This window comes from Castor canadensis, chromosome 9 (genome assembly GCF_047511655.1).
Source record: "Castor canadensis chromosome 9, mCasCan1.hap1v2, whole genome shotgun sequence".
Lineage (NCBI taxonomy): Eukaryota > Metazoa > Chordata > Mammalia > Rodentia > Castoridae > Castor > Castor canadensis.
Genome location: NC_133394.1, coordinates 154929455 through 155067842, shown reverse-complemented (window position 1 = coordinate 155067842; position 138388 = coordinate 154929455). Strand labels below are relative to the sequence as shown.

The 138388-nt window shown below is 51.5% G+C and overlaps 4 protein-coding genes across 20 annotated transcripts in view; 1 reads left to right on the top strand and 3 right to left on the bottom strand.

The window, feature by feature from the left end:
- Cplx1 (complexin 1) overlaps window positions 1-23283 on the bottom strand; it is a 24936-nt gene extending 1653 nt beyond the window's left edge. The window contains exons 1-4 of the mRNA XM_020175468.2: window positions 23157-23283; window positions 21831-21929; window positions 4885-5060; window positions 1-188 (exon numbers count right to left, since the gene is read on the bottom strand). The exon at window positions 1-188 is cut by the window's left edge and continues 1653 nt beyond it. Of these exons, the coding sequence (XP_020031057.1) occupies window positions 1-188; window positions 4885-5060; window positions 21831-21861 (395 nt within the window). The 5' untranslated portion in view covers window positions 21862-21929; window positions 23157-23283. The remainder of the gene's footprint in view (window positions 189-4884; window positions 5061-21830; window positions 21930-23156) is intronic.
- Window positions 23284-45105: 21822 nt separating this feature from the next.
- Gak (cyclin G associated kinase) lies at window positions 45106-95394 on the bottom strand. 10 transcript variants are annotated; one of them, XM_020175455.2, is made up of 28 exons: window positions 95121-95394; window positions 90953-91014; window positions 90124-90183; window positions 89161-89275; window positions 85068-85210; window positions 81047-81172; window positions 77151-77240; window positions 74892-75027; window positions 74434-74546; window positions 72822-72912; window positions 71607-71730; window positions 71398-71447; window positions 70655-70803; window positions 69866-69988; window positions 69016-69149; window positions 65012-65206; window positions 64622-64739; window positions 64071-64150; window positions 58687-58880; window positions 57526-57672; window positions 55975-56454; window positions 55396-55572; window positions 54159-54281; window positions 52313-52429; window positions 47279-47503; window positions 46778-46923; window positions 45773-45949; window positions 45106-45615 (listed from the first exon to the last, which is right to left on the bottom strand). In XM_020175455.2, exons 1-28 carry the CDS (start codon window positions 95263-95265, stop codon window positions 45514-45516), a joined length of 3942 nt encoding a protein of 1313 aa, XP_020031044.1. In that variant the 5' UTR covers window positions 95266-95394; the 3' UTR covers window positions 45106-45513. The 10 variants fall into 10 exon arrangements, with proteins under 10 accessions (XP_020031044.1, XP_020031045.1, XP_073898889.1 ...); XM_020175456.2 differs by having other exon boundaries at window positions 55396-55569; XM_074042788.1 differs by having other exon boundaries at window positions 55975-56385.
- Window positions 95395-95484: 90 nt separating this feature from the next.
- Window positions 95485-113937, top strand: Tmem175 (transmembrane protein 175). 6 transcript variants are annotated; one of them, XM_074042783.1, is made up of 12 exons: window positions 95487-95735; window positions 98478-98561; window positions 104557-104730; window positions 104875-104913; window positions 106100-106197; window positions 107791-107842; window positions 108210-108245; window positions 108832-108915; window positions 109050-109406; window positions 111480-111558; window positions 111862-111997; window positions 113076-113937. In XM_074042783.1, exons 3-12 carry the CDS (start codon window positions 104578-104580, stop codon window positions 113740-113742), a joined length of 1701 nt encoding a protein of 566 aa, XP_073898884.1. In that variant the 5' UTR covers window positions 95487-95735; window positions 98478-98561; window positions 104557-104577; the 3' UTR covers window positions 113743-113937. The 6 variants fall into 6 exon arrangements, with proteins under 6 accessions (XP_073898888.1, XP_073898884.1, XP_073898883.1 ...); XM_074042787.1 differs by lacking the exon at window positions 98478-98561 and having other exon boundaries at window positions 95485-95735; window positions 113394-113937; XM_074042782.1 differs by lacking the exon at window positions 98478-98561.
- Window positions 113938-114304: 367 nt separating this feature from the next.
- Dgkq (diacylglycerol kinase theta) lies at window positions 114305-127821 on the bottom strand. Of its 3 annotated transcripts, XM_020175449.2 has the most exons (23): window positions 127569-127821; window positions 125290-125369; window positions 124107-124206; window positions 123524-123609; window positions 123322-123447; window positions 122893-123046; window positions 122737-122811; window positions 122557-122657; window positions 122208-122443; window positions 122031-122121; window positions 121864-121918; window positions 121566-121627; window positions 121074-121224; window positions 120616-120654; window positions 119883-119998; window positions 118113-118264; window positions 117727-117875; window positions 117436-117614; window positions 117037-117137; window positions 116793-116939; window positions 116577-116688; window positions 116346-116498; window positions 114305-115990 (listed from the first exon to the last, which is right to left on the bottom strand). In XM_020175449.2, exons 1-23 carry the CDS (start codon window positions 127819-127821, stop codon window positions 115889-115891), a joined length of 2820 nt encoding a protein of 939 aa, XP_020031038.1. In that variant the 3' UTR covers window positions 114305-115888. The 3 variants fall into 3 exon arrangements, with proteins under 3 accessions (XP_020031038.1, XP_073898881.1, XP_073898882.1); XM_074042780.1 differs by lacking the exon at window positions 120616-120654; XM_074042781.1 differs by lacking the exons at window positions 114305-115990; window positions 116346-116498; window positions 116577-116688; window positions 116793-116939 and having other exon boundaries at window positions 117067-117364.
- Between the last annotated feature and the right edge of the window lie 10567 nt (window positions 127822-138388).

Sequence of the window (138388 nt, the reverse complement as noted above, 5' to 3'; positions counted from 1 at the left end):
AACATGTCCTGCAGTGGCCCGGGGAGGTACTTGATGACCGTGTCTAGGATGCTCTCGTCCTCCTCCTCGGGCTCGTCCCCGCAGCCCGGCGGGATGGCTTTCTTGGGTCGCGTGAGACTACCTTCCGAGTTGGCCTCCATGGCCGCCTGGGCCTCTGCCTCACGTTCCTCCTTCTTCTTGATGCCATACTGTGGGGAGAGGGCAGTCGGTCCAGTGGCCCCAGCCTCTAGAGCACAGCAGCACACAGAGGCTGGACCCTGCCGCACTTGCGGAACAGCCCAGGGACCCAGAAAGGCAGTGCCCCTGGCTGGGGAAAAGCAGAGACCCATACCCCACCCCATGATCCCCTCAAAGCATGCCCATCTAAGAGCTGCCCTGGGCCACAGGGGCATGAGGAGGCTGCAGCTCCCTGGTGAAGGCAATGCTGAGACCCCCCAGAACACTGGTTCTTCCAACAGCCCCCTTCCCTTACAGACTTGCCTCCCTGGAAGCTTGGAGGTCTGAGAACTCTCAAACCTATTGCTTTGTTTCTCCTGGTTGAGCAGGAACTCCTATGGCATTCCTAAGAAGTCAGGCCTTGAGGACCAATAAGTGAAGGGAGGGAGGGAGAAATAGAAAGAAAGGCAGTGGTACCTACCCTCTGCTTCTTGGTCCTGCATTTGCACTCACACCCTCACTTTGCCAAGGCTGCCTGGATGCAGCCATGACTTGGCCCCTACCAGGCCACTCTGCAGCTCTGCACTGCTGGTAAACGAGGCATGGTCATTTGGAGCCACCAGGGTGGAATCTCACCCAGGTATGACCTCAGCCAACACATGTGGACACCACTGAGCCCCCACCCCTGGAAGAGGCAAGAAGTTCCCTTCCTGGAGCCTCTAGGGAGCCTGGTGCTGTCCAACCTTGATTTTGGACCTCTGGGCTCCAGAACCAGAGAAAGAATTTCTTTTTCATGGCACTGGCTTTGGCAGCCCTCAAGAGATTGTACCCCACTAGCCATGTCTTCTGGATGAAGCACGAACATGAGCCTGACACATTCCGCCACCCACCCACCCACCCACCCATTGAGACTGTGGTCTCTGTGAGTCACCTAACAGCACCCTTCAGGCTGGTTGTAAGAGGGTAGGCCCAGCTGACCTCTGACGTGGACAGGGCTGGTCATCCACCTTGTGGATCCATATCAAGACCTGCCTGGGGGATGGAGCCTCTCCATGCTCAGGTCTGAGATCCGGATCTCAGACTACAAAAAGCCCTGGAGCAGTGAGATATTGAGGGGGGTCAGGAGCATGTGGGAATGTGTGAATGCCAGCGATTTTGGGGATTGAGGCTCATACGATCTGGTTTCTCCAGCCCTGCCATTCCTGGCTCATCTCTCTTCTCACAGGAAAGGATGAGCTCTCTCCTGGTGCCAGTCACATTTGTCTCTCCAAGGAGGTCTCTCCCTCTACTACCAGAGGGAGGCTGCCTGTGTCCATCTCCCCTGCTAAGGGTACCTGTCCTCTCCCTTGGGGCTATGTGTGGCCTTGGGCATGGGGGGGGACAAGGGCCACCTTCAGCTGATAGCAGAGGATACCATGCCCCCAGCCCCTGAAAGGAAGAGGGGTGTGCAGACTGCCCCTCCACACCCTTTTTTGTTGTTGTTTGTTGTGGTACTGGGGATTGAACTCAGGGCCTCACGTGTGTTAGGCAAACACTAACCACTGAGCGACATTCCCAGCCCCGCTCCCTTAACAAAGTTGGGATTGCAGTCCCAGTGACCAGGCAATGAGGCATGGCAAGCACCACTGTCAGGACAGTCATGTTCCCCATCCCCCAGCAGTGCCCTGCTAGCACAGGACAGAATACTCCCCATGGTCAGCAGGCAGCTCCAGCACCAGTTCTGCTTCTGGTTACCTCTTGGGACAGCCCAGCCTGCATAGGCAGAGCACTGGAGGGGCAGGAGGAAGGGCCTGTGGCCCAGTGTCTTGTGGGGTAGCATGTGGGTTGGGAAAAATACTGCAAGAAACTAGGTCAGGCCAGAGTGCTCTTCCCTGTAGACACAGACACAAGCTGGACAAGCAAAGTGGGCCAGGTGAAATCTGTGAGCCACCCAGGAGGCTGAGCTACCCAAGACCAAATTCATGGCAGAGGTGCTCCAGAACACGTGTGATCAGGGAACGCATGTGATCAACAGCAGGCCCCACCATTCCCCTGCGGGTCACTCTGAGCTTGGCCTGAAGTGCCAATCTGTCCACTGAGGTTCAAAATCATTCTGAGGCCATAGTCACTCTGGGCTTCACCTGCTGGGGGTATAAGCCAGGCTCTATCCCAGAGCTGAGCTTTCATGTGGTGTGGCTGATTCTGAGCTTCTGAGTTTCAGAGACAAATGCCAGCCCTACCAGGGCCAGATGTCCATTATGTCAGGTGACAGCTCCCCAGCAGCAACATTCCAAGGATAGGACCATAGGAGGTACCAGCCAACTCAAGGACCTCTGGAAGGCATACCCAAGGTAGCTGGACACTGGGTCAAACCAAGACAAGGGGTCAGGGTAGGGTGTTTGATGTACATGAGGCCCTGAGAACACTGTTGAAAGAAAGCCCACGGTGTTGAGCAATGGCTAGAGCCAATACCAGGACCAAACCAAATGGCTACTGCTGGCCCCCACCTGCACACCTATCATCATCCACAAGCTCAGAAGGAGGCTGGCCAGCACCAGGGAACATGAGGGAGGTGCTGCGTGGGTGCTCAGACATACAAGCTCCTTGCCTGGGCCTTGTCTTCTTTCCAGACAGAAGGTTCTGGCTCAGCCGCCCACAGTGGGTGGTTGGCTGGAAGTACATGCAAATCAAGTGGTGGGTATGCAAATGAGGTGAGTATGCAAATGAGGTGTACAAACAAGCAGGTAGTGGGCAGTGGGTAATCATAGGTGGCCTGGACCACCCAGATGGCTTCATGATGGGGATGGAACACACCTCCAGAAACTGCACCTACCCTGAGACAAACAGTCAGAATGGAATGTCCGCTTCTTCCTCAGAAGAGGTCACCAGGGGCCCTGGGTGCTCATGAGAATGTGCAAACTGGACTTCCAGCCCGAGGTCCCCCACTGCACAGAAGCCTTGGACTAAAGCTCTCCCCTCCTCTAACCAGCCCCCAACCCCACATCTAGTGAAGGCTGGAGGGAGCCAGAGCCAGTGAGCAGCAGGTGCTGGCCATGTATGGCCATCTGGGGAGCCACACCTGACAGGCAGAGTTTCTACCTGTGAGGGACAGGGAAGGTGACCAAGGCCGAAGGAGGGAGGCTCTGACAGCCATGGGTAGAGGCATGGGGGGCTGCTGCATGCCTCCCTCCTGAGGCACACAGGTGTTCCTGGGGCTTGGACACCTGCAGGCTCTCCCTCCCCTCTCTAGACCCCTCCTTGTCTGGGCTAGTGGACCCTATCATGAGGTTCCAATTGAGCATTCCCCGTATGCAGCCTGCCACAATCTTGTTGAATTTGCTGGAAGATAATTTTTTTTTCACAATTTCCAGGAAAATATGTGAAAACAGCAGTCGAGAACACTGAACTTCTAAAAGGCTGAGAGGTCAGGCCTCCCTGGGCAGTGGGTGATGTCTGATGTAGTGGTGAGGTAGGGGTGGCTGCTTCCTGGAGATACAGAGCCAGGCAGGAGGGGAGCTCCAAACCTGAATATGAGGGATACACAGAATTCCCAGAGCCACTGCACACCTGCGCATCCAGCAAGCTCCACTCCCATCTCCTCTGCTTGCCCTCAGCAGTCAGTTAGTTCTCCTCAGCTCCACTTGGGGGATTTTGTGGCTCTCGGCTCGCTCTTTTTATCTCTATTCTTCCTCGGTCCTCGGTCTGCCTCTTCAATCTCTGTTCCATACTCACTGTCTCTGACTCCCCCTCTCCTGCCCCAACTGCCTCCTTCCCAATACCCTACAGTATTGGGAAAGGTGAGATCTGACAATTGTTCTTTACCTGGTCAATAGTGCATTCCCCTGTCCCCCTCCCAAGTGACTAAAGCTGAGTATGGCTTGCTGATTGTGGTATGTGGGGTCTGTGGGGGACAGAGCAGGGTGTGAGCTGCTGTCAAAGCTATATCACCAAGAGCTTCTGCAGGACACTGTCCAGTGACCACAGCCTGAGGGGAGGTATCAGGGTGCAGAGCTCCACCCCATCAACAGATCTCTGTACCCACACATGCGGGAGGATGGGGTGTATTTGGGACTTGGGGGGAATATGGGGGTGGGGAAGAGAGGTTACCCTGTGTGGGCCTAGGGAGCTGGATGCACCCAGCCGCCTACCACTTTCACTCCATTGGCCATGGCAGAAAGGGAGGGATGAATGGGCAGAGACCATCCTCTGAAAGGACAGGTGATATGTATGTCACAGTACTAGGTGCGTGGACCTCACTCTTGAGATCCCACACTGGGGCTTCATTTTCCCCATCAGTGACAGGGAAACAGTTGTCTCTGCTGCCCCACCTCTGCTCCCAGTCACCCAAATGACTGGGAACAGCACAGCTACTAATTGGATGCCCACCCACCCACTGCACCTCACCACCTGCCCAGGCTTCTCCCTGGGTACCATCTAACCCCAAGGCCAAGGATGCCTCAGAAGGAAACCCTGGTTCCTTGTCCTGCCCTGACCACCAGCTCCAGCAGCCAACTCCCCAAAAAGACCTCCTTCATGCAGGGGGCTGGTCATCCAGCAGAATGACCAGCCTTCCCGGCAGCAGCAGGACGGGCTCACCTCATTCAGATGCAGACACCTGGAGTCACCTTAGCAGTCCTGTCCCCCTACCACCTCCCCAAACTCTGCATAAGGAGTGAGGGAAGCACTGCCTCCCTGGCAGTGGCCCCCCGCCCTGCAGGCCCCCATCCATGTGTAACCACTCATGCCCACCTTGTCTCGAATACCCTGCCGCATGACCTCGCGCTCTGCCTCCATCTTGGCATACTTGGCCTTGCGCTCTTCCTCCTCCTGCCTCAGTGCCTCCTGCCGCTCCTCCTCCTTCTTGGCAGCATCGGGGTCCTTCTCCTCATCACCCCCAAGCATCTTTCCCATGTCCTTGGTGGCCCCTAGGGACAGAAAAACAGAGGTCAACTAGCTGTGTCCAGGGCTCCTTGACCCTCCCGCTGGCCCTGGGATCCAGTACTGTCCATCCATTAGGAAAACAGTGGACATAGGACGTGTAGAAGGCAAGGCTGGGTGGTTGCTCCTATGCTGTGTGGAATGCATTTGTGTGTGGTTTTATGTCTGTGTGGGTTGAGTGTATATGTTGTTCTATGCCTGGGTGTGGCTGTGTGTGAGTGTGTACATGGTTTTACATGTGTGTATATGTATGTTTCTACACTGTGTGTGGTTGTAAGTGTATGTGTGTTGTTCTATGCCTGTTATGGCTGTGTGGTTGTGTCTGTGGTTCTAGACCTGAGTGTGGCTGTAGTGTGTGTGGTTCTGTGCTTATGTGTGGTTGCATGGTATGAGTTTGTATATGAGTTTACATCTGTGTGTGGCTGGGAATGTGTGTGTGTGTTTCTGTGTTGTGTGTGTGTGTATGTGTGTGTGTTATTCTATGCCTGTATGTGGCTATGTGATGTGTTGTTCTATGCCTATATGTGACTGTGTGGTTGTATGTGATGTTCTGTGCCTGTGTGTGTGTGTGTGTGTGTGTGTGTGTGTGTGCAGTGATGTGTGGGGAAGTGTGTGCCTTCCCTGGGTCCAGTCCAGCAGAGGGTCTGGTTCCAGAAGGCAGTGGCAGGAGTGGCCAGATGTGAAGACACATGGAGAAGGAGCAGGTGGGGGACAGATGTCTGGTGGGCAAGATCTTCAGCTCAGGACAGGTGGGTGGCACTGGTGGCCTGGGGTTTGGGGCCGTTTATTGTGGGTACCAAGGCCCTAATTCTCCTATGCCAGCCATCACTTTTCTAATGAACTCCTGAGTCACAGGACCCACAGATACATCCCTGAATGCCCCAGTGGCTCAGCCCACAGGACAGGGACTGTAATTACTGCCTGATCCCAGCAGCACAGTGAGCACTGGCCCTGGGAGGCTCCAGGGAGCAGGACAGCCAGCTGCACCCAGACTCCAGGCACCCAGGGCAGGTACCCAGCAGGCCCACAGAGTCTGGGCATGGGGAGCTGGCCAGCTGGACCTTACATCATTGGAATCCCTGTACTCGCACATCATGGCTGGCAAGGAGCAAAGCTGGTGTTCCTTCTTTTACGTGCAGCAGCACTGGGAAGCTGGATGACCTCTCCTATGCGAGGATTAAGAAGGCTGTTCCCTCACTGTGGGCAGTGATGCTCAGCAGTAGTGCTCAGCTGAGTGCTGCCCCCTAGGTGCCAGGTGCCTATCCTCCTGACAGACCAGGGATATTCTGGCTGTCTAACACTCTATCACAAGTGTTGGGGTATGAAAAGACCAAGGCCCTATTGTTGTCACAACAAGGACAGGGAGCTAGCCTGAACCAGACACTTGCTGACAGTGCAGATCTGGACTCCGAGAGAAAAGTAGGAGCCTTGTGGTCATTTTTTCAGTCATACCTGCAAAATTTGCAAAGGAGATCTCAGGCCAATGATTCAGGGAAAACTGGGTCATGGAGTAGTATCTTCTAACAGTTCCCCAGATAATTGGACCAGAATCTCTCTGTCTCTGGGGCAGCCATCTCTGGCAGGTGTGGGGGGAGCAGGACAAACCTCACAATTCTGACTGCTTTTGTGCAAATCACACTCCCTACTAGAACAAACTAATTCTCCCACAGTTCTTTCTCCCTTCTGGAAATCTTCCTTGAATTGAACTATAGATTGAATGCAATCCCAAATAAAATGCAAGTAGACTTTTTAGGAAAATGTTTCCAAACTTCTGTGGAAATGGAAAAAGATTTAGAAAAGATAAAACAATTATGAAAAAGGAAAACAAGTCGGAAGGACTTGCACTACCTAACTTTAAGACTCACTATAGGGGTGGGGCATGGCTTAAAAGCACCTGCCTAGCATGCACGAGGACCTGAATTCAAACCCCAGTACTGGAAAAAAAAAAAGAGAGAGAACAGAGATGCCCACTGTTATATTCAACGCTGCTTCAATTTCAGAAGAAAATAAAAGTGACCACTGTATCATAAAATAAAATACAACATCCTGTGTCTGTCTCTCCCACTTTTCTTGCTGCTGGCATGATCGTCTGTCTAAACGTGCTCAGGACACTCTGGTACAGACTGGCCAGAACTAACCATGAAAGTGGAAGAGCATCTGGACATGACATACCTGCCTAAGGTCAATAGCTTTCCTCAAACTGGCCATAACCAGCTAGACACACATGGGGAGGACATTCCACTCACAGTAATTATGAAAATGTAAACTACTTCGGAATACACCCAACCAAGAAATGTACAGAAATGTGAAATAAGTGCCATTTATTTTAGTTTTAAGGTTTTGGAGAGACGCCTCAGCTTCTTGGTGGACAAACTCATGACAGGGAGTTACCAGAGACACTGACAGTGCGTGAGATTGTGTGTGATTCAGATTGCACCTCCAATTTAAACTCCCCTATTTTTTCTTTTATCTCTTCAGAGTTTAATAAAATTAAAGCGCATGGGGCAGAATGAATGCCAGAAACAGTTTGATCCAAGTTCCACAGGAAGTAAAAATGCCCCGGTCCCTGGAGTCCTGGAAATCCCAGTAGGGTAACAGAGACCTCCCGGTCATCAGATTGGAGACACTTAAAATTGGTAACCACTTGCTGAAGAAAGTGCAAGCTCAGACTGCAGGGACAGGGAAGCGATCACGGCAGTTTGGGAAAGCAGCCTGACATTTCTATGCACCCATAGAAGCCACTCATCCTCCCACCCAGCCATGATGGGGTGGGAGCCCCAGACTCCCGCCCCATCACGACCATACTCTGTGATGCAGGCAAGTGCATCACAGACCCCGTTTTTGGAAAGTAAGGAGAAAACCTTCCAGGTGAAAATACTCTTGCTGTCATGATTCTCTAAGGACAGAAAAAGACCAGAGGGCTGCAGCTAACAGCACCATCAACACATCACAGAAGGCACAGGTCAGCAGGAGCTGAATCTTAAAACCCATAAATGAGGCTGAGCAGGGGCTCAGTGCAAGAAGACAGAAAGCAAGTATGAAAAGAACTTGTGTTCCCCAGAATTAGGGCACAAGACAGAATGCAACAGACAGAAAGGAAATTAAAAGGATCAAGTAATACACTGTATTCTCTACCCTAATACATTTGAAACCGTGAATGAAATACATTTTTTAAAATGTTATAAAAAGCTGAGACAAACGTCTAAGAATTCACAGATGGGATCTTTCAAACATTCAAGAAACAGATAATTCCCACGATATTTAGAACGCTCTCAGAATGAAGAAAAAAGAAGGAAATCCCCTGGGTTATTTTTATTAAATTAGCATAAAAGCAATGCCAAAAATCATCAGAGAGAGAGACACACACAGAGAGAAACAGACAGAGACACAGAGACAGCGAGCACACAGCAGGTCAGGCTCTAGCATGGGAACCAGCCAGAGAAGGGAAGTCAGAGCCTGGTGTTTTTTAGGGAATCCTACAGAAAGACAGAACTTGTGCTCAGTGGGACTCATTTAAGGAAGGTGCAGACAGCTCAGCATCAGAGCTTCATCATGACCCAGATGCCGCCCCAAGGCACAGCAACCATCCTGGTGTTTTGAGTGCTTGTGTGCCCCCGCACCTTCCCACCTCTCTCTCTTACAGATGCAAGCTGTTTCCCATGTGCCTGCAGCCTGGGGCAGGGCTGTCTACAGCTTTCCCTCTTTGAGCAAGGCCTTGGGGCAGCCGAGACCCTCCTCACCCTGCCTTGCACACGAGCACACCCCAGAGTGGGTGAAGTGGACCACACACATTAGGGCTGTGGTGTCCACACACATAACCACAACACATCGGTCGAAAACAAAAGCCAAAACCCCACACACACTCGGAACCCACTGTTAGAGCAGCCACGTAGAGGCCAAAGACAGATTCCTGGTGGCCCTGTATGGCCTCTCACACCCCAGCACCCAGACAGCCTCAGCCTCTCCCACACGGATCATGAGCCCTCTAGGATTTTAGGTTAGTGGAGCCCACAGTATGTAGCATGGGGAGCTGGCTCTGTGCTGAGCACAAAGCTCCTAGCAGACAAGCACCCATGGGCTGTGTGTGTGGATTGCTTGCTGTGGGTTCTGTTGTGGGGAGGCAGCTTGTCCACCCACCAGCTGGCACACATGGGTGTTTCCTGAGGTCCGTGGACAAGCCCGCACAGTATGCAGCCACTTTTCTGGGTACCTCCCACACAAGGGATGGCAAGTTGTACAGTGAAGTTGAATTTCAGTTTTAAGAAACTGCCAGACCTTTCTGAAGTGGCTTCACCACGTTACACTTCCACCTGCAGTGCACACAGGCCAGGGTCCCCACAGTCTCAACATCAGCTTATGGCCTTTTACATTCCAGCCATCCCAGGGCCAGGTACAGCCTCACTGCACCTTCATTTGTATTTCTCTCCATGAAAACGGTGACATGTAAGGGAACTCCTGTGAAGCACAGCATTATTTCCTGGTCAGCAGCTGTGACTATCAGGAGGCTGTGGAACCTTCAGCAAGTGGGGCCTAGTGGGAGAAAGGTCACCAGGGTGTGTCCTTGAAGGGGATACTGGGACCCCACACTTTCCTCTCTCCCTTTGCATCCCAGTCACCATGAGGTGAGCAGCTTCCTCTGCATGTGCTACCACCGTGGTGCACTGTGTTGCTGTAGGCCCAAAGCACTAGTGAAAGTGACCATGGACTGACACATCTGAACTCATAAGCCAAAATAAACCTTTCTTTTTTTTTTTCAGTTGTTAAGCAGTTTATATTTTAAAGTCACACCTCTAACCAAAAAGAAAAAGAAAAAAGTCAATTTAAGGTCATACCTCTAAGTTTGATATACTATATACAGATCCTGCAGAATGTGAGCATGAAAAGACACAAATAAGCTTTTACCTTTTTTTGCTTTTTTGGCAGAACTAGGGGTTGAACTCAGGGCCTTGCACTTGCTAGGTAGGCACTCTACCATTCGAGCCACTCTGCCAGCCCTTTTCACATTGGTTACTTTTGAGATCGGGTCTTGCTTTATACCTGGGCCAGACTGGACTACAATTCTCTTATTTGTGCTTCCCCTCATAACTGGGATGGCAGGCGTGCACCACTGTGCTTTGCTATGCATTGAGATGGAGTCTCACAAAATCCACCAGCTCCAACCCATCCCTGGCCTAGAATTTCCATCCTCCCAATTTCCACCTCCCAAGTAGAAAGGTTAACAGGTTTCAGCCACCATGCCTGGCTTTTTATCTTTTTCAGTTATTATCACAGGTATTTTGCTACAGTGATAGAAGGCTGATTCATACATTTCTGAAATTTATTTCTCAATTCATTTCAGTTGTGACCAGAAAATAATTTTGTATGACTTAAATCCTTTTACATTCATTGGGATCTGTTTTATACCCTAGAATATGGTCTGTCTGGGTAAATGTTTTGTGTGGTTGAATAGAACGTGTACTTTTCTGTCATTACTTGGGGTGTCTGTAAGGGCCAGCCAGGTCAGCTTGGTCAGTAGTGCTGTCCCAAGACTTACATTGCTTCTTGCTGTTTGGCTCTATCAGCTATGGAGCTGAATGCCTCCACCTAAAACTTGTTTCTGCACTTGTATTTTGAAGCTCAGTTACAAGGTGTAGCTTCCTTAAACTATAAAGGAAGTAGCAGAGACTGTTGTGTTCTCTTGGCTAACCAACCCCTTTACCACAGAAATAACCTTCTTTACCACAGGAAGCAATCTTTTTGCCACAGGAAATAACTTCTTTATCACAGGAAATGACCTTCTTTGTTCCTGGTCCAGCTTTTTGTTCTGGCATCTACTTTGTCTGGAAGTAGCCTTCTTTTAATTAATATTAGCATGGTTGGTTTATCTTTTGCCATTTTTCACTTGTATCCCACATGTGTCTTTATACTTACTGTGGGTTTCTCATAGGTATCATAGAGTTGAGTATTCATTTTTTTATTCAGCCTATCAATCTTTGCCTCTTTTTGTTCTTGTTCTCAGATGGGGTCTCAGAGAGTTCCAGACTGGCCTGGAATTCTCTATCCTCTTGCTGTAGCATCCTGTGCGTGCGCCAGCACACCTGTAAGTGTGTGCTTTTAACTACAGCATTCTCAAAGGACAAAGGCAAAAAAGCCATCGGTCATGGGTACCAGTCAGAGTTACAAGAAGTTACAAGAATGTTCTGATCTCACTTAACAAAGTTTAATGGTAAGGTAGGAATGAACCAACTATTTGTTAAGTGGCTTGACTACGGTCCAGAACAAAATCTAAGAACATATTTGAGGACGCAAAACTATCTAGCACCCAACCACATACAATTCACAATGTCTGGCATTTTATCAAAACTCACCAGGAATGTAAAAAAGCCAAAATACCCCATAAGAAGGAAGGCATGCCCAAATACTAACAGGCTTGACTATAGGGAATATGTGGGTGAGACTTGACAGAGCATCATGAAGTTCACTGGTAAACATGGAAAGGTTTAGTAAATAACAAAAATTTCACCTAAAACTTAAAAATCATCAATGAATATGAACGACAATTAACAGATATTCAAATTTTTTGTTGAATGAATGAAAGACACTAAATTACATTATTACTCAAAAAAATGTAATTGAAAGTGAGATCAAGCTAGCCACTGTGCTATGGGAGGCAGGGGCAGGAGAACCTCTTGAGCCCAAGAGCTCAAGATCAGCTTGGTCTACATCAAAAAGTGGGATGGATTTACTCACCAAATCAGCAGTTGTCGGGCAGAACCCTGCATTTGGGTGTGTGTGGTGTGCATGGCAGGGCATAGTCACAGCGTAGAGGCTAGAAATGTGTACCACCTTTGACCAGAGTCCACCTTACAGACATGCCAACAAGGACACAACAGATTCCCAAAGCCCACCCTGCACAGTCACAGTTGCATCCATTCAACACAACCTGTGGCCTCAGACAAACCCATGGCTCTGTTGTGTTTCCTCCATGGCAGTCAGCATGGCCTCAAGTCATAGGTATGTTCAGGTCAGTCTGTTTATTATCTGTTTTCTGCATACATGTTCTGCCTTGGAACAGACACCACTTGTCTGATGTTCAGCTCAGAGGAGCACTCCAGTAAGTGCTGCCTGGACGGCAGGGTGTGGGCACAGGTATTCCTGACAATATGGTATGACAGAGCTCAAACGGGGAGTGTGTCACCGATATGGACTAATGTGTCCCCAAATTCCTATGTGGAAATCCTCACCCTCAATGTGAAGCCACTGGGAGGTGGGGCCCCTGGAGGTGACTAGGCCACAGTGCCTGAGCCCTCATAAGTGAGATTAGTACCCATATCAAAGGAACCCAAGAGCTCTTGCCCCCTTTCTGCCATGTGTAAAGATGAGAAGGCAGATGTTTGCATCTGGAGGAGTCCTAGACCAGAGCCCAACTTACTGGTACCCCGGAGGAAAGATTAAAACATTTTTGTTTTTGGTGGAACTTGGGTTTGAACTCAAGGCTTTGTGCTTGCAAATCAGGCACTGTACAACTTGAGCGACACCTCCAGTTGATTTTCCGCTGGTTATTTTAGAGATAGGGGTCCCAGTCCAAGCTGAGATCCTCCCAATCTCAGCCTCTCAAGTAGCTAAGATTACGGGCATGAGCCAATTGTGCCTGACTTTCGAAATGTTTTTATGGATACAGTCCTCCACATCTACATCACAGAGACCAAGAAGAGAACGAGGCAGGATTTTTAAAAAGTACAGAGAAACTCCCAGCAGCTCAGGAAGCAAAGGCAGGAGTGTGAGTTTAAGGCCATCCTGGGATACAAAGCAAGACTCTGTCTAAAAAAACCTCAAAAAACAAAAACAAACAAAGAAGGACAGGAAGCCAGTGGAGAGGATTTTGAAGGTCTTCAACACAAAGAAATGAGGTATCTGAGATGATGGATCTGCTGATTGCCCTGATGTGGCCGTATATGTGAACTGAAATGTCATGGTGTTCCTGTACACAGGTACAATTGCTCTGTGTCAAAAAGATGATAGATAGATAGATGATACATAGATAACAGATTAGATAGATAGAACATGGACCCCCTGCAGTTACTTCCAAGAACTCAAAACACACTGGTTCAGCTGGGTGCTGGTTGCTCACACCTGTATTCCCAGCTGCTCAGGAGGCAAAGATCAGGAGGATCACAGTTCGAAGCCAGCCAGGACAAACAGTTTGCAAAACCCTATCTTGAAAAATACCTAACCCAAAAAAGGACTGGCAGAATGGTTCAAGTGGTAGAGTGCCTGCCTAGCAAGCATGAAGCCCTGAGTTCAAATCCCAGTACTGCCAAAAAAAAAAAAAAAAAACCAAAACAAAACACCAACACTCAACCAAGTGAAACTCATTCTCAACTCTGGCAGTGGAGCTGAAATCATACTTTTAAAGGACATGTATTTTGCACAACAGTGTATAAGATCTAAAAAAGAAAATTTAATCCATATAGCAAGATAAAATAAATGAAACCTCCATTTCCTGGCATTCACCCTGCTGCCTAGGACAGGCTCTGACTGCACAGAAGGAGGCAACCCAACAATGCCTCAGGAATGCCAAGCGGGGCCAGGGCGCATCAGAAAAATTTAAGAAAAATCAAAGTAGAATTCTAGACAAGAACTAAAAGCATAATTGGGGTAATTTTATATTATTTACAAAGATTTTTTAAATATGGGGACATATGAATCTCTATGCACTGACCATCTTGGGGTGGTGGACACTTTACAACGGCCCCTCTGTCACAGATGGTGCTGATGCTGACCCCACACTGATCCTGAAGCCATCCTGTCCTCTAGGCTTTCCTCTGGCAATGTCCCTTCATCAGACACCCCGCCCGCCCCTTTGCCTGTTGGCAGTGCACCAATCCTGCAGCCTATGAAAGGAGAGCAGGAGGAGCCAGACGTGAGAAGCTGGAATCCTTTCTCCTTTCTGGTCAAGGAACAAACCTGTTTCCAAGAGGCAAGGCCCCCATGCCTTGGTCTGAGACAGTTCACTGGGGAGACCTGGGTGCCTCCATCCTGGGCCTGGCTTCCAGCATGCCCGTCTACCTCCTATTTCTCAGCCAACTCATGACAAGGTCGGAAAAACAACCATGGGTGTTTTAGTATCAAAAGAAGTTGGCTCTTTTCTCCTGTTTCTGCTACTGTAGACACATTCAATGCCTTTCCTGAGTGTTGGGGGCCTGACCTGAAGCCTCTGCCCCTACCCCACCACACCCTCAAGTAGGGAAGGCACAAAGGCCCTGGGAAGATACTGGCAGGGCTAGGCTTTGCACCTGGCCTAATCACTCACAAAATGCAGGACCTGGGTCTAGCTAGCACCCTGAGGCCCTGCCTCGTGAAGCCAACCCAGGGTGCTTGGGGTAGGCATTCACCTTATCAGCCCCATTTCTGTCCCCAGTTAGCCTCAAATGAATATACAAGCAGTTTTCTGCACTGCTTCCCTGAGTTTTGTACCTGAAGTGCCAAAGACTGCTTCTGAGGTTCTGCAAACCTTTATGTGATCACATGCTGCACACCGCATGGGGGTGGGGGACGAATGCAGAGAGGGCCAGAGGCCCTGGCCACCTGTGGGCACTGCTGTCCTTGCCTGTGGGGCAGAGCACCAGGCAGGAGGTGTCTGATCTTGGCTTTTGGGAGAGGACAAATGGAGAATGAGGCGAGATGAAAACGCCAATTAGTGAACCCAAACAGAGCCAGGCTCCATGACAGATGGCGCAGCTGCCAGCTTCGAAGATGATTGTAATCCTGGCCCACCACTCAGTCATTCTGCCACTCACTAGGAGCCCACTCGACACCTTGAGGTTGTGGACCGGGCCCCTGACCTCAGTGTGAAGTGATGGGACAGTGCTGCCCTGGACACCTCCTCTGCTGAGGAGCATAAGGGCCAGGACAGTGAAGCAGGACCTAGGGAAGGATCTTGGTGAAAGACTCTGTGCATCCATCTAGCTCAGCAGCCAGGGTCTGGCATTTCCACCAGGATACAGCCACCTTGCAAATGTCAGACACAGACAAAGGCCAGGAGCAGCTGCACAGACAGGAGGGCGCCAGCCTCCCTCAGAGCCTGCTGTTCCAACTAGCTGCTGCCAGTGAACCAATCTTCCCTCTCTGGGCTTCAGTCTATACCCAGAGCCAGCACCCAGCACCCAGGGTCCAGAACCCAGCACCAGCCTCCAGCACCAGCACTCAACTAATATCAAAGCCCAGCAGCCGGGACCCAGCACCAGCACTAGTATCAGAGCCCAGCATCCAGGATCCAGGGCTCAGCTCCAACACCCATCACCAGTACTTAGTGTCCAGCACCCAGCACTAGTATAAGAACCCAGCATCCAGTACCCAGCACTAGTATCAGAGCACACCATCCAATACTCAAGGCCTACCACCCAGCACCAGCACCCAGTGCCCCTGGCCTCAGAGTCTACTCCTCTCCCACAGAACAATGGACTCTTCATGCATCCTGCCAAGCTGTCAGTCCTGCATAAAGGAAGCCAGAGGCCCTGGGCCCTGCAGGACAGAGAAGGGCCATGTTCACCATAGTCCCAGAAGTGAGAAAAGCATGGCTCAGCAGTGTCACTGGCTGTCCTCAAGGCCACCAGCTGCTGATGAGGACAACACCGGGAAACTAAATTGTGTGGAGCACAGACAGGCTGGCAGAGGGTCTGGAGAGAGTGTGGGCCTGGTAGGGATTTCCCTGCCCCCTGCACTGCAAGCAGACAGACAGGATCATCCATAAAATCCCTGAGTAACAGGAAATCTCAGAAGGACCCTATGCTCCACCCATAGCAGGAGCTCTCCGCCCCTGCCCAGGGACAGTGGAAGGCAGACGGGAGTGAGGGAGGACCTCCCATTGCCCAGGAGTGCAGCCCAGGGAGGCTGGCAAAGCGACTGGTGTCCCTGACACCCGGTACCTCCTGGACCTGGATTGGGGCTTTTAGAGGCTGGTGGGCATTGCTGGGGCCTGCACTTGCCGCTTACTCAGAAGCTTTCATTAGTTCCCCACTCCGTTTAAATGACAACGTCCGGAGCCAGTCCCACAGTGCGCTGTGGTAGCACAGGACTCCGAAAGCGTCTGACACACGGGAGCTATTAAAACGAATGCTTTAACTCCAACCAGACAAGAGCTGAACGGCTATCAGTGGAAGTGCTCTGCAACCCTTTTATTCCAGACTAAGACCTAGGTATCTGCAACTGACTTGCAGCTTAATCAGTCAGGAGCATCCTCTCCAGAGCAAAGGACCATCCTTCAGGGTTTGGGGACAAAAGGCCATTTCCCTGAAAGTGGCCATTTCCAGCCACTAAAAGATTTGGGGCAAGAGGCAGTTCTGCTGGCCGAACAGTGTGTCAGTGCCTTCTGAGCAAACATGAGTGTTGGTATTTTGTCCTAAGTGTTTGCTGGCTGCCTGCTCTATGGGGTGAGGCAGAGAAGGAGAATACCTGCTCATGGTCAAGGGACCTGGAAATCAGGAGCACCCCACTTGGGTATGAATTAGGCACTGGGAACTATACACTCAACTCTCCCAGCCTTCCTCTGGAGGTCCATGTGCCCACCATGGCTCTCCCCTTCCCTAATGGAGACCCTCCATGAGATTTCACAAACACATCTGCCAAACAGATGAAGGGGCTATCCTTTAGCTCCTCCCCTGACTGGGGGTATGGCACCAGAGCAGCAGCAGCCATGTGAGGCTGTGAGCACACTGAGCATGAAAGGTCACCAAGGACAAAGGTGGTGTTTGATGGCAGATTCCCGATGGCACTGCTGAGCCACCTCCTGTAGCCTTGCTACCCCAACTCCAGCTGAAACACCTCACCACTGCTATCTGCTATTCACCTGCAGCCCAGTTCAGCCACGGCCCCACCATCCTCCCAATGCCAAAGAGCCTGGCCTGGCCTGGCTCTGTTCTCCAGCAGGGCAGAACTGTCAGGCATCAGCCACAATCTCAGGACCATGGTAAACAAAGCTGCTGAGACCCAGAGAAGAAAGGGAGAGTGGCAGCTGGTGGGCCAGCCCTGCTCAGGACCTTAGGCTGGGACAGGACAGGGACATATGCCTCACCCTTGACATAGAACCCCAGAGTGTGAGACCCAGGATAGACTCACTACAGGACACTGTCCACACTGATCAAACCATCAGGTCACTGAAGCCGGCCAGGCAGAACCAGGCCATGTAAGAGGCACCTACCTTGGACTAAGTCTCAAGCCCTATAACAAGGCTATTCCAGGAGTGTGCTACCTCTGTCCGTGCCCATCCTGGCCCCTGAGGCCCCTGGGCCTTTGTACATGCTTGCAGCATCTCTGCCTTGTGTGCTTGTCCTTCAGGATTGCCACTTGCTCTGCACCAGTCCTGAGGACCTGGGCATGTTGCTGGCACAGAGGGTGTCATACCAAGGCAGAACGATAGGAAGAACAAAAAAGTGACCTGGATCCTTTGGGTCAAAATAGCCACTTCTGCCTACTCAGCTAAAAGCCCACCTGGAGCATGCCACCTCGACAACTGCCACTCTCCTTCCAGTGTAAATACAGCCCCTGGGCATTTGCCACTTTCAGCCTGAGGGAAAACTGTTTCTTTAAATTGCACCCTAGGGGATCCATGCAGATGTGGCCCAAGCTCCTGGCCCCGGTTGTGCTGTGAAGAACTTCCCACTCCAAGGAGAGCTGTTGCCTGGACACAGCAGTGGCAGTTGCCTCCTTTCCTTAGTGCCAGAGTACTTGCATTAGCTGATTTAGGTCTGGGGATCTTGATGGGTCCTGAGGGGGTCCAAGGCCTCTCAATGCTGTGAGGACACTGTCTTGATGAGAAGAATGAATTTGCCCTCAGGAAACACTATGTGATTTGGCCCCAAGAGGATCCTCCTTCCTTCATAGCTCAGCTCGGCTTCAGGACAGGTACCATCAGCTCCACGATCACCTGGCACATGATGGGGGCTTGGTTTACAGAATGAGGGGAAAGGATGCACCAGGGCTGGTTGTGCACAGCAGGTTCTGACAAGTGCCCCAGCCAGGGCAGCTGCTGTCCGAGCTGTGGCCAAGAGGTCAGACAGGTGCTAACCCAGTAAGACAGGCTGCGAGCCAGAGGCCAAGCCATGACAACCAGGGTTGCTGAGGGACCAGGGGCCACCCTGGGGTGAGGAACCATAGGCCGGAGGGACCAACAGGGGTTGTTACATCTTCCCAGGCCCAAGCTGCAGGCATGGGGCTGCCTGGCTCTGCAAAGAAGGGGCAGACACCAGCCAGTGGGTGGTGCTGCCCTGTCCTGCTCCAGCCTGCCTGGCTCGAAATCCCCAGAAGCCATGCTGGGCAGAGGAATCTCCCCACCCTTCCCCCAGGCAGCAGCTCTAGCACCTGGAGACAGGTGTTTGGTGGCAGCTTGGGCAGCTGGGGAACCATGGGCCCTGCGGGCTGGATGGGAAGGAAGGCTGGAGGAGTGGATAGGGAAAGAGCAGTGCTTATGAAGTTGACAGTGGCCCTGGTGACAGACCGACAGACTGGTGCAGAGGCTGGCAAAGGCACTTGGATTCCCATGGCTGGTTGGGCCTCTTTCCCTCACTGACCCTCACCAGGTTCACTTGTAGCTCTGCCCTGAACACTTGTCCACCAGATCCCAGCAAGCCCAGAACCCGGGAGGAAGCTGGGGCACTGGACTCATATGGGACTTTCCTTCCTTCCAGTAGCAGGTCCTCCTTTTCCTCCCAAGTGACCTCAGGATCCCCGTGGGGGCCGACATCACTGGAGGGGAGGGTCCTCCTCAAGCATCAGGGCCAGGACTCAACTGGGCTCGATCAAATAGGCTTCTGGGACCCTGGAGCCACAGAGACAGCAGAGTCCAGTCATCTGCACAAGTGTTCACAGAAAAGGCCTGTGGCCACCTGGAACTTCACAGCTATCCAAGCTGAGCTATCTCTGAACTGAAATGGTAGTCTCTAAATTCTAGGCCATTCCTTGCTCTGTTATGAGCTTGTCTCTGAACTGGTGGCCCCTGAATTATGGGCTATTCCTTCTTACTCTGTCATGTAGCATCCACACATGAGCCCCGCTGGTCTTTAGCTTCCTCTCTGGGACATGCTGGCAGGGGACAGAGGCTGCTGACATAACAGTGGTGCCATGTTGTGAGGCCTAAGGTGAGAATTGCTGCCCCTGGACAAGAAATGATGCAGAGGCAGAGGAGAGGACAGGCAGGGTCAAAGGCATGCACAGTGTCCACAGCCAGTCAAAGGCTAGACCTGTACCTCCCTTATTAGGGCCCTGCACAGTGGTAGGCCACGCTTTCCTAGAGCTCAACCACTGAGTGGACAAGGTCCTGCAGAAAGAGCCGCAGGACTAGGGAACCTGGCAGACGGAATCCAGAAGCTGCCACTCACCAGGCAGTCACTCACAGCTTCTGTCCTCAGAAGGGCTGGCTCGAGACTCAGGTGGGGTAGATAAGAAGGCCCTGGATCACATGTCCCCCTGGCCACTCTCCTCAGCAGAAGAGACAGCCCAGATGAAAGACAGTGGCCAGGATTCAATTAGCCACATCACAGTGAGGCCCGTCTCACTGTGAGCAATGCCACAGGTGAGGCCGCCTATCTCCTTACTTCCCCCTACTGAGTCTCTGAGTGTGCACGTGTGCAAGAGCCTGGGTGCCATTGCTGGTCCTCTCTTGCTCCCTGCCTCTGTCTCTGTTTCTCTGCTGCTGTCTCTGTTTCCATCTCTATCTTTTTCTGTCTCTGCCTTCCTGTATCTGTCTTTGTCTGTGTCTGTCTCCCTTGCTCTGCTTCTGTTTTCAGCTGCCCTCACTGAATCCTGAGTACATTTCTTTGTTTCTTTTCTCCATCTCTATTTCTGGACTATTCTTCTCCATCCCTGTCTCTCTTTGGGGACCTTCTGGTCCCTTCCTGCTCCCTTGCCTGCTGGTTTCTCAACATCTGAGGCTTGGCTTGTGTCTTGGGTATCTGTCAACCTCTGACTATTGGTCTGGAGCTCTCCCTCTTTTCTCCACTGTCTGAGTTTGTTTGGCTGCCTCTTTCTCACATACACCCTGAGACACCAAAGGGGATGCCCACTGATGGAAAGAAGAGCTTGGAGCCCAAGACAAGGTCACCAGAAAGTTGCACATGGCCAGTCTGGCCATCAACCCTGGAGTGACATTCCAGTCTCTACAGAACAAATACAGAGCAAATACTGGGTGATTTAGGCAATGCTCAGCTGGGGGCCCAGCGTGTGGTGGTGGCACTGCAGTCCTCAGTCTGCTAGCTGCCCCCACTGAAGCTCCAATGGTGCTCCATGAAGCCCGCCCCGTCGCCACTGCAGGAGAAACTTTGGGCTGACATGGAACAAAGAGGCAATCCAGGCTGGCAATTACCCAGCTAATTTCAGCCATGTAGACAGCGAAATCAGACATTTCAGTTTCCTTAAAAGCCCACCTCAGGGCCTGAATTATCCATCTAATTAATTATCTGCAGCAGCCTGGGACTTGCTGGGTGCAACATGGGTCCCTCCTGACAGGATGCTAGCTGGTTCCTGAATCATGTCCCGATGATGTAATCATTATAATTAGACTCAATCTGAGTCTACCCTTGACCATGGACTCTCTGGGAATGTAGCCTTCTGCCTATCTTTCATTTCCTCTGTCTGAGCAGAGGTGCAGATATCTTCCCACAGATGTCTGTCTACCTATGTTGCCCCTCCAGCCTCCCGCCACCCTGGCACCATTACTTAGCTTCCTCTCTGTAAAAAGTTCCCTCCCCCAGTGGTGGCAGAACATCCCTGACACACCCAAGCTGGGAACTGCTCAGGTTGGAATGCTTCCTTGCTGAGGCTACCATGGACAACTCTCCAATAGTAAAATCAATTACTGGTCACAGATTCTCTTTACAGAGAGCTCTGGGCACTGGGGTTGCATCAGAGGGCCTGAGGCACCCAGTGAGTGACCTGAGACCTGCCCAGGTCAGCCTCATGGCCTGCAGGCCTTAGCTGACACAATAGCCTTTCCAGACTCCTAGGTGCCAATGTGGACCAGCCTCTTAGCTCACTGCTCCAGCATCTTGTGGCCAGGGACGCAGTGCACTGTCCTCTACCAGCTTATAGTCCTGGGCACAGTTTCTGGCCACAATGATGGCCTTGGGCCAGGCAGGGAGAGGGCTCTCTTCCAATGGCAGTCAGCAGGCTGCAGGGGTCTACCCTCCCCCCACCAAACACACAAAAGAGGCCACTCTGCCTCCATGGAAGAGGCTTGGGCCACAGCTGTCTTTTCTTGTCCCTGTGACCAGCCAGCCATGGCTCCCTGTGGACAACACTGTCCCCTACCTAGATGAAATCCATGGGGTCCTAGCCAGACACCATAGCTGGCTTTGTCCTCCATCCCCCATCCTGGTGCTCCTCCTGGCCATGATGAGGACTGGCCTCCAAACCTCCCTAGGGTGTCTGCCCTTTCCAAAGGGGCTGCTGCTGCTGTCTTTGACTTGCTTCAGTAGTCTGCGGGCTCTGCCGAACATGACCTGGAGCACAAGGTCAGCATACAGGCACATCCTCCTCTTTCCTGTCCTCTTGCACCCAAATCCTGGCCCAGAGAATTCAGATACACTGGGTTGAGGCACTGCCCCGGGCTTGCTCAGGGGGCGAGCATGCATGCTTGCACAGGCTTTGTGTGAAGTCAGGTGGCCATGCTGCCCTGTGTATCTGTGCACCACTGCGGTGGGTAAGATGTGGCTCTTGGTGTTCTATGTTTGCCTATCCCCAGTGGTCCAGACCCAAAGCCCCTCCTAGCCTCCCCCACCTCCTACCTCCCAGGGCCTGTTTCATCACGAACTCCATGATGGCTTGATTCCTCAGCAGCCACTCCGGGGCAGATCTCACATTCGAGTGTGGCCAGAGTCCTCTACCTGTGGAGAACAAATGGTCACAGGTGCCCTTACCAGGCCTGACTGAGACCACAGTTTGATGCCCCTCCCAGTACCTTGAGGGCTTCTGGGAGGGACCTGTGTGATCACGATGACAGGGTCCAGGGCCCTAGGCAGACCGACTGGTATCTCCAGCCCTGGGGTTTCTAAAGTCAGCTTCTAGCTGCCACTGCAGGGCAGGGGCTGCTTACAACTTGGGGGCCATCACTTAGAGGAGTCTGGCACCAGCCTGCACAAAGCGGGGGCGGGGCCCAGGGGCGTTTGAAGGTCACTACTCTGTTTTACAGCCCAGGATTTGGCTGCTCAGCCTCCTTGGCAGTCCTGGGGCTATAGTGCAGTGGTCCCACCCAGAGACGGGTTAGGGTGGGCAAGTCCGTGAGTAGAGCCCTTCAGGGAAGGTCCCTGTGGCTTCTGACCAGTCTCAGGAAGTCAGGCTCTGTCCCTGAGGAGACCCCAGAGTGCCGCCCCCCCCACACCTGCATCGACCCAGAAGGACTGGGATGGAAGGAGAGACTGAAGGGGCCCAGCCTTCCAAGGAGAGTGGAGGCAGATTGCACCCACTGGCGCCTGCATCGAATGGAGTGGCCCAGGTGCCCAGTGCCCAGCAGGGGCTGGGGTGCCCGTGGGGAAGCGCTTCCTGTAAAACCACAGTGCTGCAGTGACATCTCCCTCCCTCATTGTGGGGTCTTTCCCGTCCAGAAGCCCTGAGTCTCTGGGGATCCAGTTTCACAGGCTTCCCTCTGCGGACGGAGGAGACCACGAGCAGACTAGGGAGGGGTGGCGGGGCAGGGAGCGCCCCCCTAGGAAGCGCTGGTGCGCAGGGACGCCTTTGCCGCAAAGCCGATTCTCTTCCAAACTTCTCCCCTGGCTCCCGGGGGGGAGGGGACCGCAGGGCCAGCCGCAGAGAGGCCGGCAAGGACCGAGGCGCCCCGTGCGCCCGCGGCCGCCGCACCCTCGGCTTTGCGGGCGGGCGAGGTACCCAGTCCCGCCAGCGGCCTCGGCGGGCGCGAGCCGGAGAGAGGAAAGAAAGCCGGGGCCGAGAGAGGGACCGCGGGGCCGCTTCAGCACCGCGCGGCGGACAGCGCCCGCCCAGCCTGAGAAGCCCAGGGCTAGGAAGCCGGGAACCGGGAGAGAGCGGGAGCCGGGAGCCGGGGAGCCGCAGCCGGGGCTGGGGAGTCGGTTGGGCCGGGCTGCGCGGGCGCCAGTTACCTTCCCGGGCGGGCGGGCTGGCGAGCGGTCAGCGGCGGCGTGCGCACGGGCCGGCGGGGTCCATGTGGCGCCTGGGAGCTGCGGCGGCGGCTGAAGGGCACCGCGAGGAGGGCGCGTCACTCCGAGGCGCCCCCGCCCCCGCCCGCGTCCCGCATGACGAGGAGGGCGGGGCGCGGCGGGCGGTGTGGGGGGTGGGTAGGCAGCCGCGCCCCCGGGTCCCAGATCCTTGCCCAGCGCGCGCCTCGCTCGGCTCAGATCCGGCCCCTCCTCTTCCGAGCCCGTGGTGTGGACCTGCCCGGGCTCCCAGCCCTCGCTGCGGGGGCCTCGAGACCCTTGGAAAGTCTGCGCCCGCCGGCCGGGGGCGTGCGCAGAGTGGGGTTGCCGCTCCAGCCCACCAACCCCCGCCGCGGCGCGACCCTGACCCGGTTGCTCTCGGTCTGGGCGCACCGCAAGGGCAGGGCGGGAGGAGGGCTCCCAGCCCCCCAAGACCCTCTTGAGAGAGGTCGCAGACCCCTACTGTGCCCAGCGTGCAGAGTATGGCTTTGGTGGGACGGAAGCCAATCGACCCCGCCAGGCAGGGACGCCTGAAGGTCACTGCGGACCTGGCTGGGCGGGGGTTCTGCTGGGCCAGTCTCCGCTGCTCCGCCCCGCGGCCGCCCCCTCCCAGGCGCCAGGATTTCCCCTGCAGTGGCCGCAGTGCAGACGGTGAGCAGGGTGAGCAGGGTCCACTGCAAGGTCGAGCCTGTGGTCCCTACACCCTAGTCTTGAGGAGCTTCAGGCAGGCCCAGGTCATGCTAGGTCACCTAGAGCTTCTCAGACTCTGGCCAAGGATGGCTTCTGGCCAGCACTGGCCACTGCTGATGGCCACTGCATTAAGTTGTCACTCTTCCCTCCTGGCTGAGTCATTCCACAGGATGGGCTGGATCCTGCCCCTCACTCAACCCTGGGGGGACCCCCCTCACTACTGGAGGCCCTCAGTCTAGCTTTCCAGCTGCCCCATTCTGGTTGATGCAGTCCCTCATTGGCATGGCCTTTGCCATTTCCCATTCCTGGGAGGACCTGGTGGAGACCCTCAACAGAAGGAAGCAGAAGGGCAGCTAGTCCAGGAGGCCAGCACTGCTCCCTGGCAGGGAGAGACCTAGAAGGATGAAGGCTAGGGCCCCTCTCTTGCTGAGCCCCACTTCAGCCAGGTGGGCCCAGTGGGCCTGGGGGTCAGAGGTGGCTGCAGGTGAGAACATTGGCAGTCCCTCAGCACTGTTAGTTTCTCCTCCTGAGGCTCTCTGGACCGTGCCTTGGCTGATGCCAGAGGGAGAAGGGCTACTCAAGAGGGTGGGCCCAGCTTCTGATATAGGACTCTCATTGGCTACAGCAGGTCAAGTTTGCTGGACATTCTAGGAAATGGGAGGCACTGCCTATCCCAGCTCATCCCTCACCCTTGGTGTGAAGTGGGGTCTATGCCCCAGGTCTCACGCAGGCTCAGGACTGATGCTCTGTGGAATTGGGGTCACTTGTTCCCAGATGGCCTCTCCAGTGTGCTCAGAGTCACAGGTGTATAGTGATGAGAGGGTCAATCCAAGAGAAAGACATCACCTCACCCCACTGGGGTTTCTTCCCTCCATCCCCTCAGAAGGATATGAACCCCTGGTAGTCACAGAAGACTGCAGCATGACCTCCTGAGTCCAGAGACACCCACGACTGACTTCAACGACCTTCACAAGAGTCCTGAAGGGAGCTGCCTAGTAACAGGGCTGCCTGCCAGGATGGCAGGTGTCAAGTAGGCTGAGAGTGGACTGGACTCTAAGGACCACTACACCCCTTCCATAGATCCATACATGCCCCCGAACCTGGCTGTGGTTAGGATAGCCACAGGCCCAGAGGATGGAGGCTCTCTGCTGGGCTCTGATTCTGCTTCTGTACCTGTCCCTCCCTTGCTCCCTTCCTTCCTTTCTTCCTCTCCCCTTCCCCCACCTCTCTATCTGTGTCTGTTTCTCTGTCTCTTTTTCTCTCTCTAGCTGCCTGTGTCTGTCTCCTCTGTTTTTCTGTCTATGTCTGTCCCTTTGTCTCCGTCTCTCTTTCTCTCTGTCTCTCTCTTTGTCCTATATCCTCTTAGGGTCACTCACACATGCAATGACCTTTCTCAGCTTCACTTGTCAAGGTCTTGAACTGGGCATGAGAGCCCAACCATGCGGGGGAAAATAAACAAGGATGGTGACAATCCCAGGTCTGAGAGACAGAATCCAGGGAGGACGAAGCTGCTGGGGCCTTAAAAGTCTTCAAGGACATTGCCAGCTGGGGCAGCTACCCATGCCACAGTTTCCTGCACCCCCCCACCCCCCAGGTGGGGACCACAGTTGAGGCTGGCAGCTAAGAGCCACACAGACTTCTGCTCCCATGGCAGAAGAGAGGCAACGCCTGGTCGGCCTCCATCTGGCCAGTTGGCCATCCAGCCACCCCCAGGGGCATGCTCACTGGCCTGAGAGCAGGACATGTGTCTGGCTGTGCACATGATGACAGGATCTTAGGGAGAAAGGCTGAAGATTCAGAAAGTGACTGTCAAGAACTAAAAGATTTGGATACAGTCTCATCCAAGTGCTGTTGGGAAAGGGAGGAGGATAAGGGGGATAATAGGCGCCCAGGGTAGGCAGCTGCAAGAGAAGTGGGGCTGGAGCTAGAGGGAACAAGTTCCAGCAATAGATCAGCCTGTGTATTTGTCCACCATCAAGCCCTGGCTGAGCTGGCAAGACAGGGTCAGAGCCTCTGATTACACTTCAAAGGCTCTACCCTTCAGAGAGCACCAAGCAGGGTTCTGGGAGGACCTCTGGGACAATCTGGAGACCTAGCATCCCTTTTCAGCTCAGATCACTCTGGCTGGAAGAGGGGCTGCCCTGCTCCATCCCCTGTCCAGCCTCTCTGGAAGCTGACCACCTACCACAGCAGCTCCTGGATGCCAGGGTACACTCCCAGCTCTGGGCCAGGAAAGGTCCCAGAAGCACTTTCAGGATCTTCAGCCCTGGTGTGGGATCTGGCAGGGGGTGGCTAACGGTGGTAAGGGGTCTCTGTCACATGACTGATTTGGCCCAAGGCACTCACCCAGAAACTTCAAACGCAAACTTAATAATTTAATGCAAATGAATAATTTAGTCCCTAGTGCTGGCACCATCTGCATTGACATTTTCCTGTTGGGTTCCATTATTATGTAGAAGATAATAACAGGTGAAAAGCAAGATGGAGAATCATCATGTCATCACTCATCACAGCCAGGACAGGTCTTTTCCTGTGTCCTCATTCCCTGCCACCACTAGGTGACAAAAGTCCAGCTTCTAGGTCACAGCTGGCCAGAGGTCAGTGCCCAGGAGCTTGTCCTGTGGGCTCTGGGAGCAGAGCTGTGAGTGCTGCCCTTGCCTGTGGTAGTACCATCCTTGACTCCTGTGGTCAGCAGTGTCCAAGTCATTTGCTCCTGAAAGTGTCACCAAGTGGGAAGCACAGTGGCCACCAAGGCTCTGACTCCACCTCATTTCAACCTGGAACCTGGTGGGGTAGGCCTGGTGCCTTTCACACCAGGGTATCCTCTCCTTGAGGGGCTGTGAGGGGCAAGACCTGTCCCAGAAAGCAGAAGGGACCTCTCACTGACTGCAGGTGTTTGGTTTCAGGCCTGGTTCTTAACACCAGCGGTCACTTCCTCCAGCCTTCCTGTGATAAAACCCTGGGCTGCAGACCCGAGGATCCTGAATGACACCTCCAGGCTTTGAGGCCAAGGTCAGGGCTGCTACAGGCCATCAGTTCCACCCTCTACTGGCCCCACAGGCCTTCTCATCCCATCTGAGGAGCCAGCCGTGACTTCCCCATCTCCTTTGACAGGACATCCTGAGCTTCAGTACCACCTGTTCAGAGGCCAACCCAGTCTATGGCACAGGGACAGCCCTGACAGCCCAGGAAGTACACACACACAGCTCACAGAAGGGCCTATCTGGCCCTGCCCTGGGCAGTGCAGGCTCAGGAATGTGGCCTTCACTGTAGGGGACCAAGCCTGTACAAACTATGGTTCACCATGGCGCAAACCCCACTCCTGCTCCCCACCAGTCCATGAGCCCTGGACCCTCAGCTCCTAGGCCAAAGCAGACCAGGGTGAGGCATTATCACATGAACAGCTGGGGAACCCCTGCAGGGGGTCAGGCCCAGGGATCAGTAGTGCAGAGCCCCTACTCCCAGCTGAGGTCTCATGTCTAAGTGTATGTCTTGAGGTACCCAGTAGACGGGGCAGCTTCAGGCACCTCCATGAGTGTCATTGGTACAGCACTCAGAGCTTCCTAACTCCATTTCCCAAGAGGCTTGGGCTATCTCTGAGCCAGACAGCTTTCCAAGGTAGCAGAGGCCAGGACTATCCACCTTCAGGCCACAGCCCCAGGCTCCTGAGTGCTTAGCTTGGGGTGCAATCAGTTGACCAGGTGACTGAGCCTGCCTACAGTACAACTGGCCCTTGGAGAGTGGGCTCTCGGAGAAACTCGCCCTTGACATAGAGGCTGTGGAGCTAGGGACCTTGCTGTGGGTTTAGTCTCCTGGTGCTAGAGGGACCCATGGACCTCAAGGCCACGGAGGTGCACGTGGGACCACAGGACAGGGCAGGGGCGTGTCTGTCTGACATGAGGCAGTTGGGTGCTGGAGTTTGAGGTGTCTCCTCTTATGGTGCCCAGGCAAGAGGAAGGCACAGTGAGAGAGCTGAGCCCAGCCTTGCTCAGGGAACACAGGGTTTCCCTCCCCTCCCTCTCCTGACATGGACCCAGAGTGGGTCCATGTCAGGAGCAGATATTTCTGGAGTGCTTCCACCGGGGAGGCAGTGGGAGGAGCTATTTTGGCTCAGCAGCTGCAAAGGACCCTCCAGAAGCCTGCCATGCTAAGGCACAGCATATATCAGCTGCAGCTGGCTCCTTGGTACCCTTGGGCCTGGATCCTCTCCTGACATTGTGTTCATAGGCATGGGACCTCACAGTGTCAGGATCCAGGCTCTTGTGTGTGTGCAGTGTGGCAGGGGCAGAATGAGGCTGGGTGGGAGGTACAAAGCAGGAGGCTGCTCATTTGTGCAAACGCAGTGGACAGTCACCCTGCTGTAGGGAGGGTACCACAGAATCTCACAGCTTGAAACTAGCCAAGTGGGAGATCTACAGCAGACACCAGCCACACAGTAGAAACCAAGACTTCCTTTCCCCATAGACTCAGTTGTGAGCTGTCTCTCAGCACACCACTGCTTCATGGGTTCCTGCTGGAGTGGGGACAGATGAGGTACTCGGATATGGGAATGGGTAGCTTATCCTCCGCACTCATCAGGAGGGCAGTGAGCCCTAGTGGGCCCTCTCAGGTCTCTCTCTCTCTCTGTCTCTCTCTTTTTCTGTACTGGGGTTTGAACTCAGGGCCTCACACTTGCTAGGCAGGTGCTCTACCACTTGAGTCATACCCCCAGCCCTTTTTTGCTTTAGTTATTTTTCAGATAGGGTCTCACATTTTTGCCTAGGGCAAGCCTCAGACAGTGATCCTTCCCACATAGCTGGAACCACAGATGCTTGCCACCATGCCCAGCTTATTGAGATGGGGTCTCAAAACATTTTGCTCAGGCTGGTCTCAAACCACAATCCTCCCTATTTCTGCTCCCAAGTAGTTGAGATTACAGGCATGAGCCTGTAATGCCTCAAGGCTCTAAGGAGGCAATAGAGAAGATGCTCCCACACAAACATCCCTGCACGACCATCTATCCATAATCAGCCACCTTCTTGTCCCTGCCTACCCATCCCAAAGCAAGAGTGACCCAGGCCATTCATCCACTCACTTACATGTCCACTTATTCACACAATGAATTTGTGACTTTCCCCCAGTTAACCCACCTTTGTTGGTTTATTCCAGCAAACCTTGGGATGGTAAAGGTGAAATTCACCTGGTAAGGCCTCTGTACTGGGTCCTCACAGGGTGGAAGGCAGGAGGGACAAAGAAGAGGCTGAACTCATCCTCTAAGGAGCCACCTCTCAGGATGCAGTATTAATCCACTGTGAGGAGGGAGCCCCCGGACCTAGATGTCTTCCACCACACTCTACCTTCCAATGAGTTTCCAACCTTGCACTCTGGGGGCACCTCCAAACCAAAGCAAGGGTGATAGGATGCGGCCAGGTGGGCAAGGAACAAAGGACCCCCTGTAGGTCATACCCTCATGAGGATAAGGGAAAGGGAGAGGGAGCCTCCAGAGGGGCCTATAGCAGAGTCTGGTTTTGAGCAGAGTAGGGACCAACCAGATGGGACCCTGCCTACCTCTCCTGTCCATCTGCCTGGGTGTGGCTGGGCTCAGAGGAATGTTCGCCTGTCCACTTGGCTGCTGAGAAAGGGGAGGGCAGAGAGCTCCTTGTCAGGACATGTTTCACTGAGCCCATTAGACTAGTGTCCTTGGGCTGGGGACAGAGTCAGGGACTAAACTGCTTTGGGGTTAAGCCCATAAGCTAGGGCTGACAATGGAAGTCAGTACAAGACTGACTAGGTAGGAGCAGAGACATGCCACTACCCAGCCTGCAGAGCGCCAGTATCTAGGGCTCCAGGACCAGCTCTCCACAGCCTGTGGAATATGTGAGGCTGAATTGTAAATGACCTGACAGACAGCTAATGGCTGCCATGTCAGAGACCTCTCCTGACAGAGCTCATCTGTTGACCAGCTTGGGTGGAAAAAATTCTAAATATCAAGAATGCTACTTTTTAGGAAAGTCAGGAAAGGAAGACTGGCTGAGAACCAGTAACAGTGATAACAGACAACAAAAGCAGAGCCCTGGGCCTGCTCCTTCTGTCTGGGCTGGACAGCTGTGCAGGATAGTTGGGATGTGGTTTCAGCCGGGCCCAGCCAGGGCCCACTACTGCAGAGAACTGAGTGGAGGCCAGGAGGGAGGAGGAAATAAGGGGGGTACTGCAAACTGGAGTAGATTTTCTGCCTGAAGTGTCCAGGTGGTGGGGTCCCAACACCCTGGACGGTGACCCAGGAAAGGTTGCACACACACGAGACCCCTGAATGGCCTCTCATGGAGTCAGTAGAGTGGGACAGGCTGCTTTTTCTTGAGGGCTGGCCCTGTACAGAGTAGACCCTGGATTTGGAGCTCAGGGGACCAGCAAATGCCCAGGGTAGCCTGGTCACCCTCACTCTTCTTCCCCAACCAGTACAGGTCAGGGTCCCTTCTGTCTCCTAGCCTGGGAGTCCCAGGACAGCCCCAGAGCCCCAGCACACATTCCACCTCACCCAGAGGTCTAGTGTCATCCAAGCTTCTGACTGAGAGTCCAGTCCTACCCAGGTGGTGTGGGGTTGTCCTGCTGTGGGGGCTATGGCAGGCAGGGGCATCTGTCCATTGCTGGGAGGTGACAGTGTACGAGGCAGAGGCCGAGGGGACTGAGCTGGGGAGTGGTTCCAATGGGTGGCTGTGCCAGTGAGCGCCCTGAGAAGCTGTCAGGTGGGCCTGTGGTGCGTGGTGTCCAGCCTGTTGAGCTACTTGGAGGCTGTGGGGCACTGAGAGTACTGGGAAGGTATGAGAGAACCATTGTCCTGCTACCAGGACTGTGATGTTCCTGCTGAGGTCCAATGAGTCCCTCTGCTGAGTTTGCCTCATGTGTCAAAACAGCACAAGGACGCAGTGATCCTCTGCCTTTCATTTCCTGACAACAAATACCAGCCAGCATCTGGCTGAGCCCAGCCACCAACATGAAGGTGCCAAGAGACTGGAGGGGGTGGACAAAAGCCACCAATTCCTCCTGGAGTCCCACAGTCTTGAGTGGGAGGGAACACCGCTGTATATCCCTGTCCAGCTTCATTCTTGGGGCAGTAGAGCCGCTGGTTCATATCCCCAGATCCCCTCAGGACAACCTGGGGCCAGGATGGCTGTGGCAGGTTCCCTGTCCTCCCCCAAATGCTCTGGACCCCAGGCACACAGAGGTGAGCCCCCATAGAAAGGCCTTTTTCCCCTCTCTTGCTCTATGCAGAGCCGAGATGGAGCTGGTTCATGTCAGCCAACACCTGTTGAAATACTGAGAGAACAGTGTTGGCATGCAACCCAGCCATCAGAATGGGTACAGTGTGGTAGTGGAAAGGCCTTCGGCTCCTCCATCATCAAGCCACAGGACCCAACTCCCACTCCCCATGTTAGCCCAGAAGATGGAGTACAAAGACGTGTGCTGTGCAAGGCACAGCAGCCTCAAGAGAAACACAGAGACGTGGGCGAACAAACCACAGTGCACAGTGCAGCCTTCACACGAGGGAGGCTGCAATAGGCTGCAATGTGGCTGAACCCTGAATGTGTCGTGTTCCATGAAAGGAGCCAGACACAAAAGGCCACAGAGCATGTGACTCTACTTACGTGCAACGTCCAGAACTGCAAACCCAGACCCAGACACCAGCTTGGTGGTTCTGGAGCTGGGAAGGGTGAGGGGGGACTTTGGTTTGGCCAGCCCCTTGCGATGGGAGGGAATATGAGTTAATGAGAATGTTCTGGAAGCAGAGAAGGGCGACTGTGCTCATGGATGCCCTGGACACCTTGAATCCTGTACTTTATTTAGGTGTTCCATCTTGGGCTACACAGATTCCACCCCAGCAGGAAGAAAAAGCCCCCAAGGATTTATTAACTGTTTTTGAGCTGCCCATGGGAAACACACAGACCACAGTCTCTAACAGTTAAGCACCGTGGCCTCGCAGCAGCGGCAAAGCAGACGAGGGCCAAAGTGACTCACGGGGAGGCCCATCTTGGGCCATGTCCTATGCCCAGGCCTGGACAGGCTGTGGGGACACCTAACCCAGCTCTGAAAATAATTGCCAGCCCCCATGGCTGGCAGGGCCTTGGTCTCCCTCCACAGTGAGAGTCTCCCTGGGCCAGTCCCTAACCTCTGGGAAAGCTGTGTCCACTGACCACCGCATCCTTTAAGGCCAGCATCCCCCCTGCCCTCTCAGTCCCATCCTAGGCCACTGTCCCCTCTGCTCCTGGTGCCTGGAGCTATGTCCTCCCTGGGTTCTGAGATGCCATGGGCTACTGTGTGCAGCAGGCAGAGGGCAGGAGAAAGCAGCAGAGGGCTGTGCCTCTTGAGCCATTTGTTCAGTCATGTCCCCAGCTCACAGTCATCTACCTCGCTCTCTTGGGAGAGGGGATCTGCACAGAAGCAGAGACTTGTGGCATCACTTCTCCAGACCCTCTGCTGACCTTCAGAGCTCCCCGTGGACTTGGAAGTGACACCTCCTTCTCACACTAGACCACGAAAGAAGGACTGTACTGGGGTCTGAAGGTGACCTCTAACCCCACCATTAGCATCCTGCAACTTTTCTTCATCCAGTACCAATTTCTAACTTCACAAATCTACACCTGACTGCTCCTGACCCTGACTGCCCATCTGATCCATGACTTAGGGCTATGACTGCTGGAGGAGGGGTAAGTAGGGGCTGAGGAAAGCACAAGGGAGACTGAAGTGGAGGGCTGAGGTTGGGCTGACATTGGGCTGAGGTGGGCACTGAGTTGGGGGCTGAGGTTGGGCTGAGGGGCAGGATGAGGTGAGGACTGAGGTGATGGCTGAGGTTGGGCTGAAGTGAAGGCTGAGCTTGGGCTGAGGAGATGCTGAGCTTGGGCTAAGGTGGCGGCTGTGGTGGGGGCTGAGATTGGGCTGGGGAGAGGTGGGGGTTGAGGTGACAGCTGGGGGTGCTGAGGTGATGGCTGAAGTGGGGGCTGAGGTGGTGCCATGACTCTGAACTGGGGTAGTCAGGAGACAGACCCTCTAACCTCTCTTCATTTGCTCTGTCCTAACTTCAGTTGCTGTTGTTCCTACAAGTCTGGGCCTGGGTGGTTCAGGGGCATTGTGACCTTGGCCTGGTTGGGGGATTTGGTTATAATTCTGCTCTCACCACTCTGTTTCTTGGTGTCCCGTTTCTACCCGAGAAGCTCTGGCCCCATCGCACACAGCTCCCACCGCCTCTTGGGCAGTTCTTGTTGGGCTGTCACTAGCACCAATGCAATACAAAGTGAAACAAATATTATTTAACCCTCAAATTAATTTTACAACCTCAATTGCCCCAATTAGAGTAGCAGTGACCCTCACAGTGCGCAAAAGCTGGATTTGGCTGCATGGTCTGTCAGTGCGTGGAGCCAGCTCCAGGGGTACCGTCTAGAATCTGTACCTGAGAAGGACAGTTCAGGAGGGAGGGAATCCTGTGAGGTCACCATCTTGCCCCTGTACCTGACCACGATGGGCTTCTGCCCTGGTCAGGGGAGCACAGGCCAGTTGGCAGGACAGAAGCCCCCATCAGTCAGAGGTCTCCTTCCTCAGCACATGAAGCAGGGTAGATGCTGGAGCGTGGGATTTCCTCGGATGGGTTCTGTGTCTAAGTCCTCATCCAGGGTCCACCCATACCCATCCAGAGGTAAGTGAGGTGGACAGTCCTTTTTTGGGCCCTAAGATGTCCCATTCCTGTGCCAGGTTCCAGGCAGGAGAAAGATGCAAAGGTGTTTCTGCCTGGAGCCAAGGACACAGGCTGCTCAGACCTGGCACCCCAGAAGCCATGCCACTTGTGAGGGCTCCTGCAGTGAGTCCCTAAGCAGGGAGATGAAGAGACTCCAGAGCTGTGCTGCTCAGGGAAGGGGAGATCAAACCCCAACAGGGGCAGGTGAGGTACAGTAGGAACAAGGGAGAGAATCTGGGCTGGGACCCTCAGGTGCTTCCTTAGGCAGGAGCACACAGCTGGACAAGCAAGTCTGCACTGGTATGGGACACTTCTCAAGACCTCTCCAGGCCCCCCAGGAATGGGCCAGGGGTAGGTGAGCTATAACCCGCCAGGAATAAATACCACACAGGCACAGGGGGCACAGGCACCACAGGAAGGTGACTGGGGTATCCTTGGCAGGACAGGGGCAGATAGAGAGAGGGTCACAGGGTGGGCTCTCCGAGGCCCAGGGACAATGGGATCCCTAGGGGACAGAGGTCAGGGGGCCACGGTCACCACGACAACAGGCAAGGCCAGGGAGCAGAGAAGGCAGCATGGTGTCCACAAGGTGACAGATGGATGGCCTGCCTCACACTGATGACCAGGAGGCTAAAGATGCTGTTGGACGTCCTACCCTGTGCCAGTTCCTAGTCTGAGCCGACTGGGGAGGTTCTCAGAAAGTGTCCAGTCTGACACCCCAGGCTCCAAGGGTTTCCAGGAAAGGACACTGGCTTGTCCTTGGCCCGAGATGCAAAGAGCCATGGGATCTGACTTCATTGTGAGGCTGTGGTCATCCCCTGTTGGCATGAACAGTAGGTGTGGGTAGGAGTCACCACAGGGGGAGGCTGGTGGAAACCTCCAGAACATCACCAAACCCTACCCAATATTGTAACTCAGAACCAACATCCACTGGGAGGGGTGGTGGGGACAGCCCTGCAGTGCAGACTAGGTGGGCCCAGGGTCCTGTAGATATAGCTCAGCCGCGTAAGGCTCCCTCTCCCTGCCCTGTGGCCCTGATCCCAGGCAAAATGAAGGTTTGGGCCGCATGCCTGGTGGCTTCCCAGATCTGTTGAGGGAAGTTTCAAAGTGAAGGGATTTCTGTTGGGTTTTGAAGGGTTTATCTTGACCCTGGCTACTTCCTCTCTTATTCTCTTTGCTTCCTGGCTGCCATGAGGTGAATAGTGTTCCTCTGCTGTACCCTTCTGCCATGATATTCTGCCTCACCTCATGCTTGCAGCAGTGGAGCCAGTCAGCCATGGACTGAAATCTTTGAAACCATAATCAGAATAAATCCTTCCTCCCTTAAGTTGTTTTTCTCAGGTATTTTTTTTTCATTTTTCTTTTATTATTCATATGTGCATACAAGGCTTGGTTTATTTCTCCCCCCTGCCCCCACCCCCTCCCTTACCACCCACTCCACCCCCTCCCGCTCCCCCCCCCAATACCCAGCAGAAACTATTTTGCCCTTATTTCTAATTTTGTTGTAGAGAGAGTATAAGCAATAATAGGAAGGAACAAGGGTTTTTGCTGGTTGAGATAAGGATAGCTATACAGGGCATTGACTCACATTGATCTCCTGTGCGTGGGTGTTACCTTCTAGGTTAATTCTTTTTGATCTAACCTTTTCTCTAGTACCTGGTCCCCTTTTCCTATTGGCCTCAGTTGCTTTAAGGTATCTGCTTTAGTTTCTCTGCGTTAAGGGCAACAAATGCTAGCTAGTTTTTTAGGTGTCTTACCTATCCTCACCCCTCCCTTGTGTGCTCTCGCTTTTATCATGTGCTCATAGTCCAATCCCCTTGTTGTGTTTACCCTTGATCTAATGTCCACATATGAGGGAGAACATACGATTTTTGGTCTTTTGAGCCAGGCTAACCTCACTCAGAATGATGTTCTCCAATTCCATCCATTTACCAGCGAATGATAACATTTCATTCTTCTTCATGGCTGCATAAAATTCCATTGTGTATAGATACCACTTTTTCTTAATCCATTCGTCAGTGCTGGGGCATCTTGGCTGTTTCCATAACTTGGCTATTGTGAATAGTGCTGCAATAAACATGGATGTGCAGGTGCCTCTGGAGTAACAGTCTTTTGGGTATATCCCCAAGAGTGGTATTGCTGGATCAAATGGTAGATCGATGTCCAGCTTTTTAAGTAGCCTCCAAATTTTTTTCCAGAGTGGTTGTACTAGTCTACATTCCCACCAACAGTGTAAGAGGGTTCCTTTTTCCCCGCATCCTCGCCAACACCTGTTGTTGGTGGTGTTGCTGATGATGGCTATTCTAACAGGGGTGAGGTGGAATCTTAGTGTGGTTTTAATTTGCATTTCCTTTATTGCTAGAGATGGTGAGCATTTTTTCATGTGTTTTCTGGCCATTTGAATTTCTTCTTTTGTTTCTCAGGTATTTTGTCACAGTAACAGAATCTAGGCAGCACAGATGGGCACACCTGGGAAGAGCCTGGAGCGGGGGGCTCTGGCAGGTGGAGGGGTGACAAGCAAGAGGTCCACAGGGCCCATCTGGATGCTTTCTGGGCCTGAAGTCCTGTCTCAGCACACCCACCGAGGCCTATGGGCCATGCTGGCACCGGGTTTGGACGTAGGAGAGGAGGTGCCAGCAATTTACAGGTGAAGGAGAAGGAAAGACAGCAGGTTTCAGCTACGATGAAACCCAAGAAAAGCAGCTGGGTGTCCAGATGCTGGGGGTGGTCCCCAAGGACAGTGCAACGTTCCCAGTGACCCCTGTAGCCACCCAAACTAGCTCTCACTGTGGACTGGATATGTACGTCCTAGGCCTCCTCTCAACACACCAATGTGCATTTCCCATTGTCTCCAGACTCACTCTCTTCTTCCTTTTTCATTCCCAACTTGTCCCAATGAGCTGTTTCATGGTTTGTTCACAGGTCCCTGCTGAGGGACGTCTACACCATCCCTAGTTTTGGTTACGATGGGAAGAGGTTCTATGGACACTCACTGGAAACAGTTCCTTTGTCCCGAGTAAATATCTGGGAGCAGAATTAGGTCACATGATAAATATGTTTAACTTTATTTTTTAAACTGCCAAGCTGTTTTCCAAATGGATGTTGCTACTTGGTTTTCTCACCAGCGTGTGAAGGAGCCAGTCACTCCACGTCCTCACCAGCACCTGTCAGCACCTTAGTCGCCTGGCCACAGGTATGAGGCAGCCCCAGCCTGTCCACCATCTCCACTGCCCCTGCTCCATGGCCTTGTCTGTGGCCATGGTGACCCTAGTCCCCAACCTGTTTCTCTGGAACCCCAACATCTTCCAGCGTTAGGTAGATTTACAAGTAGATTTGGTCTTTGTTTTTAGAATAATTTAAATTATTGATTAAATTAATTTATTTGATAAAAGGCCATCCTGACTTTTCATTGCTTTATGTTGGTTTTGATAACATAGGTTCTTCAAAGAGTTTGTCCATTTCATCTGCATTATGGAACGTTTTGGCAGAGTTGCTCACGACATGTTATTCTTTCATGTTTGTAGGTTCTGCTGTGATGTGACCCCCTCCATCCTTTTCTTCTTGGCACCCAATGTAGGGGTGGATCCCCTTTCATCCTTGATATTGGTAATTTTCTCTTCTTCATTGAACACTTATCATTACTACTTCCTCTGCTCAATTTACTCTGGGTCTAATTTATTCTTGATTTTTCTTTTGTAATATTAGTAAGTAAAGCTGTAAACCTTCCTCTAAGCATTGCTTTGTCTCTAAAATGTTGACACACTGATGTTTATTCTCATTCATTAAAAGATATTTCCAATGTCTTTTGTGATTTCTTCAACCTGTGGGTCATTTAGAAATTTATTTAATTTCCAAGTGTCTGCAGTTTGATTCTAGTCTAATTCTGTTCTATCAGAGGAGGTGCTCTGTGTTATTTTAGTCTTTCTGAACCTGCTGAGGTCTGTTATATGCTCTGCCTTGGTGAATGTTTCATATTCATTTGAAAATGTCTTTGGTGGAATATTCTACACATATCTATTTGGTCAGGTTTGTTATTCAGGTCCTTTATGTTCTTACTGATTTTTGTCTACTTATCCTGTCAATTACTAAAAGAGGAGAATTGAGGTGGCCAATTATAATTGTGGGATTATCTCACTTTTAAGTTTTATCAGTTTTGCTTTATATATTTCAAAGTTCTGCTATTGTGAGGCCAGGTGTAGTGGTTCATACCTGTAATCCCAGCCACTAGGGAGACAGAGGTAGGAGGACTGGGGGCGTTGCTCAGTGGTAGAGCAAGTGCTAACAAGTAAGTGTGAGGCCCTGAGTTCAACCCCAGTACCACAAAGTTCTGTTATTGTGTATGTATATATATATATAAAATTATTATTGTGAAATGCTTCTATATTACTATTGTTTAAAGTCGACTTTTTTTAATGTGGCTATACCAGCTTAAAAATTTGGTTTTCAAGGTGCATTATCCTTTTATTTTTCTGTGCTAGGGACAATCACAGGGCCCTGCACACATGCTAGGCATTTATTCTACTTCCGAGTTGCATGCCCAGCCCACCCACTCAGTCTTTATGTATAGTGTGAGCTCATGTACACAGCTGGACACCTGTCCAGTCTTTGCTTAATGTGGGCTCATGTACTCACACAGACACCTGTCCAGTCTTTATGTGTAGTGTGGACTCATGTACACAGCTAGACGCCCGTCTGGTCTTTATTTAGTATGGACTCACAAACACAGCTCGATGTCACTCTTCATTCTAAGGCCATTCCTTTTAGCCAATGCCTTTCCAATACATGTCTACCATCTTGCTATTTAAAAAATTTCCATTTACTTTGTTCTTTTTTCTTTTCTCAACTTTTTTTTTCTTTTAGGTACTGGGGCTTGAACTCAGGGTCTACACTTTGAGCCACCCCACCAGCTCTTTTGTGAAGGTTTTTTTTTTTGAGATAGGGTCTCACGAACTATTTGCCCGGGCTGGCTTTGAACTGTGATCCCCCTGATCTCTGCTTCCTGTGTAGCTAGGATTATAGGTGTGAGCCACTGGCACCCAGCCTTTTCTCCACTTTTTGAGTGACTGGTTGATGATCTTTTAGGAATCCATGTTTTGTTCCATTACTAGTGAATCCTTCTTGGTTTGCTTTTTAAAGGATCCACTGGGTCTGCTCTGTGTAGCTTTAGCTCATCTGGGCTGTACTACTCTTTGTGTGAGCTGCTTATAAACACCACCATGCACTCCTATTGCTTTAGTGCCAGCAATTATTTTTTATGCTTACCCAGATATTCAGGTTTCTGGCTGTCTGGTTCCTGTTCTGTAAACAGCTCAGGTCTGGACTCATTTTCATGCCCTGTGATGTCCAGATCTTTTTGGCCAGCTGTCACTTTCCACATCACACATGGCAATGTCTCAGGGGCCTAGGGAAGTTTCTGCAGGCTCTGCCTCCAACCCTGTGAATGCTGACCTGTCTCCTCTGCCATGCTCAGGGCAGTAAATGGGTGTTTGTGGCCCTCTCTGCTTATCCTCTTCACTCGGAGGCCCCTTCTGTGCTGTTCTTGTAACTGTTTTATGAATTTTTCTGTTTCTCAGTGGCCTGGGAAGGAAGGGCTCCCTGTCACCCATCAAGTTTGGTAGCAAAGGCTTAACTATGGCTTCTTACAACATGCCCAGTGAGTAGGTGGACAGTGTCCACCACACTGGCTGTGGTGAGGAGACCACGGGAGTGGTGTCTACCCCTTACAGATGACCCAAGGCATCTTAGAACAGAGCAGGCATGGTCAGAGACAGACACATTTCAGGCAGAGTTAAGGATTCTATGAAGGCCTGTGGTGAGGGGGAGCCATGAGGCAGACCCAGTGATCCTTTAGCTTGGCTCAGGAAAAGTCCAGCTGTAGTCAGAGTGAGAGGCCTGCAGCAGGTGCTCGTAGTTCTGGCTTGAGCAAGGACTGAGGCCACAGCACTGGCGCACATGACATTGACCCAGGTCTTCACCCAAACCACAGAATGCCCGGGCATCACTGTGGGATGAAGGCTCCCACACCCAGGCGGGTCACCTGAGTCAGGGTCTGGCCTGGAGCTTGGACCTGCCAGCTCTACCAGATCTGTGGGGTGGCTCAGTGGGTGTGCATGGGCCCACAGTGATGACCACTCTGCAGAGTGCACTACAGGCTGAGCCAATCTCTCATACCACACTCCTAAGAGATGCTCAGGGACAAAGTCCCTGATTTGAACCTTGTCTCTGTCAATTGCCACTCAACCCTGGCTGCTAAGTGGGCCTGGACCCCCAACCCAGCCATGGTGCCCCCCCTCCCTCCTGAGGACTCGGCTCCCTTTCTGGTCACTTCCTGGGTGACACCCTCACTCATTAGCCTCAGAGTAAAGCCAAGACTGTGGTCCCTGCACTCCCAACTCCACCTTTCACTGCTCCTGGAACCTCTTGTTGCTCGCCACAGGTAGCCTGTGTGCAGGTTCACAGTCAGGAATTCTATGAGGGGCTCAGTGTTTGCTGAGTGAATGAAGGAATGTGCCAGTGCAAGGCCAGCAGTGGATCCTCACAGTGCCTGGCCCAGAGAAGGCTGGGTCCTAGACCCCAGCCTGCCTCCTCCATCTCCCTGACACATGGTATGGGCAACACAACCACCTGGAAACCACTGCCAGGGTCTTTGCAAGATCCACCCCTGCCCAGGCTCAGAGCCCAGGGTAAACAGGCCCAAGGGACCTTCCGCAGTACATGTCCAGGCTATGTCCACCCTGGTTGAAGGTGTAGGCAGTCACTGTGGCAGTTTCAGCTGCCACCACAAGCCAGACCCACCATAGCCCCTAATGGGCTCAGTGGGGCCTTCTGACTGACACAAGGACAACCTGACCTGGTTCTCCTGAACCCAGTGGGGGCATGAATTTTCCCAGTCTCCTGGCAGTGGCTGAAAGTATGCCCAGGGAAGAGCCTTCCACCATCCCACACCATCCAAGTCCTCAATTCCAGGAGAGCTGCACCACGGGCTGGATATGGCCACTGACCCAGCTCAGACCCAGATGTGGGGGCTCTCACTCATCCCTGTCCTCCCACACCAATCCTGGGGCTTCCATTAGCACAAGCTGGGAGCTATGGTGGCTCCTCTTTGCTGAGAGACAGTGACAGATCACCAACCAGAGCTTTCCACTCACAGATGCTGGCCACTCCACCTGAGTTTGGCCACCTTCCTCACCTTTAGTGCTGGGCAAGCTGTGTCCAAACCACAGATCGGTCAGCCCTCCTAGGTCTGTCGGTGCCAGGAGGGGCAAAGGTATGGGGACCTCAAGCTGGGAACCCGGTGCATAGAGGGCTGCAGGCCTCTGTGGGAAGACGGCAGGGCTGAATGCACTACCCCTCAGCCCCTAAAATGCCACCTGAGCTGTGCATTCCCACATCCCCTGGGGTTCTCCCTGACCTGCACCCCAGTATGCTCACTCAAGATACCTTCTGAGGTGTGCCCAGCATCCCTGCCCAGGATCCCAACCCCCAAACCACCTCTGCTCAGGTGGGCTCCTGCCAGGTCACAGTTCCATGCTCCTCTTCTTACCTGAAGGCCCAGGGTCACAGGTCTGGCCTGCCTGGGGAAGAATGCCCACACCAACCCAGGGAACCTAACATTCCAGATGCCCCAAAAGCAGTTCCCTCAAGCACTGGGCTTACCATGAGGGTCTGACCCTCACAGGACACAAGGGCAATATATGCAAGACTACTATGAAGTGCTCTAGCCTTGCCCAAAAGCCTTGCCAGCTAGGCCTGTGTCTACCCAGAGAGTACTATGAGCCCAGTGACTCCAGGTGGGGTATTACATGCATCCTAGGGAGTCTCACGAGCATGCGTGTCTGGGTTGTGACGTACGTGTCCATGCAAGTGTGGCCTATCTGCGCACCTTCTCCAAATGCACGCTTCTGCATTCATCCGTGCACAATTTGCTTCTGCACACATTTCCATGTATACGTGTCCATAGTGTGCCTCTGCATACACAGATGTGCACAATTTGCTTTTGGATTCATGTATGCTTCTGTATACACCTCTGCATACGCATGCCCCTGAATGCATGTGAACACATACTTCTACACACGTGCTTCTGCATACACCGTATGCATGCACAGCTATGCTATGGGCGGGGAGAAGGGCATACTGTGACCTGAGCATGAGCCCAGCTTGCTTTTGTGCTCCAGTTCTCTTGGATGGGGTTTCTGTATCTTTAAATCAAGACCTTTCCTGTCCTCTTCTCTGCCCTCTGCACAGGTGACCTGCTGCCTGGACCTGCCCATGATTCATGCCTCTGGTGGAGCTTTCAAGGTGAAGGCCAGGTACAGGGAAGGGTCCTGGTTCAGGGAGGACGTCTGGGGGTAGCAGTGTCAGAGGGGTGTGTGGTTTTCAGCATTAAGACCAAGGTGCTAGAGGAACTGGGGTCTAAGTTCAAGTCTCAGATAAGGGAGAGGGTTTTTGAGAGCTTCACTGCAGCAGTGGGGCAGAATGAGTGGGAGAGATCCCAGAGGGGCAACGGGAGCCAAAGGCATGCCTATCTGATTGGGGAGGGGGCGGAGCAAGGGTCTTGCTTCCAGACTGATCCCTTACCCCCACCTTGTGACTCCAAGGATGCCCAGGACCTAGCCCACCCTCTTGCCAGCACTAGGAGGCCAATTCCTGACCCTGGGTCTCACTGGCTGACCTCACAGACCCTCAGGTCTCAGCCCATTGCTCTGGATCTGGAGTGGCACTGCCTGGAGGTTTCTGTCCAGATACTCATACCCAGCAGCACTCCAGGGCCTGAGGGTGCCACCCTGAGAAACCTGGGCCCCACCAGGCCCCAAGTCAGAGTAAAAAATGACTTTGATGTGAAAATCTCTGCACCTATTTAGATTGCTCATTATTTTTTAAAAGAGCTGAACTCTAAAAATAGTGGTGATGCAGAACAAATGGGAGTTGTTCCTCTGAACATGGACCAGTGACAGAATCGGGTTGCTCAGGGACAGACAAGGGGGGAGGAAGCCTCAGCTGTGGGGTGGGGTGGGAATTGACCTCCTCACTCAGAACCTTGCCTGTAGAGAGGTCCGATGAGTTATGTAGGGGTCCCGGGTGTGGCAGAGCAGGGGCTCTGAGCATCTCTTGAGATGGCAGCACAGTCAAGACTGGGACACAGCCCACTGTGAGGCATTCTAGCCAGTCACAGAAACTTCCACTGACATCCACCCTGGGAGCCCCTACACCATGTGCCTAGGGGTCCTTTAGGGAGCATGGGGTAAATGGGGCTCTCCCACCAACACTCACATCCTCAACCGAATCTTCCCAGCTGACTCTGAGCCGACTGTGCAGGGTGGGCTGCACGGACACGTGGAGGTATTCTCCATGTTCTGCTGACTCTGAGCCGACTGTGCAGGGTGGGCTGCACGGACACGTGGAGGTATTCTCCATGTTCTGCCACCCACCCTGTGGCACTACTACGGCCTATAATGACTGCAGCTCACAGGTGCCGTGGTGAGCATGGGATGGGGCGATGGGGCAGCTCAACCAGGTGGAGTTCCCCCACTTGGGCAAAAGGCACCCCCATCGTGTGTGTGCCTGACCATGTGTCTAGCCAGCAGGGCCTCTTTCCTGTTCTTGCTCTTGGGAGAACCTGCAGGACTGCTGGATCCTGCCGTTTAGGCACTCTAGCCCACCATCACCTGGAGGGTGGCAGTTCAGCAGTCACTTGGTCCACCAGGTCCCCACCCAGGATTGGGCAGGAGAGGCCCTTCTCCTTTGGAGGTCGAGTCAGACTACTGCCTGTCTTGGCTGCCCTCCGTGACTCTGCCTCCTTACCCAGAAACCAGACCACACCACCTCCTGCCTTCTCTAGCTTCCTGGCCCAGCCACATGTGTGTGCCCCACTCTGAAGGTCCTAGGATGGGTCCCCAGTAGTGGAAAGTTGGCCTGAGGCTCCACCTCCTGGCTCCCAAACATGTCTAGACAAAACCTGTACCTGAGGGACATGCTGCTAGGATTCCCAGAAAACAGACACATCCTTGCTGTGTTTGACACACATACGTTGTTATAACCAAGTGGCTGGCAACAGGGACAGCGAGGGAGGAGAGCAGGCAAAGACGGGGTGTTGCATAATTGTCCTTGGCCCCTGCACTCCACAGGACTTGTGTTTCTCTCTTGTTCCCCTGGCATCATACAGACTCAATGACTCATATTCTGGGCAGAGGCTGCATGGGATGCTTGGGGGCTGTAACACTGATCTAGCCTCAGACCCTGGTCACAAGGATGAGGGCCCAGGGCAGTGGCAGGTGGCCCACTAGTGAGATGACCCCTTGGACTCCCATGGACAGATCCTGCCCACAGACACTGAGAAACCACTTATAACCAAAATGCAGTAGCTGTCCACAAGACATTGTCTGGAAGCCTTGCAGTGATGTCCACCTACATATGACTGGAACCACTGAAGAAGCTGATTTTGTTTTGAATTCACTGAATAAAAAAAGTGCAAAGTCCCCACCCCTCTCCTGACAAGACCCAGGACAGTCCATGGGGCATAGCCACTGGGCTGCAGACGCAAAAGGGGCACTCATGGGCCCTGAGCTCAGCACCGGTATTGATCTAGCTCAACACAACCATAGCCACTGTGAGCCATGACTGCCACAACTGACCAAGTGACCCTAGCTGTTTTTAACTAGTTTCCTAGAGAACCATAGACCATCAGAGCAGATTGTGGGGCTTTACAACCAGACTCTGGTTCCAGGAATGTGACTGACATAACTTAAAACAACAAAAAGTAACAGGGTCACTTTTGTTCTGACCAATGTACACACCCCATCTTCTAGCCCAAATTCCAAGGACCCACTGGTCCTGCTGCTGCCCAGGACACTTCCGCCAGTGAGTCCCTAGTAAGCGGCACTCTGCAGGTCTTTCTTTGGTCTCATAGTACCTTGGGGCTGGTTCTCAGACAACGACCCAGGTTGTTCTGGAACAGTACCCGCCTACCCCCTCTCCCTCAAAGCCGCACTCTGACCTGAGTGCCCAACCCAGGAGGCAGTATCTGGGCACCTGGCCCATGGCTTCACAGTGACTGGGGGCAATGTTCTGCCTGTGCTCACCCCAGCTTTCCTGCTGCATGTGACAGCCAGGCCCAGGCCACTGGCTTAAGGTCACCCAGGAGGCTCAGAACAAGTCAGCAGAGCAAACATCCATGAGCAGTATGACTCAACTCTGCAGCCTGTGCAGAGCTTTGGCCATGAGCCGGGGTGCAGACCAGCAGCACTTAGGCAGGTGGGTGAGGCTCAAGCCCTGGGGAGAAGACTCAGTGTCCTGGTGGAGGTTCCCTTCTGAGTGGTCTCTGGAACCTTCTTTTAGAAAGTGCTCTGACAAGAGGAAGGTGTCACCGCTGGCCATGCTGGTCCGTGCTCCCAATTCCAGCTTAACTTCAAGATCCAACAGTCCACATGGGGTGAGAAGCTGAGAAAGAAACTGGTTACTGGGCGCCAGATGAGGAGGAGTGGTACCCATGCTGGAGACTGCAGCAGCCATCAGAAAATAGTTTAATTCTGTACAGACGATTGTGAGCCTGATCACAGATGCCATCTGAGAAGTGACAGTACAACAGCGCAATCACAGGTGCTGCCTGAGAGGTGGCAGCCACAAGACCCCAAGTAAATCAGACTGTGACAGCGCGGAAGGAGCATAAATCAACACTTTTCCTCTGGGACAAGGGAAAGAAAAAGAACAAAAACCAGAGCTTTGGAATGTTTTCTCTCCTGTGCTGTGGAATGGCATCTGTCCAGGACCAGTGAAGAGATGGTGGGGAGCAGATGATTCAGGCCCTCTAGGCCATATCACATGTTACACCCACCCCAAGCCCTTGGGTGCCTCATAGTCAGGCTGGCAGTCTTCGGCTCCATGAGCTGCTTGTGCAGTCGGCAGTCACGAGCTTCAGAAGAGGGACCGGGAGCCTTGGTTCTCAAACTCAGACCAGGCATCGTTCAGTTCCATGAAGATCATCTTGGCGTACTGCTCATATGGCTGCCCCGTAGCCTGTGGGCAACAGGGATGAGATCTGGGCTGACCACCCCGCCCCAACCTGACCCACTGGCAGGCACAGGCCCTGAGAGGATGGGACAGCAGGGCCATCCTGGCAGCAGTACAGTAGGAGCCTCAGGACAGGTGCGAAACTGCCCCACCACATACTCACCTTGTCGGGGTGCACAACCAGCACTGCACGGCGGTACTGCTTCTTCACCTGCTCTGGGGTCACCAGATCAGCCATGCTCACTGGTGTCCAGCGGCTCTCCCCATCCCACAGCACTGTGTGCAGTGTGGACAGCAGTGCACGAATGTTCCTCTCCTTGCCTTCAATCCAGTCCAGCAGCTGTGGATTCACCAGCATACACTAAGCCTCAACACAAGGAGGAGCCATCGCGACTCAGGATACCCCCTCCCCTCTGTGTGGGGTGATTAAGGGAGGCAGCAGAAGAAGCACCAAGGGAGGTGGCCACCCTGACTAAAACAAGGAGCAGGTCTGTGGAGCAAGCCTCGGGGAGGCACTGTGGGACCTGGCTTGGCACCTCTCCACACTCCAGGGAGAAGTAAGTGTGTAGGACAAAGACACTAGCCCACCCCACTCCCCACCACCCAGCAAGGTTCCAATCCAGCCTTTCTGAGTCCTGGCTGGGCCAGCCCAGATAACATAGACCAGGCAGCTTAGCTGCAGAGTCCTGGGGGACATTCACAAGGACACAAACCCTAGTCCCTCAGCACAGCCTCCCTCCACTGAGGTTCAGAGGGGACAAGCAGGGCAGAGCTGACCACCATCCAAATGTACAGATGATGTGTCCCAGAACCTCAGTAAGACCACCTGATCATTGGCCATGCTGATGTCCCCATCACCCTGCAATGAGTATCCCAGATCAGGGTACTGGAAAAGCCACCCCACCCCACAGTGGGTGTCTTGGGTCAGGACTAAAACCCAAACAAAAGCTGCTGTCCTGGCCAGCAGGCCAGGCAAAGCCCCTTAGTTGTCATGGCGATACTAGTTGGGCACAAGCCCTCCTGCCAGCTCTAGCCAAAGGTCAAGAGTACAGGAGCCCTGTGTGATACTGGCAACCTTCCCTGACCACCCAGTCCCAGAACAGTGCCGAGAGAACAGTGCCGGGCTGCCCAGAAACACAGTCACAGAGCGGTCTCGCACTAACCCCACCTTCAGCTTGAGCGGGTCTGTATCTCTGGCGAGGTCCTGCTTCCGCATCTCTGCCATGGTCCTTGGACCCTTCCTATCGGACTTGGAGAACCCTTGACTAGGCAGCAAGTCTTCAAAGTCGTTCTCTGAGACCTTGGGTTTTTGGGCTGGGAAAAAAGAAACACTATTTACAGAGACACTGGTCTATTCTCTGCCTGCTTCCCCTTGCTCCGGGGGCAGGGCCTCTGTCCAATGCCTAGACAGAGAGGAAGGAAATTACGACCCAGGCCAGCTGCTAAAGATGACCAACAGGCTGCGACAGGAAGAGAGGATGCTTAAACATACCTCAAGAAGAAACAACAGATGTATCTGAAACTGCTTCCTCTCCACAGAGCAGCCTCAGTGAGAAATGGAGGCTGATTTGATCTGCTCTCCGAGGGATGGGCTTTGAGGTAAGGAATGAAAGGCTGACCTGACCCTCAGGGCAGGCCACGCAAGTCAGTGGGCCATCTCGGGACTCACCAAAGCTGGGCGCACGGACACCCCTCTCCTCTCGGCCCCCAATCACGCTGAAGTTGGTAGCATAGTGAGACCTTGGCTGTGCACAGGCTTTGGGGGGTGGCTTGGCCTGGGGGGACCACGAGGTGCCCTGGGCTGGTGGTCGACTTGTCTGCCAGGAGCCACCACCCTTAGAAGAGGGAGCTGACTTGGGAACAAATCCCCCAGAAGGGAATCCAGCAGGCGAACCTGGGGAGACAGAGCACAGGACACTCATGGGACTGCTATGGTGGAGCTGAGAACACCATGTGTGAGGGATGCACGTTCACGGAATGAAACACGCATCACCAGTCAGCTGTCCACCGGCACAGCGTGTTCACGGAATGAAATGCCCCGTCACTCGGAAGGCCTGTCCCTCATTCCGTGCAGCACTGCACGCTCACAGAAGGAAACACATCACTTGGTTGGCCTGTCCCATCCAACAGGTGCGAGGGACTCCAGTGGCTAGTACAGGTGAGCACTGCAAGGGCTGAGCATACTCTGGATAGAGTCAGACACAGCGCTCCCATCTGCACAGAACTGCCTCGGGACCACTGCTTCCTCTTGCGGGTGCCACCTCACAAGTTTCCCCAAATGTGCAACTAACTTTTTTTGAAATAATTAGAATCATTTGGTGTACCCTGCAGCAATGTCCCCCATTCCTCCATGAACCACTGAGATGGGCAGCAGTGCTGGCTGGTTCAGAGGTGTGCACAGGTATGAGCTGTCTCACCACTTATGTGGTCCCACAGGCACCAGTCCTCAGGAGCACCCACCTCTCCAGAGTTCTGTCATGCCAAGAACATTTCAGAAGTGGAGGGGCTGGCAGAGTGGCTCAAGTGTTAAGAGTGCCTGCCTAGCAAGGTGTGGCTTAAGTGGCAGAGCACTTGCCTAGCCAAGCATGAGGCCCTGAGTTCAAACCCCAGTACCACCAACAAAACAAAACAAAAAATACAATGGGTCAACAACAGGTCCTTTACTACTAGTCTTTTCACGGGGACAATGCCCATCTAGACCACTCCTTTTAACTGCTGAGACATTTTGTGGTGCAGAAGGGACCACTATCTGCTCAACCTTCATCCATGGAAGTATGTCTGTACTAAGCCTACTGTCTGGTTGTTATAACTGCTTTGAATGCTTATTTATGGATTTTGTAAAAACACAAGCTCATTTCTCTGGGATAAACACCAGTGTTGTGTGGTGGTTGCATGTTTAGTTTTATAAGAATCTGATCAAGATTAGCTGTACTGTTTCATGGTCCCGCAGCGCATGTGAGGAAGCAGTAGCTCGGATCCTTGTTGGTGCTGAGTGTCTGCTCTGGCAGAGGCTCAAGGTGGCTGCCATCATCTTCCACCAGCCAGGGATGTCTTGTGCTCATGTGGGTCGAGCACCACCTCTGCAGGAAACCCTCCATCTCTCTTCCCGTGTCCTCACTGGAGTGTATTTTGTTTTGTTTTACTGTATCTACATATTCCAGACAGGAATCTTTCATCAAATACGTGTTTTGAAAACATTTCCTCCCTTGTGTTGATGTCTTTCTAGTCTGGAAGCTGCATCTCATATCTGTGCCCAGCAAGGCCCCAAATCTGTGCTGTCTTCTGTAGGCAGTGCAGCTCTGCTTTACATCTGGTCTTCAATGAGCCACAGGCAGCTTCTGCGAGGCACGGAGTTAGTTGAGGTTCCTTTCCTTGCCTGTGCAAGTCCAATGGCTCCGACTTCCATTTGCTGAATGGCTTTTGAGCCTCTGTCAAAAATATCAGTTGGTCCTCCTGGTCTATTTCTGGGTCCTCTCTCCCATTTCACTATGTGTAGCCCTGTGCTCACACTATAATGTGAGTTTTGGGGAACAGAGAATAAGCCTGAAAGCTTGGGGAATGTCTCCCACTCGCGCTTCCACTGCAGAACATTCCAGTTCTTTCAGTTACTGTCTTTCCAAATAAATGTGGCAAGGATCTTGGTGGAATCTACAAAAACCCTTACTGGGGTTTTGGTGGGAACCACATTAAACCTGCAGATCAATCAGCATAGGAGTTGTGTGTACACCTTCCAATGGCAAGTCTCTCTGTAGAACTCGATCTCTGCTTTCCTTCACCGTATTTGGTTCATCGTTTCATCACACAGGAACTGTATGTATTTCCTTAGATTTCTGCTTAACACTTTGTTTTTTAAAAGTGATTGTAAATGGTACTGTTTATAAATTTGCTTTCATGTCACTGCAAATAAACAATTATAACTCAGTTTTGTGTGACCTTAGTGGTTCTAAAAGCTTTTGTAAAGTCCTCAGATTTCCTACACAGACAACCATGTAATTTGCAAGCAGGAAAATTTTGTTTTACCTTTCCAGTATGTGTAACTTCTGTGTTCTTTTCTTGTCTTTCAGTGAATGGGAATGGCACTCAGACACCGCCTTCCCTGACATCAGGGAACTTCACTTTTTCCCACAGGCCATGATGTCAGCTGTGGTCTCTGCACCCACTCTGGTGATGTGACACCCCTCTCATTATGTTTGCCAAGGGCTGTGATAAGGTGCTCGGCTTTGTTAGCTGCCCTTTCTGCATCACTGATATGACACAGTGACTCCACTCTATTAGAGGGCTGAGCCAGTCTTGCTGCAGTAGGCCCACCAGGGTGGTGTGCAGCTGTTTGCTCATATGGCAAATTCCATCTGCCCCTGTTCTGTGGGTCTGTGTGTCCTGAGGTCAGCCTGTGGATTTGGCATCAGTGCTCTGTAAGGTTAGCATGAAACTGTTCCTCTTCTGGTTTCTCAGGTGTGGAACTGCACCCACAGTGAAACTTCAGCGAACCCATTGGAGTCTGGAGATTTTCTTCCTCTGAGGCTTTTTACTCTGGTTTCATTTTCTTCAGTGACAGACTTTCTCCAGTTCTCTGCTTCACACTGGGAGTTTTGTATTGACTGGCTGTGTTCCTGAGCTGCAAGGGTTTGAGCACCTGCTTCCACCCCTTCTCACCTTGCAGAGCCTCTGGGCCCTGGGCCCTGACACTGGTGCTTTCTGCTCTTCCCTTTTTTTGTCAGTATTAGTAGAGCTTCATCAATTTTATCAATCTCTTCAAGGAACCTACTTTTTGTTTTGTTGAGTTGAAAAAATTATTCCTTCCCTTCCCATAAAAGAAAAATATGATTTCCTTGCTTTCTTCCTTTGGATTTACTTTGCTCTCGCATTTATTAATGATACATTTCATCTTTTCTAAGGCAAGCATTTAATGTTATAAACTCTCCAGCACTTTTAAGCTGTGTGCCCATGTCCCAATATGCTGAATTTTATTTTCATTCAGTCCAATGCATTGTTTTCTTTCCTTGGGCTCCTCTGTGTTACTCACAGCAACTGTTCACCTGGTCCAGGGTGAAGAGGATCCATCATCTCACTCTCACTGTCTGGATGGATCCATGGTGGCAGACAGTGTGCTATAATTCAGGTTTTTTGCCCTGATGGAGGCTGCACAGGTGCGTGGAAGGGACCTGTGTTCTGTGTTGCCAGTGAGGCCAATGACAGCCAGGCCACCCATGCTGTGGATGGTGTGTACTGTTGTCGCCACCTGTAACTTGGGTTATCTTTTAAGCTGCCTCAGCCTGGCTTCCTATGGGGCTGCTGCTTTAGGCACATGAGGGAGGGAGCTGAGGGCTGGCTCTGTCTAGCCTGATCCTGAGCGTTCTCCCATCTCCAAAGGGCAAACACTCTTCCTGGGGAGGTCTTGGCAGCCCTGCTGTGCTCAGATCAGAAGCTCTGAGACCACATGGGGAAAGTAAGACAGAAGCCCTCATACAGATCCCAGAAATATACTGTCACCTGGAAAACCAGGAGACAAAAAAAAAAAAAAAAAAGGCAGTTAAACAACAAAAGCACAGGAGAAACAATGTGGTAGTAGGAGCAGAATGAGGCTGGAGAGGAGATAGGGCTGGCACCAGCCTGGGACACAAACACTGCAGAACAGGGACTCAAGAAGAAACAGACAGGCAAAAAATTTCTGAGACCAGGATGCCAGGTGCCCAGTGTGGGGGCTGCAAGGAAAGCTGAGCCCACAGAGCTGACATCAATAGGATGCCACAGGAGGACAGCGTGGAGATACCAACACCCAGGGCCAACACCACAGCAAGTGAGTCACCAGCAATAGGTAAGGGACAGGAGTGGACAAAGGGTGTAACAGGTACTTAGAAACTGCTTTTGCTAAAAAGCACTGACCTCTCACTTGGGCCACAAGGTAGCTAAAAGCAGAATAAAACTCAGCATCTCTGCCTCCATTTTGCATGTCTCCTCTGCTCTGAGCCAGTCTCCCCTGAAGTCACCTTGGATTCCAGGAGGACAGGACTGATGGACAAACATCAGTGACCCCTGAAGATGTTGAATAAATCCTTTCCTGCCTTTTCACCATTATTGTTTGCTGTTTTTGGAGCAAGTGGCCAGACCTCACAAGTTGGAACATCCCCCGAGTTGGGCCTCTGGCCAAAGGCTCTGCAACAAGAGCATGTCCCCCTTTGTAGAAGCTGTGGAAGGGGAGGTGCAGACAGAGGAGCCCCAGGGGAACACATGAGGCAACCTCAAGGTGAGCTCTGGAGCAGCTTGCAAGTGTGGGCCAGGACAAGGCAGGTATGGGTGTTAGGGGTACTGCCTGGCAGAGTCTCACCAATATGGACTCTGTTTTCCAGATGCCCACGGCCCAGATGCCACTGCAGGAAACACACCACCATGCTGCCATGAGGGCCAGGCAGCAGTGGCAATTCCAGCAACTTCCTTTAGACTTCCTTTTAGTCAGCCAGCCAGCGCCTGAATAGGACACAAGCCCCCAAGGTCCCCAGGCCCAGCGGTCTCAGCACATGCCCTGGGCAGCACAGAGTGAGAAGACGAGAGAGAATCTGCCTCAGGCACAAACAGCCTGCCCCTCACATTACCTTGCAGGCCAGAGCTGACGTCCCCAAGGTCAGCAAACAGCTCACCCTCACATTACCTTGTAGACTGGAGCAGAAGTCCCCAAGGTGAGCAAACGGCCTACCCCTCACAGTACCTTGCAGACTGGAGCTGAGGTCCCCAAGGTCAGCAAATGGGTCCAGGGTTTGAGACTTGTTCTGGCTAGACTGCGGGCCGGGAGGGGTTGGCTGACCTCCAGGAGAGAAAAGGGCACCTGGAAAAAGGGCAGAGTGTTAGAAAGGCCCACCAACAGTAAGGTACAGCCTCCCCGGCCCAGCTCCTCCCTCAGTACCATGGGCCCCACTTGGCTCAACCAGTGTTTCGAGCAGTGGAGACGTAGCACACACGTGGCAGAGTAGCCACTTCCGGCACCCATGTCTCCTTACAGGAAATGATGGAACAGTTGGTACCAAGTACTAAAAAATGTCTACACTGTTCTGAATGTGAATGTTCTTCATGATATTCCTTATAACAGTGTAAATTTGAGAATATCCTTAAGTATAAAATCATGAAATAGTTAAATAAATATTGCACAGACACTTGATAAAATATTATACAATCATTAAAAATGATTCAGACTGGGCACAGTGGAACACATCTGTAATCCCAGCTACTCAGGAGACTGAGATCGGGAGGATCATAGTTCGAAGTCAGCCTCTGCAAATAGTTCACAAGACCCCACCTCCAAAGTAACCAGAGCAAGGACTAGAGGTCTGGCTCAAGTGGGAGAGCGCCTGATTTGCAAGTGTAAAGTCCCAAGTTCAAACTCCAGTCCCACCCACACACACACACACACAAATTCTCTTACATCAATAAAAAAGAGAAATTCCCTCTGTGAAAAGGGAGCAAAGATGAAAACATTCTGAAAAAAATATGAATAACTAAAACTACACAAAATCATAGCCAACCGCATTTATAACAAAGCAACGAAAATTAAAAGCACTAATGAGCTGGGCATGGTCGCTCAAAACTGCAATCCTAGTTGCTCAGGAGGCAGAGATGCGGAGGATTATAGTTTGAGTCCGGTCCAGGCAAAAAGTTCCTGAGACCCCATCTTAACCAATGAAAAGCTGGGCATGCTGGGGAGAACCTGTTATCCCAGTTGTGTGGGAAGAGTATGTAGAAGGATCGAAGTCCAGGTTGGCATAAAAGTCAGACCCTATTCAAAAAATAACTAAAGCAAAAAGGGCTGGGGCGTGGCTCAAATAGTAGAGTGCTTGCCTAACAAGTGTAAGGCCCCCATTCAAACCCAGTAATGCCAAAAAAAACCCCAAACAAACCCACTGATGACCTATAAATTGGTAAAATGTTTTAAAACTTACCATCCAACTGTTGTCAGAAACCAAGGATAGGAATTGCTCCCGGGCAAATAATACTGTACCCAGACGGGGACATGTGTCAAAGACCTTGTAAATAGGATTGTGTTGGACTAGAGCATGCAATCAATAGTTATATATGCACAAAAAGGACAGACGTTCACAAATGTGAATGTCTGGATTGCATCCACACAATCCATATCCCTGACGGAGCACATGGTATCAGCCTCAGTTTTCAGGAAGGTTGGTGAGAGGTGCAGAGCAGGCAGGCAGGCAGGGTAACTGATAGTAAATAAGGTGTAGAATTATGTCCCAAAATACATTTGCCTGTAGGAGAAGAAAAAGGACCAGCAGGCAGAATGGGAGCAGGGGAATGAGACACTGCCTGCTGCTAAGCAGAGGCCAGTGGACTGACATGCAGAGATCTGCACTTCCAAGGAGCAAGTGAGTACTTTGTAGCCACCATGAGCAATCTCAAGGCTGACAGACATGCAGGAACCCACAGGCAGTCCTCCTTCCTCTTCTGCCAGAGTGGCATCAGCTACATCATGTACAAAACAGGAAACACTCCATGGCCTCAGGGGGGTGCCCACCTGGGAACTCAGCCCCTGGTGTAAGTGGTCGTACCTTCTGTGCTGGGTGTGGGGGCTGGCCCGGGTACAGCAGCCTCGGCCCACGTATCCCACCCTCCCAGCAGATCCGGTTGGCTGGAGGAGGTTGTCACCTTGCTAGGCTCTGCTGGCAGATCCCCTGGAAGGAGCCAGAGGAGATCAGGGCTTGGCGTGTCTGCCAGCCACAGTCATGCTGTTCACATGGGCCCTCCTCTTCCCCCACATGAGCAGTGGGCAAATCCAGTCAAGACACAGCCGAGGGACCTGTGCAGTCACCATGGGGTCCTGAAATGCCCAGTGGCTGAACCCTGCACACTCCAGCCTCCCTCTTCCCAAGGGGCTCTGAGGACACACCACATGCCACTGAACTGATCAACAAGACATAGAGGTCAGCAGGCGGCCAACCTCACAGAGCAGTGATGAGAAGAAACACCTGCATATCAAGGGGCCTTCAGAGACCCTTCTTCCTCCATAGCCACCTGCAGATTCCCAGTGCAGCCCACAGTGGGGAGGGAGGAAGACACCGATTGGCTGAGCCACCTTCCTGGGGGATGGGGACCCACAGCCATGTTTGGTACCCTTTTAGGGGTCCTGCACCAGTTCTTTTGTTCTCAACTGGCCATACACCCACCCCAGCATGGTGCAGCCATGTATCACACTGCCTATCCACAAGCTGCCTACTGTGATCAGCCATCCTCCAGGGCATACCCTGAACCACACTGCTCCTGCTTAGAAGAACCAAACTCCTTTTCCACAGCTGGAGGGGCCCCAGCTGCTTGCTAAATGGGTCATGCCTGCTACTCCCCGGGCTGGCCTTCAGCCTTCCTGCTGCTTCTTCCCTGCACTGGCTTCCTAGATCTCTCTGCCCCCTGACCTGGCAACCCCAACCAAAGCTTTAGGCAGAGATGGCTGTCCCTGCTCACAGCCAGTCCTGGGGCCCATGCTGAAGAGGCTGTGAACAGCAATGAGTACCACAGGGCTCAGAACCTGCTCAAAGGTTGAGTGAACAGCTTGGGAGAGTGGAGGAAAAGAAGCCAGTGTTCCACCAGACCTTGAGCACCTTGGACTGGGGGAAAGCAAGGAGAGGCAGGGCCCTGCTTGGCACTGAGAGCTGCAGAAGCCACATGGTCCCTCCCCACCTACTGCTCTACCCTTGAGTCATTGTCCTGAGGGAGATGTGTGAAGCAGGAGTTCCCAGACCCCACCGTGTAGAAACCTGTGGCTTCTGAGCGCAGTCAGCAGTGGACACTCACCTAGTTGCATAAAGGTGGTACTACAGGCTGGGGGTGGGGCGCTGTGGGTGGAGGGGAAGGCAGGTGAGCCAGAGGCCACTGTGGAGTCAGCGTTGAGAAAGTCACCAAAGAGATCAGGCTTGGAGCAGGGCTGGGTGTCGGGGTTGGATGACAGCAGAAGCGGGTCAAATGGGTCTGCTAGACAGACAGGCAGGGAGGACAGTGTTAACCACAACCCATGCCCTGGGTTCTAGCTACCCTGTTCTCAGGCCTCCAGTCTCCAGAGGGAAGCGGCTTCAGCCAGATGGATCCAAGCTACCCAGCTGCCCTCCCAGGAGCACATAGTCCTTCTGACTCCCCACAGCCAGGACAACCATCCCACGGACATAGCAATGCCCACGAGGGGACAGCTGGTGGTTCTTGGCCTATAGGCTGCCCGAGGGGGCAGTGGGAACTACTGCACCCACAGACAACTTCTTCTAAATGGCCCCGTTCCCAGCACCTAGATAATAGTGATTGCTCCCCTTTCTACCTGGCAGGAATGACTAAACCCTACTCATTTACTGTGAAGTTAACTCTCTGCAGAACAGAAGTGCGTACCAGTGGCGGGGGTCCCTCCTTGTGAGGTGCTCCGTGCACTTAGGGGAGTAACTGGACTTGCCAGGAGCAAGGGGGCCTCGTTGCCAAGCAGGTCACCTGGGGACCCCACTGGGGCAGAGTCAGGTGGTCCAAGGAGGCGACTGAGCAGGTCAGCATTGCTGGAAGGGGGCCTGCAGGCCTCTGAGGGGGCAGTGAGCTCCAGGTCCACCTCAGAGTGCAGTCCCAGGAGGTCAATGCCCTCTTCCGATGGTGCAGTCTCCTGTGGTGTGGCTGGCGTGACTGCCTCAAATATTAAGTCTTGCTGTCTGGACCTGGCTGTCAGGCCTGGTGTGTCCTCACCAGCCCCTGGCTGCCTGTCTTCACTAGGGAATGGGAGCTCCTCTTCATCTGACATTTCACTTCCGTCTCTCTCTGGAATCAGAACAGACCGACTCTCCTTAGGAGAGGTATTTTCTGGACCCATCTCTGGTTCTTTCTCATCTATAAAAGAAAACAAAAAATCACAGGTTGTTGGATCCACACATTGGACAAGCCAAGATGGATAGGCAACTCAGTGGAGCCTAGGCTGCAGCCGTAGTCAGCACCAGGGTCCCCATGTCCATCCCAGGCCTTGGTGCTCACGTCCCAAGGCTCAAGTCAAAGTGGGGGCCTCCACTGCCCTCACCCAGCAACTTGTGGCCTCCAGCCAGCCAGAGGTATCCTAAGGTTCCAGACTTTTGACACAGTCCCTACTGCAGGGTCAGCCTGTGGCCCTCTCCAGTGAGGTACGTGCACCCTAGGGACACACTCTGAGAGTCAGAGTCTAGTAGCAGACATGTCCACCCTTCTAGCAGGGGACACGTGCACAACGTGGGAACCGCAGTCTAGAAGGGGACACATGCACGCCATGGGAGCCACAGTCTAGCAGGGCTCTCTGCAGCATCCCCTGGGGGACAGCTTCACTGGGCAGAATGAATCCCATGGGAATCAGTCAGTGCAGGTCCCGAGAGGGTGAGAAATGAAGATGATGACTGCTAGGTGTTTAGTGGTAGCAACCTGGCTCTGGACTGGGAGCTTGTTGGGGTCTGTGGGTAGTAAGAGATGTGGGTATTCGCAGGTGTGGATGTGACTGCTCTCAGTGACTCAGTCAGGCCCCTCTCGTGCACCCTGGACCTCTGGAGTCTATTAACGAGACCATTTGTGGAAAGTTTCACTCAGCTTGACTCTCAATAAAGGGCTGGAATCAGTACATCAGGCTTTGGGGGCATATTCTTTTCTTCCTCCAATGTTCAAAACATACTATGTAAACTATTCTTGACTATGTGCCACTAAAAATCAAGCACGGTGTGGGGTCTGCAGACTCTCTGGAAGCCGTGGCTCGGCCCCAGCCCATCACCATGAAGCTGGCCCTGCACAGTCATACTCAGAATGTGACCACACACAGGACTAAGAACCTTTGTGGTGCACAGATTGCTGCCTAGAAGCAGCTAGCTGGTGATGACCCCTGAACTCTGGGCTGTGTCAGACTGGATCCCATGAGAGGGTGGAGGGCTTGTCATACCCTACACCTACCCTGCCAGTCCAGCGTGTGAAGGAAGTGGTTGGCATCTGTACTGCTGCTCTGCGGCGAGTCCGATTCTGTGACCTCAGCCTCTGGAGACCCCGTTTCAGCATCATACTGAGCTGTGGAGCCTGGCTGCCTGGGGAGCTCTGGCTTCCCTGCCAGGAGAGGGGCTAGCGTCAGGTCACCTGCACCAGCCTACAACCTCAAGTGAGGCCTAGAGCCAGAGCAGCCAGGTGGGCCAGCCACAGGACCACCCGTACCAGCCATATGAGCACAACCAAGTTCAGCGCAAGCAGATTTCTGCTGTCCACTCAGATACTACACCAGCCACATGTGCATACAGGCACACACACACTTGCATACACATGCATGTACACATACTTGTGACACCCCCCCCCATACACACACACGCACAGATGTACACACAGTCCTTTTAGGAATACTTAACTGTCCTCAGATAAGAAAATGTAAATTGTGCAAACCCAGACCATGGAGATGTACTGCGAGCAACAAGTGCTGCCAAAAGCCCCACCTGCTGAGGTGCTTTGACTATTTTTGGAACTGCTCTGAAATAAGGAAAAGAGACACCCACACTGAGCAGGGGCTACCACCAAGAACCATGGGTCCTGAGGCAAAGCGTCCCCACCCTCAAGATATTTTAAATGGTCATGTGTCTAGAACACAGGCCCTCAGTCAGCAAGTGGTATAAACCTAACACTGGATCCCCAGCTCCACAATGATCCCAAAGGCAGAACTCAGGGCTCATGTGCCTGCAGAGCAATACCATCTTGCTCTTGGGAAAAGGGTTATCTCTGCTTCAGTGGAAACCAAGAGAATGGATTTCCCTGCAGGGCCAGGGTTGGCCTGGTGTGGAGAGTAGCTTGTGCCAGACCTGTATACCCATCAACAGGCCTAGGGATCATAGTATCAAATGCCTCCTTTACCTGTACCACACTGCACCTTTACCAAACAAAGTCAAGAGTTTCTGCCACCTGCTGTAACCTTGGCCAAGTCCCAGCCTGGGCACAGCAACAGGTACTTGTGACTGGGACAGGGAAAGGGGTGCTACCTAGCCCTGCACAGAGCTCTGCCCCTGGGGGCCTCTCCCAGCAGTGGCAGTCACCAGAACTGGGTCCCCTGCAAGTGAACATTTTGTCTGTGAGCCTTACCAAACTTAGAGAGGATATCCTGCTGCTCCTCACGACTGGAAAACAGGATCTTTGGGTTCAGCCCCCTCAGGCTGGTGTTCTCCCATGGTGGGGTCTCCCGGCTTGGCCTGTCCCTGGGCTCCACCTCCACTTCTAGGTTCACTTGGAATAGATCTGGGTACTTCTCCTGAATATCGCACGCATCCAGGTCATACCTGCAGGCACCAGGCAGACATGGGTGAGGAGGGCCTGGAGGTACTTCAATGTCCATGGAAGGGACACACTCAGAATCTACACCATCTGCTCACAAGGCAGTAGGAATATGGCTCTCCCCACCATGGGACATGAGACTCCCACCAGCAGGGCTAACAACACTCCCTGACTCCCTTGCTGTCAGGGCAGGGTTACCTCAATTGTTAACTTGAGAACACTGGACTGATCCACCACATTCCCTAGTCCATGGAATGCCAGGTGCTCAGAGTGAACAGAGCAGACAGGACAGATGTGGAGACTGCTATGCTAGGGAGGAGGGCTCCACGAGACAGGCTCCCATCCCTCACAAGAGGATCCAGGCCCCTGCCCTTACCTTCCAACTGTACACACATTGTGGAATCTCAGTTGGTTCAGATTCAAGTACTTTGAAATCTTAAATGCATTTTTCTATAAAAAATATGATGTCCATCATGGCAAAACTACTCAATTATTATCAGATGACCACAAAACCAAGATCTCTGGAATCAAGCTGCCAGGGTCTGGGAACAAGATTTGTTATGGGCCAGGGAGGCAGCCAGGCTCTGCCCTTACCTACCTGGGCTCTAGGAAGCAGAGGGACAGGAAGGAAATAAGAGAGGAAGACATCCCAGGGTCCCCAGATGCCATGAGGGCAGCTGTTCAGTGGCATGGGGGGAGAGAGGCCCAGCCAAAGCATCCTACAGGCCACACTTTGGCCATTCTCCACATTGCTCTAAGGAATCACAGTGCATTTCACACATTGCAAAGACTCTGGAGACAAAGCACACCCTGGGTTCTTTAGTGCATATCCCTGCTGGCCACTCAGCATCTCTGTACATCACACTTAAATTTTATATGTACCAAAACAACAACAAACCTAAGACAGAAACACAAAGCAGTGGTGGTCGATTCTAAGGAAACCTCAGGTGCCAAGTGATGCCACCTACCCCCACTCTGTGGGCTCCTCTATGTCTGTGCACAGACAACATGTTTACCAACACCACTGAGCAAGGAAGTCTGGGGAGGGTGGTCGGATGGCAGTTTCCGTGGTAAAACAACAGCTGATTTTACTTCTTACTAAAAGTGGTGCTCAGGTAAAGCCGTGACGTCCCCACCAGCTCACTCCTTCCTGCTCTGGACACAACCTCTCTGCACACGGGAGCACAGGACAGAATGAGAAGGTTCTATGGCAGGGATTTCCCTCCACCCATGCCCTCTAGGTGGGAGACAACTTGGTGACTGTGCCAAGTCAGGTGGGAACAGCTAATGTGGAGCTGGTAACCACAGTGAGAGAGGCTGAGACTCGCCATCAACAAGGACAGAGCGGGCAAGGCAAGAGGGCCCACTCAGGGTGCCACGTGCACTTGACAGGCTTGGTTCCACTGCAGACAGGCAGCAGCTCCAGGCACTGTTCATCTCCGTTTCCCTGATCCAGCTGATCCTGGAGACTGTTCTGGGGCCTAGGTCTGCTCTGTCCACCAGCAGGGCAGCAGTGAGGGCACAATGGGGGTCTATGAGAAGGGAGGACAGCCCCCCAAGCCCCCACACATCAGTAGGACACAGCTCACAGGCCCCAGGTGGCTGGTCACCAACATGGCCAAGCTCCAAGAGGGTACCAAAGGGCCTTCTGACACTCTTGGCTGGTAAACAAAATGCTAGCTCTTGTCACGACTGCAGCACTGCTTAGTACAAAGAAACACTTCTGGTACCCTCATTCAATCACAAGATGCCTCAGGCTTGCTGGACACCCAGTCACCAAGGACAGACCTGCTCAGGCTCATCTGGTGGTGCCTGACCACCAACGGTCCAAATTCTTCTCTGTGATTGCAGTTCAGCTGCTCTGTAGAGCACACGCACACTTCCCTCAACCAGCACTTTCCCCTCACTGCCTTTGTCACCACAGTGTTCTAAGAGTATACCTTGCTATGCTACCTGCCGTGAGACAGGAATATTCAGACAAACACATCACTGTTTGAATGTATCCCCCAAACTCGTGTGCAACAGTACCACAGGCTGAACACTTCAAACAAGAGAAATCTGCTCTCTCACAGTTTGCTGAAGTGCACAGAACTCAGGTCAAGCGGTCAAACATGTCAGAACGTCCTAATTGATGTCACTTGTCCTGCTATCCAAGGAAAGAGAATGATGTCGGTGTTTGCCCATGTTGTCTTCTAGTTTTGAAGCTGTTTTTGGGCACTTCTGCTACTAAGCTGGCCCCTCTTCATTTCTCTGTTCTTAGCTCATCTGGGTTAGTCACAGGTTTTGTGCTTCATTTTTCTTCTCCATCAGTTCTTTACTGCTCTCTGTGGGATTACAATGCATAGGTGACAAACTACTAGCGACTTCCCAAGCCGCCGAGGCACATAGGCCGCAGAGGCTCATAAGGAGGCTTGTAAGTGCTCCACTGTCACCTCCCCTGCCTCTCTGGCACTACTGATGCCATATATTTTATTACCAAACAACTCTGAACCCCCACGATGTTTTAGCTAGTCAGCACACAATCAATTTTACCCACAAATTTATGCTTCCCACTTCTTTCCACGTTTTAGGCAGGCTTCTAAATCATTCTCTACATGTAAAACAGATGGTAGGGACCCAGCTCTCCCCGGGGCACTGGGACAGAAGTTAAGCACAGTTAGAACACTGTTAAAGCGCTGTTACTGATAAACCTTTGTTTTAAGAACCCTTCAGAAAGTTTATTTTTCCTTAAAATGTGCTGAGCTGTTGGGGGCTAGGGAGACTTAACTTCCTGACAGCTTTCCTGAGGTGGTTCAGGCTACCATGTGGTGTTACACAGCATCCAGCCCAGGTCTGTCCTCCTCTTATGAAGGCACAGTCCCATGGACCAGGGCCCTGTCCTTCATTTAACCTTAGTGACCTCCCAAAGGTCCCACTTTCAAATACCATAGTCAGACTAAGTTTCCACCCTCTTAATAACTCATGATGGGAAATAAATTCCAGCATGTGCTTTGATGGAGTCATTCAAACCACAGCAGTGCTCATCGTAGCTATTAAAAGTTCCTGTTTATTAACTCTAGTACCTGAATCACATAGATCTTTCCCTATACTTTCTTCTTGGTTTTCAGTATCTGATCTTTAAAAGCACTTTTTTAAGCATTCCTCCATGATGGTTGAAAAAGTATGGGAGGGAGAGGTGAAGAAGTTCAAAGTATATTACTTATGTATGTATAGAGACAGCATAAAGAAACTCCCCAAATTTTGTTTTTAAAAGGGAGAGCAAAGGGAAGGGGTTAAAGGTATATAATGGGGGGGGGGGTGAACTTGCTCATAATACACTGTATACGTATATGGAATTTTCACATGTAACCCTAAATTTAAAAAAAATATTAAAAAGAAGAAAAGCTACAGAAGCTCCAGGTTAAAAGAAGAGACAGCAGGGCACCAACATGAAGGTGATGCGGCGGTAAGAGGGAGTAGTGCACACACATACACACATGATGCACTGGAGAGGGCACTGTTTTTCGCTCCCTCCCTTGTACAGCGAGCTTTCTCTCTTGCTCCTGGTTATCACCGAACCTAACTGGGCTTAACTGGGGGTGACTGGAGATTCAGAAAAGACACAGCATAGACAGACAGAAAGTGGGGTCAGGTGTGTTGAGCGCTCGGGTGGAGACACCCAACCCTCATTGCTTCTTTTCTCTATCTTTATTCTTTAAGGCCTTACTCCTTGCAGTTCTTTAAAACCTTGCTTCTAAAGTCTTCTTTAAAACCTAGCTTAAAACCTCTTTCCTGAGACTCGTACTGTCCCATGTTTTCTCTTTGCTATCTTTAGCTTAATTGCTCTTAAGGTCTTTTGCCCCCAGGCTGGCAGCGTTTCTTTAGCATTCTCCCTTTAGCTTTCTTAAAGCCTGGTGCTCAGACTTGCAAAGTCTTGGTCCTCTATCTTGCACTGTCTCACATTCTCTCTGGCTTTTCTTTAGCTTAGCTTTGCTAAAGCCTATGTTAAAGTTCCTTCTTTGGCTTAGCTTTCTAAAGCCTATGTTAAAGTTCTCGGTGCAGACTTTCTATCAACCCCTCTTTAGCCATACTTTTCCCTTTAGTAATTTCCCTTTAGCAATTCTTTTCCCTTCCAAAAGCTTCCCACACCAAAAAAGCCCAAAGCAAAAGAATCAAGCCAAAGCCCCAAAAATCCCTCCAAAGCAAAAAGCCTCAAGGCAAAAAGCCACTCTTCCTCCTTCAGGGGTTCTTTTATAAACAGCGGCAAACAGGGTGGAGCAGAGGCTCTTGGGGAGGGGCGTGACATTGTAACAGGAGAAATCTGCATTCCTGCTTCTCGGAATGCAAACAATTTAGGAGAAACAGCTGTTCTGCTTCCAGGGCTATGCCAATCTTGGAAAAGCAGGTGAGCCACATCTTGCCTTCTTTGTATCCAGTTCTCATAGGCTTTAATCTGCTCTCCACAATGTACCACCTCTGCCTCCAGGTATCACACCCCATGACAAGTCCTGTTTACAACTTCCCTGTGGGGATGTGCAGAGCCCAAGGGCAGGAGCCAAGAGCTCCTGGCAGCTCCTCCCCACACTCATTTCTGGAGCAGAACTTCTCTGTTCTGCTCTAGCTGCTAAGCATGTGAGTAATGGAGTGGAGAAACCACAAGTTAGACCCAACACCCGAGTCCAGAAAGCCACACTACACCAGTTACCTGGAGCTTCCCTATCTAAGCGGTAGATGAGTGAGGCCTGTTGTCCACCATGGAACAGAAAAGTAGCTGGCATCTGCTCTCCACAATACAGTGACCTGCAAGTGCAGTGCCAACCGACAGGGTTATCCTTTGGCTGTACTGGCTCACAGATACATCTCTACAAGCAAACCAAGCTTCCAGTCAGGAAGGACAGCACCTTATCTTCAATTGTAGTGCCTAGGAGAGCACTGTGTACACAGCAGGGACTCAGAATGCTTAGTAAACTGTGCCCATTTTCTGGCTGTCCTGCATCTTGCTCTAAGTGGCTAAACTAAAAAGAAATGCAAGGGGTGACTCCAAAGGGATGAGAGAGCAAAGTGGAAGCCACCTGAAACCCTGAGGAGTCTGGAGAGCAGAATATAGGACAGTTCTAGGTAAGCCCAGGGCCTAGCTGAAGGTCACAGGTGCCCCCACACTGCAGTCCTGGGTACCTGGCTCTCTCCCACAGCAACACAGTGCAACATTAACATACTTGGCAAATTTCACAGTGGTTGCATTCCGAGGCACAAAGCCAGTGTGGAACTGGATCTGGAACATCTTCATGGACGCCATCTGCAAATGGCAAACAGGAGTCACTGAGGGCGCACCCTCACCTCAGGTCATAGAGCTCTCCCCAGAGATGACAGATGTCAGCTGGGGTGTGATTACCTGCTTTTCTTGCACATGGCTCGAGGAACAGGGAGCAGAATGGGTGACATGGCTAGCACCTCCTGCCAAGTGCTGAATGAGGACTGAGAAGATGCTACACAGGGGCCACCACAGTGCTCAGCCACTGCACAGGCAGTACCAAGGCCAAGACCAATAGCCCTCTCTGAGAATGTAGCCTGCCATGCTCATTGGGAAAGTTCCAGACCTTTCAGACTAGAACCCCCTTTGCCTTGTACCCTGTGGAAGGCACTGGGGACCAGTCCCAGCAGTCAGGGGAAGTCAGCTTACAGCTCACTGGACAGTGAGTATGACCCAGAGTCCTCTGTGAGAATCCAGAAGCTGAGACTCCCAGCCAGTGGCCACAGCAGCACTCACCTTGGCCTGCAGCCTCCCTCCCAGGGTGGACCTGGCATGGTAAATGACAATGAGCACGTCCCCTTGAACTGTTATGCCCAGGGGGATGACTGCCTTGCCATCCTCAATTTTAAATTCCCTAGAACAGAGTGAGAAGTAATTCACATAAGTAAAAAAAACACAGCAAGAATTCTGAGATCTTCTAAAGTACCAAACACTAAACCCACACATTCTTCGTGTACCAAATCACTGGGCAGGATATTTATTCTCAGAAGCCACTCTCACACACACGGCCATGGGGCCTTGCCCATGCCACAGCCCAACACAGGCCACAGGCAGCTTCATCTGAAGACAGAGGGTCTTCAGATGACTGGCAATGTCTGGGGTGGGATTCCTCACATTTGTACTCACTTCATCCTATCATACTCCTGAGATGTGGTGGTCATGCGCTCCTCTCCCACATAGACCTCACAGAAAGGCCGACAGCCATTCCTTTGCTTGCTGAACAGCGGCACAGGTGTCATGACCACAGCCTTCACCAGCATCGGCTTGCTGTGGGGTGTGATGGGCTCCTCCGCTACCATGTCACACACATACTCGATGTACCTGCGGGCAGGTAATGTCCCTGTCAGCCACATGATGTGACCCTGGGAGCAGGCCACACCAGATCTGTTTTCTTTTTAAATGTAAGCATTTAGTGCTACAAACCGCCCTTGAAGCAATGTTTTAGTTGCCCTTCATAAATTTGATGCTATATTGTCATGCGGTTCGAAATAGCTTTAAATTTCCCTTGAGACTTTCTCTTTCATTCACAGGTATTTAGAAGATGTTTAATTTTGACGTGGTTTTTTTTTTCTGTTACTTCTAGTTTTATTTATGGCATGAAAACATATTCTGTATGTACAATTTCAATTTGTAAAATTTGTTGAGTTTATTGCTCATTTAATAGTCCTCATGTCGTTTTATCTATTGGTGGAGTGTTCTACAGCAGCAAGTTAGGGCTAGCTGGCTGGTTGCTGATTTATCTACCACTTGTTTTATTAATCACTGAGAAAGGAATGTTGAAGTCTACTCTACTATTAATTTCTATTTCTTTTTTTGGAAGCAGGGTCTTACTATGTAGCCCAGGTTGGTCTTGAACTCATGATCTTCCTGCCTCAGTGTCCCAAGTGATAGGATTATGGCTGTGCACCACCATGCCTGGCTTCAATTTATTTTGTCTTGTGTTGACAAAGCTTCGCTGACTTTCTTTTGGGGAATGTTTTTGTTTTTTTGTGAGACTGGGGTTTGAATTCAGGGCTTCGTGCTTGCAAAGCAAGCACTCTACTGTTTGAGCCACACCTCCAGTCCATTTTGTTCTGGTTATTTTGGATATTTGCGGGGGGGGGGGGGGGGGGGGTGTGTCTCATGAACTGTTTGCCTGGCTGGCCTCGATCCATGATCCTCCAATCACAGCTTCCCAAGTAGCTAGGATTATAGTTGTGAGTCACCAGTGTCTGGCTCCACAAGACATCCTTGCTCCTGTCTCCCACTGTGGTGTCCCCTCTGCAGGAGCCTGTGGAAAGCAGCAACTAACTCTGATCGACACGGGTACTCTTCTGCAGGTGTTCCTAAGTAGTCCAGAAGACAGAAGATGGAGGAAGCCATAGGACTTGGGTTTGTGTCCATCTGATGGTCAGCACAAATTAAGGACACAAACTCCTTTGGCCATAAGCATATGAAGGCTGCCTGTGGCCTGAGGGAGCCTGGACAAAGGGTCAATCTGAAGGAGCAATAGGCTTTCCCAGCTGGTCAGAGGCCAAGCTTCACTTGAAAACACCAGCAAAGGCAGGCCCCAATGACAGTCTGTGAGACCCAAGCAGTACCCAGTGCTGGTGCTGATGAGGTCTTTCCTGTGGCAGTGGGTAACCGTTGCGATCTGCTCCACACATTACCTCACCCTGTCCCACGCAGACAGTGTTGATGGCCTCTGCTCTCATCCAGTCTGTGGTCCCTCCTGGCCTTCTGACCAACCTTCTTGCACCACTTGTGTTAAGCCTGAATGCCAACATGGATGGACTGAAGTTTATGATCTTGTCAGCTATCTTCTATTGCTCCATTTATTGTTTCTTTTTATGCTTTCATCTTATTTTGTTCATTTACTAATTATAGCACAGTCTTCACTGGTTGTCCAGGGTTCCTGACAAGTTTGTAATTCATACCTTTCTTTCTCTGTGTGGCTTCCATTCTTCTGGCTCAGGCTATATTTGGGTCATAGCAGTTTGAACAGGGCTGGCATCAAAGGTGGGCTCTACATGGATGTTATTTTCAGTCCTGCCTGGTGCCCTCTCAGCTTCCTGGATCCATGACTGGTCTTTTGCTGGTTTTCAGTTGAGCAATACTGCTGATCTGTCTTTGAGCTCACCAGTTCACTCCTTTGCTGGGGAGAGTCCATTTGAGACTTCTGCTACTGTATTGTTCTTCTAACGTGACACCCTGATCTCACATCTTATTTGCCTTTCTCACAAAGGTCTTCAGCAGACTTAAAAAAATTATTATTATTATTATTGTGATACTGGGGATTGAATTCAGGGTCTCAATTGCTGGGCAGGTGTTGTTCCATTTGAGCCACACAACCAGTCCCCAAGTCCTTTTGCATTTGCTTTTCATTTGTTTTCAAACAGGATCTTGCACTTTTGCCCCAGCTGGCCTCAGACCAGGATCTTCCTACCTCCACCTCCCAAGGATCTAGGATTACAGTTGTGCAGCACTACACCTGATCTTTTCTATTTATTTTTATTTATTTATTTATTTTTTTGAGATGGGGGGTGGGTCTCATTATGTAGACCAAACTGGCCTTGAAGTTGCAACCCTTATGCCTCTACCTCCCAAGGGCTGGGATTATAGGCCTATGTATGCCACCAGGCCTAGCTTTAAATTTCCCACAGAGTTCCAACCAGCTGCTTGGTCCTGTGCCTCCTTCCCCAACCTTGCTTTCTTGTCTATCCCATGGAGACTGTGGACAGGTGCTGTCAAGACAGCAGAACCCTCCCTTACTGCAAGCCTCCTGGTCCACCTGCATCCACAGCATGCTGGGACCCCTCCCGTGGTGTCCACAGCATGCTGGGCCTCCTCCCGTGGTGTCCAGCCCCATCTGCCCTGACAGCAAGTGCTCACATCTCCGTGGCACTCCTTAGTTTGAGGGACAGCTGAGGCTTGAAGGCTGAGTCTCAAGAGGTTTGAGACTCCCTGTGAGGGGGCTGGGGCTCCTGGCTGGCTTCCAGAGGCCTTCCTCGTCCTGACTCCTCCTGCCCAGCAGGCCTGACATGCGGAATACAGGAGTATGACCAGCTGTGAGCCTGACGTGGTGAAAGACCCTGCCTGCCATCCCCTGCAGGGGCCACAGTGAGGATACAGACAAGGGCTATTGTCTCAGTGTGGCCAGAGGGACACATTGCTGTGAGATACTCTGCCCCTCAAAGAAGTGAGCAAATAAGGTGGGCCTCATTCTTATGGACCCATAGCTATGGGGACAGAGCTGCCACCCAGCTGCCCACAGGCCATATAGCCTGCCCAGGGAGGAAGACTAGGCAACCCTCTCAGGGACCTCAGCCCTGGCTTCTTTCTAACATCTCCATCAGCTTCTGGTCTTGTGTTCCACCCACATCCATGGTGAGGCCAATCTCTCAGAGGGAAAAAGGCTGCTCCAGACCTGACTGAGCTCACAGAGGGCATTTATGCTGGGTAGTGTCTCCTCAGATATGCACAGCAAAGAGAGGGACCACTACTGCAGGAGAATGGACTGAAGTATACAGGAGTGGACATGGCTGGTGAATGCACTGGTCCCACAGAGAGAGGACAGAGCAGGTGGAAGAACTAGCGGTAACCTCAAGAAATCACTTCCTTTAACCTGCAGTAAAGGCCCTGATTATGCCCATAGGAGCAGCATGAGGCCTGAGCGCCTGTGGCCACAGGCACGTCTGTGGCCTCATAGTAAGCAGGGTAACAATTCACGTTGGCAACAGCATCTGGGGTCCACAGTGTGTTCCCATGTCACCTTCAAAGGGGCTCCCCTGGGGCACAGACCTGGGCCCTAGCAAGCATGTGGCCACATCAGCCTCCCCTACCTGCTGGAAAGCATGGTGTCCAGAAGCTGGACAAGGTGCTGCCACCCCAGGTTAGGGCCACCATAGCTCGGAAGTGCCAGCTGGGCATCAACTGCAGACCATTCTTGCTGGGTCCCTGTGGGCACAGGACTAGCGCCAAGCCAGAACCTACCATGGTGTTAATCAGGCCTATGAGCAAATGGGTGGTCTTGGCACTGAACTTGGAAGGCCTGGCCACAGTGATGGTGCATCCAGCACACCAAGGGCAGTGCCACCTTAGGGCCCATAGAGCTGGAGGCATCACCGTCACTAGTGAGGATCACCTGATACCTTTTGTGGGACGGCCAAATGCCTGGCGGGCAGCGCTTCATGCTGAACATGTACACAGCAGCCTCCGCGGTGCTGAAGAGTCGGCAGAAGCACAAGAAGGCACAGACAGCCACAGCAGATGCAGCTCTCCCGTCCTAGGACAAAGAGACACAGGCTCCTTCACACATGGCCCTGTGTGCCCTTGCGCAGGCAAGGACAAGGTCTTGAGTGGGTCCCTGGAGACTTCCTAACTATCCATGTGGTCATGCCTTGGATTTGAGTATACATTTAGGAATTCATACAAACATCTTTAATACAAGGACAATTCTGAGTCCAGCAGACAACCAAAGGGTCTTTAACAAAGCACACTAGCTGGCCAACTTCTCCCTGTTACTGTCCCCATCTGACCTCATACTCAGCACACTAGCCTCACCAGGCACTTAATGCCTTCCTGAAACCTCTTATCATTTCTAATGTAACAACACCTCCAGGACAGTATGGCTGAGCCCTGAGTGTGCTTTCTGTCAGTCACCACACCCCACATGAGGCTCCCAAGTCCCTCTTCCTTACTCTGCAGAGGGGAAACTTGAGGTAAGGGCTCGTTGGCCTTACCTAAGGAGGTGCTGAGGCAGGGACCCTACTCAGCAACATGGCCTTCATCTGGCTGTTCAGGTCAGGACACCAGAAGAACACTCACAAAGTGCTCCTTCCCCAACAGGGGACGGAGCCACTGAGTAATATGTGCCCACCAGATCCTGAGCTCTGACCTCAGAAGTTGTCCTCTGGTGAGGGTTTTCCATGTCACCCCTGGGACCAATGCCACTTTGGTCAAGAGACCACATGACCACAGATCACAGCAACTCCCACTCACCACACAGTGCACAACGCAGACGTTCCTGGGGTCCTCCCGGAGCCAAGCGTGCATGTTCCTACAGAGGGTGTACAAGCTGTGGAGGTGTGGCGCACGCCTGGCTGTCCAGCCACACTCAGAGACCTGTAGGGAGAGTGTCCCACTGAGCCCTGCTCTGGGCCAGCACCATGAACTTGCCCAACATCTTGGCACAGCCACCTTGCGTCTGTATGCCCACTCTGCACATAGCATAGTCCTCCTCAAAGGCTTCATGGATGTGGTAGCTTGGGTGCCTGAGCACCTTCCTCAGCTGGAGTTCTCACAAGACAATGTTCATCTCAGCTGTAAGTACTCTGTGCCACTGGGCAATTCACTGATGCCACAAAAAGAACCACCTTTTCCTGCACTTTGTATCAATTTAGACAGTACGAAAAGTGCTACAGCTGAGACTTATCTATCAAGAGAACAGGATGGCCACAAGCTACCTTGAGGCCAGGAGCAGCCAGAGGGAGGTAGGCACCCAAGGCTCTTGGGAAGCACCAATCTTCCACTGACTTGATTGGCTCCACCAGGTATTCTCCCCATGGTCTGTATTGTGAAGCCTCCTTCTGAAGATGCCTTCTCTTGCCCCTAGCCCTATCCCTGGTTTCCCACCACAGCCCATTGTGGTCAGGCTCCACTCTGTTCCTTGCAGCTGCCTGGTGAGGTGGAGATCAGGCCAAAGCTGTAGCTAGTGGCAAATCCATGTCCTGAAACCACTAAAATGGGAGAAAAATGCAAAGTCGCAAAAGATAAAATGGGACCACTTACCCGGTTGTGGAATTTGGAGGCCCGGTACGTCCTTGGGGATAAATTATACACAGCATAGTGTCCTGCGTGCTTAGCATCCAGAAACAACCTCACATCTTCTATGTTATTTTTGATTGCTGACTCTACACCTTCTGCTGGGAAGGACATCACTGAAACAGAGCAGACCCCCATCAGCTGTCACATGGGGACCCCCCTCCTGAGGCTGCATTCGTGTCCTGGTCAAGCAGCTTCCTACAACTTCACTGCCCAGGCTGCTGGCCCCTATAGGCCTTTCTCTTTACTCTCCCATGGACAGCTGGGCAGTGACTGAGTAGATCCCACCAAACCACCCACAGGGACCTCAGAGTTTTACAGATGCCTATCAGAGTCCTAGGTGCCATGATAAGCTTTTCTGGTTACTTTTTGCCCAACTTCAGATGTGAATACCCAGTATCATCACCTTGGAGAGCCACTGGTGCCAAAAGTTGGGCTCAAACTGCCCTGTCCACTGCACAGACCAGGATGTGTGCTGGGCACAGGCTGCCCACGACTGCCCCTCTGGAATGTTGCCCCAGGCCAGGCCTCAGGCCAGTTCATGGTTGCCATGAAGAGAAGAGGCACTTCAGTTGCCTCTGCTGGCCCTTGAACCAGGTCCCTAACAGATGGTCAGCACCCAGAGCTGCATCATACGCAGAGGGCCAGAGGTGCATTCTACAGCCTGACCCAGCCTGTAGACTACAATCTGGGGATGTTCTGAGACATACCTGCAATCCTGGATGTGACATAAGATATGTCCAGGTCTCCTTTTGCATAGCTGGAATTAAAGGGAGTATTTATTTGATCACTATAGGAAACATTAGGAGGTTATCACAAGAGCTTCAACTGGAGACCCTACCACCTGGGGCAGCTCCACATGGTATAGGCCAGGCCTGGTGCAGCCTGGCACTTCTTCACATGCTGCTCCCACACTTACCTAGCCACAGACTGGATGACCTTGGAGGAGGTGTCCTTGAGATTAGTGAAGAGTCGCTCTGTCCCACCCCGAAGGATGTCAAAGAACCCACCGTAAGGCTGGTCATACTCAGCCAGAGCGAGGCCTGTAGGGGAGACAGACCTCAGCAGGTCACAGGCGGGCAAGGCAGGTGAGGTGAGCAGCACACAGGAGGCCCCATTGGCCCCACACACACCCAGCTGGTACAGACATGATCTAGGCTCTGCAGCACCCCAGGAACACCAAGCCCACACAGCGTGATGCAGAAGGAAGCACGCAAGAACCTACTCTTCCCACAGCCAGAGGAGGCACATCAGCCACTGTACTGCTAGGCACACAGGGTGTGGTCCTGAAGTGCCCAGGATGCTGAGCTAGCCACCTATCAGGGCCAAGAGCTCCCTATCCAGGAAACAAAGATCTAGAGAAGAACCAGGTGAAACCTTGACACCCCAAGAGATCAGGAGGGGGCTCAGCCCATGGCAAGCATGAACACATTCCTACCCTAGGACTCTCATTACTCCCTATAAACTAAGACCCCCCTCCAGGGACCCCAAACCCTTCTCTGGTATCCACACCATACAAGGTAGAAGACCACTGCTCAAACCATGATGGGACTGGCCCAGCCATCTTTTGCCTGTGCCCCTCCTCCCACAGCCCTATCCCTACTCCTGTTCTGCTCCACCAGACACCTCTAGTGCTCTGTCCCCAACTCCCAGAAGGGACCCTGGGACACCCCCAGCCCAAGGAGCGTCATTTTCCTATTGTCTTGGGCTGAATAGACAGTGCAGGCTATGGCATGACTAATGGTGGGGTCCTGGACTATTGCCTGACCTCAGGAGGAGCTGGAGCCTGAGGTTAGCTGTACACATAAGATTGACCCCACAACGACGCTGTTTGGCCCTGTCACAACTCCTGTGGGAAAGGACGCCTGGTTTCTCTTAGACCCTGGCCTGCCACCCCTTTTCTTGCTGACTTGAATCTGAATTCTCCTCACTGATCCTATACCACAACCTGAGCACATCAGCTCAGCTGGGAAATGGTGAAGCTAAGAACTCAGCCTTATAGTCTATCTCCTGCTACAAGGCTGGAGCCCCATGGAACAAGATTTTGGGGTCTAGCCCAATGCGTGCTGGGTGTCTGATACACAGAAGGGTGAACTTTCTGTGGGGCAGACAGTGAGCAGGTGAGGGTACTTACCTCCACTATAGCCACTGGTCACGGGGCACCCAGCAGGGGGTGGCACTCGGGATGGCCCTGGGTTCCCATAGCCTCCATTCTGCTCCAGCAGCTGTTAAGAGTCAAGGACTCACAGTCAGCTTCCCACAAGAGCTAGAGCTAGTTTGCACCTGCCATGGACACCAGTACTTTAAGTTTTTGAACCCTGGCCAGCAGACAGGTCAGTCTATCCATGCTCTATCTGATTTGCTGTAACATTCAAGGGAAGATGTTTTTAGGAGTATAGGTAAAGGGCAGAGAACACTTCACAGATAAAACTTCCACTCACAATTCTGAACTGACACTCAGGAAACAGCTGCCAGCTGCACACCTACACTCTGGTCCTATTACCACATGTCCAATGCTTTAAGTTTGTAGGTTTTAGTTCTGCTCCTTTTTCTCTTCCGTTTTTCCATGATCCACTGGACCACCTTGAGCAGATATACTATGCATGCAGCCCAGAGTGTGAGTACCTGGTGTTCTGGTGTTAGGGTAGATGCCTCTGCCAGCTCCTCAGACCAAGAATGCATTTTGCTGTGAGCTCAGCCCCATGGCACAGTGCTGTGTGGTAGAGTCGGCTGGTCCCCAAAAGGGGTTAAACAGGTGCTACAATCACTAGGATCAGAATGCACCCAAGCCACTCATCTAGCAACTTCAGAGCACCTGACACCTTAAAGTACATCCTTCTCCTAGCTTCGAGGTCCCCTCCTGATGCCCCTGAATGGGGGCATCAGCCCATTTCCCCAAAGGTATCACACACTTGACCCTTTCACCCACAACCTCTCTGAGGGTCCAGACTCCATGTCCTATACTGACCTCTCAGCAGAAGACTGTGCTACCTCATAACTAGCCCCAAGTCAATGGTTGCTGGGAAGTTCTGCTTCTAGCTACAGGGGAGTAAATAACTCCAACAACCAGAAAGCAGACAAAACAGACACCAATGTTCCTATCTCTGCAGTGATCCAGGAAGGGACTCACCTTGGCAGGGAGAAAGAGGCAGGGACAGAGGGGAGGGCAGCAGAATCTGGCCTGAGCCCTATGCTATACAGAGAGTAGGGAGGCTCTCAGAGGTACCAGAAATCTGCCCATGCCCCAAGCAAGGGTGTGGGCCAGCCTCATGGCTACTAAAGGGTCCTTGTGCATTCCTGGCCTGCCTGCTTTCCCCAAACATATAGTGTGGGGGGTCTCAACTCAACTGCCTGCCAGGCAAAGAACCACCAGCAGCAGTGTGTGCCAGACCCGTGGGTAAAGCGTGGAGATGAATGCAGCCAAGAGACTGTGAAGTCATGCCTGGATGTCTGACCCCAGAAACTATGATGTAGAAAGTAACTCACACACTACCTGAACCCAGGTAAGAACTACTAGATATGTGATAGAGTAATCATTGCGGCTCATCTGGACCATAAGACCCCCTGAGCCAGGACCCAGGGAGGCTCCTTGGTTGGGTTGGCCTGGGCTGCAGCAAGCTCTAACTTATGTGACTGCCATGAGCCTTTGAGAGTCTGTGATACAGGGGACCCTCAGAATAACACTGAGAACACAGATATGCAACACCAGATGTCCAGATGTGACCAGAACTGCATGACACCCTTACCTCTGTGATGGGAGCCTTGGGGTTCACATTCCTGGCTGCTGCAATCTCCTGCAGCTGGCGCACTACCTCAGCAACAGACAGCCGTTCTTCAGGGTTGACCTTCAGCATGGCACCTACATCAGAACACACCAGAGTGCACTAAATTGATGTTACCTAAGCCTGGGCCCAGGCACTACCTGCTCTTGCACAGCTATCAAACGCAGAGGCCACTCACTTTACACACAGTGCTGACAAAACTGAACAAGGTGATATGAAATGGCCATTCAGAGCATCATAAGCTGCTCACCAAAGGGTGAGCAGGCAGGGCCCTCTATGAAAGAGCTGCTACCAGGATGCTGTCAGAAGAGCAATGAAGGAAGGAGCTGGGGGCAATATGGCCAGTGAGCAAGCCCAGGGCCCTACAGGGAGGCTCATCTCCCCAAGTCCCTGCATTGAGCAAACTTTCAACAGGAACTTACGAATGAGGTCGTGGAAGACTGTGTACCGAGTATCATTCACAGGAATTGAGTACTTCCCATTGACTATCCGAAGTTTTGCTCCATCCTCAAAAGGATGCTGCTGGAAACACAGCAGGTACAAGATACAGCCCAGGGCCTACAGGGAGAGCAGAGGCTGAGTGGGCGTCTGGAGGGGAACAAAGGTTGAGTCAGGGCTTCAGGGAAAAAAGGCACCAGCTAAGAGCTGGGCACAAAAGAGCAACCCATTCCTTAAGGACCCTTGAGGGGCATCAATCAGGTGCCTTTGGAGTCACACCCTTACAAATGACAACCTTGCTAGTAAGCCAGTGACAGCACTCCCCACCTTGTCCAAAACAAAGAGATGTCTAGGCGGCAGCAGTTATTTTCAGATCAAAAGGCTCCCTTCAAAGTTACAGGGTTCCTACTCAAGCATCACCTCTATGGCTGGTGGGGGCCATGAGGACCTCACCACGTAAGGGCACAGTGAATACCAAGGACCAGCTCCATCCCACTCCCAGCTACAGAATGAGCAGCAAGAAGGGCACAAAAACAGCTGAGGATTCCCATAGAACCTACCTCTTCCTAAGGTTCATTCTACCCATCAAACCCAACTACATGGACAGAAAGGAACTGGGGGCTACTGAGGCACCAGGATTTTGTACACACAGATCCTGTGATGAAGCACACTAGCTGTGTTCCCATGGCTGATACATACTAGGGGCCACTCTCAAGTGGACCAAGACGTGAGAAGCTAACAAAGACACAGTAAGGGTTCCCATCTTTCCAAACACAATGGGTTTCTACCTAAACCCAACATGAAGATATATGCCCACAGTGGGGTCAGAACAAACCCCTTATAAACCTCCAGTGGGCAGATCCTTGACACAGTGGATTGGGGCAGGAATTAATGTAGAGTTAGTAGTCACTGTCCCTGTCCTTAGAGGATGCTAGTGGCTTTCATCACATCAAGGAGGGCACAGAAGCACAGAGTAGACAGGGTTCACCTGGAAGAGCTGCACAATGGACGGGGGCGGGGGGGGGGGCGGGCAGGTGATACTGTGACACACAGTCTTATTCTGTTTCCTGGCATACAACCCCTAAAATCCTTAGAATGCTCAAAGTAATGTTTTCTATGGTAAGAAAATGACTCATGGCTGGCCACCCTAAGTAACTTCAGGGTGGGGCTGGTCACCAGAAAGACCAAGGCAGGATAAGAGGGCTGGGGCATTCGGCCCTATCCTTCAACTTCTGGGAAGGGGAGAAGAGGTGAAGGTTGATCTGATCTCCTATGGCCAGTGGTGTAATCAATCATGCCTGTGTACAAAGCCTTCACAGAAACCAAAGGAACAGGGTTCAGGAGAGCATCTAGACAGCTCAGCAGGTGGAGGATCTTGGAGGGTGGTGTACTGGGTGGGACATGAAGCTCCACCCCTTGCCCTACACATCTCTTCATTTGTACCCTTTGTAATACCATTTATAACAAACTGGTGAAAGTAGTAAGTGTATCAAAAGTTCTGTGAGCTGCTCTAGTAAGCTAATCAAACAAATCAAACTCCAGGAGGCGTTTGTGGAAAGCCTGGTACATGGCCAGTCAGTTAGGACAGGAAAAACCACCTGGGGCTGTAAATGGCAACTGAGGGGGGCAGGTGGGAACAGAGCCTCACCCTGTGGGGACTGACACTGTCTCCGGCAGACAGAGTCAGCTCTGACTTGGACTAATGATACTCCAGGGGCATCCTCTGCAGAACTGACTACTCCTGAGGTCACGCAGGTCTTTTGTGTTGACCTGGTGGTATCAACCACCATTAATCGAGAGCAGAGCAGCTGACCTCGATTAATGGGGACATGATTGTGTAGAAAAGTGAAGCCCCTGGACCTTGATCAGCCACAGCAGAGACACCCCTGGCCCTGCAGCTCAGCGACAGGGACAGAGGTCAGGACAGATATCAAATTGAGGAGGGGGAGATTTTGCTGCCACATGCCATCTGTGCAGACTCAGAGTCACACTGATACCCCAACTGCACTGTCAATTCACCTCAGCTATAAGCATTCACCAGTGATACATCACAAAATGAAGAAAGGAAAGGGAAAGGGGAAGGGAAGTGGAAGGGGAAGGAGAAGGAGAAGGAAAATAGAAAGAGTAGGGGAAAAGGGGGTTGAGAGGACATGAGGGTCCAGGACAGATGGGGTGGGAGTCCTCTATGCACAGGCCCTGGGTCTCCTGCCTGGGCACCACCAGGGGAGGCACTCAGGCCTTACCCAGATATCCTGCTTCTCGCCGATGGGGAAGTTAGAATACAGGTCTACAATTTCTGGTGTTCTGTACATGGGTGTAGTATTCCTCGTGATCTGAAAATACAAATGTTTCGAGATCAAGTTACACATAAGCAGCATTTTTGTTTTGCACAGATGCCCTGCAACTTTCCAAACTCTACCACAGGCTAGCAGTACCCTATCATCTCACAGGGCTGATATGCCCCAGAAGAACCTCAGGTCACTCAAGTGCCCACGTACTGCTGCACTGCAGTTTACCTTATGGGGATAATCTTTCATGGCCACCTAGCTCTAAAAAAAGTATCCAAGGTATTGCCTACTGCCCATTTTGTTTGCTCAGAGGAGATGTGTAATATGCAACACAAGACACCTACTATAAGATGTACATGTAGGCCAGCTCGTGTGATGGCATTATCTAAGTGGGTGAAAGAAAGCACTACTGAGAGTAGCTTCTAGATGAATTCTAGTGGGGACACAGCATCTGCAACAGAATAACCAGATTTACTGGTTGCTCAGGTCTTAAAACTGAGACCCACATAACACACAACAAAGCAAACACACCAACCCCAAGACCACAGATTCAAACAGGAAAAGTAACCAATACATCTCAATAGTCAGGCTTCAGACAAGCAGTGATTTCTTAGAGTAGGAGAGGTGAATGAATGAAAAGTAGGATGGACTGTGATTCAAGAGGTCTCCCCCAAGGATGGCAAAACAGTCAGTCACAGACAGGGTTCTATGTGAGATGCAAATCCAACCAGGGCTCACATGCAAGACTCTATGACTCCAGGAGACAGAGAGACTGGATGAGGAGTGGGCAAGGGGCTGGGGCTCAACTGGCAGAGGGGCCATCAGGTAAGACAGGGAAGCCCAGGCCCTTCTGCATCTAGTAAAGAGGTGACACCAAGCTGCACAGTTATAACTGCGCGGCCATATGTGTGACGCACTTCCATTAAAAAACTTCACTTGCCTCCACTTTGTGGCACTGACCCTTCAATCCGTAAACCCTACTCTCAGGAATCCACCATGAAGGCTTATCTGCACCACAAGGGTGCACTGCATGTGGTGATTCTGAAAGTGCCTACAACCTGCTGAGAAAAGCGGGGGCAACATGTACTTAGACCAAGGTGAACAGAGGGAAGGACGCAGCTATGGAAACCAACTGAACCAAGGCAGACCCATTTCATAGAGAACAGAAAGTGGAAAACAAGTCAAAACAGAAAGAGCACCACAGGGTAGGAGTGAACAGAAAGCAGATGGGGGAGGGAGGAAAGCAGGACATGCTCATCTCTGCAGAAAAAGGCTAACAAAGGAAACACAAATGAGGCCTGGAAGCTTGAGGGGAAGTGGCATACGGCAACTGCTGTGGAAAATAATGTTAATAAAGAAGAAAACCCAGATACATTTCCATTATGTAACAACCACATGGAAGGAGAAAACAATTCTAGCAACTTATGGACACTGTGTCTGGCAGCACACCCAGCCTTGGGTGCAGAGGAAGAACTTCACATCCACCCTGAACCCCTAGCATGCCATGAACATGCAATTCTGAGGCTGCTCGTGCTGCAGCAGGAGTGCTAGTAACACAGCTCTCATTGAGGAGGAAGGGTCGAGGGCAAGAGCCCTCTGGAACATGCTGGGCTGGAGGTACCGTGTAGACCAGTGGTTGCTGTTCCAAGAATGAATACCTGCACACCTATGTGCACTGCATAGGTAAGTACATCTTCTCAAAGGGCTTGGAGGGACACAGCTCCAGCAGGGCTAAACACACCTATCCCCAGACTATGCCATTCCCCAGGTCTGGTGGCAGAGTTTCCCAAAGGCGGCCAATCTCAGAGCCAGGGCAAGTTAGATACCTGATTTCCCAGAACATCCTGTCTTCCAAAAAGCAAGTGCTCCAAAATGATGACATATTAGCCTGTTTTCTATTGCTAATAACACAATACCACAGGCTGGGAAAGCTATAAACAAAGGAGGCTTACTTTGGCTCATGATTCTGGTTCAGGGTTGAGGGCCCATATCTGGTGACAGCCTTTTTGTTGGCAGTGGCCCTGGTGCAGGGGCACAGGGAGTATGCGTGTGTATATGTATGTCTTCTGGTCTCTCCTGGTTATCATAAAGCCACTAGGTTTCAATCATGGAGGCTCCACTCTGATGACCTCATCTAATCCTAATCACCTCCCCAAGATCCCATTTCTACACCCACTGAATACTTCATTGTGAGGATTAAACTCCAGCATGAATTTTGGGGAAACAAAACACATCAAACCTTAGCAAATGGGAAATGTACAATAAAACAAAACAAAAACCCCAGAAGCCCCATGAGACCAACTTGGGACATTTATGCACCAAAATAATTGAGGGCACAGTGAATCATGAGCATAGGAAGAATGGCACCCATAGCTCTGGTTCAGTGATGTGCAGAGCACTGACAATTCAAGAGGCATGTCATGACTGTAGCAGACTACAGGGTGTCAGGAGCCAGGAGGGGTGAGGAGGGCTCACCACACTGCAGGTGGGCAGGACTCAAGGGATGTGGGGCTGAATCTAAGCACCTCCAGGTTAGCAAAACTTGGGGAAAGATGACTGAATAGAGATGCCTAACTGGACGATTCAGGTGAACATGGCCCCAAATGGTATCTGTCTGGAGTAGTGAAGGCTGACAACACTGTGAGCCCACTGAAAAGAATTGTTCTTACTGGGGAGCAAGATGGGATAATGTCCAGCTACAGCAGGGCCTCCTTTCTGAGCTCTGCCCAGCCTCTTCCTTGGTCTTTAAGCTCAGTCAACCATGTTGGGCACCCCACAAGTGGTGCTCTGGGTAGCCCTTTGCAAAGGACAAGACCCACAGGTTTACAGATGATCCAAGAAACACAGCTCTGATGTGATAACAGATGCCCCAAAGAGCCCAGAAACTTGGCCTTCAATAAGGCCTGTTTCATGTTAAGGAATAAATACAAGTGTCAATCACAGGCAGCACTCCACGGCACTGTACCTCTTCTCACGTGGCCACTGCACTGGAAGCAGGCACATCCTCCCTATGAAAGTCAACCTGGCCTTGAAGCAGCCTTGCCTGGCAGCGGGGCAGGACAGAAATGCTGTCCCCTCCTTGACAGCAGGAGTATCTCCTTCATCCATCTTCTGTGTACCTTTGCACCTGGGACCTCTCTGCCCCAGGGCCTATGGCTGTTCCTCTGCTCTGTACTGTTTTGTTTGTACAATTCACGTAAACCCTCTATGAAGTATAAGCTACTGCAGAATGGTGCACACAATGTGAGGGTGCAGTCCATCCTCCTGCAGGAACAGGAGCCTCCTGGACAGAACCACTGAGTTTCCCAGAAAAGTATGTTTCTAAATGATTCCTTTAAAAAATTTGCCATATTTGGATTAACAATGGTGGTGATGGCTGCACAACACTGTGAATGTGCTTAATGCTACTGAATTGTGTATTTAAAATGATTATGATGGTAAAATTTATATTATGTACGCTTTTTGACAAAAAGATAAATCCCAGGAGTAAACAAATCAAGTCAGGTTTGACCTGAAGAGGACAAGATGAAAAGAACCTTCCACAAAGCAGTAAAGGGCAGCCTGGAGCAAGACAAACCCCCTCCCACCCCATGCAGCACCAGGGAGTCTGTTCGGAGTCTGAATGACAGGGACACACTTAATGCATGTGCCCAAAGAATCATAGGGAGGGCTGGCAGAGTGGCTCAAGTAGTAGAGCACCTACCTACCTAGCAAGTGTGAGACCTGAGTTCAAACCCCAGTACCACCAAAAATTAAAAAAAGATTCACAAGAAATAAAAAGAGCGTGAGGAAAAAGGAAAGGGACTGAGCAGAGACTTCCCCAGAGGGCAGGCTCCAGTACAACATCTCACCTCTTCCTCCACCATCGCTCGCTTCTGAGCACTCCAGCTGTAGTCCGGGTAATGTGAAATGGTCGTGGCACTGCCAAAGTCACACAGCTTAATGGTCCCCTGGTTACTAAGCAACAAGTTCTCAACCTGCAAAGTTTCAGAAGATAGTCCTTATGAACTTAGGGTGCAGACACAGCCTGATCTCAGCAAAAACACACAGGAGCGCAAGAGACAGGAGAGTCTTATAAGGTATCCTTCTGCATCTAGGTGAGGCTGCTGGCCACCAAGGGCCACCCTGAAGACTTGAAAGACTGAGGCACCCCAACTGTGAAGGTGCAGCCCATCCACATACTGCAGCAGCACAAGGCTGCCTAGGCCTAGAGAAGGCCTTGGTCATGGCAGCCCCTGAGAAGGAGGAGGGCTTTCACACAGAAGTCAGCAAAGTGGACTTCCTCAAAGAGGAGACATGCAACATCTGCTCAGAAGCAAATAGATGCACATTTATATTAAATGTATAAGTCATAGAAATTTTTTAAAGTTAAAAATCATGAACCAAACATGAGACATAATGAATCATCAGAAAAGTCAGAAGATGAAAGAATTTGTACTATGCCGTTTATAACTACTAAATGTGTCAAGACCAGAGGAATAAATCCAACAAAAGATGGACAAACGACTTCCTGTGTAGAAAAACATAAATGGAGATAAATTTTTAAATCCAAAGTAGTAAATAGGAAACTATATCAGGCCCCTAACAAGAGGTACAATGTTAGTGAAGCTGAGGAACCTGACACATGGCCAAGGCAGGGGCAGCAACTTAGGACCCAGAGCCAACTCTAGCCACCACAAGTCAGGAATGGTTTTTAGTTACTTTTTTTGTTTTTTGGCAATTTGAACTTAGGGCCTCATGCTTGCTAGGCAGGCACTCTCTGCTTGAGTCATGCCTCCAGTCCTTTTTGCTTTGGTTTTTGAGAGCGTTTTTACCAGGGCTCCTTGTACTGCTTCCCTACATAGTTGGGATGAGAGGTGTATGTCATGAAGCTGAGCTTTTTAATCAATTTATTTTTTTTACAGGTCTTGCTAACTTTTTGTTGGGGCCAGCCTTAAAAGAGATACTTCCAATCACTACCTCCCAAGTAGCTGAGATTATAGGTGTGAGCCACCATGCCTAGATGGGTTTTTACATTTTTAAATGATTGGAGGAAGAAAAAAAATCAAAGACTAACATTCCATGACACATGAAATTCCAATTCTCGAGCACAGTTTTCTGGCACCCACCCATCCCATTTCAGTATCTTAAATATCTGTACACTCGTACCCTCCAACAGAGTGGGATGTCCCAATGGAGGTGTCCAATGTTGGACAGCCAACATTCCTAAAGTCTGGCTTTCTCCTGAAAAGTCTGTCAACTTGGCTAGGCAGTCACAATTAATTCTAATCAAATTGTCATTTGCAGAAGGAAAATGCACAAACCACACCCACCCACAAGACTTGCCTAGCCTATGGCATGCCACAAAGTGACAAAGGGCGGTGCATGTGGAACCCATGTGCTGCTGGAACATTCATATTTAAATACACACTCCTTCCAACTTCAGGGGACACCTCTCCACCGGCCAGCAGGCAGGGCACCAGGCAAAAAACAAGGGAAGTAAAACCCAACGTGCCATCTGAGCAAAAAGAAACAGTGTAAGATAGAGTACTACAAGGTGGAGCTATGCACAAGGCAGGTGAATTTCAACATCCTAACACTGAGCAAAAGAAGGCAGGCACACTCTGTTCACGATACCCACAGCAGAGAAAACACTGCCCTGAGGAGCACAACACACAGTCACTGAAAGCCAGGTGGCTGTCGCCTCAGTGGAAAGACATGGTAAATAGGAGGTACTGTGTGTGCACTTGCACATTCCTATGTCTATGTTACAGTGGGCAGTGATTAGAGGAAGGCAGCCCAGGTGGGGCCTTAGCAAAGTGGGGCTCCTGCAGTGAGGGGACATAGACATTGCCATGGAGTAGCAAGGACACCTTACTGGGGAGACAAGGGATGCTAAATCCATGCCAAGTTCAAACTGACCTTCCACTAACTATCCTTAAAACACACACACAACAATCCACCACATTCTGAAGATGTAAACCAGAAGATTCCTGATGCTGCAGGAAAGCCCAACAGCCACACAGTGACCGCTGAGGAGCCACTGGGGGCAAAGAGCAGGACCATGGCATGAAGCTCTGCAGGTCCAGTCTCAGGAAAGCTTCACTTCTTACATCAGAGTAGGGACTCAAGCAACAAGGTTTCTGGAAATTTAGGTGGTCTCAGAACCTTGAAAAACAATTCTATTGAAAGCAACCATGAGTGCTAGATAGAATGGTTGGAAGGAAGGAAAGAAAGGAGGATGAGAAGGGAAGGGAGAGAAGGGCAGGATGAAGAAGGGGAAGGAAAAAAAGAAGGGCCTCTCATGGGGTGAGTTCCAGGAGTTGTTTCTGAGACAGGGCATCTGTACAACTAGTCACCTTAAACCCTGGTTTTCTATGCCCCTCTGAGTTTGGGGGACAAATGGGAGGCCAGGCTCCCTATGGTTCAACATCCATAACTCCTAGTGAAAGGCAGCAAACAGAACCTAGCCCACTGCATCCAAAATCTGGGACTGGATGAGCTGGCATGTAACAGGTCAGAGGAGAAAGAGTGGCAGTCTCAGGGCTATCACTCTGGGGGTACACAGGAATCTCCCACACACATTAAGGCCAGATCACTGGGAGAGGAGGTGAGCCAGCCTGTCTATTGGCAGACACCTATGCAAGGTGTGGGTGCCAAGGGCATCCAGATGGAGAAAGGAACATTGCCCCATCCCACAGTCTTCAAAATGAGTAAAATCCAATGCAGGAAATGCCAACATCAGCACAGAGTAGTCACCCAGGGGAACTGAGGAGCCTTAAAGCACAGGGTGGAGATGTTTGAGGCCCAAGGTTTTAGGAGGAGCTCCCACACTTTAGGGAATACCGAGGAAGGTCAACAACAGACAGGCCTCAGGTGGACACTCAGGGATTATGTTTGCTTTAGTAGGCAACAAACAATACTATGGTTATATAAGAAACACCCCAGGGTTGGTGGAGTGGCTCAAGTGGTAGAGCACCTGCCCAGCAAGCATGAGGCCCTGAGTTCAAGCCCCAGTGCTGAAAAAAAGAAAAAAAAGTCCCAATTCCCTCAGAGATGAGCACAAAAGTGTCTGAGAGTAAAATGCTTTAAAATTCTTCAGCAAAAACAATCTCAGGTGAGGAGGAGACAGGGCAAGGATGTTTTATTGATGTCAGACGATTCTTACAAGTCTTATGAGTGAAAACTAAGCAAAACCAGGAGAAGACCCCTGCAACACATACAAACTTAAAGAGACTCTTGCAAGTATATGTCAGGAGTTACAATGATTCAAACAGACAAGTCACTAAAAAACAGAAAAAAGGCAAAATCAAAAAGGAAGTCAACTAAAGAATAAGGCACTGCTGATTATAAACATAACAATATTCAACTTCACTAATAACCAGAACAAGGTGAAATCACAACACTTATGATTATAACCCCTGATCAGGCTGGCAAAAATCACACAGGGCAATTCCAACCATGAGGCCTGTGGAATAGGCAGGCGCCATCCTCAGCTGGACCAGGGGAGACAACCACACCATCTACAGATGGAGTTGAATAGCAGAAGCCCTGAGAAGCAACATGGAACACAGCCCTTCCACAAAGGCAATGCTCGCACCAAGGTCAAGATCACTCCAGGAAGCCCACGTCTCCATGAGGAAAAGACTACAACCACACTTGCCAACACAGGGACCTGAGAGCCTGGCATGACAGGACAGGAGCCAAGCAGGGACTGTGCCCATGTGGGAGACGAGGGAGAGTAGGGGAGTGCAGCGCTCAGCCAAGCAGTGAGGGGTGCCTGAGAGACCAACAAGTGAGGTGGCCACAAAGTCTCACTTGCTAATGGTCTGCTCCAAGCCAGGGGAGCAGTATGCGAGGGATGCAGTGAGCACTTGCAACCACAGTTGGTACCTTGAGGTCTCTGTGGATGATGGGCGGCTTCTGCTTGTGCATGTGCTGCACTGCTCTGCATGTCTGGTAAAAGATCTTCAGAACGGTGTCACATGACAGAGGGCCTTTAGATTCAACTCTCTTTAGAAACTCCACCAGCTGTCCTAAAAAAGACAATTGAATTTAATCACCTGGGGCTCCTTGATGATGGGCTCAAGGTCTCTGCTTGACTGCCCGGGCATGCAGGCTTTTCTGTGGCCATAGTTAGGGTGGGCACCTAGTTAGTGCCACTCCTGGCCATCCCTTCAGCTGCTGCAAGAAACTATAAGTACATGGGGAATCCCTGCGACCCTGGATATGGGCTGCCCCCAAGGCAGGAGTAGGATGGGTACCCCAGGAGGAACTGGCACGAAGCAGCCCAGAGACAGCACAAGAGGCAAAAGCAAGCAGGTCACAAAGTGACACACCACAGCAGATGGATGGAGGCTGGAGTGAGGACACAAATGCCCCAGTGCCACCAAGAGGATGACTACAGAGCCAGGCACATGCATAGTGGTACCTTCCTACAGAAATCACCAAAGTATAAGCATTGCCAGTATCTCTAGTGAAGTAATCATTAACTCTCCTCAGATGGCAAATGCTGCTTATCCATCAATATGACGTTTTCAGTACTGCACACACAGCCCTGAATCTGTACTGTGAAAATGTGTGGCTCCTGCAGGCTTCTGGTGAATGGCACCACCCAGCTCTCTGCCCTGGCTAGAAAGACAAATCCAAGTGGGGCTCGAAGGCTCTGGCCAAGTGTACAGCTCAGGACCTAGAGTTTGTTTGGGGCTGGAGATGCTGGTGGCTGCCACACACACTCCTATGCATCCTCCACAGGCTGCTCAAACTCAACCAGCCCTATTTTCATTCACCTTGTTCTTCTGTATTCCAGCCAGAGCCCCAAGCCCAGTGTTGTCCCTGGGTCTTCTTCACTCCATGCCCATCTGGTCTGAGAACCCACCCTCTTCTCAGCCCTGAGCCCATGCACTCCACTCTCTGCAGAGCAGCCCGGGACACTCTGCTCACCTTATGGTGATAAAACTTTGAATCACCAGATTCAAAATGAAAAAAAACTTTGTGATCCTCCTGACTTGGCCTCCTAGGTGCTGGAATTATAGGCATGTACCCCCATGCCTGGCCAAGAGATCTTTTTTTAAATAAAAACTCCACGTATGACAGAGCAAGAACAGCTAAATAACTCTCCCTTCACCTCTCCATAGGTGGAGAGAGTAAGCTGCTCAAAGACTTACAGCCCATCCATTGCAAGGGTGGAACTGTGGACTTCCTATGGGGGAATCAGAGAAGACCCACTGACAGAAGAGGTCACAGCCCATCCTGGGAGACTGACCTCAAGGCCTCCTTTTATGGGCCCTACACTGGTCGCTGCATAGTCTGGCAACTGTGCCCCACACTAGCCAAGCCCTGGCCAGCACAGTGATGCATATCCACAAGTGCCTCAGCATTCGCTCTGGCCTCATAGACAGGTGATTCCTGGGCAGCACTCTTCACAGCATGAGCACTGGTCACTTCTTATGGTGATAAAACTTTGAATCACCAGAAGGACACTTGGCATCCACAGGAGAGTGGAGCTAGGCAGTAGCTGGACTCCTCTGTTTTCTACCATCCAGCACAGGGACAGCACCTGAGCCCATTCTTGCCAACTCCTCCTCAACTCCACCTCAGAAAGCACTGAGAACCTGGTAACCACAGTTCTCGAACACATGAATCCTGCTCAAATTTCCAAAACCAGGATTTTCAACTACCAAGACTTGAGCCATACAAAAAACTTTCTGATGTCCCTAGCAATGAAGAAGAGAGGTAGTAAACAGTGATACCCATCATCATGGTACATGTGCAGTCTTTGTCACTGCCTGTGACCACCCTGATTATTGGACTGTTGCAGTGCCACAGTACTTGTGGATATGGCCTGGCACTGCCCTTCCTCTCAGGCATCTCCTGGAGGGGGGTCTTGGATATGGGGATGAGGGAATGGCACTACTGCCACAAACAGATGCTTGATACAGTAAAATTGTGTGTGTGTGACAGTGTGTGTCGGGGGTGGTTATTGAGACAGGGCCCCATAGCCCAGACTGGCCTCAAACATTTGATCCTTCTGCCTCAGCTTCCTGAGTGCTGGGATTACAAGCGTTACCACCATGCCCAGCTATGATACAGTAAATTTTTAGAAAGGGAAAGTAAAACGTAGCAAAACCCAATTTCACTGAGTGTGTATCTTTTTGTAATTGAAGTAACAGTTACAAGAAGCACTGGTGAAAGAAGCTGGGGTAAAAGCCTGAGCTGGAGGAGTCCTCAGCCCCAGTGCTGGACCTTCTTAGACTATAAAGGGATGGGAGAGCCCAGAACCCTCAGACTTGGTTTCTGGAACACCACAGACCACCCAAAAAATGAAGCGCTTACTGAGAAAATGAGGATCATGAGGAACAGAAAGTGACCTGGGAGGCCTCACGACTAACTGTAACACAGAAACATGACAGAACCTGGAGTAGGGGGAAGGTGTTATGAAGACATTCTGGGGACAACTGGAGACAGCTGAACACACACTGTATGTGACAACCACATCAAGTCATGAAGGACGCAGTTACAATGGAAAAGGCTCCTGCTCTTGGGTAGTTAAGTACAAACAAGAATTTCTGGTCTTGATGTCTGCCACTTGTCTCTAAAAGGCTCAGCAAGAACATGGGAGGGAGACAAAGCAACTATGAGAAGATGTTACAGATTGGTGAGCCTACAGAAATCTTTTAAGTTTCCAGTAACTTTAATACAAAGTTGAAAAGCACACAAAACAACGTGAGGAATCAAGTCTGCAGCTGTCACCTGACAGCATGTTCTCAGCACTGGTGCTCCTAACCCCATAGCCTCCTCTCCTCCGATCCTGCAGCAGAAACCACAGCCACAGGCACCACAGGGACCTTGCAGGTGGTGCAGGCCTGGCCACTGAGTGTGAGTGACAGGGATGGATGGGGCCTACAGACAGATGAGCAAGGGCAGGAAGGGGCACAGCTGAAGGGGAGGCCCTGTCCAAGCTGCAGCCTTGGACTTCTGACTGCACCCACATGCAGCTTCTGCTTCTGCCCACGAAGGGCCCACACCTGAGCTACACAGACCCCCACCCTCACCACTTGGCACAGGGACACACAGGCTCACCAGCAGCTGCTATTTCTACACACACACCTTATGCCTCTCCCTATCAGCTAAACACACCATTTTGCACTCATCTGTCCACTATTGGTCTATGTCCACTTTGGTCATCATAGCAGTTTTTCTCATGGGCACTAAGGAAGGCTGGGATGGCAGGAGGCAGCCTTCACGTTGCTGGGCTTCCTTCCATGGGCCTCAGTCTCCCTTGTTGCTCCTGCTCCTCTCTTGGTCTCTTCTCTCCCCAAACCCATGGACAGGTGGACATAAGCAGCCATTTGTGTCATGGCCATGTTGCTCAGGAAAGCATTCCCTTGCCACAAGCATCCCTGTGAAGGAGAAGAACACTGGGGAGGACACAACACTTGGCAGAAACTCAGGAGCAGAGCACTGTGGTGGAGCCTGGGGCTCAACACAGCTGGGGTCCTTGCCATACACATCACCTGTAGCCACTCTGCCTGTACAGTGCTCCTCAGTCCACCAGCCTCTCTCTGCCCTGCCAACAGATCAAGAGTCTTCTTGCCACTTTCTTGGGCCTGACTTTGATGAGGTCTCATGCCTGCTAAAAGCTCCAACTCTCCTCTCCTAATGACGCACTATTTCTGACTACCTGAGAACACAATGCAAAGCCATGAGGGGTGTGACTGTGTTCCTCCTTCCCTGATCATATACACTCACTGAGAGTCTACTGCATGCCAGCCTATCCTGTCTTGGGAAAAAGATGTTAACAAGAGTCTGTTCCCTCTGAGGCTAAGCCCAGTGAAGAACACATAGTTCAGATGACTAAAAGACTACTAGATGGTTGGCTCATTCTTTCAGTTAAGACCAAAGTGCTTTGAGAAGAGTCTGGAGATATTTTACAATTGTTTGACCATGTCAGAAAGCAACAATTTAGACTCCAAAGGCATTTTACCTTTACAGAGCTCTGTGAGCAGGAGGAACTCAGCCTGCCCAGTATCCGATTCCTCTTTTCCTATAGATGCTGCAGAACAGAACTGGACAATGTTGGGGTGGCCAGAAAGTTTTTTCTGCAGGTGTCTTGTTAAAGGAGAATAAGTAGAAACATGTCCACAGGTCTGCACTTAAAATAAACGTAAATACCACATAGACACCATTCGTGATACCTGAACTGCCTTCTATCTCAGCATGTCTGAGCAGAAAGATAAGTGAGGGGCAGGTGGGGATAAGGAAAAGGTGAAGTGTGTGGGAGGAAGTTAGCGAAGACAGCAGAAGTGAGCAAGTCAGGCAGTGACGGGCAGAGGCGTTCAGGGGCTCCGCAGCAGGAAGGCTATGAGGAATGACCCTGTGTCTACTCTACCCATGGCTCAGGAGTCCAGCAGATCCTCAGAGTGGGCAAAGCTTGGAGAGAAAGGGAAGAACATTCCATCAACATTAAAGGCAAGCCCCATCCCCCAACTCAGGGAGGACACGCAGAGAAAAGGAGAACAAGCAAGAAAAGCCTTGTAATCTACTATAGGTGCAGAGTGAAGAGGGCAAGCAGGATGGCTGATAAGAAGCCACATCAAGGCCTGCTAGTACTGTGGCCATCTATGTAGCCCTGCTCCAGGCCATCAGAGGGGTAGGGTCAGGTTCTCCCTATGGCAACTGCTCCATTTGCTTGGCATGAAGACCTCAAAGGCAGAAAGAATTAGCTCCAACACGTCTGACTTTTACTATGACCCTGGGAGTAAAAACAGGGAAGAAAACTCCTTTTCACTAGAAATGGTCTACAGGAAGTGTGATAAAAGCAAAAGGTCAAATTTAGCACATTAAACAGAACATCACAGAAACCTCCTGGCATCCGGGGTCATAGCCTGACACAGGCCAGTGTCTCCCTAAGAGCCGGCGCTGACTCTCAGTCCTGGGAAAAGGATACCAAGAAGCAAACTTCCTGAATGATGGCTCTGTTCTTTTCCTCTTCATTGGATAGTAACCTCTGTCAGGGAAAAGCACACAAAAAAGATTGAAGATTGTTTACCTTCTGCTTTATATATCACCTTATCTCAGACAAACACCCTGCAGAATAAAGGCACAGTGACTAAGGGACATGGTGTCTAAGGAAGTGCAACCTGTTAACTGCATTTGAACATATGACCTGACAGAAACTTAAGACCTTTGAATGACCTTTATGAGCCAAGGATAAAAGTAAAAATAAAATAAGAAAGACAAGGAGATAGAGGAGATGCTCAGCAGACATGGGCATACACTGTGAATCTCTAAAACCAGCCCAACTTGGGGCCTATGCCAAAGCAGAACCACCTGGGAACCTGGCATGGCATAGCTGCTGTACCTGCTGCTGTCTCTCAGGACAAAAGCAGGGCCACCCCACCAGGCACCCAGTCCTAGAGACCTCCCTCCCACCAAATCACCAAGACCCTATTTTCAGAGATTCCATGAACATGTATTCCACATGAGTGAACTCTTTATATTCCTGGCCCATTATTTTTGGCATATTGAGCAGAAAGGCTGCCAGCCATGGTGAAGTCATGCTCACTCCTCCTTCCAAGGCTGACTAGCAACCTGTGTAGGACAGGCATGTCCCATGGGAGTCCTCAAACCAAGCTGGAGTAATGGGCTTAAAGGTGAGCCTTGAGAAAGCACCAATGCAGACTAAATGTCAGGGACCCACTTCTGAAAACATCCCAAGATGTCTTTATAATACACAGAAACCCACATTAAGCAACATAAATATTATACTTTATTACCTTTAATGCATATTCTCTGCCACTTCCCAGATCTTGAGCTTCATATACAAATGCAAACCCTCCTGAAAATTAAAAACACTTGTCATTTGGTGCTAGGACTTAGACTGAAAAATACCTTTACTAGGTAAAATACAAACCAGACTGTGGCTATGGCCAATAATTTGCCTTCCACAAAAAGCTGCAACCCAATTTATATACCACAGCCTTTTACATATTCTGCTTCAGAGATGGAAAGGAAAAGCTAGGGATCAATGAAGGGGAAAAAACAGAGGCAACCTGCAAAAGCCAGTACTGTGGAAAAAGTCAGACTGATCAATTCTGGATAGGTTGATCAAACCCAGAGAAAGACCAATGTGAAGAGGACAAACTGCTAATGCCTAGAGTAGGAAAATGGACATCACTGTCCCAATAGCCAAAGAAAAAGTACAAACCAGTATCACTCATGAAGATGGACCTGAGAGCTCTTAATAAACTCTTAACTGTAATATAATGTCAATCAAACCCAGTAATTTATAACAGGGGTAATACACCATGACCAAATAGAGTTGGTTTAACATCTGAAAATCAATTAATTCTATAGATTTTAGGTTTAATTTGCTTAATGTTTTTTTAGTTTCTTACAAGTAGAAAATCACATCATGAAATCTGAAATTGTCAGCAAACCAGAAATGCAAAGAGACTTCCTCAACCTGATAAAGGACCAACAGCAGTCTTGTACCTAGCGGGGAACTGGGATCAGGAGCAAGGCCAATGGGTAAGTGTTCATGTCACTGATACTCAATATTGTACCGGAGGCTCCAGCCAGTGCAATTGGACAAGGAAAGGAAACAAAAGGAAGAAATAAGGATGCTTTTATTTGCTGATAACATGATCTTCTATGTAGAAAATCTGTTGAAATCTCAGGAAAAAAACTACTGCAATTAAAACAATTTAGGAAGGCTACAGGTTCTGAAAACAAGATACAAAAGCCAACTGCATTTCTACAGAGTTGAGCCAATTCCTTACATATAAGCAGAGAAGCATGAGCCATTAAAAAACCAGGCAGCTGGGCACCAGTGGCTCACACCTGTAATCCAAGCTATTCAGGAGGCAAAGATCAAGAAGATCGGGGTTTGAGGCCAGCACAGGCAAAGAGTTCGTGAGACCCTTTCTCAAAAACACCCAACACAAAAAAGGGATGGTGGAGTGGCTCAAGTATAGAGCACCTGCCTAGCAAATGTGAGACCGTGTTCAAACCCCAACACCACACACACACACACACACACCCACACACAAAAGATAAATGAACTACATCAAATAAAGAATTTATGCTCCTTTAAATATACTGATGAGACAATGAAAACAGCCACTAATCAGGTTTTGCAAATCACCTATTTAGTAAAGAACATCTACTAGAAAATCCAAATCCAAGCAAGCACAAGCTCTAAACAGAAGTTATGGGTCTATGCATGGCACAGGAGGACTGGCTGGCTGAAGCTGCATGTGACACCTAGCCAGCACACAAGCCTACAGGTACACAAGCACCATAATTTCATTGTCTTCATTTTCTTCCCATTTACAAGTCACTAGCCACAAGTCCACGGATAGCTCAAGTCACCCATCCTGGCCACGCATGCCTCAGCAGTAGTGACCAGTCTCAGAAGCAGCAGCACACAAGACCAGAGTGAAAACACCAAGAGGGATCTAGAATACATCTAAACTAGGCACCTCTGACACTCTTGATACTCCCAATAATCTGCTTTCTAAAAACAATGAAAACTTAGAAGAAATTCTGGTAAAATTAGAAAGCTATATGGCTCCAAAGTTCTGCCCAACAAACCCACTTCATACTCGAGATTCATAAAAAAACATTTAACAGCAAAACCTGGTCAATCATAAACTCATTTGTGACAAAACCTGTCATGGACTGATAAGGGCAATTTGCAGACTTGAACCTACAGTGAGAACATTTATTCATTCAATTACACATGTGTCAATGTATTTGACTATAGAATAATTTCCTAAGCCCTCTGGAAGTATCCTCTGATATACAGTTTATGTCCTGAATTATTTTTTTAAAACCTGAAGAATTCTGAAGATGTAAACACCTACAACCAAGGGTTTTGGGTTATGAGCCTTTCTCACAGTCATCATATGAGACAGCTGAACCCCTATGATCCAAAGCTGCTGTCCAGGAAACTCATTTAAATACATTTATGTAAAACACAACAGGCTTCTTACCCTGCTTCAGTTCAGAAAGAGGCTGCAAACAACCCATTAAGTCTAAAAGGAGGAAATCTGCGGCTCACAATTGTGCTGGTTATTTTTATCTCCTGGCTGGCCCAGGAGCAAAAGGAACAAGTTCCTCATCACAGAGCTGCCCACACTTCCTCGTTCTTCACCCGGGTGCTGCGTGGCCTGTGCAAGCTTCCTGCTTTACATGAACCTGCCTCTCTTACCAACCAGGACCACCTCCCACCAGCGATGGCCTCCTGGCCTTGGCCCTGCCCTAGGAGGGTGCGGCTTTCTCCTGTTGGCCCTTCCCAGAGGCCTTCCCAGCTACCCATCGAATTCCTCACACTATTTGTTGTACTGCCCCACCCATACTACCTGACCTACAGCCATTGAGTATGTCTTATTTTATGTTCCACAAGAGCAAAAAACCAAGTCCTATGCACTACAAATTTCTTGGAAAAGGAAGATAAATTGCCTGGTATTTTCAGAATAAATGAATTAATCTGTAGAACCTTTGTCCTTGTATTGTTCTAGCAGACATGAAGAATATCATAATTTGGAATGTTAGCAGAGGTATTGGCCTCACCTCTGAGAGGTTTTCTCACCAAGTAACATCCAAAACATGTTTATATGGAGAAAGTGTGATAATACTATAGCTAAAATGTCCCCTCAGCCCCTCCAGAATAAAGACATAAGGATGCTGGTGACCACAAGAGGCCACCTTGAGATGCTGACCCTCCAGCTCTGAGAGCTACCACTGATTTTAGTCAGGGCTCCACTCTTCCTGTCTGAGTCAGCAAAATGCAACCATTTACCAATACACCCCTGGACACAACTGGAGAAAGGGTAAGAAAGCCTAGAAGAGACTGGAACTTTACACATGCCTGTTGGTCACTCCTGTGTGAGGTTCAGGAAGCAACAAAACTGACAGAAGACTGACTTCGAGACATATGGCTGGTCAAGTATGATGGATGATGCACACCTGTAATTCCAGCACTCAAGAGGTTGAGGCAGGATTGCAAGTTCCAGACGAGCCTGAGACAAGACCCTGTCTCAAAAAAAAAAAAACCAGACACTTGGGTGATGGTCATGACCATCCTGCAAGGGACTATATGGGTCACAACTACTGGCTCTGCTTCCTATAACTTTAGAAGAGATCACATATACAAAGATGTGCTGGGTCCCAGGACTAGGGGACCCAGCACCGTCTTACCCTCTACCTCACCAAGTAGGGCAGAACCACCACTGTCTCAATGCCACGTGCACCCAAAAACTGAGGAGCTCCCCAGAACTCAGGAGCACTAGCCCTGCTTCGCAAGGCCGGGTCCAGTTCTCCTGGTGCACAGCAGCCCTGGTTGCCATACAAAGAGCCATGGTTTATGCCCTTCCACCTTCCCCAGTGGCACTGCTCATCTCCTGACTCCAGCCTTCAGTCTTTTGGGCCCTCTCTTTTGGCTTCCCCAACCCATTACCACAGCCTCTGCCCCAGACCAAAGAGGTTTCTCCAGTCCCAAATCTCCATATACAGCCTGACTCCAGAAAGGAAATGCTCAATTCAGACCTACCCGACTTCAGCAGTCACCTCCAGAGGCCCTGACCCACAGTCCCCCGGCTCAACCTCCCTAGCCAGGCCCTGCAGTGACCCACAGCCCACTCCCCTAGTGGTGACTCTTCCGACCCTGCCTTGCACCCCCACCGGTGACCATCCCCCGCCCTGACCTGACCCACTTCTCCAGCGGTGATTATTCCCGGCCCCGACCTGACCTACGCCCCCGGCGATGACCCTTTCGGCCCTGCCCTGCGCCCCCGGCGATGACCCTTTCGGCCCTGCCTTACGCCCCCCCGCAGTGGCCCTTCCCGGGGCCCTGTTCGGACCCACGCCCCGGTGGTGACACTCCCGGCTGACCATGTCCCCAGCGGCCTGGCGACGCCCCGCGCCCGGCCCGTGCCTCACCCTCGGCCAGGACCCGCCGGACTCTCAGGCGCAGCTCGCCCAGTTCCACCGTCTGACCCACGAAGTCGCTCTGATCGCGGCCGGCAGCTCCACCCAAGGAGCCCGGGCCCGCCAGGAAGTCGAGCGCAGACTGCAGCAGCGACATGGCGGCGACCGCTCGGCGGCAGCGAGAGCCGGGCTCAGGTTAGGGCTCCGGCTCAGGCCGGGCTAGGGCTCAGCTCCGGCTGGTCAGCACCGGCAGGACCACAGCCCCGCCATCTTCCGCTCGCGCCGTGACGTGAGCACGCAAGCACGTTGCGTCGCGACGCCTCGGCCCCGCCCCTGCGCGGCGAGCGGAAGAGCGTGCGCCTCACTTCCGCCGCGCCAGTAGGGCTCGGAGATAGGGAGTCGCGGGTTCGCACTGGACTTCCGGCGGGCAGCTCGCGGGCTGTGGGTGCGGGTGGGAGGCGCGCAGCGGGGGCCGCGGCGACCCCCAGCAGGTCCTCAGCGCCGCTGCTCCCCGCCGTCCCTGCAGTCGTGCCCCTTCCGCGAGGTCCTGCCTCAGTGGCGAGGGGGTCGCGGACGTTGGGCGCGCGCTGCCGACTGCCGTGGAGCCCGGGGCCGCTCGCTTCCAAGGTAAAGCAGGACCTAGGGCCAACCGGAGGGTCCCTAATACCCCGCCATGGGAGGATTTTCTTTAGGGAACGGAGCCAGTGACCCCCAGACACACGTTATAGTGTTCGGGGAGGGTATGAATTAGTCTCTACCATTGAAAATCCAATCCTAGCTACTTGGGAGGCTGAGATAGGGAGGCTCGCATTTTGAGGCCGGTTTGGACGGATAGTTTGCAGAACCCTGTCTCCAAAATAACCAGAACAAAATGGGCTGGAGGTGTGGCTCAAATGGTAGAGCGCCTGCCTAGCAAGCGTGAAGCTCTGAGTTCAAACCCAAGTCCCACCAAAAAAAGAAAAGAAGACCCAGTTTTCCCGGCTGTGTAGAAAAAGTCAGATGTGGCAGTACTGGACTCGGAGTCCCTGTGTTAACTCGGAGTCCCGCCTAGAGCTGCACGGTCTGCTACCAGCCTGTCCGTTACCTGCCCGATGCCCGAAGCCGGTGGGGTTGTGCAGATACGCGTTCTCACGCTCAAGTGGGTCCTCAGCCCGCATCAGCGTCTTAACCCTCCCAGAATTATAAGCTATTAAAAACATTTCCGAGACACACTAACACCTGCTCTCTCAAGAGTCAAGTAGAAAAATGAATGGTTTCATGGGAAGGGTGGAGGAATAAGGAGCTGAGGTAGAGGTGACAGGAGGAGGTAACTCTATTGAGTGTTCTGAGAGGAAAGACTGGAACAGTCCAAAACTGATGGAAAGGAGTCAGCAGAGAGAAGTCTTGTTGGTACAAAGGAGAGTAGTGTCCTTTAGATGGGGTCCATGAACTCATACTGGCATGGCCTAGTACCAAGTGAAGGTTTTTTTAAACTATGTAATTGCTTTGGGAATGAGAGTTGACTCGGCATCTTTATGACGTCGTAATACATCCCATCCTAACACATCTCTCCTGACCTCTTCTACACATAACATGTCTAAAACGGAACCTGTAGTCTCACTTCCCTAGCCTTTTTGTAGTAGACTTCATAGCAAAGAGCATTGCCAGAGAATAAGAGAATTACTTCATAATGACAAAGGCATGAATTCATCGGAAGTATGTAGTAATCTTAAACATTAAATCTTAAACATATTATTATGTGCCTAATAATAAGTTCTAAAATACATGAAGCAAAAACTAATGGAACTGCAACAGAGAAGGCCCAGCTGTAGTTGGAGGTTGATACCTTTCTTGACTAGTGATAGGAAGTACTCAGTATTATGGGTACAGTAGACTTGCACAGTACTGTCAAAGAACTTGAACTGATACACATTTATGTAGAGCAATCCCCACAATAATAGCAGAATAAACAATTTTTTAAAGTGCATAAACAGTGTTTACTAACCTAGATCACATTTGGGATATGAAACAGTTATGTTCTGTCTTCTCTGAATATAATGAATTAAATTAGAAATCAATAAAAAAATAATCCTTTGGATATTTGGAAATTGGATAGCTTAATCTGTGGGCTAAAGAAGAAATCAAAAGGGAAAGTATAAAACATTTTGAACTGAATGAAAATGAAAATACAGCATTTCAAAATTGGGGGTTGCTGTTAGATCACTACTAGAAGATGTAGACCATTGTCCTCAAGTTTTCCTCAAAGAAACAGAAAAATAAGAGAAAATGAAACAGAAAGTATAAGAGGGGAGATAATAAATATCAAAGTACAATTCAATGAAACAAAACAAAAACGAGAGCAAATCAAAGAAACCAAAATTTCTGATTTTGGATTTTGGGGTTGGGATGTTCAGTCAGTAAAGTCTATGCAAGCATCATAAAACTTTAAAAATTCAAATCTTAAACACTTCTGAGCATATCAGTAACAAATGCTTGTTCTGTATATAGAAAAGGATGACATATAGTAGCTAAATTGGAGTTTATTCCAGGAATACAAAGTTGGCTTCGTATTTGAAAACTGACCATTGTAATTTACACTATTAAAAAGTGAAAAAGATCTAGGCAAGGTGGCTCACACCTGTAATCCCAGTTACTTGGGGGGTAGAGATCAGGAAGATCACAGTTCAAAGCCAGCATGGGCAAAAACACAAGACCCTATCTGAAAAAATGCAAAAAGGGATTGGAGGTGTGGCTCAAGCAGTAGAGCATAAGCACAAGACCCTGAGTTAAACACAGTGCTGCCAAAAAAAAAAAAATGTTAACTAAGAGTAAAATGAAACATCCTTAACGTGGTCAGGGTAGCTATGAAAAACAGCTGTCATGCAGAGTAATGAAAGACTGGATGTTTTATCCTAAAATTAAGAACAAATCAAGGTTTGTCTCATTACCTCTATTCAGTGTTGTACTAGAAATTGTCAATGTAACGAGTTAAGAAAAAGAAGAGGCATCAATTGAAAGGGAATAGGTAAACTGGGTGCTTTGTGGCTCATGTTTGTAGCTCCTGTAGCTACTCAGGAGGCAGAGATCAGGAGGATTGCAGTTTGAAGCCAGTCCAGACAAAAATTCACGAGACCCTATCTTGAAAATAGCCAACACAAAAAAGGGCTGGCAGAGTGACTCAAGTGGTAGAGTGCCTGCCGAGCAAGTAAGAGTTCAAACTCCAGTGCCACCAAAAAAAGGTGGGGGGCATCTTTTGAGATGATATGGTCATCTGTGTCAGGATTCCTCAGCTTTGGCACTATTGACATTTTGGGCTAGATGTCTAGTAGCTCTCCAACCTTACCCCTACGTACTGCTTGTGACAACATTGCCAAATGATTGCCTCCCCAGAGCAGGAAGAATCACCCTTAATGGAGAACTACTGCTCTGTATAAACAAATCAGAAGAAATCTGCAAAAACAGCTATTGGAACTGGTGAGTTTTATAGGATGCAGGATAAACATGTAGTAGTCAATTCCCTTGGTACACACTAGCAACAAATACTGGTGGTTGAGATTAGGAAAATACACCATTTACAGTAACACCAAAAAGTGAAAAAAAAAAAAAAGATGGTGGAGTGGCTCCATTGAAACCATGAGGCTCTGAGTTCAAGCTTCAGTACTGCCAAAAAAACCAAAATAAAACAAAAGTGGAAAAACGATGACAAAGCATATACATTGAAAACTAAGAAAATATTCTGAGAGAAAAACCTTAATAATTGGAGAGGTGTAACATATTTATGATTGGGAAATCAAATATTGCTAAGACATCAGTTCTCTGATTCATAAATTTAGTGCTATCCAGCGATTTCTTTTTTTTACACAGATTTCTTTTACACATTAACACACGGATTCTGAAATTCATGTGGGTCTGTAGAAGAGCTAAAGTAGCCAAAACATGTTTGAACAAGGACAAAATTGTATGACTTAACATTGCCTTACTTCAACAGTTATTATAAAACCACAGTAATCAAAACAGTGTAGTGTTGATGTAAAGATAGCTGAATCCAGAAGTTGACCACAGGTATATGGCCAGCTGATTTCATACAAAGGAGCAGAGGTAATTCATTTGAGAAAATAGTATATTCAACAAATGGTACTAGAAAAATTGGGTATTCATGTTTTTAAAATGAACTTAATCCATACATTGTACCATATACAAAATTAACTCAAAATAGATCATAAATTTAAAACTGTAAATCTTGTAGAAGAAAACCTATGAAATGTTCTTTTTTTTAATTTATTTATTTTTATTCATATGTGCATACAATGTTTGCGTCATTTCTAACCCCTGCCCTCACCCACCCCCTCCCTCTCCCCCCCACCCCCTTGCTACCCGGCAGAAACTATTTTGCCCTTATCTCTAATTTTGTTGTAGAGAGAGTATAAGCAATAATAGGAAGGAACAAGGGTTCCTGGTTGAGATAAGGATAGCTATACAGGGAGTTGACTCACATTGATTTCCTGTGAGTGTGTGTTACTTTCTAGGTTAATTCTTCTTGATCTAACCTTTTCTCTAGTTCCTGGTCCCCTTCTCCTATTGGCCTCAGTTGCTTTTAAGGTATCTGCTTTAGTTTCTCTGCATTGAGGACAACAAATGCTATCTGGTTTTCTAGGTGTCTTACCTATCCTCACCCCTCCCTTGTGTGCTCTCGCTTTTATCATGTGATCAAAGTCCAATCCCCTTGTTGTGTTTGCCCTTGATCTAATGTTTGCATATGAGGGAGAACATACGATTTTTGGTCTTTTGGGCCAGGCTAACCTCACTCAGAATGATGTTCTCCAATTCCATCCATTTACCAGCAAATGATAACACTTCGTTCTTCTTCATGGCTGCATAAAATTCCATTGTGTATAAATACCACATTTTCTTAATCCATTCGTCAGTGGTGGGGCATCTTGAAATGTTCTTTAAGATTTTTAAGTATGTGCTTTTTTTCTTTGGCAATATCTGGGTTTGAACTCAGGACCTTGTATTTGTAAGTCAGGCTCCCTACCACTGAGCTACTCCATCAATCCAAGATTTTACAATATACCAAAATATGACCTATGAAAGAAATAGATAAACTCGACTTCATCAAAATTTAAAACTTCGAAATACACTATTAAGCTGGGCACCAGTGGCTCACGCCTATAATCCTAGCTACTCAAGAGACAGAGATCAGGAGAATGGAGGTTCAAAGCCAATACCGGGCAAATAGTTCGTAAGATCCTATCTCGAAAAAGACCTTCACAAAAAAAGGGCTGGTGGAGTGGCTCAAGGTGAAGGCCCTGAGTTCAACCCCCAGTACTGCAAAAAAAAAAAAACCCACTATTAAAAGCAACCAACAAATTCAATAGATGAAGGATAACAAGCTGTGATATGTTCATAAGTGGAACATTACTTAGTAATAACAAGAACCAAGCTATCAAGACACAAAGACTTGGAGAAAACGTAAACTCTGAAAAGGTTACACACTGTATGGTTTCAGCTAGGTGACATTCTGGAAAAGGTAAAACGATATGCTAAGAAGGGGAAAGAGGGCCAGTAGACACAGTAGAGGATTTTTAAGTCTGATAACATAATGGTTATATAACATTTCTCAAAACCCATAGAGTGAATCCCCAATACTGCCAAAAAAAGGTAGGTACAGCACAAAGAGTGAACTCAAATGTCACCTATGGACTCAGTCAATAATGATGTATCATCTGAGTCATTTGTAACAAGTTGGTTATGCTAATGCCACATGTTAATGGGGAAACAAATATGAAGAAACTATAAAGGAACCCTATAATTCCTGTTCAGTTTTTCTGTAAACCTAAGACTGCTTTAAAAATAATCTAGTTTTTAAAAGTACACCGTGAGGGAATAAAAAGACAGCACAGACTGGAGAATATATTTGCAAACTGCATATGTAATAAGATTTGTATCTGGAATATATATAAAGAAAGTTCTTCTGGACCCACATAATATTCAGGGTTGGCCCAGTCTCTGGGTGGGGTACGAAAGGCTCTGTGATGTAGTCCCAGCTTCTGCAGGTGGACATCCAGTTTGAGCCAGAGGCCAGAGCACTTTGGTTCCTACCGTGCTTAACACACAAGACACACAGAGGAGTCAGTTCTTCTTGCCTTTCATTCATTCTCATAGCATTATTTGAAGATCACAGGTGACATTAAGTATAAACTACTTCAAACAATGCTTGGTGAATGTCACTGTCATCCTGTCAGAGAAGTGTTTGCAGACCTTGCTCAGTCCATGCAGGAAACCTTGTTTCCCCCCCACCCACCATGGTTGTTTCACTCATCTCTGCCTCTAGGACCTAGCCCAGAAGTGAGCATCTCCAGCCATCTCCTCCAATGTGAATTTCCACCTTCTCTTTATTCGCATTAGCATTTAGAAATCCCAGTTTCTTTTGTCTTTTAGAAACATCCCTCTGGCAGGGGGCATGACTCAAGGAGGGAGATCACCTGTCTAGTAGGTCCAAGGCCCTGAATTCAATCACCAGTAATACACACAATCCCTAACTCCATTTTCAGTCTTGGCTTTTTCCATTCCTTGCCACGTGCCTTTAAAGCATAAGATAAAGGTAATGTGTAACTAGATGTTTTGAACACTTAAGTACTAGGCAGTAGACTGTGTTCTTTTCAACTATGGCAAAGTGCACATTAGATTTACCATTTTAACTATTTTAAGCATGTAATTTAGTGGCATTAAGCATATTCACATTGTGCACCCATCATCTCCATCCATCCACAGAACTCTCCTTGCAAAACTGAAACTCTGTCCCTATTCCAGCCCGTGGCATCCACCATTCTACTTTCTGTTTCTATGTATTGGACTGCTCTAGGGACATTATGAAGTAGAGTCATACAAGACTTATGTTTTGTGACCATGTTTCACTTAGCACAGTGTCCTCAAGGCCTGTCTGTTGTGTCATGTGTCAGAGCAGAATAATGTACTGTGTGTATATATGCACTGCATGTGATTTCTGCACTCACCTAATGCATTGAGAAGTGCTTGAGTTGCTTCCTCTTGGTTGGTCTGAACTTTATCCCGTTGATCTGTATTTGTGTGCCAGTACACAAGTGTCTTTCTATCCATGAAAGATGGTGCTGACGGGGATATGCCTGCGTGGTGAAAGTACAACACAGCAGTGAAAGGAAGTGGGTTGCTGATATTCCTAGCAACTTGATGAGTCTCAGATGGAAGAAGTTGACTTAAAAGATTCCACAAAGCATGCCTCCATATGCAAGACATTCTGGAAAAGGCAAAGTGGCAGCCTCAGCAGTTGCCAGGGTTTGCAGGAAAGTTTAGGAGGGCCAACTGGTCCTCCTAATTGTGTCTGTGGTCACACACCTGTGTGCATTCCTCAGCAACTGAGAACTGCCCACTAGTTGTTTGCTCATAAACTGTAAACAGCGTTAAATGAGAAGAAAATCAGAGATATAACTAAAACTGGTGTTTCCATCCATGGCCACTGATAACTGAAGGACTTGCACTATAGGCACCACAGGGTGTCCTGAAGCTGGCAAATCTATTCAGGTTCACATTTTTGTCTACTGCACATGTTTTTGTCATCATAAAGGAAGGTGGCAGAGCCCTGTCTGTACCTTTGTGCAACTGATGTTTCTCCTCTCAGCATTATATTTTTATTTTATCCCTGTAGCTCCATGTTTACTTCCTCACAGCATTTAATGGCTTAATAATTAATAGTTGTGGGCTGGCTCAGTGGTAGAGCACCTGCAGTAAGTGTGAGGTCCTGAGTTCAAACCTCAGTACTGCCCCCTAAAAAAAAACCTTTCTAATAATTAGTTGTGTTTTTTACTTTTATTGTTAAACCTTGCTTGGTACAGAGTCAGCTGTCTCCCTTCATACAGAACTGCTACCCTGTGAGTGTTCTTTTTGCAACTCTAGAGATCCTGCTAATTGTCATGTGTGGCTCCATTGTGTCCTGACATGCCAAGTGTCCTCCCCACATTCTGGCCAGCTCTTTTGACTGAGAACTTTTGCCATTCTTGTGCCTCATTGCTTTTGTTTGTGTTTCTCTGATTATTTTAAAGTTGGATACCTTTTTCTTTCTTTTTCTTTTTTTTTTTTTTTTGGTAAGCCTCTTTTATATCTTTGTTTTGCATGTCTTGTCTCGGTGAGGGCTAGTGTTCGGTTTCCTTTGTAGGGCAGCATACTGCATTGCAATTATGGAGGCAAGAATTTTGACTGCCATCCATGATGCTCCAACCAGGTCACCAACATCCTTTTCAAAGTAAACCCAGGCACACTTCATGTTAACCTTGCTTCAAAGATGAAGAGCTTGGGCTGTGGTCACCCTTCGTGAAGCGGCCTTCCCTATCCTCCCAGGGAGCACCATCACCCTCTGCTCCTGACTGTCCACCTAGCAGCCTCATCTTCCATAATAGTGTGCACCATTGACTCCACAGTCTCCATCTTCAATGTGGCCTCCTTCCTCATCTGTGCCCCCATGGCATAGTTTGCAGGTGTCTTTCCTGTGTCTCAGGAAATTTGCCATGGCAAAGCCTTCATATTCTGGGAACAAACTCCTCCACACGTAGATGACCTGGTTGGCTCACCCTCCTCCATCCCCAACAACAACCACCTTCATACTCTCAGGAGCTGCTTCTCAAGCACCCTCTGTCCCTTGCTGTGCCAACCTGCTCCACCTCTCCGTGGTTACAGCCTCAGCTTCCTAACTGGCATTCTTGCCAAATTTCTGTCCCCTCTCCCCTGGCTGCAGGCAGGAGCTGTAACAGTTTCCAGTGGCCCTTCTGCCCATGTCCTGCAACTGCTGAAAAATTCCTAGTGCTCCCACTGCTGGGTTCTGTGTGGAACCTAAGGTGCTCTGGAGCGCCCACCAGCCACTCAGGCTGGACTTAATCTCTTTGCTCCTAGGTCATGAGTGTTTCCTGTCCAGAGCACCTTTCCAGGTGACATCTTAGACCTATTCCTGAAGCTAAAAATGTTCAGGGGGCTCTGAGCCAAGGTAGCCATGGCCATGGGGAGCATTTTCTAGGTATGCACCCTGACGGTAGATGAGCTATGAACACAAGCCCAAAGCTACCACACTGGCTTTTCTTGTTTGGGACAAAAGCAGCTCGTATAGCAGAGCTAGCCATTGGGGTCAGATTTCTTTCCCTTCCGTAGTAACATGGTGTGCTGAGCACCTTGTGTCATTAGTGCCTTCCCTCATCACTTGCTCCTCTGGGACAAAATGAGATACAGAGAGTGTCTCTTTCCCTGATTACAGAGCTCAGTGTTGGGGTCTGATGTTGATGCTCATGCTGTTAGCCTGAAGGCTGGAAATTTGGAGGGGTCACCTGGGGAATTGACCCTCTCTGTTTAACATATCCACCCATCTATTGTGGCTGAAGCCCATAGGGTGCAGCCCATAGGTGCACCCCATGGCATGCTCAAAGCTTTACTTCTTTACATCCTCCAGTGACCACCAAGCAGCCCCACCATGTCCAGGTCCCAGATCCCGGAGCAGACACTGGATGCCCAGGGAGACTCACCCCTGCACAGGAGGGACGAGAACACCAGAGATGGTATCCAGAGCTCCCACCGCATGCTGGGCTTCAGTGATGCACTGCTGTCTATCATCGCCACTGTCATGGTCAGTGTGGGCCCATCTCAGACCCATCTAGATCTCTGGGGCATCCTTTGGTCCCCTAGTGCCTCAGGGACCTCAAGACCTCTGTCTCCAAGGGTGCCCACCACAAGAAATGTCTCTTGGATCCTTTTGTCTTTGTTCCTTTAGATCCTGCCTGTGACCCACACGGAGATCTCCCCAGAACAGGTAATGGAAATAGGCTGTTCTTTGTTCATTGGGCCTGTAAGAAGACTAGACCTGGGCTGGGAGAGCTGGCCCCACACCTTTCAGACATCAGAGGCGGATTGCTCATGGAGAGTGCAGGATAGGGTACCTGTGCTTCCTCCTGATAGGGTCCCTGCCTTGTGCAGCCGTGGTTGATGGACAGAGCAGCGTCCTGTCCCTCAGGCAGAGGCTCTGACTGAAGAGAGTGTAGACTGCTTCAGCTGAGACACATTTACCCTGAACCTGTGCTATGCCATCCTGGAGATGAATGGAAAGGATTTAAAAGTGTTTCCACTTATAGCCGACTTTATGAGAATATTCCTAAGTTAGAGATTGACATGTGGCTCCTTAGAAGCAGAACGACTTCAGAAGACCTGACTGGATGTCTCTCTGGGTCTCCTGTGTGACTGTCAAGTCACCAGGCCAATCTCGGGTGCTGTGAGGCCCAGAGGGGGTTAAAATGAGACCCTGCCCTATGAAGAGCTGGTTGCTCAGCTCTGGAGGTCCCAGAGCCGCTGAGATTCGGCTTTTTCATTGTAAAAAGGGTTGCAATGAGAATTAAGTGGAAATGTGGCTCAGGGAGACCTAAGCATCAGACTGGTGGAAAGTGCCTCTGGCTGCTACTCAGGAGTTAGGCCCACCTGGGCTGGCAGTGGCTCAGAGCCTTCTCTGAGAAGTTCATGGGGTTTGGGTCAGCTTGTCTCAGGTGCTTGCCTCACCACAAACTCCAAATAGAGTTGGCGGTGTGAAGGGCTCAGACAGACTCTTCTGAAATGCCAGGGCAGCTCTACCAGCAGAGTAAACTGCTGCCTGTTAAGGAAACAGGGCCCTCAGGGCTAGACCACTCACTCTTCCATGTCAGTTTCATCTTTTGGAGACTGACTTCTTGGGGCTGAGTCTCTGTGTCCTGACTGGTTCTTAATGTCCCTGAGAGTTTGTGGGACTCATGCAGAGAGAACACTCAGGGAAGCAGGAGGGGCTCTGCACCTCCTGCACAGGTGCTGGGGCAGCAGCTGCCTCCCAGGGCATAGGGCCTGAAGGACTTCACAGCAGTGCTCACTCTGCCTGTCAGGGAAAAAGCAGTGAACTTTGAACACAGTGATGCACAAAGAATGGTGGTTCTCAGGAGGTATAACTTTGTTCTAATGGCAGTGCTCTCTTATTCTAGCAATTTGACAAAAGTATACAGAAACTTCTAGCAACCAGAATCGCTGTCTACCTGATGACATTTTTAATCGTAACTGTGGCCTGGGCAGCACATACCAGGTAGGGGGCCGGGCTTTTCCAAAGCAAGATTCTCATTACAACATGCTCAGGGCCAGCACTGGACGCAGTGGGTGGCCACAGTACCTCAGAGATGCACTGTTCTTAAGGCGTCTGTGGGCCCCTCCCTTCATCATATGCTGTGTTTCAAGGAGACTGGGTTATTAGGCCCACCCCTTCCTGTCCTCCCCAGTTCTTGCTCTGAACCTCATGCTTTAGGACAGTGGAGGGTGGACGCTTGCTTGTTCCAAGGCAAGGTCCATCTCGAGCCACATAGCACTTCCTGCTATACTTTCTGTCTTATGTGGGACAGCCAAGTGCCCACCTGCTAGAACCACCTCATGACCAAGATAGAGGGCTGGGATGTAGCTCAGTGGTACAGCACTTGCCTAGCATGCGTGAGGCCCTGGGTTCGATCCCAGCACCAAAAAAGAAAAGACAAAAAAAAAAAAAAAAAGACCAAGGCAGAACAGGACAAATAGAGGGCAAGCCTTATTGGCATGGCTATGTTTCGTTAAGTGCCAGCCAAGCACAACCCCCTCCAGTGTAGAGATTAAGCCTGCAAGATGCACTCTGGGGCCTGAGCTTTGTCCTGGGGGAAAAAAAGACTCAGGAGCCTCAAACAGGCACAGACAGGAGGCATCCAGGTGTGGATGCTAGCATCCCTGGTTGTAGCTCAGCCTATTGAAAGGGAATACTGGGGTACAGAAAAATCCATGGATCCTGTTAAGCTTCACACCTGTGCTAAAAGTGCTACAGAGTGTTCCCATCACATACGTGTTCTCAGCAAGGTGACTTTGTTTCTGGTGGTTACAGATGGTCCTCCAGTCTCAGGAAAGCTTTTGTCTTCAGCCTTGTTCATAGAGTGCTTACAAGGGGCAGGGGGAGGTGTGCAGACAGGCTGATGGGAGCTGGGTGGACTAAAGATCTGCTAGTCTTCCCTGGACCAGCATCATGGTTCACTTACCAGAGGGCCACATCAGCAGAGGGGTCAAGGGCCCAGGGAGCCTATGAGTGGCTTCACAAGTCTGCTCTGCACATTCTGCCTGGAGTGCTTGCCAGCATACATGGCCCCAATGCAAACAGGTTGCCAGGAGAGCTGCCATCTTCAGGCCATGGCCCCTTCTGTTTGAATTGGCCTGTGTCCCAGCACCTTGGGCTCCACCCATGTTGGCTAGGCAAAGCTCAGCCAAAGGCTATCTTCAGAGTGGACAAGCAGCACCCTGAGCCAGGGTTGAGCCCTGTTGTGGAAACCCTGAAGCAGGGCCGGGTGGGGCAGGGGCTTCAGGAGCCTTGGAGGGCTGTGCTCACATTTCCCCTAATGGATGCTCCATTTTTAGTTTTCTGTTTATGTTTGACTCCCTCCATGTGAAGCCATCTCTCTGCTAAATAATCAGTTTCAAAAGAATTAGTGTATGAAATAAAACACAATGGGAAAAGAACCTCCTTTCTTCAAAGTGTATTTTTGGATACATAGCCTGAAGAAGCAAATACCCTGTGTGATGGAGCCTGTAGCTCCACACACCCAGAAGGCATTTCCCCAAGCATGGGAGCCACATTTGAATGATGGTCTGTCTTTGTTTTGCTTAACTTTAGACTGTTCCAGGTTGTTGGGAAAATAGATGATACACTTGCCTTGCTTAACCTGGTGAGTTTTCCTTTTGGGAAATTATTTTAGTTGTAATTTAACCATTTCAGGAGGAGGGAGAGGGTGTGTTTAACTGGTGCTGGCTGCTTAGAGCCTGAAATCTTTCAACACCTAGAAGCTTCTCAGCTGCTGCCAGAGGTGGGGAGTGGGGGGTGGCCCCTGGTGCCTATCTCTCCTAGACAGGAGAACAGGTTTCTGCAAGGTCAGGGTTTGGACTCTGACTCTCTCCAGCCTACCCCCACCTTGGGGAGGTGCCTGACTAGCCCCCCTCTGGGGTGGCAGGGTCCTGGGACATCTTGTTACCCTTCTGGAGTGCCTCTCCCTTTTCTCCAGGCTGTGTGATGACTGTGACCTCCCTCCCCTCCAGGCCTGCATGATGACCATCACTTTTCTGCCATACACAGTGAGTAATGGTCATCTCCTTCCTCACCCCCATGACTGACTGAGCACCTCCCTTTGTGGCTGTTCTCAGAAACACTTTAGAGCCTGGGCCACAGGCTACAGAGCAGAAAAGGTTCCAGGAAGCCAGAGGTTGGGAGCTGCCTGGAGCTCTCAGGTAGAAGTTGGGGGCTGCTGAATGACAGATGGAGCTTAAGGCTGCTGGGCGCTGAGGCAGCTGAGGAGAGGGCTACTGACACCTTCCATTGCCCCCTACCACCACACCCCCTCTGCCACATAAACCCTCAGCTCTGATGTGGGCCATTGGCCCAAGCACACAAGGATTTATGTCTGAGAATTCAGTCTGAGGATTTTGTATGAATTTGACAACACTGACTTTAAAGGCCTAAAGCAATGAATAGAATTGCTGAGGGGGAGGGGCCTGTGAACAGACCTGTCTCCCCCAGCCTGCTGCCTCCACCCTGTGACAGTCCCTTTCCTAGTGCCCAGCATGGAGACGAGGAGGCTCACTATACTCCAGCTCAGGACCTAGGAGTTCTGATAACCTTTTGGAGTTTTTTTGTTGTTGTTTTTGGGTTTTTTTTTGACAGTTTTCTTTAATGGTGACTTTTCCCGATGTGCCCTTGGGCATCTTCCTGTTCTGTGTGTGTGTGATCGCCATTGGAGCTGTACAGGTAGGACAGGGGACCTGTGGGGGGAGGGTCACCATAGGGCATGCAGATGGGGTGCCTGTGTCCCGGCCCTCACATCCTGCTTATGAACACACATGGGATTTGGCACACCCAGACCCTGCCCCTTACTAACACAGACTGAAGATCTTCACGTGGCCTCAGGAATGGGGTGGAACTCCCACCCCCTTCACCCTAGCCTCTACTCCCAGAGCATCCCAGGATGTCAGCCGACTTCTGGAGCCCCTTACCCCCAAGCCCCTGCAAGTATGTGTGTGCCTAGAAGCCCAAGGGTTAACTGGCTATGGTACTCCTGCTCCCCTCTCCTACAGGCACTGATTGTGGGGTATGCCTTCCACTTCCCACACCTGCTGAACCCACAAATCCGGTGCTCTGCACACAGGGCCCTGTCCCAGAAGCATGTCCTGCGCCTTGTCCTCCGTGGCCCAGCACTGTGCTTTGCCGCGGCCATCTTCTCTCTCTTCTTCTTTCCCATGGTGAGTATAAGGACACCCCTAGGGATGGCTTAGTCCAGTTGCAAAAATCAAGGTCTGTTATATTAAACAGGAACAAGAGTCCTGGTCTAGTTATAAACAAAAGTGGATGCTAAAACAACTGCTTCAGGTTTGGTTATAGAAGCTGACTTGTGGAGGGTCAACTTGAATGCTATTGAAGTACATTGAATGTCTAAAACAAAGCATCCTAAAAATAGTGAAAACAATGAGTGGATGTTATTGTAAATGTTTGGTGAGCATTTCAAGAGCATTCCAGGCTTTATGAGGGCTTATGGCCACTGCAAAGGTCATTTCTAAAGGCAAGGGAAGGCTGTCCCTTCCCACCTGAGGGATGCAAGGGGGCTGAGCAGGGTGGGCTGCAGAATGCCCAGAGCATCAACACTTAGGCTGGCGGCAGAGCAGAGGAACTGTCAGGGAAGCATCCAGCCAAGCAGGCCTTGGTCATGGAGGCCTCAGATGAAGAGGGAAAGAAGGAAAGTGAATATCCCAGTGTGAGACTATGGGCCTGTGGCCAGCTGTGTAGCCTGGTTCCTTCAGAGACTTCATTTAATGCTCATGAGACAGGAGGAAAGAAGCTGAGGAGCAATGCTGCAGGCCAAGGGCTAGTACCACCTTAAGGTGAGTAGGCTCTGGCTCTCATGGTAGAAGACACGAGGGGTCAGGTCAGGCATCCTTGGGTGTGACCTATCTTGAGATAAAGCAGGGATGGGGTGGGCATGGGCATTGTGGGTGCTCCAAGTGAAGGCAGGTGGGGGAGGTTGGGAAAATGCCTGGACAGGCAGATGGGCAGCAAGGAGGACAAGTCAAAGGGCAGCAGTCTGAGGCCAAGTCCTGGCTTTAGAAGTGGGATAGTTCTAGGGTTGTGCCCAGGTGGTTCATGGGGCAGGAATAGTAACAAGGTCAGTGATGGAGCAAGGCAGGCAGGCAAGGGCCTGGGTGCAGAGGCCATCAGCTGGCAGTCTGCACACAGGACCTGAAGAACCATGAAGGGTGGGTGGGGCAGGTGGCCAGCAAGAGAGGCTGTGGAATGCTTTCAGAGTTCATCTGTATTGTAGTATTGATTAAAATTTCATTCTTCTTTATTGCTTAGTGATAGGCCAGTGAGCAGGTTCACTCCTTAGGTGACACTGGACTTTTCCCACCATTTCACTGTTGTGAATAGTACAGCTGTGAACATGGGTACACAAGTGTCTCTTCAAATCTCTACTTTCGGTTCTTTTGTGTATACCCAGAAGTGGAGCTGCTATATCATGTGGTCATTCTGCTTTTAAGTTTTTGAGGAACCCCTCAGTGTTTCCATGCTGCTCCACTATTTACATTCCCACCTGCAATGCTCAAGCTTTCACTTTCCCCACATCACCTGTCATTTTGTCTTCGCCACTAGCCATCCTGAGGGGTGGAAGATGCTGGTTCATTGTGGCTGTCTGGTTTGCGTTTCCCTGATGAGCGTGATGATAGGTATCTTTGGATGATGTGTTGGGCATTTGTATATCTTCTTTGCAGAAATGTCTTTTCAAATCCTTTCTTTTTAGCTGAGGTGTTTGTATTTTGTTGTTGAATTGTGACACTTCTTTATGCATTCTGGATACTAAACTTTTTCCAGGCATGTGACCAGTAAGCATTTTCTCGCATCTGTGCTATCTTTTCACTAGGAACATACCCTTAATACACTTATTTCAAGAAAGGACAGTTCCCTGAAGCTGGGCTTGGTGCTTCACGCCTATAATCCCAGCTACTTGGGAGGCAGAGGCAGGAGGATCTAGAGTCCAAGGCTAGCCCAGGCAAAGCAAGCAGTGAGACCCTGTCTCAAAACCAAAAAAAAGGTCCAGAAGGGCTGAGGGTATAGTTCAAGTGACAGAGTGCTTGCCTGGCATGCACAAGGTCCTGGATTCAATCCTCAGCACTCAAAAAAAAAAAGACAGCCCTTTGTCCTTTTGTCACTCCTGCTGCCCTCCCTTTGGAGCAGAGGGTGGAATTCCTGGCTGACTGGGCTCCAGGTGGTGAGCAGCCCCACCCCAGAGAAGCAGACCCTTAACTTGTCATGTCTTCTTGCAGTCATACTTTCTGATGGTGACCATCATCTTCCTCCCTCACATCAGCAAGGCCATCAGCTGGTGCAAAAACAGGCTCATGGGTAGGTAACCACACATAGCTCTGCACTGAGGCTGCTGGAAGGCATCACCAGGTCTTGGGGCCACTCCCCAGGACGATTGGGTAGAGCAAGGCATGAGCTTGTGGTAGCTCAGGGCCTGTCCTGCTGGGCCAAGCCTGGCCTGTCTGGGCTTATTGGGTTCTGGCTGTATCCTACCCCTCAGCACTTACACTGTTTTGTCTTTCGGCCTTACATTCCTGGCTCCTTGGGAAGTAGGCAGTAATGGCCACACAGGCCCCACAGCCCCTAAACTGGGCTACCTCCTCTTTCCTGGCGTGTCCACAGGCCTCAGGGAGCCTCCAGCACACAGTGTGGAGCCCTTCAGTTTCGACCTGCATGCACCCCTCAGCAAGGAGCGGGTGGAAGCCTTCAGTGATGGAGTCTACGCCATTGTGGCCACACTCCTCATCTTGGACATCTGGTGAGGACCCCCAACTAGGATACCCCAACCCATCCACCAGGTGGCAGTCTCTTTGAGTCATGGTAACTTGTCCTGAAAACTTCAGAAAGGCATTGCTCAGTGCCAGCCTTCCCTTGGGTGCTCATAGTTTTATGCAAGGAGGGGGTAGCCCCACTTCAAGAAGGGAATAGTTTCCAGGAGCGGAGTCTTCCATCCCAGCAGCTCCCGGGCTGGAGCACCAGGGAGAGGCATTTCTCCAGTGCTGCCTCATGCTCCCAGTCCTGGGAGCTGTGTTCAGAAGGCACAGGCCTTAGGCCTCTCCTGTTCGGGCCAGCTCCTACTTCCACTGCTGGCTCTTCTGCTTGGCCTGACTTGCCACTGAAAGCCTGTTGGAGCTCTATCCTAGCACTTACTTTTATTTCTAAGTGTTCTGCTTTCTAAGCCTCTCGTTCTTCCTAGCTTCTGGTTCCCTAGTTACATTCCAGTGCACTCATTTCATTAAATGTGTAATAGTGCTCTCATTTTATATTCTGTATTTGACAGCCTGCTTTTCCTGATAATCTCTGGATGTCTTTTTCCTCCTGTTACTTACAAATTTTTAAAAATTGGAAGCAAACTTTGATAGGTACCCAATTCCTGAGGCCTAGACTTAAGGAACATTTCAGAATGATCTGCCTTTGCTTTCGCCCTACAGCCAGAACCTGGCTGGTCAAGTCCTCAGGCTGAAAGACCAGCAGCCAAGGGCAGACCACCCTCCATCAGGTCTTCTGCCTCTTCTGAGAGGCTGTCTAGGGTCTTGCCTCATGTAACCCCTCCCCCCCACAACGGCTTTCTCTCCTGCCTGCACCTCTTCCCCCTGCCCATTGTTTTAGAGGACACAGGTCTCTCTTTGATTCAGTGCCCTACCCTCCATGCCCAGTTGATGGGATGTCATTCCTGGGCTATGCTGCAAGAGGGCACAGAGGTTCCCATAGCCTCTACCACAGTCAGCAAGACACTCCCGGCTGCTGACTCAGGGCAGTGGCAGGGATCCCACCCACTCCTCCAGCCTGTGGGCCCTGGAGAGGTGGTACAAACGCCATCTGTTCACACTTCCCAGTGAGGACAACGTTCCAGACCCCAAGGATGTGCAAGAGAAGTTCCGAGGCAGCCTTGTGGCTGCCCTGGGTGCTTATGGGCCACACTTCCTGGCATACTTCGGCTCTTTTGCTACAGTGGGTCTGCTCTGGTTTGCCCACCACTCACTCTTCCTGCATGTCCGCAAGGCTACCCAGGCCATGGGACTGCTGAATACACTCTCACTGGCCTTTGTGGGCGGCCTCCCCCTGGCCTACCAGCAGACCTCAGCCTTCGCCCAGCAGCCCCACGACGAGCTTGAGCGCGTACGCGTTAGCTGCGCCATCATCTTCTTTGCCAGCATTTTCCAGTTTGCCATCTGGACAGCGGCCCTGCTACAACAGGCAGAAACACTACAACCAGCAGTGCGGTTCGGCGGGCAGGAGCATGCCTTTATGTTCGCCAAACTCACACTGTATCCCTGTGCAAGCCTGCTGGCCTTCTCTGCCACCTGCCTGTTGAGCAGGTTCAGCACCGCCATCTTCCACCTCATGCAGATAGCAGTGCCTTTTGCCTTCTTGCTGCTGCGTCTCCTCGTGCGCCTTGCCTTGGCCGCCCTGCGGGTCCTGCAAGGTCTCCGGCCAGCACACCCCCAACCAGGCCAGGCAGAGGCTGAGGCACAGTCCCAACTCCTGCCTGCTCCCTGCTAGTGCCAAGGAGGCCACCCACCCATCCCAATGAGGCCACTGGAAGGAAGGGGTCCCAAGGGTGGGCCAATGGGTTCACTGTGGCCCTGGGACTATTTTACCTGCCTGGGTATTTCCTTTGTGAAATATCAAGGTCTATTTCAGACTACAAAAATTGTTCTGTTTTTTACAATAAGGAATTTGAGGGAACTTGTTTTATTGCTTTGTCTACTTTCCTCTTCAACCCAGATACAAGTGATTACCACTCTACCTAAGTCAGCCACTTGGGGCTGACATGTGGATGGTGTTTGAGGCAGTGGGGCCCAGCCAGATCCCAGAGTCCCCTCCCTTCTCCCTGCTCCAGTTCTGTGTGTGGCCATGAAGATGCCACCTCCCTGCATGGAACCCTGAGGTAGTTGATCCTCCCTGAGACTCGGCTGGTTAGGCAGGGAGGCCACTGTTTGAGGGGCTGCCTGCCCCTATCCAACCACCTCCCCACGTGCAGAAACACCTGGCAGGGCTGCCAGTCCGTCTGCCCTCTCCTTACACATTGGTTGCCGGACAAAGACAGAGGCAGGCAGCTGCAGAACAGTGAAGCCCAGACTGTATTTGTCCCAGATAAAAGTTAGGTCACATTCAGGTAGTGATAAGTTATACACAGAGGACCAGTGTACAGGGACGTACTGCACATGAGGACAGTCTCACTTAAATACAGAGGACAAGCCACATTGGCCACAATTGACAATTCCTGCAGATTGAAATCAAAGTAAAAACTGTACCACTAAGGATTTGTTTTGTAGATTACAAATAACGTAAACATGAGGAATGTCTACATTGAGACCACAGATAAGATGCATTTGTGCAGTTTTGGCAGAAGCGGAGGAGGGGTGGTACTTAGTGGCACGGCAGCCCGGGAGGCTACAGACCAGGCAGGACACACCCTGGGGTATGGCACAGCCACTTCTGAGGGTAGTGCAAGCCCAGCACCAGCAAACGGGGAAAGATCTGGACTTGTGTTCCTTTCTTTGGGGTGGAATCTTGGCACTTCCCACATAGGCTGCTCATTTTTGGTCATTCCAAGGGCTTGAGGTGTGACAGCGAATTCTTGAGCACATGGAGTAAACATCATCTCTAACTGGGCTGTCTGGGTGGGCACAGTGCCCCTTGTAGGGCCCGCTGGCAGAGCTAGGCAGGAGGCTCTACACCAACATGGAAAAAATGCAGGGCACTGGCTGGCAAGCAGCATGTGTGCAAAGGTACAAAGTGCTAGTCACAGTCTGAAGACACTAAAGCCACTCATCCACACTGGCAGGTGTTGTGTTATTTACACTTTCGCCAACCTATCACCACCCAGTCCTGCCGCTGGTCCCCTTGCAGGGGCTAAATGGGGGACTCCAGCTGCTTCGTGGGTAAACCAAAGCCCACCTGGCCTCAGGGTGGACAAAGGTTCCCCTCTCCCCCAGGTGTGGCTTGTCACCTCAGGGCCACCAACACAGAGCCTAGGGAAAGACAGCCAGCACTGCCCACCCGTGGACCAAGCTGCCATCTGTAGTGAAGGCCAAGAAATAAGGGAGGTCACCACAGCCTGCCAGGGGCTGGCCACACCTCCTACTGGGTAAAGACAGACCTGGCAGCAATTCTGTGTCTGCTGGGCTAGGGATACACCCGGGGCCCCAACAGGGCCAGCTGCTCTGAAGGGGCATTCAGATTGGACTGGGGGACACAAAACGATGCCAGATGGCCTGCATCCAATGCTGCTAGGCTCAAGGGACTCCGAGGAGGAAAGGGCAGAAGGGGAGGGGTCCCAGGAGTGGTCTGGGCTGAACTTCCCATGACTGACAAAGTATGGGGTCAGTTCTACTACTCTCCATGTGAGGCCCAGCCTGAGGAGCCTCACAGGGCCTGAGAGGGCAGGCTAGCCAGAGTCCTACGCCCACCTTTCACACAGACTGGTACTGATGCTGAGGGAGAAATGGTCACCACCTGCCCAGTCCTTTCCATATGACACTGGATGAAGGCAAGGGGTGGGGAACATCCCAGGCCCCAGAAGATGCTATGATTAGGGCCACAGTCAAGTCCACCTGCTGGCCAGCCAGTGTGCAGACTCAGAAAAGGACTGAAGATGAGAAACGGGGGACAGGCACAGACCCCTCTCAACATCTCAACCCCTCTACTTAGGGTCACCCTCAGGAGAAGGCAAGGTGTCTACTCGGGCATCCCTGATAGCTCCGACCTTCCTGGGCTTCTGCTTGGCTTTCTTCAGCATGTGGACCTGTGCCAAGGCAGAGAGTGGGAGCTCAGAGGGGCGAATGTGGGTCACAGCCCCTGGGACTCCAGGATGACTAATGCCCTCTTGGCTGTACCTTACACAGAAAGGGAAGGGCCTGGCAAAGTTGTCTGACCAGTGTGGCCTGCAGCCCTCTAAGGTCTGCCTTCAGTCCTCGCCCCAAGGCCCAGGGGCTTGCCTCCCCTGAAAGACGACACCCTCTAAGAGGTGGCTGCCCTCACCGGGGCCCCATGTTCTTCAAGGACACAGGGAAGGCCCAGGCTCACCTGGCCACCTTGGCCACTCCAACCTGCCCAGCCCTGGCCCACTTCATCTTGGTTCTCAGCTATACCCAATATACCTTAGGACCAGCTGCGGAGATGATCATGTGCCCTGGAGCCTGAACCCAGGGCTCCCCATCCACCTGCACAGGAGTGGCCTTGAGGAGTGTGACTCGGAAGTAGGAACCCTGGGCAATGCGGATTCCAGAGCGCAGCCCGCCCTGTACCTGCCCCTAGGCAGGGGGAAAGATGAGTTTAGTAGGACCCATGAGACACCACAAGGGCACACCTACCAGCCCACCGGTGCTCACCATATGGACAACACCTGTCACGCCCACCACCTCCAACAATCCATCATCCATGCGTGGCTTCTCAAACTTTGCATCGCTGTCAGAGCCCCACAGGTCAGCCCCCGAGCCCCAGCTGGCCCAAGAGGATGAAGAGGCGCACACAGGTTAGGCACAGGCTGGACACAGGCCCAGGGCTTGGCCTGAGGCCACAGAGCCCGCAAGAGCCCAGCCCCACACCTGGGGATGTTGATAAAGATGAGGCCCTCAATGCTGGGCAGCTCCACCTCCTGCTGCTCCACCTGCAGCCGGATCTCCTTGTGCAGGCTGCGGGAGTGACTGATCTTCTGCAGTCCGACCCGCACGTACACACCTTTGTTGTGGAACCTGCCGGAGGGAGTGCACCCACCATCACCAGGTGGTGGCTGCTGCCTTGCAGAGAGGGGTTACCACCACCACCACCCCTACCCTGCCCTTCCAGTACCTGCTTGTGAACTTGCCAGGCTCCTCCTCCCGTGCCTGGTGGAAGTCCAGGCTGAGTTCAGCATCAATGCCAATACCACAGTAGTTACTCATCTGCACGATCTGGGGACAAGGGTGTCACCAGGATGCTGGTTGGCCCCCAGGCACTCCTGAGTGCCCCCAACTCTACTCTGCTATTGCCACAGCTGCCCTTTCTGGGGCTGCCCTGCCACAGTGCTCAGAGAAAACAGCACACAGCACAGCACAGCAGGTTCTGGAGCCAGGCCCAGCCACTGTTCTGCACCTCGAAGCCTCATCTGTGGAGATGGTGCCAGCAGCCTCAGGTGTGGCTGGAAGGAGGGGAGCATTTTAGCAAACAGGGAAGTCACATTCAAGAGCCTAGTGGGAGCCATACTGGTACCTTGGGGGGCTCTGCTTCCACCACACTGTTCTCTGCACTACCAGTCTCCTGAGCATCCAGCAGGATGGTCCAGCGGTCCATAAGCACAGCATCAGCCTCATCCACAGACACCAGCACAGAGAATGGGTCCTCACCACTGTAGCCAGCACCCCAGCGGAGAACCCGGCCAAGGTCATTCCCTAGGACACAGGTGAAATAAAGTGACTCTCATACGACCATGGAATGGAGAACCCATGAGACCTGGGGCAGCGAGAGGTCCGGGACCCTTGTCCTCCAAGTGGCTAAGCTCACCTGTGCCCAGGGGCAGGATGGCCACAGATGGCTCTGGGCAGGCCAGACGGTGCCGCATCTCCTCCAGGGTGGCAAGCACCCAGCCCACAGTGCCATCCCCACCACACACCAACACCCGGAAGCAGGGCACCTGGGAGAATAGGTGGAACCTGCACGGAAGACAGAAAGTGTCCCACCACCATCATGGGCACAGCACAGGCAGAAGAGTGGCTGCCCAGGACCCCACAGTAGGGTTGGGCCAGCTCATCCCTGCCCCAGGCAGCCCTTTCCTTTTTAGCTGTCCATCTCCAGCCACATAGAGTCCAGCAGAGTACCAACTGGAGTTCCCACTGGTGAGACAGGTCTAGGGGTACCCTTCCCACATGCTGGGCAGACCCCAGACTCACCCAGGAAGAGGACCCCCGTTGGTCAGCTCAAAGACCTGGTGTGGGTTCAGCAACTTCCGGAAACTGCAGAGCAGGTCTCGGCCCTTGAGGCCCCCACTCTTGGGATTCACAAACACGAGGAGGGGGCAGCAGTCGGGGGACAGTTTCAGGTGCTAAGGGTGGGGGGCTGAATTAGGGTGGGGCCATGGTCGCCCCTGAGGCTGCTAAGCAGTGTCCAGCACTAGACCCTGAGCAGGCCAGGCCCTCGTGGGGAAGGCAGGACTACGCTGTCACACAGAGGCCCAGTTAAGCCACACGCTTATCCCCGCTTTACTACTGCCCTCTCAGGATACCCCTTTCCATGAAAGGGTCACCCACAGGCTGTTTGCTGGCTGCTAGGTGTGGGCTAGCTGGCTGCTGGGAGCTCTAAGTACAAATGCCAAGGCAGTACCCACTGTGACGTGCATCAAGAGAGCCCCCCACCCCCACCTGGCCATCACAGTCCCAGATTGGAAGTTCACAGGACCCTGCCTGGCACTGCCAGCCAACTGGACTGAGTGAGGCCTGGCCCTGCACACCCTTTGGAGGCCAGTGGTTCCCAGAGCCCCACCTGCCACATGGCAACCAAGAGGTTGTGGTTCACAGGGAAGTCATGTTTCCCCTCGGCCCTGGGACAAAATCCATCTCCCCTCATGTAACCCCAAGAGACAGTACCCAAGATTCTAGACAAGGTTGGCTGGGTTCTCTACAACACAGTGGGGTGACAAGAGACAGACAGGCTGGGTACAGACACAAGGTGGGTGACGGCACATGGGCTAGACCATGGCTGGGCAGGGACACACTCGGCTACACAACGTTCCACTGGCAGCAAAACCACCTGTGCTCGACACATACCTACTCACTGACAGGAGAGAAAGTGAGTGTTGGCCTCACACCCAGCTCTGCATGGAGTAAGTAAGGCCAGGGTCAGGGATCCCTGACCTTTAGGGGCTGTATCCTCAGGCCATGCAGATACCTATCTTCCCTGACCAAGTGAGCAGAAGGAACCCATAGGCATCACCTATCCCAACCACAGACCCCAAACTCATTCTGCTCTAATTCTGATTCTCCTGGATTTGGGTCTGGGGTCAGGGTTCAAGCAGACACGCACACCTGCAAAGGCCCTAGGAGCCTCGGGTGGGTACAGTGTGCAGGACAGGACTGGATCCAGCCCCTACGAATCATGTCCACAACAGTGCTCCCACCCTGCACTGCGTGCTGAATGCCTCTCTTCCTGCACTACCCAGTCAGGTCCTAAGGGCCATCCAAAGTCAGGCAGCTCCACCTACTGGCCACAGGTGGCCCTAGGCACGGAGCAGGAACCCAAGTCCACCCGGACAGGAGTGAGGGTGGTATGATAATCAGAGAGGACAGAGGTGTGTAGGATGCTGGCACATGTGCACTCTGGGCCTTAGTGAGGTGGACACTGTGGGAACATGTGTCTGTGCAGCTGGCAGCTGTGTCCTGTGGCCCTCTCTACAGGGTAGAAGCCTCGGGGTCCAGAGTGGACAGTGAACCCTGACTCCAAGCAGCAGATCTCACCCACTGGGAAGCCTCAAACAAGCACTGACCCTCTGACCATATCTGACCAATCTTTGGTGTAAACCTACCAGCCTTGTCCCTCTTTGACTATTGTAAGGTGAGACCAAGAGGGCACCTACCAGCCCCCAAAACTTAAGGAAGATGAAGGAGGAGAGCCATCTGTGCCAGCCCCTGGGGGATTGAGAAGCTGGCCTTGGAACTGCCACTTACCAGCACATCTGGGAGCACCAGTGCGGTCAACAGACGGCCATGCACAGCTGTGTCCCTGGCCAGCATGTACAGCCGCTCAGCCTCCGCAAAGCAAGTGACATCGAGCACCACTGCACCTGCAACAGGTGGGAAGTGGCTCAGGGCACAGATGTCCTGTGTACCCCACTCCCACAGTGCCCAGGGTGGGGCCTATCCTGTGCACCCCTCCCCCCATATGTAGGGCAAGGTCTGTTCTGTGCACCCTGCCCACAGGACACCTAGGCAGGGTCTGCACCACATGTACCAGCCCTGATTCTGACCACAGCCAGCTCAGATAAGTCCACCAAAAGTGCCATCTGCAGGGTGTACCCTGTGGATCCCCAAGGGGTACTTCTAAGGAAAGCTGGGCTCTGTACCCAGCAATGGGCAGTGAGGCCCATACCCCTCACCACCATCCTCACATCCAGGAACAGGCTATGAGCACTGCAGGTGTGTGCCTGTCCTGGGGCATGCTGGTAGAAGAGGATGATGGTGTTTCTGAAACCTTCCCGAACAGCAGATGCAGAACAGGGTTTGGAGAAAAACAGGTGAGCCTCAGCCACATCTTAGCAAAAGCACTGGACGTGGACAAGAAGCAAAACCAGGCATATTTCCTGAAGCACAGCTCTTGCAGAAAGAAGCAAGCTCTAAAGGAGGGAGAAAAGGTGGGCTGTTCTACTCCACCCCAGGAATGTCCTTCGGGGTGGCAACTCACCTTGGGAGGGGTAGACGTGACTCACGGACACCACAGCGGCTGCACAGACAGGTTTCGGTCAGGGGTGCACAGTGCTGAAGCCCAGGCCCAGCCTCCCATTCTGAGTGTTCATATCCAGGACACAGCTTACCCCAGGCAGCCCCTGCCAAACCTCTGGGGGCAGCCCCACAGGGAGGACCTACTCCAGAACAGGGTCCCTGGCCCCTGAAGGCACAGGGACACCCAGAAGGAGCAGCAGATACCAGAAACTTTGGGGGACAACCACAGAAAAGGCCAGAAGCCCCTCAGAGGTGGTGATGTGTGGGCTGGGCCTGGAGTGCAAACTGAGCTTGGGGTTCAGATGGCGCATGGGGAGGCAGATTCAGCATCACAGCCCAGATTCAGACCCAGATTCAGCATCACAGCCCTTAGTCAGAACCCAAACCCAGCCAGTATCCCTGGCCGGCCCAGGGTCACACCTTTGATGGCCATGGCCTCGTGCAGCAGGTTTCTGTACTCCTGGGGGGACAAGCCAGGTGGTAGACCACCCACGAGCAGGGAGATATGTGGGGCCACTGTCCTGCTCTCAGTCACGTAGAACCGCGTCTGGCTCACCTGGCGCACAGATGTCTGTGGGTAAAAGGGGATGTGGGATTCTGGACAGCACTGCCAACACCAGTTCCTCCATCCTCCTTGCCCACCCCAGGGGCACTGGGAAGATTCCCCCAGATTGAACTAAGACAGAACCAGAAGGAAGGAGCCCAGCCCACCTCTCAGGGAACTAAGGCAGTCTGAGGCTTAAGGCCTCCTTGCTGGGGACACATGACATGTAATGAAGGCCACTGCCTGCCAGGGCTATCAGTTGCACTGTGGGGAAGACGCAGGGTCTAGGGAGAGACACTCCTCTGTGGGGATGAGGCTGTTGCTCAGGGCTAGCAGCTCCCTGGAGGCTGCTGTCCACATCCACTGACCTGTCGGATGTCCCGAAGCCAGTCTAGTAGGGGCTCCTCATCTGCCAGCACTGTCCGCTGGACTGCAGGATTGAGAGGCACAGCCATCAGCACTGGGCTTCTTTCTCCTCACCTCTGCAACAGCTTCTGAGACCCCAGGGCATGTGGGGATGCAGGAAGGACCAGTGGATACTGGCTGGAAGTGCAGAGGCTGGCCCTAATGTGCTGTTAACACCCCCACAGGGGCTCCTGAGGCAGCAGGCCCAGGTCCCAGCTATGTACAGTGACCAGAGGAACACCACCCGAACTGCCCACTCACCTTGCCTACTGCCCATGAGCACCTCAACCAGCTGGAAGCTCTCAGGATCCTCAGCCTGTGCAGCAGGGATGGGGTGTCAGGCCTGGGGCTAACCCCTCACCCAAGGACACCCCCAAGGACAGTGGTTTGCCCCACTGGGTAGAACTGGGCAAGCCTAGAGTACATACCTGTCGTCCAAACAGCGGGAGGACCTCTAGCACCACAGCCCGTGCTGTGCTCTGTGGGGTCACACGGATGGACACGTAGGCCACACCCACCCTGTAGGGGACAGGCTCAGAGCTCAGGCTCTGAGTCCCCCACCTACCCCCCCCCCCACCCAACAGACCCTGAGTCTTGGGTCTCACTTGAGCCAGCCAGGATAGATCTTAAGGACCTCCTGGGCACGAGGCAAAGCCCGGATGACCCAGGCCTCAGGAGTGGGCTCTCGGGGCCCAGAGCCTCTGCTGCCCTCCTCAGTGGTCCCATTACTCCCGGCCTTCCCCGGGGCCTGGGCATCGCCAGTCAGTGGGGGCAGGGGCAGTGCCTGTAGCTCAAAGTCCTGAGGGTCCTCGCTGATATAGTAGGCCCGTAGTGCCACCTCCTACAGTGTGGGGTCAGGTGAGGGAGAAAGTAGGGGAGGGGAGGTGTGAGGGGCCAAGTGGGGGGGGCCGGCCTCGCAGACACCCTAGCCCCCACCTATAGGCTCCCTCTTACCAGCACCTCCTGGCTGCTGGCCAGGCGGGGAAGTGTGACCAGGCGGAACTGGTTTCTCCTCATGGTATCATTACCATCAAAGATCTTCAGGGTCTGCTTGCCTGGGCCAGGGGGAAGCAGCTGAGAATCCAAGGGGTTGGAACAGATGGGGATGGGGTGGTGGCTCAAAGAGGCACTCACTGGAGTCCAGAGCTGCCAGCGTCTCTCTGCTAGGGCCTGTGGCAGCACTTCCATCCAGGCTGTCTTCTCCATCACCTGCAGCATGGACAAGGACCTCACAGCCAGTTCCTACCCCAGCCCAGGGCACACATCCAACCCAACCCAACCCCACCTCACCTGGTTCCGGGCCAGCGGTCTCAGGGATGCGGAAGCAATGCATTTTGCTGAAGTTGCGGGACAACAGGCGCACACAGGTAGGAGGCAGCACCATGGAGCGCAGGCGTCCAAATGAGCACTCGGGTGCAAGCACAGCGGAGCACACTGAGTGGGCCTGGGAGAAGGCGGTATGATCCAGGCACCTGGGCAGGAAGCTGGACCACTGTGCCTCCACCAGAAGGTGCTGAGCACCCACACGGATGGCACACAGGAGCCAGGCAGGTGCCACACGGGCCCAGATGGGGGATTCCCCCACCCACTGGGAAAACAACACAATGCAGGTGATCAATGGACCCCCCCACACACACCTGGACCTCCATCTAGACTCCGTACCGCTCTTGCTCCACCCCCAGAGACCCGTCTCCCTTCCCATCCCATCCCTGCACCCACCTGGATCCCACACCACTCGCAGCGCACACCAGCAAGCACATCTGAGGAGCCACACGTCTTCCTGCAGACCTCACACCGTGCACCAGAAGGCAGGTTCCCCTCCCGCCAGTGGTGCTGGTAGGTGTCCTAGGGAGGGGGGGCAGTCAGTGGCTCGGCTTGCCACTCCCCCCCTTTGCTCACATCTGGGCACCTGTGCACTCACATGGTCCTGGTGCCCATCCTGGTGGCACTGGCGACAGTCGCTGCAGGCGAATGGCACACAGTCGGGGTGAACGTGCAGCTCACACACTGGGGGGTGGGTAGGGTTAGGGGCCTCTCGCGACCTCCCACTGGGGCTGGGGCCCGACCCCAATTCCTGCCACCTGGAACCCCACTTCCTTTAGCCTAACAATCTAACAGCTCCCTGCCTAGTGCACTCCTGTGGCCCAAGCTCCCTGGGCCAGCCCTGCACCTCCCACCTATGCCCCTGACAAACCACAGGTGGGGGAGGGCTGGGCCACTTGGGCCTGGCTCTCACACTGGGGGTTGGGCAGGGTTAGAGGCCTCTCACAACCTCCCACTGGGGCTGGGTCCCAACCCCAACCACTGCCACCTGGAACCCTGCCTCCCTTTAGCCTAACAGGTCCCTACCCAGTGCACCCCTGTGACCCAAGTCAGCCCTGCACCTCCCACCCTTGCCCCTGATAAACCACAGGCAGGGGAGGGCTTGACTATCATGGGCAGCAGCGTCCAGGCCTCTGGGTGAGGGACTCAGACCCAAGAGGGCCACCAGGGCCCAGTGGTACCTTCACAGCGGAACGCAGGTACCTCCAGGCCCTTCCGACAGACCCCACAGAACTTGCGCTTATAGAGTCCACGGGGGCCGAAGCAGTGAGCTACAGGAACCTGCAGGGGCAGAGCAAGCTTTGGAACTGGGCCTGCCTGGTCCTGCACCCTCACTCTCGCTTCCCTGAATGCACTGGCCTAGGGTCTACCTGCCACTCTCTGTAGAGACCAACCCAGGCTGCCTGCAGGGGACTGCTTGAGCAGAGCGGGTCACTATAACTTCACTCCCACAGTCATGTGAGCACAGATGCAAGAGGCTCACCTGCCATCCACATTTCCCTCCATAGACCAGCAAGGCTTTCAACTGCCAGGCACCTATCTGCCCGGATGTAGGGGCTCCTGACAACCCCTATGTCTGCCCTCTGGAAGGCAATCAGGCCACAAGGACTGTGAATATGCAGTGTCACACTGCCTTTCTCTAAGAGCAGATGGGGAAGGCATGAGGTCTTCACTCTGACCCTTGTCCTTATCCTGATGCTTAAGTTAAAATATGTACAATGAGAACAAACAAAAATTCTGCACACTAAAATGGCAATGGTTGGCATGCCAGAATGATGGGTGGTTTCTATTTTCTTTATAAATATTTATATCCTCTAAATCATCATCATGTGTATTTTGAAATCATACTTGTCTTTTTAAAATTTAGTAAAGCAAAAAAAAAAAAAAGATCAACATTAGAAAACCGCAGCCTCAGGATGTCCACAGGAGGGACCACCCTGGCCATCCAGGCATCCTGAGGATGCCAACGACCACCAGGAACAGCATCCTTCTGCCCTCGCATCTGTTAACGAAAAGTCCCCAACACAACATCAAACACTGCAGGGCAGACAGCGTAGCCAGACACGGTTCAGTGCAGGTTCACAAGCTGGCCTCATCTCCCCTTACCTGCAACACATGAGCCCATGTCACACGGCCACATGCCCTGGACTCTGCCCACCACTGCACCAGAAGGTAGGTCCCATTTCCCAGAACATGGAGGAAAGAAGGCAGGCAAATTGGGAGGTGGTGGGGCCCCAGTGTGCAGTGGGCAAGGCTGACAACTGATGGAATAGTCAGCCCTTTGCTTCCTAAACTAACACGAAGGACAGTCAGGGGTCAGCACTTGGACCCATTAGAGTCACACGCGCTGCCCTCCACACTCACCCGCACCAGGCTGGGCACGACGCTCGTGCATGGAGTCTTCACCTGCTTCAGGCACTTCTCATGAGACATAAAGTTGCAGACTGTGGGAGGAGAGCCACATCAGTCTATTCAGCCCAGGAGACTGGAGCTCAGTCTTGGCCAGCAGGGCCAAGGACCACAGTGGGGCACCAGCATCCCACATCAAGGTTTGGTGCCAGTCAGAAGAGGGCCATTCTGCCAGTGCTGATGGGAAAAGTTCCTGCCCTGGGCCAGTCAGTCATTGCAGCCTCATGAGCACACTGCTGGCTGAGGTGCTGCCTGGCCCCTCCCGCCCAGCCAGCACTTAGTGCACACTGCCTTTGGTGCCTCAGTGATCTGCCCCAGGGGTGGTTACAGGAACAAAGGAAAGGGCCTACATGTGAGGGACAGGGGCCACTCTCAGGACAACAAGGCACATTCATCTTCCAGGATGGCCATAGCACCAGACCCTGGCTGTAAGATCCTGTGGATGAGGACAGGAAACATGGTGCTGCCAACTGACTCCACGATGAGGGCAGCTGGGGGTGGGGGATGGGAATGGCCTCCCCACCATTCAGTAGGACAGGATGGACAGGCTGCAGGGACAGAGGAGCATGATTGCCAAGACTAGCTGGGGTGACACTGCTCACCCACAGGGTTCCAGTTGGCACCCCCTGCCTGTTACAATCCTGGCCACCTCAGTCCTATAAGGGAAGGACAGAAGCTCTTCAATGGGTGCCCCAGAAAAATTTCTGGAGGGCAGCTGGGGTCTGAAGAGAGAAGTGGGAGTTGAGGAGGAAGATCACATACCCAATAGGAGTCTCTCCCAGGGCACCCCACGCATTCCACCTTGAAGGTACAGCCAGCTGCCTCCTCTGCCTCCCAACACCCCCACGCTTTGGGTGCTCCTGCAGGGGGAAGGGCCTCTGCTTCCCACACCCTTGCCAGGCCCTGTTTGCATGAATCTCAGCTCACTCTCCATGGACACTGCTCAGGAGGGAATCTGCCATCATTGTCTGAGCACCAGGCCAGCCCCTCAATGGGCTGCTTTGCCCCAGGACTATAGGGGCTCCTGACCATGCAGACCTACTGCCCCAGGGAGGTCACACTTGTGAGAGAACCTGGAGACTAGCTTTAGACTTCATATCATTCACCTCTACAGGGATCCCGAGTCTACCCTCAGACCTGTAGTTTACCTTCACGGCCTTTTACCTCTACATGGACTAGATTAAGACCTGGAGCTCTGCCTCCTATGTCTTTCACCTGTGCAGTGAATCCAGTGGTCTAGTCTTCTACCTGCAGCCCTGCCCTGCCTTGCCTTTCCTACCTCTCACCTGTACATGAGGTCCTGAGGTCTAGCCTTGGATCTGGAGCTGACTCAGCCTGCACCTCCGTGGAACCCCAGACACTCCCAGAGGGTAAATAGGGCCATATAATTGTTCCAATCTGAAGGGACAACCCTGTATATCAGCTGGTCAGCCCTGGGAGTCAAGACAACCATACCATTTCTGCTAGCAGACAGCATCCCTGTGTGATTGGGTCTGGCCTGAGTGCTACCGCCCCAGAGAAAAAAGTGGTCTCTCTGAGCAGGGTAGAGGCTCTTCAGCTGGCCCCACCTGGCCAGGACAGAAGTACATTAGCCCTACACTGTCTGGGCTGTGGGCTCCAGGGCCTGCCTGCCTGCAGGAGGAAGGACAAGAAAAGGTGCTAGCCATGGAAGCACCCAGCAGAGGAGGGTGGGACACTTGGGCCCAGCCTGGCCGGCTTGACAGCTGGGTGAGAACCGTGTTGGAACATGCCACACCTGGGAGAAGGGCCCAGGTTCTCCACGCAGCTGGGAAGAGCTACATTCCTCAGGACAAAAATGACCAGGACCCTTGGCCCAGGTCAGCCCTGCTTGGCCACTCCTGCTTAGGAGCCTCAGAAGCCAGACATGGACCCCAGAGGTCCCACTTGCCTCAGGCCAGATGGCTCTATCCCTAGGCTCTGCGCTGCCCGGATAAGTCACCCTGCCTCACGCAGCCCCACTGGACCCCAACCATAGAGCTGCTGCTCTGGTGACACTGCTACCACCCCTAAGGGGCCTGGCGACACACGCAAGGGGTCACCCCTAATCCCACACCCCCGGAAGAGAAGGCGTCACCTCCAGAGGGAGGTCCTGTCCACGGGCCTGTCCCCGAGGCCACTGCCGGGAAAAGCAACGCTCAAAGATCAGGGCCGTGTCCCCGCCGCGAGGGCAGGAGCTCTGGGGTACGGCCTCGGGCCGCGGGGCGGGCGCTCACCGTCGCACAAAAAGCCGGCCAGCCCCCAGATGAAGTCGGAGCAGAGGTGGCAGAAGGTGGGCTTGGTGAGCGTCACCTTGCGGAAGCTGTGGCCCGGCGCGGCGGAGCCCGTGGTTCTGCCAGTCCGTTCTGGCCCCGAGCCCGGGCGTGCGCGGCCTCTGGCGCCCAGCACGGGACTGCAGGCCGGGCTGCCAGGGCGCGGGGAGCCGTCGCCCGGCCAGGCGCGCGCCCCGGGCTCGGCCGCCGCCGCCATCCCCGGCCCGAGCGCCCGAGCCCCGGCGGCGGGCGAGGCCGGGTGGGCGCAGCTCAACCCGCCCGCAGCAACCCCGGCGCCCGGCTTCCGACTGCGCCGCCCACTGCGCAGGCTCTCGCGGGCGGGGCCAGAATCGCGGGATGGCAGGGGCGGGGCCTTGCGGTCAGGGGGCGGGGCCTCCCGATGGACCACGCTGGGCTGCGTGGGGCTGGAAGGGGCCTGGTATCGGGGCGGGGGCTTGGCGGGGCGGGGCGGGGCCTCGTGGGAGGCGGGGCCCCCAAGAGCCCAGGTTCGAGCCACGCGGGCCTGGCAGTCTGGAGAAGGGTGGTGGTCCGCATGGGCTCGGACCACATGACAGCCAGGGCCAGCCGGGACTGGACCAGATTTCCCCGCGTGCCGTCTCGCATCCCCCACACCACTGACAGTCGCCTCCCACGTGGGACGCGAATACTCATGACAGGCTGGGTTCCAGGGCGCAGCCCAAACCCTTGGGACCCCAGGTCCGGGAGAAGGACAGGACAGGAGTAGAGACTGCTCCGAGATTGAGGCCTCAACAGAGTCCTGGGAAGCGGGGTTTGCGCTGACCCTGCCCTGCCCAGAAGCTTGGTGTGACCACAGAAGAGGCCTTGAAGCCGCTTTGTCCCTGTGGGTGTAGTGTGGCTGTTCCCACCTTTGAGGAGAAGAGATTCCCTACAGGAACACTCATACTTGGTAGGGAACCTCAGCTGGGCCTCTTGACCCCCAAAGAAAGACCTTTCCCCTATAGCACACCCAGGTCTGGAACGGGTTAGAGTCCTGTCCCAGCAAAGGGGCAGCCCCAGAACTCATGACATCTTGTCCAAGTGCTGGTGACTTTGGGGCCATGTATACACATCTCCCTGCTCCTACTGCCAGCACCACCCAAGGGCTCCGGTACTGTGCACCTACGGATTAGAGTTGGGGAGGCTTCACTGACATGGTGGGCCAGAGGGCTCCTGACCTCCAGCCTTCAGCTGTCAGAGTAGGGACCTGCAGGGCCAGAGCAGCATGGTCCCAGGGGAAGGGAAAAACCAGGAGAGGCACAATCAGGAGAGGGTAATGTGCCACAACCTCCAGGAGGGAGACAGGGAAGCCTGCCCTGGGGACGGCTTTACTCAGGTAGGCAGGCCTATGTACAGGAAAGAAGGTGACACCAGGGACTGGTCGAATGGCAAAGAACAGATCCCTAAAATGCTAGGAGAGACTCAGCCCTCTACAGTCCACTACAGGACTTGTCTACTCCAGCATCGGCTGTGGGCAAGGCCCAGGCAGGCCCAGGACAGGACTCAAAGGATATGACCTACCTTGCTGGAGCTGTGTCTGAGGCAGACAGACCACAGACTGAAGGATAAACAAGGCTAGACTGGCCAATGGCTCATGGATAGAGGAGCCTGGACTGAGTGACCAGGAGAATTTGGGAAAAGCATCCAGGCAGGAGGAACAGTGAGTATGGAGGCCCAGCCGGGGGGTCAAGGAAAAGAAAAGGCATCATTTTTTAGGGATTCCTCAGTCCAGCATCCAGTGGGACAGCCTCTCCCACTCTTCTTTCTGTTCTTCACCCTCCAGCTGAGCCAGAGAGGACACCACCCCCCCCCCAGTCGCCACCCTCTTTCCTTGACTCCTCAGCACCCACTTCTGGCTTCAGTCAGACCATACCACCTGTACCCGTGCTCAGCCAGGCCCAGGTCCCAGGTGAGAGACAGGCCTCAGGCCCTACTTGGAAGGGCTGTGGCCCAGCCATGGTGCCCACAAGAAGGCAGAGGCTCACCGAAGCCCACTTCCATAGCTGACATCACAGCTGACTTTTAAGGAAAAGCAGTATCCAAGTACCTCCTCCTCCACTCAGGAGAAAGTACAGTGCATGGGAGACATCTTAAAAAGGAAACTCCACATCTGACTGTCTCTACAAAACTTTGTTTTCTGACCAGCATGTCCATTAAAATGATCTGCAAACAATACTCTCTCACCAGACCTCCTGTGAGCTTTCTAAATGCCTTCCCAAACACTTAGCAGCTTGTTGTGGAAGATGCCCTAAAACTTGGCATATCTGCCTGAACACAGTACCCACCAGACAGGAACCGTCTGTACACATCCACAGTAGTCCTGGGGTACAGCCTCCCTCTTACAGGTGCCTCCAGGCCCTTGGCCGTTCTGGTCTCTGGGATTGTCTCTCCCATCCCCTCTCTCATGGTGAGCTCAGGTTCCATAATAAAATCCCCTGGACTGGGAGGCTTTCTGTTCTGCACCCTCCAGCTGAAGGCACCTGAAGAGCAGGTGAGTTCATTTCTCACAGTTCTGGGGACTGGAAGTCCAGGATCAGCACACCGGCATGGCCAGGTTCTGGTGAGAGCTCAGTTCTCTCCTTGCTCCAAGGAAATCACCATGCACTATCATGGTGAAATTGTGTCCCCAAGTTCATATGTTGGAATCCTAACCCTCGGTGCCTGAGAAAGTGACCTTAGTTGCAGATAGGGACTTTACAGAGGTAATCAGGTTAAAGCGAGGTCATTAGGGTGGGCCTAATCTAACAGGACTGACTGGTGTCCTCATGGAAAGGGGAAACTTGGAACAGACAGACCCCAGGGAGAACACCATGTGAAAATGAAGGCAGAGGCAGGTGATGCTTCCCCAAGTCAAGGATCGGAGCCACCACCAGGAGCTGCAGGGAGGTCTGGGACAGATTCCCCCTGTCAGCCTCAGAAGGAACCAGCTCTCCCCACACCTTGATCTCAACTTCCAACCTCTAGGACTGTGAGAGTATACATTTCTGTGGTTAAAGTCTTGGAGATCCATGGTGCTTTGTTACCATGGCCCTAGAACTCATAGACAGGTTGGCTGTGCAAGACTGCCATGAACCCACACGGAAATTTGATAATTGGCTTCTTTCTCTCAAAGTCTTGTCTGTGAGCTCCGCGGATCAGTCTTTTTATCTGCTGCTGTAAACTGAATTGTGCATTAATTGCTGGTACCTCATTGCGGGAACTGTGTATAGTCTGTTTATTCTATTGTCAGTGTGCTTGGGGCTATCCCAGGCTTTTGCTGGTATGCAAAATGTTTCATGAACATTCTGGTCCTTGTGTCTGGAAACCACATGTCATCCACACCCCGCTGGAGTGACACACAATGTCATAGGATGTGCTACATTGACTTTAGAAGCTGAAGCCAAACTGCTTCCCAAACATCCACACAGAAATTAAAGTCTATACTCCACCAGCCATGTGGAGTCTTCCCTGTGTTGCTCAACACAGTCTTCCCTGTGTTGCTCACTTTTCCAACTTTGGACACTCAGGTTCACATTCTAGGCCCTCTGGTCAGGGCTCAAGGGTGTCTTCGTACAGTTTGACCTCCTCAGATGGCAGAGGGGATTCACCCTGTTCCAATTGCCCCCCAAGTTTAGCATTTTGGTGAGGCTCACCATCTTGGCCGTTTCCTACAAGGTTCTTTTCCCTAGCTCTTAAGAGTTCCTTATGTCCTCTGCAGGGGTCATCTGGTCAGTCACAGCTGGCGGTCATTCTCTGTAGTAGTTTGAGTCTGGTAGTTCTGGTCCATAAAGAGCTGTACAGACAGCTCCCTGCAGATGCTGAAGGGAGCTGCACCACTATCCTCCGGGGACAGAGTTAGGTTCTGGCAGCCTTGTCACAGTTCTGGCACTTGATGGATACAGAACCCCACTTCCTGTGTGCTTCTGTTTCAGGACGCCTTGTAACATGTCATATACAGCAGACTTGGCACCTTCCCCTGTGGGCAGGCAGCTTCCTGACAGACACTTGTCATTTCTCATAAGGACATCATCACAGCTGGAGAGCACAAAATAGCACTCAGCACTGTGCTGAAGCACAAAATGCGGAAAACACGACAGTAAAGGGACAGTGAGAAGGACACTGCTAATAGTAAGTGTCAGACAAGAAGCAGCCCATGGCCATTTCCCCAGTGGGAACCTGTGTGTCAGCAGCTCAAATTTTTCTTTGCTCTGAGCATGTCCCTGAATGACTGTGAAACACAGTGACTATTGATTTTGGGATAAAAAACACATTTAGCAAGTGCGTGGATTTGCAAATTCAGAACCTGTGAATGAGACAGTCCAACTCTATGTGTCACACAGGCCACACCTCCCCACAGCAGGGCTGTCCTGTCACAGTCCTGGAGACTGGAAGACATCCACTGTCACCTGCAGAGGTGACTAGTGATGTTCCTGGTTCCATGTCTGAGTGGCCAGCCTCTCCCTTCCTGAGGGTCTGTGTGTCCTGTGTGAGCACCTGCCTCCTGAGGTCACCATGTGCGCCTGTCTATAGGAGAAGGTGGTTCACCACACACACATCTGGAGTACCCAGGACTGATCCAGGTGGAGTGTGAGAAGGGCTGGGGTCCTGTTTTACCAACTGTCCAAGGACCCAGTGCTGTTAAGGGGCTGCTCTTCCTCACAAGATAGGCAGCCAGGTCAGCACACTGCTGAAGCCTGTCCATGCTCAGATAGCCTGAAGCAGTCTTGGCTGTCTTCAAGAAGAAATGCAACTTAATTACTACAGAATCTGGTACACATGTATTTGAAATGAGAGCAGAAATCAGAACAAATTAAACAATTTTTAAAAGCTGACTAAAACTGTAAACATCACAAAAGCCAATTTTTATTCATTACTACTTGCTACATGGTATTTTTTACCTACATTTATATTTAAATATCATTTTCCAAGGAGAAAAGAGATTATTTAGCCCCTCCAGCATGGCTGATTGAAAACAAGGGGTGACACATTCTACAGAAGCTGTACATGTCAACCCTCACTGGCTCTCGTTCACAGCTGGGAGAACATGGCTCCATTTCCCATCTGAGAGCTGGAGCTTCTAGGATTGGTGACTGACATAAAATGTGCTCTGGTGCACAGTGCAACGTCATGTTCTTGTTACCCTGGGCTCTGGAATGTCAACACTTCCTGATTCATCAGCAAGACCTTCAGTGCTTATCCAAGAGCCCCTGTGAGTCACTCGCTCCCTGTCATCAGGTGCCATACTGCTCCTGGAAGCTGATTCTACTCCAGAATGCCTGGCCTTTGCTCCAGTGTGACAGGAAGTGACTGGGAAGAACATAAATAGACTACTAGGCCCAATCAATGTATCCACAACTCAATTTCCCCTGGGCCAGGTCCCCAAAGGGCCCACCACTTCCCTAGAGCCAGCCCAGCAGAGGGGAAGCTGGAGACAGTGTGGGATCATGGGTCACAATTGGCTGTGGTCACATAGTTTAGTGACTTTTACAGAGATATGTGACCATGTGAGGAAAGCCTTCTGGGGTCCTGGCAGGGGCTCCATCAGCTTCTGATGAGTGATTACACTGTGGACCTGTAGTGTCCCTGGGACCTTTGTCCTTCTTTTCCAGTGCCTTGCTGTCTTTGAGCCTTCACAGGCTCCGTCTGGGATAACATATGCCCTCCACACACTCAAGGTACCTCAGAACCAGCAACCTCCAGAGGTGAAAGCGCATGGCCCTCTGGGTCTCCTAGCTCTCTGCTCCTGGCTGCTGGGCCCTGTGTCCACTTTCAAAGCTGGCAGCTGCCAGGTGGGTTCCAGTCAGGCAATCAGACGGCCATGTTGATAGCTGTCTAAAAAGAACATGCATGGCCTACATTCTCCAAGAAAGGCCTGACATGGACCCTCATTTGGGTCCATGGGGGAGGGAATGTGGCCCAGAGCCTTTATTGAAGTTTCCTGGGAAGGAGTGAGTGAGGCAGTGCTAGTTCCTGGCCTGAATGACTCCCCTGGGACTGAGCTGCAGGGTGGTCCTAGATGTCCACCTGGCCTGGGGGCTGCAGAGCAGGGAGAATGCTGGCTTAGTATGTGACAGTCTGGGAAAGGAGAGCTTCGAGCTTTGAATTGGTTGGTATGCATATCAAAGGGAGTCAATTTACTATCTAGGAATTAGCCCGTCCTGAAGGCATGGCTCCAAATGTCAGCATCAAGAATACAGAAAGTAGAAGGCTCGGAGACCCAAGCCTGTAATCCTGGCTACTTGGGAGCCTGACTGTGGTTCCAGGCCAACCCAGGCAAAAAAGTTCCTAAGATCCCATCTCAAAGGAAAAAGCTGGGCATGGTGGTACAATCCTGTCATTCCAGCTATGGCAGGAAGCATAAAATAGGAGGGTCAGAGTCCAGGCCAGTCTGGGCCAAAAAAAGCAAGTCCCTCTCTCAAAAATAACCAGAGCAAAAAGGGTTGGAGGCATGGCTTAAGTAGTAGAGGGCCTGCCTAGAAAATTGTGAAGCTCAAGTTCAAACTCTAACACCACCCAAAAAAGAAAGAAAAAAGGAACACAGAAAGTATATGGGTATTACCCATATAGAGATGTAAGCCAGATTTTGTTTGAGAGAAAAAAAAAAAACAATATTTCATGTAAGAGACAAAAAATAGGGACAGTACCTACCGATTAGGCCCACTGGATGGAAAGGATCACCCAGAGACAGGGTGGGCTCCTCCCCTCCCCTTTTCCCTGATCAGCCAGAGACAGGAACTAAAACCCTCAGCTTGGGATGGCTAAAAGCCTAGAACAGCCAGGTGCTAGGGGCTTGCACCTATAATCCTAGCTACTTGGTTTTTTCAATGTTTTTGTTTTTTCTTGGCAGTACTGGGGTTTGAACTCAGGGCCTCATGCTTGCTAGACAGGTGTTCTACCACTTGAGCCACTCCACCAGCCCTTATTTGTATTGGTATTTTTGAGGTAGGTTCTCAAGTACTATTTGCCTGGGCTGGCTTCAAATTGCAATCCTCCTGATCTCTACCTCCTGAGTAGCTTGGATTACAGGTGTGAACCACTGGTGACCAGTGATCCTAGCTACCTGGGAGGCTAAAATTGGGAGGATTGAAGTTTGAGGTCCTATCTCTAAAATAACCAGAGCAAAATGGACAGGTGTTACTCAAGCAGTTGATTGCCTGCTTTGCAAGCTCAAACCCCTGAGTTCAAACCCGAGTCCCACCCTTTACCTGGAAAAAGTTAAGAATGCCTCAGGTGCAATACTATACAGCCTGACGCTACAGTCCCACCTGTCAGGCCCTTGTATCCAAAGTCCAAAAGGATTAGAATGACTGAGTCCACCCAGCCCATAGCTGGTATGAATTCCTGTTCCAGACACCAGCTCCTCTTCTGTTCCATGCCTGCTTGAACATCACTCAGCACAGCCTGCCTCTACCTCAAGGGACACACACCTTTCCTGGCTGACCTGGGGACTGAAAGCTTTGCCCACCATCTCTGCAGGGAAGAGCCTGTCTCCTTGGAGCCTGTCTCCTCTCTTCTGGAGCAAGATGACATTCCATCCAAGCCATGGACACACTCATTACAGACACAGGATCAAGTGTCTTTTAGCTGTCTTTAGGTTCTGTTGTTCCTCGTTTACCGATTTTACTCCCAAATCTAGCTGCAGGCATTCTCACCAGTGCCCTCAAGGCTCTCACTGTGGTGGCCCGGGCACCTTTCCTCTGACCTCCTGAGCCACTGGGCTGGGCTCCTGACTCAAGGACTGCCACTTGGCCTTGTGGATGAACCACCAGAATGGCACATGCCACTCCTCCCCAGGTCCCCAGACTACCTGGTAAGTCCCTGGGGATTCATGAAGCAATGGGAACTGGTAGACTATGTGAAGGGCCCTTGCAACCATGGTCCATGGTGAAGCTCAGGAGAGCTGCTGACATCCATCTCCTAGCCAGGATGTCTTTGGTACAGGACAAACCCAAGAGACCCACACCTGACCACATACTTGAGGCAGTCACCTTAGCACAGGATGCCCTAGCAGACAAGTGGACCCATCTTCACATGGATAATACACTACTGGACATAAAAGCTGTCCCCTCCAGGGTAGAAAGCTCTGGAATCACTGCCTCCCAGTACCCAAGGCTTTACATTACATGTTCCCTTACAGCAGAATAGTTGTGCCTGTGTCTGCCAAGTCCCCCATGCCTGGCTTAAACCTGGGTACAAGTTTTGGGACAATCTTCAGAGGCCACACCACAGTCTTTTCTTCTGTGTCACATCTCCCACTATCTCCCTGTAGCACACTGCGACACGGTTAGGGCCCACTGGATAATCTGGGATAATCTCGATCTCAAGGTCTTTAATTCAATTACACCTGCAAAGTCCCTTCACCACATGTGGTGACAGCCACTAGAACAGTTGAGTTCTGGTTGGAGACCACTGTTCAGTGTGTTGGGGTCCACCCACTCCCTGACAATACCTGGGCTGGTGCAGTCACACACTTTAATTCTTTAAATCCATTTGCAGCCCTGTCGGACATTAGGGTTTTAGATGGTCACTGTCGTTAGTTTTACACTTCCTTCACACAACACTCTGCTCCTTCCATTCCCCCCTGTTCCTCTGACCTTGACTGGGATCACTGGTCTGCTTGAAGGACATCATTTAATGTCCCCTCAATGGAAAGTGGATGGTGGCAAAGGGTCTCATGGTGTGTTTCTCTTACAGCACCTTCAGGTTTTGAAATCTCTTTGTGTGAGTGTTTTTGTTTGTTTGTTTCTTTTGAGGCTGGGTCTCACTGTATTGCCCAGGATGGACTGGAACCTGGGCCCAACTGATCCTCCTGCCTCAAACCCTTGCATGGGCTAGGAGTATAGGCTCAGATCCCCACACTCAACTTGGTGGACCAATTGCTATCTTTGCTTTTACCTCACACTCTTCATGTGTAATAAAGCTTTCAGAGCTGAAACAAAATGACATAATGACCCTTCTCTAAATACTCTGATCTCACAAGAACATCTCCATCCCAATCGTGATGCAACTGTGTCACTTAATAATCTTGGAATTCATCAGTAGGATTTGGATTCTACCAATTATCAAACTGGTAGAATCTGACCAATTTGGAAATTTGTCACTGGTAGAATTTTATTGAGCAATATACAGTACATATTCCAGGTTGTGAATTGTCCCAACATGCTCCATGTGACTAATCTTCTTTTCCTGACCCAGATCTATTCTCTGTAGCCAGTCCGCACATGGAGGACTTCTTTTAACCTTCTTGCAGGGAGGCTGCTGTCCTCTGGCAGATGATGATATGAAGCTGGAAATTTGGTTTCTGGCTTAACTTTGCTTTTAGGGTACAGCTTTCTGAGGCCCCTGTGCCTAAACCCCAGCTCTATCCCTGCCCCACCCCCCCATAGGAATGCCCAAGCCCCATGGCCTCTCTGGCTTACTTTCCTAACTGGAAATCCCCTCCGGGGTTGGGAGCCCAGTTGTTAATGCTTGGAAACCTTCTCCCCAGCTGCTGTCTGGCAGATTGTCACCTGGCCTTGGTGGCTGTCCTGAGGAGGACAGGGGAGAGCTGGTGTGAAACAGTTCCTTTCCCACTGCTGGGTTCCCCTCTCTTCAACTTTGTTTTTTGGCAGCACTGGGTTTGAACTCAGGGCCTCATGGCAGGCGCTCTTACTGTTTGAACCAATCTGCCAGCCCTTTTTGTGATGGGTTTTTTCTAGATAGTGTCTCAAAAACTATCTGAGGGCTGGCCTCGAACCACAATCCTCTCCTGAGTAGCTAGGATTACAGGCATGAACCACCAGCACCCAGCTCCTCTCTTCACTTTTAACATGGATTCTTCACTGTTACTTCAGCTCTTTAATGCTTTTAAGAATTGCTTTAAAATGTTTCATGCACCATTTTTAGCAGCTTTCTCTGGAGAGTTTAGAATGAGTCTCTCATCTGTGGTTCCTGGAAAGGTATTTCTGTGCTGCTGGTTTTTCCTGAGTCTGGCTCTGTAGACCTGGATTTTGCAGTCCTCGGCTTCCCAAGAGCTGGGATTATAGGCATGAACCACCACACTAGCCTTTCCCCCTCCTTTATTGCCTTTTACTTTTTAATTTTTTTCCATTGGTGAGGGAGAAGGCAGTAAGCCTTGTGCTTACTAGGCACACACTCTACCATTTGTGTTATGCCTCTAGCTCTCAACTGTTTCATATCACTCTTGTCCTCTCTGCTGGTTTGGAATTTGTGCACACCGTTTCTCTGTTAAGTGATTAATCATGATATCTTACAGCAATTTCACATAAACTGTAATGTTCGAAAATATCTTAATCCCCTTCCCCAAATAAAAAGATCCCAAAACACTAGCTGTAACACTCCTGCTTCCAATTCACAGCTTAACCATCCAGTGTCTAGGTTCTGCTGCTGAGCTGCTCTTTTCATGCTTGCTAAGCAGGTGCTCTACCATTTGAGCCTTCGTCTGGACAGTATATTGATTTAACTCCATCTAATACTCTGTATCTTGTTCCACCTTCCCCAGACATTCAGACGTGGCCACCCGGCTCCTCAAAGGTAAGAGACCACATCTGTTCTTTTACAAAAGCCCCATTTCAGCACAGTTTCTGCCAACGCCCTAGTCCTTTTGACTAGTCCCCCCACATCAAATCCATCAAGGCGGTCCTAGAGTGCCACCTTCAAATGTAGCCCGCACCTGACCAGCTCTTCGCACCTTTAACCATCACGGGGCTGAGCAGAACACAGCAGCCTGACTTGCCTTCAGGGTCCATTCGGCCTCTAGAGTCCCAAGCATTACCAAGAAGTAACGG

What these genes read in the sequence shown, in the direction of transcription:
- Tmem175 (XM_074042782.1), top strand. Translation starts at nt 104,578, where the DNA reads ATGTCCAGGTCCCAGATCCCGGAGCAGACACTGGATGCCCAGGGAGAC. An exon ending in CTATCATCGCCACTGTCATG is followed by an intron (nt 104,731 to 104,874) that starts GTCAGTGTGGGC and finishes TTGTTCCTTTAG; the next exon opens with ATCCTGCCTGTGACCCACAC. An exon ending in CGGAGATCTCCCCAGAACAG is followed by an intron (nt 104,914 to 106,099) that starts GTAATGGAAATA and finishes CTCTTATTCTAG; the next exon opens with CAATTTGACAAAAGTATACA.
- Gak (XM_020175455.2), bottom strand. Translation starts at nt 95,265, where the DNA reads ATGTCGCTGCTGCAGTCTGCGCTCGACTTCCTGGCGGGCCCGGGCTCC. An exon ending in GACCAGTGGCTATAGTGGAG is followed by an intron (nt 71,731 to 72,821) that starts GTAAGTACCCTC and finishes TCTCCCCTACAG; the next exon opens with GCCTCGCTCTGGCTGAGTAT. An exon ending in GTCATCCAGTCTGTGGCTAG is followed by an intron (nt 71,448 to 71,606) that starts GTAAGTGTGGGA and finishes CTTTAATTCCAG; the next exon opens with CTATGCAAAAGGAGACCTGG.
- Dgkq (XM_020175449.2), bottom strand. Translation starts at nt 127,821, where the DNA reads ATGGCGGCGGCGGCCGAGCCCGGGGCGCGCGCCTGGCCGGGCGACGGC. An exon ending in GCTGGCAGCTCTGGACTCCA is followed by an intron (nt 122,658 to 122,736) that starts GTGAGTGCCTCT and finishes CCCCTGGCCCAG; the next exon opens with GCAAGCAGACCCTGAAGATC. An exon ending in CCAGCAGCCAGGAGGTGCTG is followed by an intron (nt 122,444 to 122,556) that starts GTAAGAGGGAGC and finishes CCCACACTGTAG; the next exon opens with GAGGTGGCACTACGGGCCTA.